Source organism: Antechinus flavipes, chromosome 2 (assembly GCF_016432865.1).
Source record: "Antechinus flavipes isolate AdamAnt ecotype Samford, QLD, Australia chromosome 2, AdamAnt_v2, whole genome shotgun sequence".
Taxonomy (NCBI): Eukaryota; Metazoa; Chordata; class Mammalia; order Dasyuromorphia; family Dasyuridae; genus Antechinus; species Antechinus flavipes.
The window spans coordinates 506,317,005-506,461,183 of NC_067399.1; the positions used below are offsets into that span (position 1 = coordinate 506,317,005).

At 37.0% G+C, this 144,179-nt stretch overlaps 2 protein-coding genes, 1 long non-coding RNA gene and 1 other non-coding gene across 5 annotated transcripts; 2 read left to right on the plus strand and 2 right to left on the minus strand.

Moving 5' to 3' along the window:
• Window positions 1-587: 587 nt before the first annotated feature.
• On the minus strand, window positions 588-55,243 carry BRD3 (bromodomain containing 3). Of its 2 annotated transcripts, XM_051980292.1 has the most exons (13): window positions 55,161-55,243; window positions 50,422-50,544; window positions 34,200-34,514; window positions 32,894-33,031; window positions 32,175-32,322; window positions 30,409-30,623; window positions 25,880-26,251; window positions 19,510-19,638; window positions 16,720-16,911; window positions 12,424-12,665; window positions 6,982-7,274; window positions 5,285-5,413; window positions 588-4,213 (listed from the first exon to the last, which is right to left on the minus strand). In XM_051980292.1, the coding sequence occupies exons 3-13, from the start codon at window positions 34,398-34,400 to the stop codon at window positions 4,098-4,100; spliced, it is 2,175 nt and encodes a 724-aa protein (XP_051836252.1). In that variant the 5' UTR covers window positions 34,401-34,514; window positions 50,422-50,544; window positions 55,161-55,243; the 3' UTR covers window positions 588-4,097. The 2 variants fall into 2 exon arrangements, with proteins under 2 accessions (XP_051836252.1, XP_051836253.1); XM_051980293.1 differs by lacking the exon at window positions 50,422-50,544 and having other exon boundaries at window positions 55,161-55,178.
• Window positions 55,244-55,333: 90 nt separating this feature from the next.
• LOC127550963 (uncharacterized) lies at window positions 55,334-80,594 on the plus strand. The gene is made up of 3 exons (XR_007950980.1): window positions 55,334-55,530; window positions 56,160-56,371; window positions 77,919-80,594. It is a non-coding gene; the product is annotated as an uncharacterized LOC127550963 (long non-coding RNA).
• Window positions 80,595-96,569: 15,975 nt separating this feature from the next.
• WDR5 (WD repeat domain 5) lies at window positions 96,570-124,190 on the plus strand. The gene is made up of 15 exons (XM_051980295.1): window positions 96,570-96,623; window positions 100,348-100,577; window positions 103,794-103,980; window positions 104,458-104,566; window positions 106,385-106,458; window positions 106,937-107,026; window positions 107,892-107,981; window positions 108,196-108,279; window positions 111,893-111,948; window positions 113,859-113,905; window positions 118,647-118,722; window positions 119,727-119,760; window positions 121,180-121,254; window positions 121,772-121,859; window positions 123,252-124,190. Exons 3-15 carry the CDS (start codon window positions 103,900-103,902, stop codon window positions 123,350-123,352), a joined length of 1,005 nt encoding a protein of 334 aa, XP_051836255.1. The 5' UTR covers window positions 96,570-96,623; window positions 100,348-100,577; window positions 103,794-103,899; the 3' UTR covers window positions 123,353-124,190.
• Window positions 124,191-136,360: 12,170 nt separating this feature from the next.
• LOC127552689 (U6atac minor spliceosomal RNA) lies at window positions 136,361-136,488 on the minus strand. The gene has a single exon (XR_007951544.1). It is a non-coding gene; the product is annotated as a U6atac minor spliceosomal RNA (small nuclear RNA).
• Between the last annotated feature and the right edge of the window lie 7,691 nt (window positions 136,489-144,179).

The following is a 144,179-nucleotide window of genomic DNA, read 5'->3' on the forward strand; positions in this document are numbered from 1 at the left end:
ATTTTTTTAAAGTTGAGAAAAAAAACCTTCCATTAATTCTACATGGAATAGTAGAATTTAGCTTTAAGTGATAATATAAAGGATACATTAATGAAGTATCCACTGTATGCTTTCTTAATCACCTCAACCATGTTTTTTTAGCATTGAGTGAAATGTTAAAATGTGCTGCTAAATAAATGTCCATTTTCTTTTGATATCTCATTTTGGTAGGGAAATGACTTGGATGCTCAGAATTTATACTGTCAGAACACTAACTCTGACAGGGATAGATAAAAGTTTAAAAAAACAAAACAAAAACCTTAGGGACCTGGCAAACAGACTGTCTCTTATCCAAGGATCATCCTATTGAAGTTCAAAGAGGCTAAAGTTCATGTTGACCACATGTAAATTTCTCAACTACAGCAATTCACTATGACAGAGAATACAGAGTAGTGGTGACCTGCATTAATGAATGGAATATCCACACTTAATAGTGTTACAGATCCTGGAAGTACTGAAATCAAAAGATGTGGAACTGAAGAAGAGAGATGATATATGAAGAAGCATACGTACGAGAACACTTTTTTTGTTGCTGTTTATTATGAAAACAAAACAAATGCCCCAGGAGAAGGGTCCATGATTACCAGTAACATCAAAGAGTACTTGCTACCTTTTTTTTTTTTTATTCAGTTGTGTTGAGGCCAGCATTGCAATAAACAAGCTAAAACTACTTTACATTGACTCATTTTCAGTAACTGACAATTTACAGGAATATACTAGAAACGGCACTAAAAAGTTTTAAGAAAAGAGTTACGGTAAACTTGCATGCACATCATACAGAAAAGTAACATTTTAAATATAAAAAAGAAAAACTTTCTGGAAGTGTTATGCCAGTATCACGGAATAGCGCTAAAACTGTGTCAAATCCTACATTATTGGTTTTGTGTCTTTTATCTCCAAACAATTGTAAAAGATGTAAATGCTGTAAAAATGTATCTTTACATTTTAAAAGCAAGATAATGCTGCCCAGTGTGAGAAATTTTTTTTCTAAGTAAATTATGAATTCTATATAAGGCCTGCCCCACAGCCTCAATGGTTTTATTTATTTTTTAGAATAGTTTATATCCTTTTTTGACCCCTTATTAAAAAGCTTTTTTGTAGTGCCTCCCTGACCCCATCCTGCTTTTAAAAATAGTCTTTCCCCAAAAGTGAAAATTTAATATTGGTCTACAATTTTCAGTACTAGAATGATTCTAATTAGATAACTACAGTCTTCCTTACCACAGAGGAAATGGTAAATAACCCACAACCTGATACTGGGTATATTGGGAGGTTCTCTCCTCTTCTCCTCATCAAGGGGAAAAAAATAAGTTTTGCAGTTTCAAACAGCGAAAACATAGTTTTAAAACTATAGCACCATGAAATTACAGTTCTTTTTGTTGGCTTTGCCATCAAATACAAAGTCTATTCTTTCTGGATAAAGGAGTAAATTTCATTAGCTTAGGAGATATATCCCTGCCCTCTTAAAGTAAACTGATAATGAAATGCTTTGAAATTTCTCACCTGTACAAATATTTAGAATTATGTAGATTTTCCCCCTTTCATTTTTTTCCACACAAGTGAAACTTTTTTTTTTCTGTTCTCTGGCCAAAAAAGGAGGGCTCTTAAGAAGCCACTACTCTCAGCATCTCTTGGTATTTTTATGGTATATATTTCACACTAGAATGTGTGATTTGTTCTGTATTTAATAGCTGTTACAAATCATACCACGTGAGACTTAATTTGTCTATTCATTCCCTCAAAATAAGAGTTTAAATATATATTTAAATTTTTTTATAAAATGTCTTTGAAAATCAGGGCAAAATTATAAAATGGTAAACAAAAAATTATCTCTAATAGAACAAAGGTGAATAAAAGTTTTAGTAAACTGGCTCAGTACTCCCCCTTTTGCATGTTAATTAAAAAAAAAAAGTCAAAACAAACCAAAAACCCAGTAGTTAGCAATTGATATTCCTTCATCCATTTCCTCATCACAGTATGACAAAACTTAAGGATAGGTGGTGGAGTCAGAAGAGATTTTTAAAAAATTTTTCCCTATTAAATTATCATATCATATGAAGATTCCACTGAAATGCTGGTGGATATCACTTAGAGATCCATGAAAAAAATAGTCCAACTACTGAATGAGATATATCAGTTCCCATCTAGTACTCAATTCATTGATTTTATTACATGAAAATAAGTGAAAATTAGGCTTTGATACATAACTTTTGCGCTAAAGCATAAACACTGGAGCAGGAAGCCAAAGTGGGGCCAAAAAGGCATGTGAAGAGGCCCATAACCTCCTCCAAATACAGGAGAAGCACTTGAATAGGCCTAGGTCTCCAGAGGGCAGAATTTTCCTGCCTCCACTGCTAGAAGCCTGAGCCTCATAGCCTCTGGGGGCCACACCATCATGCCAAAGGCCAGGATAGGGCAGGGCAAGGACTACAACTTTTATACAAGCTGGGCATAACCCTTTCATTCTTAGTCCACTGGCAACACCTGACCCTCATTCTGGGCAAATTGGGCATCCCTGTGCTAACAGCTGTGTGGCAGCCTGCTGGAAAGACAAAAACAAAACATAACCTTCTGTTAAACTCTGTATATTATTATTATTATTTTACAATAAAAAGTTAAAAATCAAGACTTCGATTTACTATACATTTTTTTCTCAGATTACAAAGTTTATATTATATAACTGGGGGTTCCCTAAATTGATTTATTTTAAAACTGCCCTAAAGAGACCTGTGGCAAATACCAAAAAAAAAAAGGAAAAAAAGGAAAAACAAAATAACCAAAAAAAATTTTTTTTAAATGTGCTGCAGCTGGAAGTTACCTATACCTGTAAGTCTCTAAACTCTGTACAAAAAGAACCCAACAAAAGAAGTTGTAGTAGTAGTAGGAAGAGGAGGAAAAGGAAGAACAAGAAGAAGATGAAGAATGAGAGTACATAAACATGATTGAGCACCAACACAGGCAACAGGAAACTGTAGCACCTGTAGGTTAAAAGTCCAACATATTTAAATAGGGTCTCAGAGTCTTATCTTTTGTTTAAATCATTTAAAAAGGTCTGCATTTCTGCTGTTATTTTTATGCAGTTTCTTTGTTGTTATTTTTTTCAAAAATGACCAATGATGTTAATAAATAAAGTATTTATATATACATGAAATCAGGGAGAATGGTTATGGAGTGCGCTGCAGCAGTGCAGGTTATGCATTAAGCTGGACTGTCATAGAAAATTGCTGAGCCTTACAAAAAAAAAAAAGTCTCTTTTTCTTTTTTTTTTTTTTTTCTGTGTTGAGGTAAAAGTTTCAGTGTTTGGAAACCTGCACTCTGCATAACACAGCAGTGGCGTTCCCTCCTAGGAGCTCCCATAGTCACAAGAATTGAAAAATTCAATATCCACACCCCTTTTCCCCCATCCTCCCACTCCCACATCCGCTCAATTCTCAGGTTAGGAGCTGTAGCTTCTCTTCCCTTTGCTTCAACCCAGCCCTGGTTCTCATAAAACAGGTACATTGTCATCATCCACCATATGAGCGTACTTATGGGGGGAAAAGATGATAGCATTGGATATTTTCATTACACTGTAGACTTGAGGTTAAGAATACTAGTGCTAATAACAAATACAACAACTATTTCCAAAGCTAACATCTTTTGGATACAGTACCGTTTTATAGAAATTTCCTTAAAAAGTCCTTCTAGGGCTGAAGACCAGGTTTGGATGTAAGAAAAGGGATTTTTGCAAGAACTTCTTTAGACCACATCTTAAAAGATTTTTCTATGGATATATATCATTAGTATTTGAAGTTCTTGCTATCTCCAAGCATTCAGCTTCAGACAAGATTAAAAAGACTTTATGCAAGAGTCAACTCCTTTTTTCATAAAGTCTAATACACACACACACAAAAAGATCTTTGACCTATTAAAGCAAAAATTGGAAGATATCATTTATAACACTGAATTAAAAAAGAAAACCTGCACACCATGGAACAAAAGTAGTATATTAACCATAGAAGGGAACACTGCAGAGTTATTATTGTGAGCGATGTCCATTTTTTTTTAAAGTCCAGAGTTTATTCTGAGTCACTGCTGTCAGAGCTGGATCCACTTGAACTGCTGCTTCCAGATTCTGAGGAGCTGCTGCTGCTAAGACGGGATGGACCTCCAGAAGGGGCAGAACCAGATTTTTCTGATGGGAATATATAGTGGGTTAGAATTCATTCATTTCATTCAGCCATTTATTCATTCAGTCATCCAAGTCATCCATTCATTTATTCAAGTGTCTTTTGAATTCAGAGCACCATTATTTTAAGTTAGGGTTCTCAAAGTTACTGATCTTATGATTAATATGAATAAGTTAAAAAAAAACCCAACTCCCCCCCCCCACACACACACACACAAAACTGGACACAGGATGCAAAATGGGAGAACTATTAGGACACAGTAGAAAACAAACCACATTCTGGCAAGAAGCATAGAACTTAAATTAAAAAAAAGACTGCACAAGAATAGAATTGGTTGGAATGGTTAACAGTTCTTGTCAGGCTCTTTCTAGGGCACTGTCCAAAGCTATTCTCCATAATCTGAAGAATATAAAAACCTGAATTGAGATAGGGTTTATTTCACGAGCCTAAATCAAATTTTTATTTAAAAAAAGGGACTAAGAAGTTGAAAAAAGAAAATAAGGAAAGGTTGAGGAGCTCATTTACTTACCTTGAAGATGAAAGTTAAGAAAGGTGTGGGGAAAACCATACCTTTCAGGAACTAAATAAAAAGAACCCACTCCCTGGCACTAACTGAGGAGTTATCCACAGGGAATTGGTGGAGTCTCCTCTGGGGATTTAAAAATAAAAGCATTTTTTATGTGTCTTTATGACAAAAAGTTTTATAGTCTCTTACAGATCCCATTATCTGACAAGCAGAAGCACCACAATGATTCTTAATCTATACTTTTCCAGTGGTACTATGACTTCCCACCAAATCATAAGCTGAATACAATTTAATTTTACTGGTAATCACAAATTGGTATCTAATATAAGCAAGCTTATAAGAAAAGTCCTTATCTCTTGATAATTCATCCCAAACCCCCTTTTCTGCTTTGCTTCATCACCAGTTTAAATTCTGAAAAGTAATAGAGAAAAGGTTTGAGCCATGAAAATTACCTATGGTCTAACAATCACTCCTTCCACCCTGCTGTTTCCCAGAAGAACCCTCTGAAGTAAAGACAAAATTCTTCACTGAATAAAAAATGCCAAAATACCTTTCTTAGCAGGTTTCTTGTTGTTATTTAGCTGCCCACTCACGTCCTGTAGTCTCTTTTCTAACTCTTTCTTCTTTTCCTGAGCTAACTCTTCTTTAGATTTTGCTGCTTGCTTTTTCCCCGTTGCAGCTGTGAAGGAATATATAATATCTGAGACTGTACATTGGAAGGAGTGGTACAGAAAAAGAGCCTGTCAAGGATAATATTCATTTTACAGGACCGAGAACTGTACAACTCCATTTTAGTTACTTGATCATTGTTGTGTTGTTGCATGGTCATTAGGGGGCTCTCTGGATGATTGAGTAACCAAAGAGTCCCTTAAAAATTGATTCCCAGGAATAGTTTGGGCTTTGGAATGAACTCACTTTCCTCTGTAGCTTTTATTCTAAAGTCAGGGTTCAGAGTCTTAAAAAATAAAAATATTCATGTAATAAACCACATAGTTTAAAGGTAACTTACCACACAATTAAATGGTCAATAGTTGTATTGTGGTTTCAGAAAGTGGATTCATCTTTTCTGCTCTGGTAAAAATAAGCTAACAAGTTCAGAAACTTCCATTTGTCCCCAAACTTTAAGTTGCTTCATATATTTTGTAAATCTGATTTGTGAAAACAAACAGCTATGCATACACACATGAGAGCAAACCTGCTGCTTTTTCTCCCCGCCTCTGAAATGAAACCATAACCCAGGATTCTCTATGAGTTCACCTTTGTCTTAGCAGACAGACATAGTATGGGTTGAATATGTACTCACACTCCCCAGGACCACTAAGGCTCCATCAGTCCTTGTGATCCAGACCGTTCATTCACTGATCATCAGCCAAGATCAAGAAGCAATGACTCCCATGAGAGGAAGGGGAAAAGGGAGCAGGGGAGAAGAACGACATGGAGCAGCATGGGGGACCTTCCTTTGAAACATCTGGTTGGGACCCCAGTCAAAAGCAGGATCTCGAACTAGACGGAAAACTGGTCTGGCCTCCACGAGGAAGTAGTTATGAAATATTCAATACAAGAAAAAGCCAAAACCCAGATTTTGTGCCACTGCTTCTGCAAGTCCAGCATGGTCAACAGTCATGGAGCTGGGAAGGGAGGTACAGTGTAAGGATTCTTCAAGGTGCCCAGATGTAGGCAGACAAACTTTAAGTCCTAAATGAGGGAAAAGGGAGGGAATCTTCACCTGCTAAGGTCATAGAGGAGCTACCCACCTAAATAGCAGCCCTGCTTCTTGACACATACCAAGAAAGGTCTGCGCTCTGGCACCCAGAAATATGGCTAAGTTCCTCATTTTTATTCAAAAGCATTGACTCATCAGCAGATAGTAGCTGAGTAGCCTGGTAGGGGCTGAAACTCCTCTCAGCTCCAATTAGCTAGACAGGTTTTCATGGGCAGTATGGAGATCACGGTGAATAAAAACCATTCAATAAGATTCCACATTAACCCTATGGCCAGCCAAGAATAGTTCTTGCCAGCACCCTGAGAAGGCATTAAGAAGGCAAAGAGAAGGAAAAAAAGTGAAAGAGATGGGATTTCTTGTGAGGGTTTGGGTATGTTGGGGAGGAATAGGGCACACAACCATTTGGTCATTTTCTCTTGAAACAAAGCAATGTTAAAGTTTGTCACCCCAGGGTCATGAGAGCTATCTGGGGAGATGGGTGAAAGAGTGAGAGAGGGAGAATTAGTAGGGAATCAATAACTTACAAAATGGTTTTCTTTGTTTTTTCTGTAAACATGACTTGACATATCTCTCCAGTTCTCGCAAAGTGGTGGGTTTCAGAGTTTCAAAATCAATTTCTATCTCATCAGGATTGGAGTCCCTGAGGGAAGGTTCCCGGGACTGAATGATATGGACCACCCGGCCCAGTTTCTCCCCGGGTAGCCGGTTGATGTCCAGGCTGAGCTGCCGCTTTTCATCATAGGTCATTGGCAAACCCTCTTCCTCCTCATCTGAGTCGTAAGAGGCAGATGTCTGTTTTCCACCTTTCTTAGGTTGCCTGGAAGTGGAAAAAACACAACACACATTCCACAGAATGACATGGCTAGACTCCAATGCTCCCAGAGTTCCTTGTTTTAATATTTTATCTTGAGGATGTACACAGTCCAATCAATAATCAGGGATCATCAGTCCTTATCTTAATGTGATTACTTCATAACACTTTTCAGTCAGATACAAAGCCCAGGTATTATTTCTTTCTTTTTTTTTTATAATAACTTTTTATTGACAGAATCCATGCCAGGGTAATTTTTTTTTACAACATTATCCCTTGCACTCGCTTCTGTTCCGCTTTTTCCCCTCCCTCCCTCCACCCCCTCCCCTAGATGGCAAGCAGTCCTATATATGTTAGATATGTTGCAGTATATCCTAGATATAATACATATTTGCAGAACCGAACAGTTCTTTTCTTGCACAGGGAGAATTGGATTTAGAAAGTAAAAATGACCCGGGAAGAAAAACAAAAATGCAAATAGTTCACATTCATTTCCCAGTGTTCTTTCTTTGGATGTAGCTGCTTCTGTCCATCATTTATCAATTGAAATTGAGTTAGGTCTCTTTGTCAAAGAAATCCACTTCTCAGAATACATCCTCATACAATATCGTTGTTGAAGTGTATAATGATCTCCTGGTTTGCTCATTTCACTTAGCACCAGGTATTATTTCTATCCTCACACAAAATATGTAAGAATACATAAACCTCTGGTTGGAACTAAGCCTTGTCAAGAGTATCAAGCTCACCTTCACAACATTCTGATTGTTGGTCTCTTTGAAAGACTTCTCTAGTCTTTCCATCTTTACTGTTTGTTAACTAGATGTGCCTTAATTTTTGCCATGTCTTTTTGATGCCTCATGATGCTTCTGGTGTAAAATATCTCTAACCTGTGTATACTCTTCTACTAATGGTTAACAGTGTGGTGCAATGGGACGCTTCCTTTACTTTCAAATTTCTCATCATGCTTGATAGGAAAATGAAAACTTCTCTTCCTTTACCCACATCCCCCCTCTTCTGGTTCCTTTTTTTAATTCACCTCATGGAAGTGAAGGATCTGCTTATGCTGAAATTATATGTCAGTGGATAGAAGGGAACATGCATGAGTGATCATAGGTCAAAGGATTTAAGCTGAAAGTATCTCTAGAAGATCCTCAATGCCAATCCCTTTATTTTAATGATGAGGCTCAAAGAGGAGAAAGAAGTAGTGAGAATCCAAGTTAGTAGCAATCCAGTGACTATGAAATCCAATTCTCTTTTTTTTAATTGAAGTTTTTTATTTTCAAAACATATATAAAGAATTTTTTCAACACTGACCCTTGAAAAACCTTGTGTTCCAATTTTCTCCACTTCCTCCTACTTCCCCCCAAAATAGATGGCATATAATCCAATATATGTTAAACATAGCAAAAATATGTTAAATCCAAAATAGACATACATATTTATATAATTATCTTACTGCACAAGAAAAATCAGATGAAAAAGTTAAAAAAAAAAGTGAAAAAGAAAATAAAATTCAAGCAAACCACAACAAAAAAGAGTGAGATGCTACATTCCACCCTCAGTTCCCACAATTCTTTCTTTGGGTGCAAATGGCTCTCATTATTACAAGATCATTGGAACAGGTCTGAATCATCTCATCCAATTCTCTTTCTGCTAAATTCCACTGACTATAAGCTCCTGTATCTGGGGGCAGAGTCCTCTGTATAGCTATAGGAAGATCCTGTATTGTAGGAAGCATGGAAACCAAGAAAACTAAAAGTTTGAGTTGGAAGAACAGCTGAGATCAGTAGGGTCATTACCTTCTGAGGTAAATAGGCTAGAAATAGAATAGGTTTCTCTACATGGGGATATACATATGATATATATCATATATGTAAGTACATACACATACATACTTCTTGTCTACAAATATGTATAAACATACACAAAAACCTGTCTATATAGGCATTTATAACTGTTTTCACAGGAAAAAGGACTATACTTGTGATTTCTCTAGGATATGAAAATTCCCAGGTGAGAAAACTCTTTCTGGTATCCCAGCTAGCACCCTCTCTGTGATTTATTGCTTTGAGAGCAGTTTGAGAATGCTAAGAAGTAACTCACCCAGAATACAGAGGTCTTGAAGCCAGGGCTTCCTAGCTTCAAGCACAGCCTTTTTTATCCATCACACATATCTTTTTCCTCTACAAAGGTATTTATATGACCTAGCCACTTAGATGAAAATGGACCATGATGTAATATTAATTGAATCAAAAGAAAAGGACTATTGCCCTTTCTTCTTTATTCTAATCCTTGATCTAAAAAGGGGCACCAAGACAACAAAACAAACAAAATCACATTCATCTATACATGAAACTTCTAAACTCTCTAGCTATCTATGAATTCCTATAGGTTGGCAGTTGCCATGATCAGAATTGTGTCAATAAACAGTTTACAAAGAAGCATCTGTTTTACAACGGGAAAAGCACTGAATTTGGAAATAACCAAGCTCCCATTTTCAATCCTGGCTCTGCCACTTATGTGATGTTGGGTAATTATTTTCTGTATCCTTCACTGCCAGTCCCTCAGGCCCTCTCTGTTCTTCTAGTCCATCATGTCTCATCTCTTTGTCCTCCCTTCACTGTCTTGGCCAGTTATCCAGTTCAACTGTGTACTTTCCTCCATACTTGAATGCTCTGACCCCTTTTATTACCAATATTCAAGCCCTATTAATTTTCAACCCTGAGTATCATCCACTACTCACCTTCTCTGCAACTACTCTTTGAGTTGCTGAATGTTGCTTGAGAAAGAAAGTATGCAACTGTGCTATATAGCTCCAATACAAATTCATGATATTTCTCTGGTCAAATTACTCTATTGTTCTCACTTCTACTCAGCTACCCATTCATTCTTTTCTAACTTATTTCTACAACATTCCCCAGAATGAATGTTTGAAAACTTCTACTCTTTATTCAAGTCCCTAAACTCCCTCACTGCCAGCTCTCTAATTAAGATGAACTTTATTTCCTATAAGGCCAGAATCATGAGTTCCCTTGCCTCATCTATTCTACATCTCAAAACCCAGCTTGATCAGCTCTTCTCTCCTCCTCTGCTTCAGTGTCAGAGGAGGAAGTAAGCTCTCTCTTTGCCAAGAGAGCTCCCTCCACTTGTGTCATTGAACTCATTCTTTCCTCCTATGCCTCCATATTTCAATCTCTCAGTCCTCTCTGCTATTTATAAATCTGTTCATTAGCTCCATAATTTAAAAAAACCCACCCTGTTATTCCCTCAACCTATCATTCTATATCTTTCAAATATGAAAATATTATATATATACATATATATTTTCATTATTAACTTCCTAGAAAATATCTACATTTGCTGCCTCTACTTTCTTACCACCCACTAATTTCTCTCCTCTTTGTAGTCTACCATTCAAATGAATCTATTGTGTCAAATATCTGATAGGTTTATTCATTTTCCTTTTCCTTCACTATTTTTCAGCTTCTAATATACTATAAACCACTAATCCCTCTCCTCCTGGACTTTCTCTCCTTCCTTGGCCTTCTTGACTGAGAGATCTCAGTTCATTTTCTTGCCCATTTCCCAGTTTTCTTGGATGGATCATCATTTTGTCATGCTCCGTAAGTAGCTTTTTCTCCCAAGCATCTATTCCAGGCTCACTTCTATTCTTTATATTCTCTTCTTTGGTAGCCTCATCTCTGCCCTTATGTTCATTTATCATTTCCATTTAGCTAACTTTCAAATCTTTTTATCCAGCTGTAACTTCACCTCTCAACTACAGGCCTGGTTCTCACTCCATTTCAGTTTAACCCAATGGTACTTCAAATTCAATTATGTCCAAAGAGGGAGCTCTCATCTTCCTCCCTAAATGTTCTTTTCTTCCAAACTTTCCCTCTATCTCTGTCAAGATCACATCTTCATTCTGATCATCTCGATTTGAAATAGTAGAGTTTTCTTTGACTCCTCTCTCTCTCACTCCCCATATCCAACTGGCTACTGAGTCCTACCAATTCTTCCTCCACAAACTCACATTCATTCACTTTTCTCCACACACGACAACTACTCTAGTTCAGAGCCTCAACTATACTTCTTAACTCTCTTTTCTTATTCTCTCCCTATGATTCTCCACTCTGCACAGAGCTTCCAAAATAATCCTCTGAAGGCACAGATCTAGAGCCTTGTCATATACCTGCTTAACAATACGATTGTCCTTCACACACACCATGTTAGACTTAAACTGGACTATGCTGGTCATTAAATTCAATCTGCAGCCTCCTCCCCTGAAACTAACTCTTGTCTCTAGAATGTACTACACCTCCTTTTCACCTCTACCTCTCAGAATCCTCTTGCCTCCTTCCAGGTTCAACTAAGGTGCCAACTTATATGAGAAGCCTTTCCTGACTCCCTATAGTTGTTGCTGTCCTCTCCATCCTCAAATTATCAAGTATTTACTTATCCGTTTAAAAATCAAATGCCAGAAGATAAGTTCCTTTTCAAAATTGCAGTGTTTCAAGGCAATTCCAATAGACTTGTGATGGAGAATGCTATCCACATACAGAGAAAGAATATAGAGATTGAATGTGGATTAAAGCAAACTATTTTCACCTTTTTTGTTGTTTGCTTATTTTCCCCCCTTTTCTCATCTTTTTTTCCTCTTTGACCTCATTTTTTTTGCACAGCATGATGAGTATGGAAATATTTTTTAGAAGAACTGCACATGTTTAAACTATAATTGTTTGCTATCTTGGTGGGGGGGTGAGGAGAGAGAAGGGGAGGTAGAAAAAATTGGAACACAAGATTTTGCAGGAGTGAATGTTGAAGACTATTTTTGCATGTATTTGAAAAAATAAAATATTAAATTAAAATTAAGGTGGGAAAAAATAAAGATAAGCTCAATATTTTGTCTTTCTACCCCCAGTTCTTCACATGATTTTTTGGTACACAACAGGCATTTAATAAGGCTTATTCAGCTGAACTTGAACTCCTAAAGAAAATTGTCTATGGATAAGCAATCATAAGGAAATTCACCAGCTTCTTCAAGCTCCAAAGAATGATGAGCACCTCAAGATTGCCTGGGCAAAGATAAATGCCACTGGTCTTGATGCCCAGACACCAGACTTATATTGGAGAACACAATTCTATTGGAACATACCTGCTTGCTGTTGTTGTACTGTTGGCCTTTTTAGCTGGTGCTTTCTTCTGCTGGGTTTGTTTGGTCGGCTGAGCCACCTTTGCTTTTTTTTCCTCCTCGGCCTTCACCTTGTGCTTCTCCTTCTCTTTCTCTTTCTCCTTGTCCTTCTTTTTCTTCTCTTTCTCTTTTTTCTCTTTTTTTTTCTTTGGTTTATTCACGGGCGCCTGTGACAGAGCAGCTAGCTGCTCATGCACTGCCTTCAGCTGAAAGACAACACCCAGGAGAAAATGAGAGCAGGGAACAAGAGAGCATTTATTCAGGAGAGATACTAGCAAAAGTCTATGGGGAAAAGTAAGTCAAATGGGAAATTGCATTGTAAATTTTGAGAATTCTCAGGCTAAATACCCCTTTCAAAAGCCCCCTATATCCAGAATGAGGTAGTGTAAAGGACTTAAGACTCAGGAGCCAGGAGATCTAAGTTTAAATACTGGCTCCCTGCTTGTTATTTGTGTCACCCACAGAATAACTAGTTGCCTTTTGGAATTTTCAGTTTCCTCATCTGTAAAAACAGGATAAAACAGTTCTAATTACCTAACAAAGAGTTATTCAGAGGAAAATGTTTTGTAAACCTTAAAATAATAAATAAGTTTCTTTTATTATTGAGGTTTCTCTGCCTTAGGCAGAAATGCATCAAACCTATCCTAAATAGATAAGACTCTCTGAGCCGTACACATCTGCAGGTAAAGCAGGTTCAATCACTGGTTTTAGGACTGAAGCAATCTAATACTCTCCTCATCAAGAAGGTCTGCCTGAGGCATGACCTATATTCCCCCCCTCTTCAGGTCATAACTGAAAGCAATGATCTCTCTCTACAACTTGCTTTGAAAGTATATGTGTTGAAAGAGTGTTCCAAATCACTATTGATCAGAGAAATGCAAATTAAGACAACTCCGAGATATCACTACACACCTGTCAGATTGGCTAAGATGACAGGAAAAAATAATGATGAATGTTGGAGGGGATGTGGGAAAACGGGGACACTGATGCATTGTTGGTGGAGTTGTGAACGAATCCAGCCATTCTGGAGAGCAATCTGGAATTATGCCCAAAAAGTTATCAAACTGTGCATACCCTTTGATCCAGCAGTGTTTCTATTGGGCTTATACCCCAAAGAAATACTAAAGAAGGGAAAGGGACCTGTATGTGCCAAAATGTTTGTAGCAGCCCTGTTTGTAGTGGCTAGAAGCTGGAAAATGAATGGATGCCCATCAATTGGAGAATGGCTGGGTAAATTGTGGTATATGAATGTTATGGAATATTATTGCTCTGTAAGGAATGACCAGCAGGATGAATACAGAGAGGCTTGGAGAGACCTACATGGACTGATGCTAAGTGAGATGAGCAGAACCAGGAGATCATTATACACTTTGACAACGATATTGTATGAGGATGTATTCTGATGGAAGTGGATTTCTATGACAAAGAGACTTAACTGAGTTTCAATGGATAAATGATGGACAGAAACAGCTACACCCAAAGAAGGAATACTGGGAAATGAATGTGAACTATTTGCATTTTTGATTTTCTTCCCGAGTTATTTTTACCTTCTGAATCCAATTCTCCCTGTGCAGCGGGAGAACTGTTCGGTTCTGCAAATATGTATTGTATCTAGGATATACTGCAACATATTTAACATATATAGGACTGCTTGCCATCTTGGGGGAGGGGGGAGGGTGGATGGAGGGAGGGGAAAAAACGAAACATAAGCGATTGCAAGGGATAATGTTGTATAAAAATTATCCTGGCATGGATTCTGTCAATACAAAGTTATTATTAAATAAAATAAAATTAAAAAAAAAAAAGAAAGTATATGTGTTCAGTCATTTTCTTCAGTTATATCTGACTGTTCCCCATTTAAGGTTTTCTTGGCAAAGATAGTGGAGTAGCTTGCCAATGTTTTTCTCCAGGTCACTTTACAAATGAAAAAACTAAGGCAATAAGGTGACTTGCCCAGCATCACACAGCTAGTAAATGTCTGAGGCCAGATTTGAACTCAGAAAAATAAGTGTTTCTGCCTTCAGGACTGGCACCCTATCCTCGGAATCACCTAAGCTGTTCTTTGCTTTAAAAAAAAAAAAATCTTTATGATAGGAGACAACGTGGCCAATAACTGCTCAGGGTAATTGGTCTAAGAACTCACGTTAACGTAGCACTGAATGATTTACAAATACAAAGCAGGAAAAGCACAGTGAGGAAAGTTATCCTGCAAAGATCACCTTGCCAGGTTATAAGCAAAGAACTGTAAATCATGCATTATCGGTCAAAAATATAAATGAGTAAATATAACCAAGGGCTTGAGTCAGCTTCCCATGACCTTTCTGAATGTGGTTTGTAGAAGGCTGGGCAGGCATCCCTCTGTGGCCTGCAGATTAAGCACCCTTTAGGCCTATCCCCTATGGTAACCCATGTAATGACTGCTACTGATAACAATTACCAGGTTTTCTCCATCTCCCCAACATATTTCAAAGATGTAAGTTGTGGTTATTGATTCATACCCTGCCAATGGAGAAACCACATTGGGCTTATTAGCACAGCCTAAATAATAGTCCCTGATAAACAATGAGAGGCTTTTTAGGCTGTAATAATGGTGGAGAATATATTAGTTTCACTGATTCAATTGGGGAGGTGGGGGAGTAACACAAAGTGTCCTCCAAGCCCAGAATATTCCCTTCTTCACTTTCATCTATTGGAGTCTCTAAATTCCAGTTCCTCTACAAGGTCTTTTCTGATTCCTCCAAGTCTTTAGTACTGTCTCCCCTACCTTCCTCCACAACCATTTTCATTTATTTATCTCTGCATTATATTCCCTCCCTAAATTTTAAGTTCTATAAGAGTAGAGACTTTCATTTATGTCTTTGCAAATACAGGATCTAGAGACAATATCTTGCATATAGTTGGTGTTTACTAAATGATTATTTAATTAATCAAATTGGGAAATGGCTGAGGACCATTGGTAGAGCTGACTGTCAGGGAGTGGGTAATTAAGTCTTTTTTTTTTTCCTGAGGCAGTTGGAGTTAAGTGACATGCTAGGAAGTGTTAAATGTCTGAGGTCACAGTTGAACTTAGGTCCTCCTAACTTCAGGGCTGGTCCTCTAACTACTGCACCACCTAGCTGCCCTGGTAATTAAATCTTAATACTGTTAACTAGCAGAGGAAAAATTGCTGGCAGAAAACGAATGCCAGTATATTATTTACTACCTTAGTCACTTTTTTTGGTAAATTATTTTATAATAATAATTTTTAAAACCCGTAACAACAGATGTTGTTTAGTGATTTCATTTTTGTCCAGTTCTTTGTGATCTCCCATTAAGTGTTTTCTTAGCAAAGATACTAGAATGGTTTGCCATTTCCTTCTTCAGTTCATTTGACAGATGACAAAACAGGCAAACAGAGGGCTCACACAGTTAGGAAGTGTCTGAGGCCACATTTGAACTCAGGAAGATGAGTCTTCCCGACTCCACATCAGGCACTTGATCCACTGCGCCACTAGCACCCCAGAATTAACACTTAAGATTTGCAAAGCATTTTGCTACATTGTTTCATAAACATCACAACAATTCTGTGAAGTAGGTTACCATGACTATTATTATTCCCTTTTTACAGATGAAGAAAGTAATGCTCAGAGAGATTAAGTAATTTGTTGATAGTCATATAGCTAGTAAGTGTTGGAGGTGGAATTTGAATCCAGGTCTTCCTGATTCCAAGTCCATTCTATTTACTATACCATGCTTTCAACTAGGTAAAATATACAGAAAACATGTCTAAATAATCTCTGAAAATACTCCTCTCTGGATATTTCCTTGAGGAAGATAAAGAATGGGATCCAATGAATGGTAATCACATGGATTTCAAGATTTATACATTAGTATGTTCATTTAAGAGTGTAAATTATTCAATAAACTACTCTCTAATCAGATCATCTTAGTGTAATGCTGCTCTGTTTACCTAGATTTCATACCTAATAAGGAAGGGATTCAGATATTCCACAAGATATCAATGCACAAGTATTTATTAAGTCTGTGCCAGAAATGGTGCTAGTTACTAGGGACAAGAAGCCAAAAAATAAAAGCATCTTTTCTCTCAAAGGACTCAAATTTTATCAAGTTTCCAAAATAAGCTTGGTTTAAGAAAAAATATAACTCATTTCCAATTGTACACTGAAAATCTATCTCTCTCTCGCACACACACACTCTTTCACACACCTCCTTTCACTATCTTTCTGGGAAGTTTCTAAGAAGCAATGACATGTGTCCCACCTGTTCCTGGAGTTCTGCCAGTCTGGTTGCTCGCTCTTCTTCCGAATCTGAACTATCCGAGTCAGAGGAACTCTCCTCACTGCTATGGCTGCTCTCCGTGCTTTTACTGACAACAGGTGCAGCTGGGGGTGCCGGAGGGGGGGCCTCCACAGGTTCATCAGGCATTTTTGCAAACCTCATCTCAAACACATCCTGCAGAATTATCAGCAAAAGGATTGTTTCAAAAGGTAGCAGAGGCCTACCATAACCCCACTTTGGAGTTGGAGTTCTTGTTACTCTGGTTCAGTTTTCTCTGAACCATCTCTCTAACACACTGAACAGCTCAACCTGATGGCCTCCTCTCTGTGCTTAGCTAAATAATTGATCTCTCTTTTTTTTTGGCTGAGGCAATTGGGGTTAAGTGACTTTCCCAGGGTCACACAGCTAGGACATATTAAGTGTCTGAGGCCAGATTTGAACTCAGGTCTTCCTGACTTTAGGGCTGGTGCTCTATCCACTGCGCCACCTAGCTGCGCCCCTAACTCACTCTTAAAATCAACAGGTGTCCTCTGTGTCAGAACCAAGGTCCCTCCAGCTTAAGATGATCCTGTCTCTGAGAGGGACACCCAAGGATGATTATAGGGAAGCTAAGAGTTGCCTTAAAAGATGTCAGTTTAAGGGGTAGGAGGTGCTAAAACCATTTATTCATGACTTAGGATCTAGTATGAGCAGGGCCCTGTGAAACTAGATATGCTGCCCAGCCTCAGTGAGCTTACCTTCCATCTGCTCTTAATAACCTGCTACAAAAACTGGTCACTCACAAAAGCAACTGAAGCCTTCTCAAACTAATTTACTTTTTTTTTTTTTTTTTGCTTGAACATTCTATCTGGGTAAAGAGTTATAGAGTTTCTCACCATCCTGATGTATCAGAGAAGACATACTTCTGCCTGTCCTACAGCTCTGTCCTTTTACTTTAAATGGATCCCATAATACAAGGCTTGGTGAACAAGTGTGTGTTCTTCCCCTCTCTATGTCCTTCATGGTTTCAGATATTTTAATCACATTCCAATTTCAGCTTTCCTCCTTCCAAGTGGAAGAAGTGTTTTTAGTCTATGCCATTGGGGCAGCACTGAGATCCCTTGGGGCTATTTGAGAAGAAAATGACGAAAGTTCAGTGAGAGAGTTATAGGATAAGAAAACCTATGCTTGCAATACAACCATCTATCACTATCAGCCCTCATTCCCTAACTTAGGTACTGACTTTGGGACTTCTGCAGAATCCAGTCATTTCTAAATTTAAAAATTGCTATTTCTCCTCCTTAAATCAAACTGAAAACATTTCCTTTGCAAAAGCATTGGAATCTGATTTCTACCATTCAGTTTTTATAACTAGCCATTGTAACAACTAATTATGTTCATTAGTAATTACAATTAATTTGCTTCTTTGGACCTACTACTAATGAGCACTTTCCACAGAATTAAAAACCTCCCCTGATTATTTCAACTACCTTTTCAACTCTTCAAAATGTCATTTGGTCTATATTAGTCACACAACCAAGTTAGTGTCTCTCTTCCCTTAGGATCAATCAACTACAATTATTGGCTGAAAATCTTGCATGCACTCAGCACATCAGTCCCCTTCCTGCCCCTACCTAGTATATAATGACAAATTACCAAAATTGTGTTTTCTTTCCTTAAAGCCAAACATTATTGCATTAACAAAGTGCTTAGGAGAGAAAATCCACCAACAGTAGAATACAATTATGAAAAGAGGGTAGTTTGGGGTATGTTTTTCTGGGCAGAGCCAGGTTTTAAGTAATATTGTTATATGTGCTGTGCTGTCAATTTTTCCACCAAGTTCAAGAGATAAAAGGTTGTGTAATTTAATGTAAGAAAGCTATGGCCAAATTTGGGTAAAAAGTTGTTATCTAATATAAGGAAGCTATGGTTCAAATTTAGGGAAAACATGGAAAGTATTCCAGCCATCACACTATCCTAGCTTAACAATGTTTTTAATTTCCTCTGTCCATAAAGAGATGGAAACTGAAATATAAGGGCTTAGCAAAAGATCCTAAAGAGTGGATAGGCTAGTACTACAAAGACTATTTAATTTAAAGAGAGCAAGGAAGGACAACCTGAGAATATTTTCTCCGCTCTCACACCTCAAAATTCAAATTCCTTTAAAACTTAAGGTATTTTTAAATAAGGAGTTGCCCTTTTGGTTTTGGATGCCACTTCCTTGGCAATGATGAAATTTTCTATAAATCAAAGTGACAATACATTTAAATGGCTCTTTGAAGTTTACAAAGCAATTTCCCCACAACAACCTGATGAGATGGATAGGACCAAATACTATTAGTCTTTTATGGACAAGCAAAATGAAGCATCAGACAAGTTAAGAGGTATGTTATTTATCGCTATAGTGAGCAAAGGCTTTTCTCTTTTGCTTATATCATACATTGTACAGTGTCTTCTGATTCTTTACAACTAGACTGATAGCTTCCTGAGGCCAACAGTCCTATTTTAAATAGCAATTTGGTATCAACCTTTATACCAACTGATATATTTAACAACTTAAACTTTTGGCATTTTTCAGCCTTTCCTGAGCTTTATCAGCTCAGAAGCACCAGAGTTTTGCTTAGCTATTCAGTCTACAATCCAAGCATAGGCAGATTAAATGTCTCCCAAAGCTTAGATCTATGGATGCATAATACACATATTCTTCCTCAGCCTAGAGAGGTGAGAGGATGAGAAGAAGGCTGCTTTTGTTTGATTCTTCAGGGAAAGAGATACCTTTATAGATGGATTTACCTGAAGTTTCCTGGCCATGGCCACCACCTCATGGTCTGGAGGATTGTACTTGTAGCAATTGGAGAACATTAACCGTATATCAGCTGCAAAGCCTTGTGCATCCTGGTACTCACGGCTGTCCATTTTCTTCTGTAAACATACAATCAAAACAGGGTAAATGTGTGCAATTAATTGATTGTCTTGATTTTATAGTCTCTTTTCTGAGGTGCTCCAAGAGTGCAGTGTTTAGATGTATACATGTGTTTCTGTATTATTATAGCTACATATCTGTATTCACGTATAATGTATCCAAGTTAACAGAAATAAAATGGTTACTTATCAGTTCATATTTGTCACATTCTAGTAGCATAAGGAAAGACTAAATATTATCTTCAGTTTGCAATGGAGAAAGCAAGATTCAGAGATGTCAAAGATCTTGTTCTAAGCCAATCAAATAAAACAATTATTCAAGCATAGAATCAGGACTAGGACCCCATTTCTTCTGACTCTACCCAGGACAAAGATCAATCTATCAAGTGATTTCTCAAAATAAAAAAAAAAAAGAAAGATTTTATGTTAATCTGGCTCCCTGACAATTGTATTTCAGTATTTCAAAAGAAAGACTAGTAGACTATCCTTTCTGGTCTTTCACAAAATAAAAAAAAGGTTTAATTCTAAGTAAAATAGCAAGAAATTAATTCTTCCTAAGTTTTGTTAAGACTATAGATTTACAAATATAAAACATGACAACCCTGACAAAGTTTACTGTGATACTAAGAACTCATAAAATCATTTTTATACTTTTACGGTAAGATTTATCACAAGATATTTTTTTTTCAATTGACAGTGATAAATTTGTTTTAGCTTGAATTAGCTAATACATTAATATATCTTCTTTGAATCAACTAGTTTTGTAGAATTATATATAAACTTACAGAATTAATAAAGTCATACATAATTAATTTTACAGAATTGGAATCTTCAGACCCAGGAAAATTTCATTATATCATGTATTAGATGACAGCACCTATTTTCAAAGGAAAAGTGTTATATAGCCCAGCTCTATTAGATATTGTAAATATACTCCCCTAAACCTCCCCCAAAAGGGGGGAATAAATAAGAGTCTAAATCCTGGGAAATTAAGAGCAGGGCTGGGAATCTCAGGTTTAGAAAAAAATTCCTGAATCTGAAGGCGAGATGAAGGAAATGGTCAGGATCAAGTACTGCAGAGAACTATAGAAGCACTCCTAGCATGCCATTAGCATGGCCTTTATTGGATTCTCTTACCCAAGCATTTGTCTCTCTAAATTGTGATTTTGCCTGCAGAGCAAACCACCTCTGGTTGTTATAAAATTAACAGGCAAACAGTTTGTTTTTTTGGAAATCCATCTTACTGTCTACCTTTAAGGAGGCTGTAAGAGTCACTGAGGGATACCAATAGGAACAGATACCAAATCCAAATGACAGATTTCTATAATACTTTTAGAAAAACCAAACTTTCTGATTGGCTAAAAGATTTCAAAAACAATCTGTGAATTAAGAGTCATAAACTCTTGATTTGCTGTACTCTTAGAAGCATTAGAGACATGGTAGTTAGCATAGATTACTTCCTCCTTCCCTCCTCCCCAAAAGACTCATGCTTATTTTATTGGTATGATCAATCTTTAGCAAAAAATATCTTTACATTTAGCTTAAATGACCATTAAAGTGAGTCTGCACTGCGTACCTAATGATTGGTGGAGAGAGTAGTAGTACCAGGAATATAATAGTAAGGGGATAACCGGGCTTGGGATTAAAAATATGCAGACAGAATTAAAAAATTTATGAATAACAAAACTTGTAGAGTGCTAGATAAAGCTGTGTAGAACATGACAGCTATCTTTACATGACTAAATCAATGTCATGTGGAAAAGAGATAAGGTTTATTTTTGTGGTTTCTAAGGGCAGAACTAGAACCTGCCAGAAATTATAGGCAGGCATATCTTGGATCAATATAAGGGAGAACTTCCTGACAAGGAAAGAGCTATCCAACAATGAAACAGACTGCCTAGGGAGCCTTTGTGCTCGTAGTCACTAAAAGTATTTAAGAAAAGGCTATATAACCACTCATCACGGACACTAGAGTAGAGAATTTGCTAAATGTTCTCTAAGATCTTTTCCAAATCTAGGATTATATGATTTAAAAGGCAAATGAAGCAGATATAATTGAATTATGTATTGAGTTGAACATTTCCATATTGTTTTAATATAGGCAAAAATTCTGGACTTATGCCACAGTCTGGTTATGAAAATTGCACCTATGATTTCTGGTGCCATATGCATATAACCCCCCCCTTTTCCCCCCTCAGAGTTGATGCTTGCAAAAATCTCAGAATTTTACTACATAGCTTTCATGGATTTCACACACCAGACAAAAATTCCTTTAGAATTTAAACTCAAATCTAGACCATAACCACAGACTGAGTTTCCCCTCCTTAGATTATAAATTTATGTTTTGCCACTGAGATCTCAATTTTTTAAAAAAAATCGTCATATCACAAAGCAAAGATTAGATTTTCTCTTTGAGCTTTCTGGTTTTGAGACCATAATTAATAAATATGGCTTATGCATTGTTTTCATTTGGTTTCATTGGCTGGGGGGGGAGGGATAGCAAAGAATATGTGCCAGTCCATTTTCTTACATCATAACTAAAGATCTAAAGCTTTGTAAAACCAATTAGAATAGAAAAGTTTACTTTCCAAAATTTTCTTATCCTTGCTTCTAAGGCAAATCAAATCCCTAGAAAAAGTTATGGTAAAAGACATTTTATTTTGGTCTAAACTCAAAACCTACTCATTATCCCACTGATAATCAGTGCAATAACAAATGCCCAGAAAAATTCATACAGCAAAAAAGTATAAAGGAGGGATAGGGGGACTGGAGTGGGGAAGAGAAATCAATTATTGCCTTTTAAGTTGCCTTTGTCTGGAAAATGTTCTACTCCGTTTTTTTTTGGGTGTTCTCATGCTCTAAAATTTGTTCAGAATGATCACTTAAAGGAATTTGGAGCAGTTTGGGGGAGAGATTGGACAAGTTCCTGTCTTTACTCCATCATCAAAATTAATTACTTCCTAAAACTAATTTGGTGATGTTTCTAGTACCCAACTGTGATTGTCCAACTGTGATTGTCCACCTGGGCTTGTAAGGATGGTAATGACAAAGGTAACTCTGATCCTTCTAATAGCATTTGAAAACGTCCATGGCATCCTTGGAATTCATAGGTTCTTGTCATAACTTGACCATCCTCCACATTTTTGTGGCTTAGGAACAAACCCTTAAACATTAAATACATGTGTTGAGTGATGAAGAATTAGTAGGATTAGCTGACATGTCAATCTTTTTGGTCTAAATAATGGAAAATGGAATTGTAAAATTAAACTATCTCCACTACTCCAAAGCAGTACCACCTCAAAAGCCACAGAAACAAAAGAACTACATATATGCATACATGTCTAAAGGCAAAAGGGTTTCAAGGACAAAGCAGGAGAGATGCTAACTTATTTAGTAATATTGCTCTCTATCCCAGGCTTTAAAGTCAACAGAATTGGGACTGAGAGATTAGAGAATCATGGTTTTATAGCAAAAGTGACCTGAAAAGCCATCTAGTCTAACTTTTCTCATTTTGCAGAAAGTGACTTGCCTAATGTCATTTAATAGTTGGTAAATCTGGAATTCTAACCTAGGACCTCTGATTCCAAGTCCAGAGTTCTTTTCCCACCTCTACAATTGAATGCAAGCTAAGGGTTTTTAAGAGTAACCACCCTATGACAGAGTGGTTTGATTGTCACTGCTTTTAAAGGGCTCTAGTAACAAAGACAAGACTGCAAACAGTATGAGCTGCCTTTTGTAGCTACAAGAGCAGAAACCCCCAAGAACACTTGACTTTGGTGAGTTAGCATTGACTTCACAGGCATCATGCCTGCACTTGTTTTGGAAGAAACTTTTTCACCCATTTGATATCCAAATCCACATAAGCTGCACAGTGCCTGAAACATATGGTAAGTACTTTATAAATGCTGTTGACTGAGCCATTCCATTCTTCTAACAAATTCCAAATACCTGACTCTTCTTAAGGCTGACATACTTACATAGTAAGTCTTCTGATGGCATCAAAACTGTAGCATGAGCTGAAAATTGAGTGTGAGTTTTGATTTCTGATCCTCACTCTACCATTCACCAGCTATATGAATTAGGGCCAGTCATTTCTCAAATTTAGACCATAGTCTCACCATTTGTCAAGTAATGGAGTCAGCTATGAACTCTCTAAATCCCTCTGATTCAGTGATCATTTCATTCACCCTTTTCACATCTCTGATGTATGGAGAGAAGACAGAAAATGTCTTTATCTTACAGATACAAAAAAATCAGGGCCCAGATAATCAAACAGCTTACACAAAGTCAGTAGCAGAGTAGAGATTTGGGAATAAAATTTTAAAAAAGGCAATTTGGGAATGTTCAAATTCTAATATTAACCTATTTGTTAACTATCCTAAGTCACGAGGTAGGCGGAACCTAGGGCTTCATCTATGGAACAAAACAAGCTCTAAAGACAATGATTAAGTATCACACAATTGCAACATAATTTGGAACCAAGACCAACCTTATAAGAGAGCCTGAAAATGTTGACTCCATATATAGAAATTCAGTATAATATGGAATTTGATATGCCACAAGTGAACCTATTCCTCTATTACATTAAAACCCCACTCCAAAGCAACCTAGATAGTAATTGCATACTCCATGTCCACTCTCCCCCCCAAAGGCATAATAAGCCATTAGATATGGTCTGCCTCTATTTTGGAGAAGCCATAGTTAGAACTTACAGGAATTAAGATACGTGCTGAGGAACTGAGAAGCACCATCAGGAAGATAAAATACTGTTCAAGTTGCAGTTACTGTCAAATAAGTCTGACCTACAAAGGCCTAAAATTAAGATTTAGGCCTTATGGTCAGCAAGACAGACAATGACTCTCCCTCCGTAAAGAGCAGAGCTCAGGCAACCACACCAGAGCTGCTCACAAAAGGTCACATGAAATGGGCCACTGAGTACCCCAATTGCCAATGGCATTCTTCAGAATGTAAGCAACAAAAACAGAGTCGGATTTAGGCTGAAGCTTAGAAAGAGATCTGTTGGAATTGAAATGCTGCAGGGGACAAAAGTTCTCAATGAGAAACTCATGTGTTGTTCTAGCCAAAGCTCAGGAGGAAGGGGAGAAAAAAAATAAAGATTTATGTCAACGAGCAAGGTCACAGATGGCTCAAACTCTGTGAAGATCAACCAAGAATAAAGTAAGAAATTCAAAATCCAAGTTTGAGCCAAGAGGTCTTAACCTCTGTATTCATCCAGTTTTTTCTTTATTTTTACTTCCCTATTTCAAAAATACAGACTCATTCCTGTTCTCTGATTAGACAACTCTACTCAACCCTAAAAAATTTATAGCCCTTAATGTCATTTTCAGGGGGTAAAAAAAAAAGATTGAACAAAAAAGGACCCCCGTTTCACCAGGAAAAATGGAAGATAGACGCCACGAGGGGCCTGCGTGCACCTCCCTACCCTGTCTCCACATGACCACCACTGGTTTGTTCAGGACACCAATAGTGACCAGAAAGGCAGGTCTGGTGGATCTATAAGCAGAAGATCTGTGAGGTTAAGTACAGTGTACTAAGTAGGTGTACTTAGAACAAAGCAACTCTCGATTTCGGAACTCAACTTTCTGAACAAGGACCCCACCCAGAAGCCTGAAGACAGCTGACCCTTTGACAAGAAGAGGTAAGTCACTAAGTTAGGCAGAAGGTGGCAACTATATATGGTTAATATGTGTTAATAATAATTCACATTAACTTAGCACCTGTGGGCTCAGGAAGTCAAAGGGCTTTTTGTTCTCAATTATCCCAGTTACAAGGGGGGAGACTGAGACAGTGTTCTGTGTCACACAGCCAACCAGTGACACTAGCGCCCTGCATGCTTGAACCCTTGGTCTTGTATTGTAATTCTTAGGCCATATTCTTTCCTGCCGGCATGAAGTATAACAACAGCCGACGATCAGGGCAAGAAGCTGTCAAAGCAGCTTATTCAGCTGAGGTCTCAAGAAGGAAATAGGGTTCGACAGTTTCAAAGAATGGGGTTGTTGGGGAACAAGATTACCAACCAACCGCCCAGTATGGTTTGGGTACAAGGGAATGGACTGTCAGTGGTCCCTTCCAGCCCCAAGAGGCCTAAAGCAATCTTTTGTGCAGAGATCTTTGGGAGGTTTCAAGATCCCCTTGCCTAAAACTGACCCACCCCATGGAGCTGCCTAAAAGGTCAGAGAAAGCTCCAATGGGTTAGACACACGTTAGACGTGGCACATACTTTAACAGTACTGAGATCCATAGGGTGTTTGATAATATCGTGATAATCATGGAGTTCCAAAGCCTCTGCATCCACAGGCTTGTAAAACGGCCAGGCGTAGGCAGCATGTTTCTTAGAAAGCATCTCTTTGAGGATGCTGTCACAGTACTTGAGGTGCTCGGAGAGTTTGCCCTTCTTCCCCGCATGTTGGGGGACCTCCCCATCTTCCAGATCTTTCTTTGGTGGTTTAATGGGTCTGCCTCCACTCTCTCGTCGGGCAACCACCTTGGCCTGCTTAGGGTCTGACAGCGGGGTGGGCGACTCACTCCGGCTGGCGGTGATTGCTGAGGTTGTCGGCGTGGTCGTATCTGCTTTTCTCTTCACTCCCTTTTTCTGAAACAAAGAGGAGAAGGGAAGGATTTGTGAATAACAGTAACAACTATTACCTATATAACAATGGTCACAGGATCACAGACAGAAAGGATCTTCAAGATTATCTAAAATATATTGCTAATAACAATTCACATTAATTTAGAACCTATGGGCTCAGGATGTAAAAGGGCTTTTTGTTCTCCATTATCCCCATGTTATGAGGGGGGGAACAGTGTCCAGCATCAAGGTTCTTTGAAATGACCAGACCCCATTTCCTTCCTAGACCTCCACTGAATTAGATGCTTCAACAGCTGCTTGCCTTGATCATTAGTAGTTGTTAAACTTCATTCTAGCAGAAAAGAATCTGACCTAAGAATTCTAATACAAAACTGAGGGTTAAAGGAGGCAGGGCTCTAATGTCACTAGTTAGTTATCTAACTTAAACCCCTTATTTTGCAGATGTTAAAATGTAAGCATACTCTCCTCCCCCCAATGCTAGTGGACTAAGTCAGTGAGGCCCCTGGTCTACAGGGCAGATATGCTTACTTAAACCACTTGGATGAGTAGACAGTCACCTACCAACAGTGCTTCCTGTGAGATCTGCTCTCTCCATTGTGCTGTTAAGATTCTAAACAAGTCAACATGGTCACTTGAAGAGAGAGCAAGGCTGACCTATTCAGCCACCAGCATATGGACAAGGGCAAGCTTCTCAAATACTGTGAAAATCCTCAAAGAGATGCTTTCTAAGATGGCTTTTTCCATCTGTCTTAAATTTATACCTTCTCTCTCAATTACAATACGAACTCCTCAAAATCAGGGACTGTCCAGATTAGCAGGGCGATCAACACACATAAGTGTTTGATAAATGCTTTTTCATTAAGAGATTTATCTAAACATCCCATAGGTATTAAAGGCAAAGCTGAGACTGAAATGCAGTTCCCCAACTCCAAAGCCAGCACTCTTTCCACTACACCATTTTTTTTTTTTTTTATCAACTAATTCAGCAGAAACAAGAATGATCACTTGCTGGGTAAAAAGCAATGCAGGATGCAATGTCACAAAGAATACAAGAAAGCAGCTCACTTTGTAAAAGCGACATTGGAATACCTGGATCTCTCCTAGAAAACAGAGCCCATGATTGCACAGCTACTCGGGGCTCAAGAGTTCTCAGCTCCACTATGTACTCCATAAGGGCAGAGTCCACAATGATTGTGGACTCTCTCATGGATGTAAAGTATTATATAAAGCTTAATGCTGTATCTGACTCCGAGACCCCCTATGAAGTTTTCTTGGCAAAGATACTTTTTTGCCATTTCTTTGCCAGCTCATTTTAAAGATTAGGAACTAAGACAACCAGGATTTAGTGATTTGCCTAGGGACATACAAGTATCTGAGCTGCATTTTGAACTCAAAGATTCATCTTTCTGATTTTAAGTCGAGTGCACTATATACCTCATCACTTAGCAGTCATTACTATTTAGCCCAGGGTCCTGATGCATAAAGAAATGCTTATTGCATATTTATTGAATGAATAGTCACCTCTCATATACAGAATACTGTGTTATATGGATATCTCGAGGAACTTTCTGCCCTCAAGGAATTTTAGTTTAGTTTAAAAATTGAGACATCTATGTAAAATGAGAAGCTGTGTTTTGAGGAGGAGCCTGGGGTCTAATGTGCCTGACTGAAACTTATCTGTGATCTTGAATAAGTCATTTAACTTCTCTGGGCCTGTAACTCTAAATCTATAATAGTATGGGTACTGGACTTGGGGGCTAGAGAGAATCTCAATAAGTATATCTCTACACCATTTTAGGAAGCTCTCAAAAGCCAAAGATTTCTTTCTGCTTCTTCATAGCCCCCAACCCTTTGGCACCACGTCAGCACATTCATTTTGACCTGAACCTAAATATTTATTAAACTGTAAGCCAAGCACAACTAGGTGTTAGTAAATGAGTGTTGAATTGAGTTGCATTATTACTAGAAGCAATTGTTAACACTGATAATGAAGAGGAGGAGGATATTTGTTTACCCTTTTATAGTGCCTTACTGTAGTATCATGTCAAGGCAATGACACAAGGAAGGCAGTACATATGTTATTATTATTAACAAAATGATATAGGAGAAAAAGACTTGAATTTGGAGTTAGCAGTCATGGGGTTGGGTCCTGGAGCTCACACTTAAGTAACAGATAGCTTTTGGACAAGACATTTCATTTAAGATTGAGTCTTCTCATCTGTAAAAAGGGATATAATAATGCTTGCCGCTATGTAATATGATTGGAGACCCGAACAAGAAGTAAAAAAGACCTAGTTTCAGAGCCAACTCTAACCTATACTGGGGTTCTGTAACTCTGGAGAAAGCATTTAACCAGCCTCTCAGTACCTGGCCAGTTCTATAAGAATTCTATATGTTGCAAAGTTATCAATATACATCAGTGAAGGGAATTTCCTTACCAGGAGTTCCCTAGATAGATGAAATCACAGATCTAGTCCAAAATAATAATGAAAACAAATAATAATATTGTTTACAAGATTTTTATGGGGCAAGCATTCTAAAAGCATGTAAATTAATTATTATCCCTGTTTTATAGATGAGGAAAATGTGTTCAGGAAGATGAAGGAATGTGATGACCATGTTAGTACCCTGAATACCCTAGAATCAGCCAGAGTCAGGATAAGCAAAAGTCCTTGGTCTTTATTCTTGGTTTTTAGAGGTAGATGGACTTTAGAATTGGATGGACGCAGAATCTCCATGACCTTCTTCTTCCTTGTCTACTGTCAAAGTGACCCTGGCTAATCTTACTTCACCCTCCTAGTCCCTCTACAATTCTCTGTATACACCAATTATCGAGCCACCACAGGATAATGGGAAGGGCCATTTTCCAAATATACGCTTATAGAGTATTGTCAAATTGGTAATTAGCCTTAAGTGCTCAGTTGTCCGGACCTCAGTGCATAAACTCGAGAGTTTCAGCCCTCTAGCAAGGAACCTCCCCCCAAGATATCCCAAGGTGATAAGCAGCACAAACAGGACCTTCAGTTCAGGTTTTAGGTGTCCAAGTTCAGCACTCTTTTCATTATATCCCTTTCAGTACTCTTTTCACTGTATCCCTTTTTCCTCCCCACTACTCCCACCTCAAATAGTACCTTCTTCTCTGAACTCAATTTCCATCTCTGCTCAAATCCTGTATGGGACTATTTATTTACATGCTGTCTCCCCAAATTAGACAAAGTTTCTTGAGAGCAAGGGCTGTCTTTGCCTTCTTTTGTATCTCTTAGTATTTAATAAATACTTGTCAATTAATTGATACTGTTAAATTAAAAATGGTCCTTTTGTAATACAAGTGAAGATAGCACTGGATTGATCATCTTCCCTGCTCCCCTAAATGAATCCTCCCTTTTACAAAGGCTACATACTGCACGTGACAACCTGTTCATATCGCCATCTACTTTATTTTATTTTTTTTCGCCATCTACTTTACATAAGGTGGTATATAAAGCCTTCATTGGGTCAAATCAGCAATCCATGAAGTTGTTCATCACTCAATACAAATTTAAGACAACTGATGAGCCCAAATCAAAAAACAAAATTCTAGTTTTCATCCAAAGCACAACAAGTAGTTTTCCCATCAGGCAAATTAAGAGAGACTATGTGCTAGAATAGAATAGAATAAAATAAAATCAGACTAACCCTGAAAAACATCAGGCTGCAATAAAAAAAAAAAATTTAATTAAAATGAAACAAGTATTCAAAACTCAATGAGGCATTCTTCATGGTGCTACTCCTCATCCCCATTTATAAGACATACTATAACTCTGATTAAATATGGGAAGGGCTGGCAAACATGTCCGTGCCAGAAGAAATTTTAGTGAGTTGATTTTATCTGAGAGTCTGAAATAATCAATCCTCCTACTCTGGCAGATTCTAATATCAATGGCACATTTTTTTCTGGCAGAGAGAAAAAAAACCAAACCAGACAACATTGCCAATTCATGTGAGATTATCCAAGGCTTTCAAGTCTGAGCTAGAGATAGAGTTTGGTAATTCTTCCCTGCCAAGCCTGGCCACCTCTAAATGCCTATAGGGCACATAGGGTACTGCACCGTGGAATCTACTCAAAATCTCTTCACAACTTACAGCCTGGGGACTTGAGAAGGGAGACTTTTTTTGCTTACCTTTACTACGGGTGGTGTAGGTGGAACCACGGGCATGATGGGAGTGGCAGGAGGAGGTGGGGCCACAGTGGAAGGGACCGTGACAGATGGGACATTTGCAGTGATGGTTGGCACTGGAGTTGCTGCAATCACTGGCGTCTGGGAGACAGCAGGAGGTACATTCTGAAAGGGAGTCGGTGGGGAAACAGAGGACACGGCTGCCGCTTGCTGTGCTCCTTGAAAGTAAGATGAAGAAAGATAAATCCATCTGATATCTGCTCTCCTCCCACAACCAAATCAAATTAGGAGCCAAACTGACAACCTCCATAAAGCTTTGTGAATCACCCTAGTCAGAAGTGAACTGTCCCCTCCTCTGCATTTTTAAAAGTCTTGTCTGTACTACTCACATGGCCTTTATACACTGAGAATTGTGCATTTTTTTTTTGTAATTACTGTGCTCTTTTATTTCCTCAAAGTCTGTCAGCTCATAGAGAAAAGGAAAAAGTCATACTCCAAACAACACAGTGCTTTTCTTTGCATGCAGAAGGTGCTCAATAATGACGTGCCAAGCAAATGAATGAGCATGGTTATAAACTTCACAATAGATTAGAAGGAATGAATTATCTCTGCATCTTTTCAATGAAATCACTAGTTTATGCAAATCCTAAGCTGGTGAACCCTGCCATGACCTGGATGACAGCAGCACAGTCAAACTCTTACCAAGCAGGGATCTCTTCTCAGTGTCAATTCACTTGGTGTCTTAGTTCATAAATCACCCAGGACCACCAAGGCACAGATCACTGCCCAAGGCTCATCTATTAACAAAGCTTCTGTACTTCTTCCCTCCTCCCTTCAACACTGTTGGCCAATATAAGATGACTAAGAAGAGACAGTACCTTTCATTTCTAACACTTCTAACACCAAATTCAGGATATAGGTTTGGGGATTTTTTAAGTGCTTTACACAGTTAGCAAAACTATTTGCCTAAAATATAATCCTCTTATTATTATTCTTTTCAGATAAAGAAACTGAGGCTTAAGAGAATCTGACTGGTCCACAAGAGGATTCAGAACCAGGTCCTCCTAACTTCAGATACAGTATTCTTTCAACCACACCAGTGGTTCCTTCAAGCCTGATCTTGGAGCTCTTGGGATCTCTGAGACCCTTTCATAGGTTCTTTAAGCTCAAGACCATTTAATAGTAAGATACTATAATTTCTAGTACAATAAAATATTGATATAACCCATAAAAACAAAAATTCTTGCTATGGGAGCGGGGGGTGGGGGTGGTGTTCCTTAGTTTTAAAATGTAAAGGAGTTCCAACACTAAAAAGTTTTAGCACCCACTGCACTGTGCCATGCTACTGCTCACAATCCCTCTCTTCCTTCCCCAGGACCCTGGAGGATGGTGTATTCCATTCATCAAAATACCTGTATTAAAAAAAAAAATAAAGAACATATCCCTATATGAGAGGGAATCCAAATCACTAAGATATGTTAACTGAACAAACTGATTCATACATTCATTCCTTTTCATTCACTATTAGCCAAGTATGGACAGGGTACTGTGCTGATGGTATATATATAGGGTGTCTTGCTTGTTCTGTAGCAGCCATGATCTATTCCACAAATAGGCAGCATGAGGCCAAAGAGAACACATTTAAAAAAAGGATCACTGTCATTGTGAGACTACTTCAGGAACAGTAGGATATGTTCATTTCTTTGTCTCAACCTTAAAAAAAAAAAAAAGAAAAGCCAGGTGTTATCAACTCCACATCCCACAGTTACCTGCACTCTGTGCTCCCGCTGCTGGTTTTCGACCTTTGCCCTTAGGAGCTGGTGGTAATAATTCCACTTCCTCTTGGGGCATCTGGGCTACCTTCTGCAGAAAAATTTTCTCTAGGGCTTGGGCCATGAGGACTATATCATCTGTGGGCTGGAGAAACAGAACAAGGCCTGGTCATCAGTGACTGGAAGGAAGACCAGTGCTGAAACAACTATTGTTGAAAACTAAAATTTGATAGGTTCAGATGAGAGGAAAAATTGGATAATGGTGCTAGAGCTGCACTAGAAAAACAAAACAACAGTACCCCCAAGCAGTCTAAGGGAGAGCATGTTCTGCTTATAGCAAATAGAGCCAAGATACATTCAGGGCAACCCTGAGAGGTTGACTCTAAGGAAGTAATGACTCTGGATATTACCAAATCAAATCCTAAAGAGCTAGAATTAAAGGGGTTTTTCTCTGATCTGGGTTCTGATTCACTGTTAACACTGGGATGTATCTCTTTACCCAAATACTTGCTCTTTCAACACCAAAAAAGCTTCAGACCAAGAAATTGGAGCAGAATAAAGCAATGTGGTTACTCCTAAGTGGGTATTTCATGTCATTTCAAGAGGACACTTTGGAAGGGTAAATTATCCCTCATCAAAAGATAAAGCCAAAGGCTTGGTATTCCTCATACAGTGCTGCCACTTTAAAAAAAAAAAAAAAAAAGCCAGTCTTTTACCTTGTTATAAATATAACAATTTGTAAACATTGTGTTGAAATCCTGCATACATTCACTCGCACTCCAATAATAATTGTTTTCCAGTCTCTTCTTAATAGTCCCCATGTCCATTGGATTTTTAATTATTTTATGATAATCCTGTGGGAAAGATTTTAAATGTATAAGTCCTTCATAAGTCCTTTAAAACAAGCCCACTGTGCTCTCTTACCAGTTTTTTGGTCTTCCATACAAGCCAACATCCAAGAATTTTTGTAACTCTTATCACTAATTTAAAACAAGGCAGAGATTTTAAGTAAACTAAGGAAGATAGAAACATCTGTCCACTTCTATCTCTAGCTATTATGCTAACGAGGTCTAAAAACTCTTGATGTTAGGGGAAAAGTCCCATCCTCTTTTTAACCTTATAAAGAAAAAAAGATGCTTTCTCTGGTAACAGGTGATGGAAAGACAGAGAGCCTAATTTAAAAAAACAAACCAAGATCGGAGAGATGAACTGTGCCTTTTCATAAAAGAACCCTAATTTATATAAGTATCAGAAGGAGACAACTCTCATGGTACACAACAAGATCAGAAATAGTATGTAGATTTGCAAATGCCATGTACTGGGGATGCCCTTATCTAAGAGCTCAGCTTTTTATGGATGTTAAGAGTTAAAGGCTCAGGATGAATTTGTTCATTAAAATGAAATATCAAACAAAGCACCCTCTACAGGAAAATGAAGTCATATTACTTCAGTAGTTCTGTGAGTATTCCCTCCACTGATACAAACTGCAATCCCTCTAATAAACTTAGTACATAGTCTTAGAAGGTGTTTCTATGGCCCACAAAATTCTCCAGGACAGTTCTCAAGGTTACCGACAAACTCAAAACCAGGACTTTCCAACTGCTAGAATCCTTTTTAACTCTATAGCACCTTCCAGAGCCAAGAGGCCACAATCATGACCCTTGGAAACCCAAGGTTACCTCCAAACCATAGTGGGGCATCAGTAATGGAGGGGAGATATTAGCTGGCTTATAAATTCAGGGTTTTACATAATTTCCTTATCTCATCTGATCCTCACAATAACCCTATGAAACAGCTAAAGAAGGGATTATCATCATCCCCATTTTACAGGTGAGGAAACAGATAAATGAAATAACTTTCCTCTAGGATCACACAAAGCTGTAGAGCTGAACCTTGAAGCCACTCCTACTCATTCCAGGTCTGATGACCCCTAAATAGGCTGGCAACAGGAGTTTTCTGGAAGGATGTAGGTAGCTAGATATCTATTATCAAAGCTCAAAGCATAAAGAAGAGCATACTCACAGGTAAATTCAATTTAATTGCATCTACTGGTTGATAGAAGGGCCAAGCAAACTGATGCTTCCACAAAGTTTTCACCACAACATTCTGCATGTACTGCAGCTGATTGGTCTTCCTCCCAGGCTTGTTGGGATTGGTGACTTCTGGGGGGGGTGGATTCACAGGGCCCTGAGGAGCCGGAATCGCTGATGTTACTGTCGACATTTTCTGAAGTCTCGATCTCACTTACTGTCACAGCAGCAGCTAGGAGATTCTCTTTCTTTCTTTATGCTCCCCGAATAGGATTGACATCCCATTTCCAGGGCCCAACCATGCAACCTGTATCAATAGGAAGAATGACAAAGAAACAAACTGAAGACACCAAGTACTAACATCTCTAAAGACTTTGGGAGGCTCTGCCACTATTCTTCATGTGACCTGGGAGCAGACAGTAAGCATATCCATTCAAGGGCCTGACTGTCAATTCACCCATGTGACAGGCTAGAGCAAAAAAAAATAAAATAAAATAAACAAAAACAAAAAAAGAAAGAAAGAAAAAAAGCCCCCAGCCTCCTAGCAACTTTGTTACCTTAGAGCACATTCCAGTCACCATTTGTCTGTAAAGTTTGTTTTTTTCAACCCTCATCTGTCATGTGGCGACCTCTCTCAAAAGATGGCTTAAAAAGAAAATTAGGAGTGCAAAGAAATACAAGTGTTTATGAAAGATAAAATATTCCCAGGTCACATGTCTCACTGATATTGAGAGAGAGTGAAAATGCAACAGCATTAAGGTGATTAGGCAGCAGGTGGTACAGAAGCATTCTGGGAGATATTGTTACCTGGTGCATTCTAACTAATGCTCACTTAGACACCAAGTTAAAACTCCCCCTGCTACCTACTTGTTGGAAGATGATTGGTTTCCACTGATATCTAAACCTTTCTTGATTGTAGCAATTTAAAAAAATGTTTACAGGTAGAAAATTAAAAAATCGATCTACATAGTCAATGAAATACAGGCAGAGCTATAGTAGAAATATAGACATTCACAGTACTACACAGGCAACTGACTAACTGAGCTTCACCTCCCTTATATACTAGGATTCTAATGTAACCACGAGAACCAAGGAGAAGGGGTTTGTGATGGTTAAGAGATTGTGACATGAGTGATCACTCAGCCAATCAGATTTTAGGAAAGGAATCCACTCTGAGAGAGGCCCAGAGAAGGCAGATAGCCGTCTGATCCCCATTCATCCTGTCCATTTCAGTTCCACATCTTTTATGCAGATAATTATTCATTTCTTAAATGGAAATCTGAACATTAAGAAACTTAAGAGTCCAGTGACCTACAAAGCCCTTGAATGTCTATATTTCTGTGAACAATGCCATCATATCCTGAAAATGTAGGGGGCCTGATAAAGGCCAAGCTGCTCTTCCACAGGACAATACCAATTGACTAATTCAAGCAGAATCTAAGGGAAAAACAAAACTAGCTGACCAGTAACCCAATTGTTAGTTGGAGAGTTGGGAAACTGGCTCCCTGGAGGGCAAGGAATCTCAGACCTTGCTTCTGGCGGGGAGCCTGGAGCCATCTCTGTGGGGGGCTGGGAAAGAAATCAAGGCAGCTATTCCAAGGAGTCCCTCTGGACTGTCTTCACTCATCTGGCCAATGGATATGACTAAACTTAGATTTGTCTCTCCATTGGTCCCATGCAGATTTTACCTACCCCAAGTCTCAACTTGAACGTCTCTCATCTCTTTTTTGAATAAACAAACATTTTAAAAGGAACCATATGTCACTGCCCTATTTGCAGGTTTACTTTCTTCTATCTATATCATCCAAAGAACTTATGGGGAAAATACTCTATCAGACACATTTCTTCCATTTCCAGAAGATTCTATAAGGTTAAACCTGTTTCACCATCAACTTCCAAGCCAAGGGCAGATTCATTAGTAATCTGCTCTATTACATGGACAGTCACTAAACCTGGTTAAAATCTACACAAAACAACCTTTTTACCTCTTTTAGCTTTTTCAAAGGACGCTCAATTCTAATCACTCCAAGAAAGCTTAGTAGAATTAGAGTTAACATTTTCTCTAATGCACACTTCTCATTTCCCCAAAACTTGACTTCATTCAAATAAGTCATCCTCCTTCCTGCCTCCAAAAGCACACATATGGGAAAATTATACATATCTATGTAAATATGTTAAGATAAGCAAGGACTAAGTTTTGGTTTGCTATGTATGGAGTTTAGATAAATATTAAGCAATAGAAATGTTTTGTTGGTTCAACGTCCAGTGTGTCTGTGTTGGTTCCAGTAGTCATTAGACTGCTTTCATGACTGTCTGGACCCTTCATTTCAAATAAAAGACAGCTAAAAAGTTCTACCAGTTCCCAATTGAACTGAACCCAGTGAGGCTACCTGGTTCATTCACCCTCTACTGGATTCCTGTTTTTGGGTTGATGTGACTAACTGCCCTCTGCCTGTTTTACTTCTTTAAAATTAAGGAAATGTAAATCTTCATTCATCATTTTTATCATCTTCTGCATAGGCACTGACTTCACAAGCTTTGTATCTGGCTACAAATCTCTGACTGGAAGATGGACAGAAGGGAATTAAATTCTCTGCCAGGTTACAAAGTCATCAGTTGGAAGAAGAAAACCACTTGACTCCTCAAATTTTTAAACTCCAGGTTCTAGGTCCTGGGATCTAGAACCAAAAAGGTTTTTTAAAGGTCATCTAGTGGTAGCCTAACCCCCTCCCTCCCAATCTCACAAATGAGGAAACAGAACCAGAAAGATGTCCATTTTGTTGTCCAAAGTCACCCATGTAGCCGAGTAAAGACTGAAACGCTGACTACAAATCCAAGGCTCTTCATTATGCCACATTTACAAAGCGTTTCCTTCACAGCAAACATATTGGGGATAAGTATTCTTATCCCTGAATGAGAAAAGTGAGGCTCTGAGAGGTTTTTTGTTTGTTTGTTTTGTCTTGCTCTGTGTCACCCAATTTGTTAACAACAGCAGGGCTTGGATCCAAAAGCCAGATCTCCTGACTCCAAGACCAACATTTCTCCCCCCTCCATTTCCCCCATTCACACGACCCCTTCTTTGGCTCCATAAGCCATCTCCTTTCTCTCCTGCCAGTGTCTCCTACATTTAACAAAATAAAAAATAAAAAGGGTCAATGGCTACCAATGGCTAAGTATTTCTGCAGATGTTTGGGACAACAGTTGGCTGCTGAATCTCTTCCAGTGACCGTGGCTATTCCAGGGAATCAGTTTCCCTGGACTACTTGCTGGTCAAAGAACAGAAATGTGAATACTCATGGTCTCTTCCCTTGGCTTCAAGCTAGCTAAAAGGTTGGGGAAGTATAAACACCAGATAGATTGGATAAGTCAAGAGAAAAAGGAAAAGCATAGAGATCTGCAGTTTGACTAAATGTCAGCCAAGGGTAGGAGAAGAGATGGACTGTGTGAGATATCCAGGTGTAATCACCCTTAAGGAAAACAACCCACTTACTTTGGTGCCTGGAGGTTAAAACAAGAGTGTAAAGCTAAAAGAAGAAAGGAACTAAAGAGTAAAGAAGGGAAGAGAGAAAGTAAAAGTCTTCTGAGGCATACTTATCCAACAATAAGCAAGGGACATTTAAATAAGAACTGGGATCTTGTTATAAAAACCTATAGTCAGAAAGGCCAAAGGTCTTCCTCAAACAACAACTGCAGCTCTTCTCTTTCTTTCTCATTTCCTCCCCTTGCTCTAACTCTTTCCACCTCCCAAATTAACAATGCTGACTTAACTCATCAAAGTAAGATCAGACCTTCATTCTTCCTAGTCTACCAAGAGGCGTGCAGAGTGCATCCTAGAAAGAAAAGCCAGTTGACTGGAAGCAATATGTTTGGCTTCCTAGTCCTAACTCTCCTATTTACAATGCTGCCTTGGGTCTATCACTAAGTCTTTTTAACATCAACTTCTTCCCCACAATACCTCTCACCTTTTTAACAAACTGCAGAAGAGGAAAGCCTGGGATGTTTGGAACAACTTCAGGAAACAAGTTTCAAAGCACATCTGACTATGATTCCAAAGGGACGTGCTGGCTTTCGCAGGTTGCAGGCAAATCATAGAATTCTTGGGTTAAGACTGGATCTTAAGCCATTCAGCTCATCTCCCATTTTCTAGGGCAGTAGTTCTCAAATTTTTGTTCTCAGTATCACTTTATACAATTAAAAATTATTGGGGATCTGTCCAAAGAGTTCGTTATATGGGTTGTTTTGAGATATTTGCCATTATTAGAAATAAAAACTAATTTTAAGTTTGTAGACCCTCTGTAAGGAGTTCAGAGATCTCTAGGATTCTCTGGACCACATTGTGGGAAACAATGCTTTAGAGAGCCTTTCAACATATTTGTCATTTTGGGAAGGTGATGGGGGAGGGCAGGGGAGGGAGGCAACTATACAGTCTACAAGCAGTCTCAATTACTGAAAACTAGTATTCAGGGCTCACTGATGAGGGTTGAGGAGAAAACCTTGGCCCCTAAAATTAAGAGGCATCCTTGACTCCCACCAAAGAGTAGAAATTAAAGAGTAGCTGCTTCCCTTCATATGGGTTTGATTAAAAATATGTTGCAAATAGGACAAAGGGAAGAAAAAAAGCCCTCTTTGACCTTTGCCAAACACAAACAAACAAAAACTACAACATACTTTATATCAATGACACAAAAGAACAGATGTGTGCAAAGTAATTGAAGTCTGACTTCCTGTTAATCCAAGAAATTCAGGCCCCAGAGCAGAGCTGTGGGCTCAATGGGAGGCCCGAGGAGGGGGAAGGGCAGGAATGGAGTGCAAGTCTCCAAACACAGGAGGATTCAACGACAGACACACTCCATGCTGCTCTGCTGATTTTGCTGCTGTTGTTCAATCCGCCTTTGAAGCCTGGGAGATCAGTACTAGTGGAAGAAAAAGAATTGCCAAAGACAGACAGAATGCATTGAAGCATTTCAGTTTTGTGTTGCACATTTGCCAAAAATGGACGCAATGCTAGCTAATACAAGTTAGTGTGTGTTTCAAAAATAATGTTTATCATGGAATTAACCCAACATCAACTCCTCTGGGACTCTGTGAGGGTCTTATTACATGCTCAGGACGTGCTACGTTCAGGATGTGCGTGTGAGGAGAGAGTTGTAACAAAATCCACAAGTCTGACACAAAAGCTATCTTTGTCACTGGCACACACCTGCACTGCCAGGGACAGATGCCCAGGTGCCCAGATCCCCTAGCCACCGCCTCCCAGCCCCTCTCTGGTAAGACCTAATGGAAAAAGGCACCTCTTATAAGGATCCAAACACTCAATACCCAATTTTTAAAAATTCTTTTGGCTTCTCCCGTATTACTAAAATGACCAAAGGAAACACTCGACAGTCTCATCAAGCCAAGAGGAGGGAAATATCTTGGGGAAGGGAGGAAATGAAAGGAGGCTTTTGGGAGCAAGGGAAAAAATGCCTAGGAACAAGGAATAGTAGTTCTGAGTTGAAAGGAACCTTGAAAGGCATAGAACTTAAACTTAAAGGGACAATGACTTGCACAATCAAGTGACACAAATAGTTATGTAGCACACTTGGGATTCCAACCCAGGCCTTTTGACTCCAAATTCACTGTTTTTGCAACAAAGTCCAGAAGGTTTCCTAGGGCTTGTGAATCTTTTATATTTTCACAAGACTTCATATCAATGGGTCATAAAAGTATTAACATGGGGCATATCAGAAGAGATGGTTAAAAAAACACTAAGCCTCTCCAGAGAAGTAAAAATCAATTCCAATCCTTGCTAGTTGAGTAAAGGGTTATGATAAACATAATATAAATTGGAAAATAATTGGTTATCTGTGTGCATGCCTTAAACTCCCCCACTAGACTATAAGCCCTTCAAAGGCAGATCATTTATTTTAGCTGTGTTATCTCTTCTAGTCGCTAGAATAGTATATTGCCATATTGTAGACACATCACAAAAGTTAGCTGAAAAAAATGAATGAACAGCTAGCTGAATCTATGAACTCATATCCCCAATCTAATTCATTAGAGGGTTAATTATGGCAACAGTCTTGGTAACTGGACATTTCTATACTAGGCTGAGGAATGAAAGTGGGGTCAATTTAAAAGCCAGGAAGGCAAGGGCCATGGACAATGATGCTACCATTGTCTCAGTACACAACAGAACCAACTTTTCAAAAGATATCTATCCATCTAGGTTGAGAAGGTCTTGCAAATCAATGGGCAGACTCACTCTTTTCCCTTCCCTTAGTTTGATGCTGCCAAGCACTGACCCAGCAAATGGCATTACCAGATCAGGGACTAGCTATTTAAATATTAAAAAAAAAAAAATCTAAGTCCTACCCAATCTACATCAGAGGTTGATTACTTTGCTGATAATCCCTTTGAAATTGGAGTCTGAGAAAGTAAAATAGATAATAGATTTTGTGCATGTGTGTGTGTATATATACACACACACACATATATACACACACACATACACTGTGTGCAAGTACACTGTTGAGTTAAATTGACACAAGGGAAGTTATTGCCTCCAAATATAGTGACTGGGCAGGCCAGGAGAGAAAAACTGAATGAGTCACCCATTGTAGATTCCTGCAGCCTAACAAAAGCAATCTACCACAGAACAGAACCCCCAATTGGATAACACCAATCATTTGTCATCTGGGTCTTCCATTGGGTGGAGAGGGAGGGGAATGGATTCCTGAGGGGGCAGGAAAAGAGGCAAAGTGAAAGGAATCTGAAAACAATCCTACTGTTTCCAAACAAAATTGAGATCTTAGTGACTTCAAATCACTTCACATCTTTCTCTCTCAAAGACCATGGCACATTTAACAAGCACCTACTAGGTGACTGGTCATTTTTTTTTACATGCAGGGATGCTTTTTAGCAATACAAATTATAAGTTGGAAAAAAACCTTACTTAGATTTGATTTGCAACAAGACCACAAAGGCAATGAACACATATGAAATTCAAGTCGTGGCTATTTGTGGTCATTAAGATTATGCTGTGTTTTCTCATAAACTCAGTGCTATTTTGCCAGAATGCTACTCAGTCTTACTTTGCTTTCCATCTGTTTCTATGGGCTAGCCAAGCTGTGCTGGCTGCTATACTCCTTTCCAGAAGTAACTCTGATGAGCAACACAAAAGTTTCTCACCTATCTATGGAACAAAGCTGGTCAAAACCATCAATTATTAATATGGAATACCTCTTTCTATTATACTATAGATTTAGACTCTTGCAATGGCCTAATTGGTTTCTGTGTTCCCATTCTCTCCTCTCTCTATTCCCTACCTCAAACAGCTTCCAAAGTGATTTTGCTAAAGCACACGTCTGACCATGTCACTAGCCTACTCGATAAACTTCAGTGACTATAATATCTAGCATCAAGTAAAATATACTGTTTTGCATTTAAAGTCTTTCAGAACTTGGCCACTTTCTACCTTTCTAACCTTATACATTCCTTCCCTTCAAGCCCTCTAAACACACAAACTAGCCTACTGGCTGTTCTCTCTCTCTATATATATATGTATATATATACATATATATATATACATATATACATACATACATACACACACACACACACACACACACATATATATATAACACATTCTATTTTTCTGTCGCCATTCCTTTGTGCAAGCATTCCTCTTCACCTCCACCCTTTAAAATCCTTAGGTTCCTTCCAAGTACAGATCAGATACCACTTCCTATTTGAGGCCTTTTCTGACCTCCTCTTTTTCTCAGCTACCAGCTGTTGGTGACTTCCTACATCATCCATCCACCCAAAAATCTTGTGTATATTATTTTTATACTTCTATGTCTAGATGTTGTTCTCCCTGATAAGCTCTTTAAGGACTGTTTCTTTTTTCTCTTTCATCCCTGTATAATGCCTACATAATAGGTGCTTAATAAGTGCTTGATTGACTGGTTATACTATTGGCCAAATTCCCATCCTCCAATTATTTAGAAAGCTCACAGTGTAGATAGATGTGACTCCAACACTGACATGATGGCATCCTAATATGGAGGACAATTTCCTAAATCGCAAGGGGGTATAACAATAATCACCCACATTTCTGAAGTACTTCAAAGTTTATAGTGAGCTTTCCTCACAGGACCATAGATTGAGAGATGGAAAATTTTCTAGTTCAACTTATTTTATAGCTGAGGAAAACAAAGCCCAAAGAAATAGTTATTAATCCACAGTGACAGTATTAGTATAGTTCTATTTGAATTCACTGCTGTTAACATTCCTCTTATACCACTTTGCACTTTCCCTGGGGCAAGAATATAAAACAAGCACTATTTCCATTTTACAGATGAGGGAACTGAGGATCTAGGAAGTTATGTGACTTGCCCAGAGGCACAAGAATTGTACAGCTAAGTATCAGAGTTGGGATTTGAGACTAACTCTCCTGACTCCAAATTCAATACTTTTTTCAATGAATGGGTAAAGACTTTATGCAAGACTGTACATTCATCCTCAAGTAGAACTAAGAGTCAGAAACATAAATTTCAGAGATGTGGTATGCTTCCAAAATTCCTGGAGAACACTCGGAATAGTCTTCAGGGCCACTTGCTCAGTTGGCTTGATTTTTTGGGGAAAAAAAAGAACAAAAAAACACTCGATTTAAAGCCTGAACAACTGGGCTCTATTCCCAGCCATGAAGTAATCTACCTATATGATAATGGGCAAATTTCTAATTCTCAAGTATAAATGTCTGAAATGAGGGATTTGGACTAGATGACCTCTAAGGTCCTTCCAGCTTTAAATACTGGAATCTCTAGATCTTTTCCCAATGAAGGATCTTCTCTTTGCTTATCTTTCCAATAAGGAGGGAAAGGGGACTTCATAATAGCAAGATTCTCCTCCTTCCCTTTCGTTTCCCTAAGCTGGCTTAGTTCGGCGGCAGAAGGAGGCCTTCTCCTGTATCCAGTCATAGCTATAGGAAGCTCTGTCTCCTGGAGACGATTCCCATTAAGAGGCAGTGGGGGAGGGGAGAGGATGAGAGCCAGACTGAGAGTCAGTATCTAGAGAAATCTGGTGGGGTGGGGAACCAGCGCCTGTCCCTAGAGCTGCCAGGAAAAAATCCCCCACAGTACAACAACTAGGAAAAAAACAAAAAAACAAAAATGCAATCTCCCAAATCAAGAGCTTGTCCTCCAATTCACAAACATCCTTAAGTAGCCTTTCCCCTTTCCCCTCAAAGGAATGAGCCACATTTGGTACCCCTAATCTTCCTTTCAGGCTTCACTATTTAGAACAAGTCAAGGTATATAAAAAGAGGTTTTGAACTGGTTGCTCGGCATTTCCCATCCATTATAGTCAACACAACAGTTTTAAGCCCATCAGGACTGGAAACCATTTTCTATAATGGGAGCCTAAAGGTTTTTTTGATACATATAATGCAGCACCAATTAATTTTCCTACTTAAACCTCTCATAGTAAAGGAGCATTTAAAAATCTGTTCCCCAAGCTGTCAGCTGTATGGCATTCACCACACAACACACCCCAGCAACCACTTTATTCCAAAAGCTATTTATTGCAGACACAAAAATCTTATTGAAATAAAATAGGACAAGCCTCCCATTCACTCATGAGGCTTTGTGTTCTGAATGTTTGTACAACAGCAGAGTAGTCTTACTCAGCAGATACTGCACTTTCTAGTTCTGTTTGTAAAACTATTTAAATTAAGCCCAAAAGTACGTTTAAAGTATCTTCCTTTCAGAGTAATTCAGACATCACTGAAAATTTACCATGTCCCTTTAACATGGTATATTTTTAAATGTGTATATAAATTTAATTACCATTAACAAAAACAAATACACAAAATTAAGAATAGAAATAGAATCTTACAGAAAATCCATAGAATGTAACAAAGTAGAAGCAGACAAATTAATAAAAACAAACAACTGAGGAAGATGTTTACTCTGTGTCCCTTTCCAAATCTGTCTCAGGTTCCACTTCCTTAGGTTTTGCTTTCCCTGTTTTAAAGTACAGTAGTGGTCAACGAAACACCAAATATGAAGCTGAACAAAAGAGGTAATGTGAACAGGCAATGCATATCTGGGTCAAGACAATCTGAAGATTGCTGAGAAATGAAACACTGAAACAAATCACAAAGCACTACAGTATGAAGGAAAACTCAGAAAGTAGATGACTTGTAGCAAGACCTTGAAAACTGGCAAATTGTAAAGTTGAGTTCTAGGAACCAAATCATCCAAGACAAGCATACATTGAAATGCCAAAAAGTTCATTGGACTAAAAACTACATACAGAAGATGCATTTATGCCATAAATTGGAGCAGATTCTGACAACCTAAAATCATCTCCATGTTGTTGTAATAATCTTGATTTTATTAGTTTAAACTCTGGAGTTTGGAGATAGATTTTCTCAAACACAGGCAAGAAGTTCCTTTCCTTAGATGGAACCTCATCATAGTATCTATAAAACAGAACAGTGTGGAGTAATAGAAAGAGCACTGGGCTATCAGGATTCCCATGTTCCATTTCTGGCCCCAAATCTGTTTCCTCATCTGTCAAATGAGAGCTGACTGATACATGGTCCTTTTCAACTACATATTTTTTAATAAGTTCTACATTTTCTGACTTTCCTAGTTTAAGCTACATTCTATGCTATTATAACATATATTCTAAGGTCCCTTCTTGCTTTAACATTCTATGATTCAAAGAGCAATTTTTCTTGACCAATCAATAACTCTTTGGGAGCTGATAAGCACCCAGCACAAGGGACTGGGGGATGGAGGAAATGGATTTCATTAAAGTGTCTTTCAACCTGCAAACCTAGATATTTAACTATACGACACACTCAAACATCATAAATGAAGTATAACAACCAAAAAAAGCAGAAAAACAATTTCAAAATTAATGAACTTGGGGAAAATGAGAAATGGAAACTTTAGGACCTGTGCATTTTTACTAGCATTATTTACTAAATTAATTTAGCTAATTTACTAAAATGCATTTAAAGCATTTACTAGCATTACTAGCAAAAGCATATCCTCTGGCTCATTTGGTTGCATAGAATACACTAAAAATCAGTTTCATTTTTACAGAGAGAATCTGCCATTTGTAAAATTAGTACCATACCACATCTCTACAAGCCTTCATGTAATAAATTCTCTCTGGTATTAAAGAGCATCCTTTCTTGCTTACATTTTATGAGCAGTTTTTTACTACTAACTACCAGCATCAAGACCAAAGCCATGAGTAGTGCTTTATAGAGTTTATAAAAGCATTTTAAAATCTATTACTTCATTCATCTCTACCACTAACCACTCTGTGAAGGAAATGGAGCTGATATTATCATGCTCAGTTTTTCAGATAAGGACACTGAGGCTCAGAGAAGAGTGATTCATTGATTCAGAGTCAGCAAAGTTTGTAAATGGGGAGCCAGATTTTCTGACTCCAAAACTAGGGCTTTCCCCACTTTGATACCCTACTGCTGGACATTACCACCACTATCAAAAGTCTACAGAGCTTTTTGTACTGTTTCTAAGCTATTCTTAGGAATAAAGGTTATTTCCCATTTAAAAGGTGGGGAAAATTAGGAGCAAGCATTGAAATTATCTACAAGGGGGCAAATACTACTACAATCTCTAATCTTTATTGAAAGCTCATAGTGTGCTAGGTGCGACCCAGACCATACACCAAATACATAAGACTCCTAACTGCTAAGGAACTGCCATTCCAAGTCACATGAAACTGGATTTAAAGAAAGCAAATCCTTGCTCCTGAGAGTCTTGGTGCCTGGCCCCTGTGACGGACTGAGACAACTGTTTCCTGAATGAAATAAACCAGTGCATTCCGATGGAATGCAGGCAATCATCATGCAATGAGATGCATCTGGGAGTAAAAGCCACTAGCCCACGGCAGGCCCCAAGCACAAGCTCCCCCTCCCCCCCCAACGCACACCGATGTCTTCCCTTGGGGGACTTCTTACCAGAGTCCAGGCCTCCTAAAATCTTGACTCTTGCTTTGCAGTCCCCCTTCCTGCAGCTCCAGCATATACTCAGTTAGCTAAGCAGAGTAAAGAAACTAATTTACCACAACACAAGGAAGTCTTGGGGCATATAAAGTCTGAACAAAGGGAATTAGAAATACAGTTTAAAATTTTTTTTTCAAAGAAATCTCTTTTCTTTATTGCAACCTGGGGCAGTTTAACACATAAATTGAGTCCTTGTAGTAAATCTAGAGATTTCCAAATTCCCTTATCCTTTTTAAAGCCCAGTCTTAGCAAAGAACTCACAGCTCTTCAGTTCATGCAACAGGAACATCATCATGGCAGATAATTTCTGATGTGCGCACATCATTTCTTTTGATCCTTATAATAATCTTTTGCAATAAGCAGTACAGGTATTATTATCCTCATTTTACAAATGAGGAAAGTGAGGTTCGGAAAGAGCCTAAGTATCTTACTTGGCCCTGGTCATACAGCTGAAACAAGATTTGAACCCAAGTTTCTCAGTGAAAAAGCCAACCATCTTTGTACTACTTTGCACACTACCTCTCTAAGAACTGAGGTCTTTTTTTTTCCTTTTTCTTTGTTGAACCCGAAGTCCCAGGTTAAAATCATCCTCCTTGAAATTTCCTCATACCACACTATCTCACTATCTATCCCACCTTTTCCACCCCCATTCCGGAATTCCCTTCAGTTCTGAGTACAGAATTTCACCAAAGTATCTTGGGCACCCAGATCCTGAGATGATGCTGATTTTAGCCCTTAATTGCCAAATGTTAACACTTACTCATTGACTCTTGCTTTGAAGTCTTGCCATACTTTCTCAATCCATTTTTTTAAACTTCATATTTCTTCAGAAACCCTTCACCTTCTGTTCTTGTTTTGTTTTGTTTTTTTTCAAAACAGCATGATTACATGTCCAGATCTACTTACTGGTCACATTTCTGGCTTTTCTCTCTTCTTTTAGATAGATCCAGGATTTTATTTACTACCATTTTTATTTCTTCCCTTTGTAGGTGAGGAAAGGGGTGGGGGAATAGTCTATTCCAGAACAACAATCTACATAAAGATAAAACAGGTGAGAGGTATGCTAACCATAGGTGTTCCTCTTTAAGCATTTAACTTTTTTTTTTTTTTTTTTTTTTTTTTTTTTTTTTTTTTAGTTAAGCACTTCCATTTTTCCCCCCAAGTATTTATCAGGTCACAGGATAAAGAAATTTCATAACTGGAAAGGGTCTTTGAACATAGAATGATAGAACTAGGGGGATTTTAGAGGAAAAAAACATAAATTAAAACAATATTTGAGCTGGAAAGGCTTTAGAGATTATCAAAGTGATCATGTACACACACAAAAATTAATTGGCAAAGTTACCTGCATGTATGTAGCCTTTGCCATCTCCACCCACAATCATCCACCTTATACGAGGAAGAGACCAAACTATTTGGAGTTAGAGACTTTCACAGGGACAGCGAGTCTCTTCTGAACAATTACTTTGGTTAAGTTCAAATGCTTCTAAAACTGCCAAAGTCTACCATTCGCCAGGACAGTGGCAAAAATAACTGTCAGAGATCTAATTAATTTATTTAGGGGGCTGAGGATGAATTATAGGGTCAAAGAAGATAAAAATCATCTTGTTGGAATACCCAGGAGAGCTGCTGGAATACACAGGAGCCACCTGACAGTGGCTGCTGGAGATCCAACCCAGACCGGATCTCCTCTTATGAGAGGATGGTAAAAGGAGACTGAAAGGCAGTTGCTGTTCTCTGACCTCTCTCACTGAGAGGCCATTTCATTGTCTGACCTCTCTCCTCTTCCCTCTGCCTCCAATTTATCTCATTTCCAGTGCGAAACACCTATGTCAGCAAAGGCTGCCTTGCAACCCCTTCAGATGCTATGATCCACAGATGTGGCGGCTCTGGGAGAATTGACCTGACCCTTAACAACTGAAGATGTCCCTTCACTGACGAATGCAGTGATAATTTAGGAAAAAATTGTGGCTTTTTTACAAACAAAACCTCCCTATAACGTGATTGTCAAAAGTTCCTTGACAATTATTTAGTCTAACCCTTTCTTTGTATAGTCAGATAGTATATAGTAAGTATAGTAAGACTGGTAAGCATGGGGAGTATTTAATTTTTTGTCTTCTGTATCCCCAACACCTAGCATAGTACCTGGTACCTAGAAGGTGTTTAATAAATGCTTCATGAATATGTGAGCCAGATCAGGAAAATGATTTGCTTATATAAATTTCATCTGTTTTAGCTTTCATCAATGAAAGAATCTTAGCCTATAGCTCTCCCACTACTTGGATACCAAGGAAAGTATAACAAGAAGACTCCTGTGTAAGTATCTGACAGAGGCCACATGTCCTTGTGGGGCTATGCACATGCCAGGGGAGTGGATAAAGAGCCCTGATTTTGGAGTGAAAGGAAGGAAATTTGAATTCCTGTTCTGCTATTTACTACCTGTGTGACCCAGGCAAGTCACTTAAGTACTCTAGGTCTCAGTTTCCTCATCTGTGAAATGAGTCAGTTGGACCTCTAAGTTTCTTTCCAAACTTAGATCCTACAAAAATAGAGGTTATAATAAAATCCAACAATATAAGAAATAGAGAGAAAAGCAACTTACAAAGAGTAATAAAAATGATTTTCAAAGTGCTAACTAATCCAGCTCATTGAAGGGTTGGAAAATTAGTTCCAATCCCAGAAAAAAAAAGGAAAAATTTCCTAATAGAATTATAGAGACAACCCATTCTATTTTGAATGAAGTTGTCAACTCAAAAGTAACAGAGAGCTAGCATGAGCCACAAACATCTGCAACTGCTAATTGTGAAATGGGAACATCTCCATGTTTGGGACGGGGGTGAAGTGGCAAAGCATTTCCAATCTAGGGCTCTCCCAAAAGATTACCTACACTTGGATCTCTCCTCCAGAATATCACCCAGCTTTGTTTTATCTTATGGTTTCTCTGAAACACTCTCCCATCCCAAATGACAAGTTTTAATTCATGTCCTCCTCTGAGTCTGGTAACAACCAAAAAAGGATAAAGCAACAACACAATGCAACAGCAGAATATGTTGCATTTTAATCCAAGCCAGCCCCAGGAAATAGCCCCACACATTTCAGTCTGGAAAAACATATTTGCATTTTTTAAAAATGGCCATGGAAAGAGTCCAAATCCCAATAGAAACACACAGAATAGAAACATTTGTGTATGTCAAGTACAGCTGAAGACAACAGCTCCAGCAAATATTTCCCTAACTCCTAATGGGATGCCTGCATGAAATTTACATTAGAGCTGCTCTTTAAAGTAATAACTTGGGAGTGCTCATCGAATTGCAAAAAGTTTGGAAGTAGACAATTTGGATGGTTCAATTTCGCTCTCAATTGAAGCCTTTATTAAGTTCCACCATATTTCCCCCCCTAAACCACACACTCTTTCCATGGGGAGAATTAAATGTGTACACTTTCCATATAGTTATATGATTTTCTTTCCTTTTTTCTACCTGAAGAGCTTAGGTTTCTAGATAGAAACTGGATTTTGATGCAAAAATAATTCAGAATCATTAAATCTGAGGAGCAAACTGGTCATAGTGGACTAAAAGACAGCGTCTTGTGATTTCCAGGGGACAGTGTCTTTTGGAAGCTATGGAATACTGATGGTCCCCTGATTACACAAGATATTCACGGACCAGGCTAAATGTCTCACATAGTTATTTATATTTTGTATAATTTCAAAAATTATAATGCTTCCATTTCTATGACCATTTTGCCCCGGACAGTGGATTCCTAGAAGGAAGTATTTGTGTTTTGTACTTCGATGGCACTCCCACCATTCTGAGTCCAGAGCTGAACAGCCAATAGGAAGTCAAAATTTTTTTTTAAGTTTATTTTTTGTTAGTTTTCTTTAATTGCTGATGAATTACAAAATAGTAAAATTTTAAAGTATTTTTGTGCTTTCTTAAAAGAATTACAATTTGCATATAGTTGTGCCTCTAACATTATCAGATTACACTTTCTAAATATCCTATAAATGTTTCACCCCCGATTAGCATTTAAAAGACAACATCAAAACCCCAAATAAACTCTGCTATAAAAAAAAAAAAAACAAAAAAAAAAAAAAAAAAAAACAGTTTGTTTCCCCCACCCTCTACCATCCAATTTCATTCCAAGTTTTATATTTTACCCAGTACTCAGAGAATCTGCCACTTACTGGATCTCCAACACACTTCATCAACTTCTGTCCACCAATATTTTCAGTGGCCTTCAAGGAGGCAAAAGGCATTCTCTGAGGTGCACCTTTTTCCTGGGTCTGACCCCATGTTATAGTTGAGCACTAAAAACAAAGTAAAGCAGAAAACCAAATCTAGAGGGCTGGTTGCTAATAAAATAAAAATTGTTTTTTTTTTTTTTACAAAGATACAATAGACTAATATCACAAGTTGAAGCAAAAGATATGATTTCCACCCATTTACTCTATTCCCCATCAAAGATTTTCTTGCCTCTCTGGGTTATGACTCCAAGGGACTTGCAGAATTTTTAGAATACAAGATTTAAAAAGTTTATAGCATGTGAGGAAGGTTTCCCACCCTCCCCATCCCAGCCCATCCTTAATTCTTTCTGAAAGATGATTTTCAACTATCTGGTAGGAGACAACAGGAATATACATTCTGTAGAATGGTATACCAGTGTGTACTAGCACACGGGGATGGATTTTAAAAAATCAAATGGAAAGAGATGTTTAAGTTACTGTGTTTATTTTAGAGCAACTGTGGGTATGAAGGAGATATAAGATCACATTGCAGAATAGGGCATGATACCAAATCAATTCTTCTTAGTAAAAACTTGACCCAAATACGTGAGACACATGAATGTTGCTAGGACTCCTGTTTTATCTTTCTGTACCCAGCGCTGCCTTGGCTGTGGAGGGGAGGAGAGGCAGTCAAGAAACAATATAAGTGCTCTTTAGGCTGTCATATCAAGCCTCCCAAAGGAGCATGGGTAGAGAAAAGCATCCATGACCATAATTCACATGTTCCTAAAGCATTCATCCTCTTAAGGTCCAGGTAAAAAAAGTTTATCATTCATCCATCCCACTCATTTTTAATCAATCAACAAGTATTTATTAAACACCTACCAGACGATGTGTTAGATTCTGGGTGAGAATATAAATACAAAGACAGAAACCATTCCTACTCACAAGGAGTTCACAATCTAATTTGAGAGACAAACACATATATAAGTATACAACATAAAATATAAAGTGAACGCAAATAAATACAAGATATTTGAAGAGGGAGGTTATTACAGTAGTTTTAAATTAAATATTTTTTTAAAATAATAGTTTTTGAGAGAATAGTTTAAGGAACTTTTTGGTGATTCCTAAGTCACATATCCATATAGAACACATTCCTCATTCTTTTTCCTGCCCTCTCCTTTAAAAAAAAAAAAAAAAATCACCCAATGTACCAAGATTTTTCATGCTCTGGAATCTATATCAGGGTCACAAGAACTACAAAGCTTCTAATTTAATCATGACATATTCTTGAGAATGAATAAAATTGCAAGCTTATAAATAAAAGGGGCAGAAAGACTGGTGCCTACTAATTGATCAAATATTCAATCATTTCATATACTCTGAAAAACAGCAAATAGTAACTGTCATTTAGTTCACTGATTATAGTAGCTACATCCGTGAGGTTAGAGTTTATATTCATATATATGTACACCTACATATATACACATGCACACATATATGTATGTATGTTACATATAGTTAGTTATACAGATTTCTCTATACACATTTTACACATATTTAAATACACATAAATCTAGCTAGGAATGGATCTTAGAGGTAGCACAAATCTTTCCAACATGAACCTTCGAATACAAATGATCTGACAAAAAGCCAAATGTTTTCATTAGAATTAATTACATCATTAAGTTATCTTAATTTTAAGAGATGCACTTAATCAATAATTATACTTTTATACAGTCTTAGCTTAGCTTCTATAAACAAAGTAAATGAAATGTCCAAGTTCACAAACTGAAAATGTTACGCGTTTCATTACAGGTTATTTATTTTCACTGGACGTCTCAACTAACTGGCATTTTAAGTAGGCACCCAGTGTCTTAGAGTTGCTGCAGAATGTTCCTCGCTACTGAAAACTGGACCTATTTACTGAAAAGTTAGAGGGCATCCTAAGAGTCTAGGATGGTCAGTTTCACTTTTTTCTTTTCCTCTGGGAGTTTCACTTTCTGTTTTGGGGGCTTTAGTGGGTTTCAGAAAAAGAAAAGAATGTTTACTAATACTGAAACTTATTTACAAGTTTGTTTCTGAAACATGTGCAAGCTGATTTCAAAGGAACAATATAGTAGTATTCACATTTCAAAGGTTACTTTTTAATACTTGAAAACCTTGAAATCTATACTCCATCTAAAATTGAGTCTGTCAATTTCAGCAACACTTATTTTTAAAGTTATTTAGAATCTAGAAAGAATTTTTTAAAAAAACCTATGCAAATGAAATTTGGTTTCAGCATTACCAATAAGGTCAGAAAATGATCCCAATGTCCTGATGACACTATGTACCCTATTATTTCACCATCTGGAATCACTGGGCCACTTCAGATTCTGAAGGCAGCCCTACTAATCAGTCACTTTATTTGCAAATATGATGCTTCACTGCTTCAGTATCAACCAGGGCCAACAGGCCATACTTCTGAGCTCAAGATGTAATGTTGTTAAGAACTAGGTAGATATTGAATAAATAATTGTTGATTGATAGCTTGGTACCTCCATTATAAGGAAAAATGAAGGGAGTGGGGGAGTATTCAAAGAGAACAGAACCAGACAGGTATTTTTAAGAGGATAGGAGAGATTGCTCAAAGGTTTTTTTTAATCTTTGTTTAAACTTACCCCATTGAAATCTCACTTGTTTTGGATACCTCAGCTTAATCACAGAAGAGTCACTCCCCACCTCTCCCTCTTTCTCTTTCTCTCTCTCTTTCACACACACACACACACACACACACACACACACACACACATACACACACCCTTCTAACTTCACCAGCATGCTAGGGGGACTTGCATTTAAAATGCAAGCAGTGGTGATGACAGGTTAGGGCACTGAAACAGAAGGCTGTTAGCCAAAAATTTAGTGTCCCATTGAAATGATAAACTGCAACAGAAGCCTTTGTGACCCATTATTTAAAGGTCCCTAAAAGTGTGAGTTAACAAGATGGACTATTATAGATGCTCTAAAGTAGCTATGGCCCATCAAATCAATGATCCACAGATTATGAGCATCCCATTCACTTTCAATGCCTTCATCTTTCCAAATCAATGGCATCTAGGAGAAAGGGGCAAATCCCAGGTGGGAGTTACCATCATCCCTTCTCCTTGAAAACTTTGCAAAAAAAAAAAAGAAAGAAAGAAAGAAACCTTGCCTTCTGCTGGAGTTTCATTTCAGTTCCTCATGAACACAAATGAGGGGGAAAGAACAGTCTCCTTCGCCAAGTGGGAGCAAGAAGGGATTTTGAAATGATATTCATTCCCATGTGAGTTGGGAGAGTCACTTTGGCCCAATCCTGGAAGATGCATCGTAAGCCAAATTGGGGTGGGAAAGAAAAGAAAAATCCATAATATATCCCACAAGACCCGAATGGCCTCGACAAATTTGCCCAAATACACTATTTGCTCTGGGTTCGAATTTTTAACTCCAGCGCTTTTGTGGGGCCAAATTCTCCTCCCCGTGTCTCTTCTACCGCCGCCCCCGACCACGAAACTTTGGGCAAAAAGGCCAAAGAAACCGATCGGAAGGAAGCCCACCTGGAGCCCGCCTCGGGAGCCCCTCGAAGAGCGGGTAACCTAGGCCAGGACGAGCCACCCAACGCCCGCCTTGCTTGCCCCCGCCCCGAGGCCCCCTCTCCGGGCCTTCGTTCCCGGGCGCTCACCACACTTCCCCAGGGCCCCGGTTCCAGCTCCCCTCTTTCCTCCCTTCCCCTCCCCTCCCCCGCCCTTACCCCAGCCACAACTCAAACTGGACGGAGCCAGGAGGGACGACCGAGGAGAGAAGGAGGGAGGGAAGGAGGGAGGAAGGAGGCGAAGGAGGGAAAGGCGGAGGGTGGGGGCGGCTTTCTCCAACCGGGAAACTCGCCGCGGATCGAAACTGAACAAGAGCCATTTGCTCACAGGAGCCTCGGGAGAGCCGCCAAGGCCGTGTCCGGCTGGGGCGACCTCGCCTCTGGGGCAGCTGGGGAAGGAGCCTTGGCTCACCTTTCCCTTCTCCCCCTTATTTTCCCCCTTCAAAAGATGGCGGGCACAGGGAGGGAAAAAAAATTCCCTTCCGTGAGCGAGAGATGGACGAGGCTGGCTCTGTGCGACCGGCCGGAGCTCCCCTCGCTCCAGTCCCGCCAGCTCCCAGATCGGGAGCGGGGGGTGCCCAGGTTGCAAGGAGGGTGGCTGAGGAGTCGAGGGGAGGGTCACACCGAGAATGGGGCAAGAAGGCGCCCCGGGAGGCGACGGAGAAAGGGGAGGGGGCGACTAAGGAGGTGAGCGATCGCAATGCAACCGTCCGCCGGGGCTCCTCCTAGGGCGCCCCGATCCGGAGCAGAGGAGAGAAGGAGAGGTGGAAAACACACACACACACACACAACACATACAAAGACACGCACGCACACACACACACACACAACATCCCAGCCAGCTACAGTGTCTCGGTTCCCCAAGCTGGCTTTGTTACATTGTTGCAATGCACAAAGGCTGCAGAACCCAGGGAGCGTTTTACTCTTTCCACCAGGCACTGGCCTTTCTGAACAGGCTTCTCCTTCGCCCCCACCTCGCCCCCGCCAAACCCTCCAACACACACCCCCGCTAGAAAAGACGGATCGGAGATAGCAATGCAACCGCAGCACCAAACGAATATAAGGGTAAGATTAAATAGATTACTTTGCCCCGGCAGCTTCAGCAACGTTTGCCTTATAGTCCCTCCGGTTGCTCTTCTTTTTATCCTCGGCAAGGCAGCATAATAGATGCGCTAGAGCTATGTAGAGCTCATGCGCTACGGCGCATGGCCTGGCGGGAGTCGTAGTTTGGAGTCAGAACCCACACCCGGGCAGCCAAAGGGAGGCCGAGACCCGTCAGACTACATGTCCCAGCCGAGCCGGCGCCGCCTTTTTCTCTCCCCCGCCCTCCCCTCCTTTCCCCCACCCCGCCCCCCCTCCAGTCTAGGGGGGGAAATAGGGGAACGGTAGGGGGGTTACCCCCAGGTCAGCGCGCGAATCGGGCATTTAAGCTGGCATCTGCTCCCCGGTCTTTGGTTAGTGTGATACGGATGGGGGGGGGGGGGGATGCTGGACGCAGCGGCGTAGGTGGGCCCCAGGGAAACCCACTAAAGGATAGGATCGCGCTTAGAGAAAATCCCGGCTTCCCCTTGGTGTTCTCCCTTCCCTCATTCTCCCAAGGTAAAACGAGTCTGGGACCCTTTCAAAGTGTTAGATGAAATCTCGAGCTGAAGAATTACCCCCATCCAGCCCCTACCCCCAGTCCCCAACGCTGAGCTCCATTCTGGTTCCCAGACTTTGCTGGAAAGGGCAAGGGTGAAAGAGAGGCGCCCAGCGGCCCTTTTTTGTTGAGAGTGAGAGAGAAAGGGAGAAAGACACACACAGAGGCAAAACGGGGGGAAGGGGGGGAGGGAGATAAAGGGAGAGAAGGAAGAGAGAGAGAGAGAGAGAGAGAGAGAGAGAGAAAGAGAGAGAGAGAGAGAGAGAGAGAGAGAGTGAGTGAGAGTGTGTGTGTGTGTGTGTGTGTGTGTGTGTGTGTGTGTTGGACAAGGCGCTTCCATTCTTACACCCCACCCCCACCCCCCAGACCCTCTCTTTTGGATTCGGAGTCGAATCTACAAACTGAAAACCACATAACCAGAGACTCACATTTTTTTTCCCTAAGTCGCCGAGACAACACGCCCCCTGAGCTGTGGGCAGCTGCGGTGAGCTGGCTGGGAAAGTTGGCGTTGTTTATGAATTTCCTGCCACCACTGTGAAGACTGAGAGGAAGCGCGGGAGGAGAAAAGAGAGAACAGGTCGACTGGGGAAGCTAGAGTAAACTCCAGAAAACATGCGGATCCCCCAGGAAAGGAGCCAGCAACAATTGCCCTGCAGGTGAAGCCGAAATAACCCTTGAACTTCAGCATAAAACAGCTGGGTGAATCATTTGGGGATGCACATACCTGTAGAGGCCGCCAGTGTTTATAAACAAACATGTGTTAATTAACATATTAATTTAGTAGCCACGTAAGAGAGTAGAGGCTTTCCATACCAAAGAATCTACCACTCACTTTCGGATAAACTGAAATGTATCCGGTTCCATCTTCCATCCTTGGCAGTGGGGGATGGGGAGTTTACATTAGATAATGTTTAACTAAAGATGCACTTTATCTGTCTAATGAGGAGTTTGGACTGGATGGTCTCTTAACATCCCTTCCAGCTCTGACAGTGTATATTCTAACATTCCATATTCCAGATCTGATATTCTGTGTTCTAACTTTCCATATTCTAAAGTCCTTTTCAGTTCTACTAGTCTAGAATGCTACATTATCTCTAATTTTTAAGAGGTAGCTTTAACTAAAATGAATCTTTTCATATAAACTTCTATCAGTTAAAATTCAGTGTCCTAGATGTACACTGTTTTGACTAAGGAGGTTTGCCCACCTTTCTAGGAATAGGGAAATTACATTCTGGAAAGACAATTGGGAATCAAATATCTCTGCTCAGCCACAAAGTAGCAGTATCATCGGCAAACATCCTTGGACCTCAGTTTCTTCTTTTAGAGAATGAGCGGGTTGGATTAGAAAGTCTCTAAGGTACTTTCCAGTTATAATATTCTGTATTCTTTTTGACCATTTTTAACCATCTTATCAGTGACCCTGGTCTTCAAAAGTTCCTTCAAAATGAAAATTCTCTCATGTGATTAATCCATAAAGGTCTTTCTGCACATATGTATAAAGTTGTATTTTAGAACCATAGAATTTATATGGGATGTTAAGAATTCCTTCTCATCCCAACATCTTGATTTTATGGATAGGGAAACTTGAGTTTCAATGAAATGAAATAATGCATATTGTTAAGGGGGGAAGATGACCTTAGAGCTAGGATTTAAACCCAAGTGTCCACTAAATTACATATCCAACACTCTGTCCACCTCCTGATTTCTTTCCTAACTACTATTGTCTAGCTTGTCTGCAGCAAAATAATTTGGAGCCAATCAGTTACTAGAAGTATAGCTGGTTTACACTGCTGACAAGTCATTTGCCATTGTAAAACTCATTCTTTACTTGAAATCTGAGTGGTGCTACAAAGTCAGTAGATCCCAAACTCAAGCAGTATTTCCCACAGATGTTCCTGCCATTTAATATATACAAAACAAAGCACTTTAATAAATTATCTGAGGATGACTGTGGCTTCCAGAGCCAAAATCTGTAACAGGCAAAGTAGGCACCTAATAAGAATACAGTGTACAAAGAAGCAAAATGAATGATAGTCTTAAATTTGGTTTCTAATGCACATTAAAAAAAAAAATCTTGCTCTCCCTAATATATAGGCATTTGAGAAAAGTCATTTTGTGTGAAACAGTGAAAATGAAATCCTCCCACAGAGAGATGAAGCTCTCAAATCTAGCATATACAAGTACCTTGTCTCAGCTCTGGTGACCTCTCTCCTATACAGGAACTAAACCAACACACAGTAAGAGGGAGTTTTGAACTAAAGAATATGAATCTTCTCTTGCAATTATCCTGTCCTTTTCACAACAAAAGTTCCCAATGACCATCATTCTTAGATATAAACCTCAGGTCTAATCTTTTCACTTCATGCCCAGAGGAATCTCTGGGGAATCATACCTATATACTTAATTCAATGGACCTTTTTTTTTTTTTTTTTTTTTTTTTAAGGTAAATTTCTTGATTTTTTCATTGAAAAGTCCCAGAAGATAAAAAAGAAAGCGGTCCTAAAGTTGCCCAAATCATTATCCACAAAGGTCATTTAGGATGCACTGGGAAAGTGGAAAGAACCTAGAAGTTGGAGTTATATCTAGGTTCAGATGCCAGGTGTAGTCACTTATTCTCTCATTGAACTTGAGAAGGTGATGTGGTAACTGTAAATAGAAGTGATTTTGGAGTAAGAGTCCCTGAGTTCACCACAGATTATTAACCTTTACAGGCCTCAGTTTCTTCATTTGCAAAATATAGGTATCAGATTAGAAGGTCTTTAAGGTCCCTTTCATTTGTGACTTCACTTTTCTGAATTTTTTCTCAAATAAATGGAGGGAATTGGGTTGGATGATCTTTCAGATTTCTTCCAGTTCACATAGGCAACATTCTATCATTTATGTGATTTGCCATTGCTTCTCAGCAGCTTAAATCATAAGATACTTGAAGGGTCTATGTTCCTTTGTTTTCTTCATATCCTCAAATACAGTGCTCTACACATAGCAACCACTCTGTATGTGCTTATTAAGTCAACCTAATATATCTCCAACCAATATATCTCTGAATTCAAGCTGGTAATCATGGCCATCTCAACTTTCTGCCCTTAATTGATTGCCTTCTTTTGTCTTTTCCAATCTTACTATGCATATTCTGCTCCTATCAAGAAAATCTACTTACCATCACATTCATAACTACTGCTATAATCCATACTTCCATGCTTCATCTAGACTCTAGACAGTCCTCCCATTTCTCTATGATATTGTGTTCAATCTCTATCTTGAAAATTCAATTTAAGACTCACCTCCATGAAACTTTCCTTGATTAAGTGCACCTGGCTCTAATCATCCCTTAGTCATTACTGTGTATTTCCCTGTATATTGGCTAACCTGCAAAGGCTTGGGAGATAAAGATCTGGCCAAGTAAATTCAGAGAGGAGGGAAGAATGGAAGGAAAGAAGGTAAGCAACTGTGAGATAAAATACTTGTCTTATTTTAATAATTTTTCCACTGCCTAATACTCTTTACTCAAATTACAAGTGGCCTGTGGCACTTTTGGAGCTTAGATAGTTTTAAAAGATAAAGCTATCAGATCTTTCTTTCCCATGCCTTTTAATTTTTCTATTTTATCTTCTTAAACTATATAGCCTCTATCTTCCTTTTATCCCCTCTGTTTCCCAAAGAAACACCAAAAATTAGGTGCTGGAGAATCTTAACAAGTTCCTCCTTATTCTGAATCACAAAAAAAAAAGAGGGAAAAAACCTAAAACCCCAATTTTGGACGTACACAGCTGTCCAGCTCCCTCCTAAACAATTGGCTTCTTCCACTCTTTTACCCACAAGCCTGGACTTCCTGAAAGTGATCAACTCCATAAAGCAGAGGGCAGCTTTATTCCACTTTAGCAGGAAGTCACTTCTAAAAAGCGAAAGTATGAAGTAATCTGTGTGTGAAGGGGACTTGGATTTTTATAAAGGTATTTTCTGTTCAATAATTATTCAGTAGAAGCAGTATTTTTTAATTTGTTGTTCCAATTTGGGCTAGGGATGACATTTGCCTATCAAAAAAAAAAAAAAAAAAAGGCCCTCCTAGCTAATTAATAATAATAATAAAGTGCTAGGGAACATATCTGAACTATTTAAGTGATTATATTGTTGAAATCCTTTTAGGTGGAAGAATATACAATCTAACTCGTGTTAGATATTGTAACATATATTATATCTGCGTAATATACTTAATGGAAATAACTAAGGAAAATGACCTGGGGGGAGAGGGGTTAACAAACAGTCTTCTGGGGAAATGTATGCCACTCCCTTCCTAGCAGGAGTGTAAGGAGCACCAGGGGGAATGAATTACTGGAGCCCATATCCTTCAGTGTCATGGAAGAAAAGTCACACTGGAGAAGAGAGAAAAACTCCCAAAGAAAATGGATATGTCATTTTGTTAAGTAATAAAAAAGACCCAACATGTGATCATAGAGGCACTCAAGCTAAGACTGGATGGCCATTTGTGAGGAATATTATAGTGGTCTTTCTTTTTCAAATTGGATGGGAGTAGATGGCCCCTGAAGTCCTTTCTGACTCAGAAATTCTAGAATTTTGTGTCATTCCCCCAAGAGGAATGCAGAAAGAGTTCTTTAAGACAGGTATAGCACCTCATCAAATTGGTAAAGCTGACAAAAAAGAATAATGAAAAATGTTGGAAGCACTGCAGGAAAACAGGCACATTAATGCATTATTGGTAGAGGTATGAATTAGTTCAGCCATTGTGAAAACTTGGAACTATAGCCAAAAAATTAATAAACTGTGTATACCCTTTTATGTATCAATAGAACTATTAGACCTGTACCCCAAAGAGACCAAAGAAAGAGGAAAAAGATTTATTTGCACAGAAATATTTAGAACTCTTTGTATTTGGAGACAAAGAATTGGAAATTAGAAGAATGCCTATCAGTTGAGAAATGGCTTATCAAATTATGGCATATGAATCCTAGTGGAATAAAATACCATTATGCTATAATAAATGATGAAAAGTGCAGTTTCAGAGAAACCTGAGATGACATATAAAAGGAATGTAGAATTAGGAAAGAAATCTACTTAAGAACAACATTATTAAAACAAATAATTTTTAAAGACTTAAGAACTCTGATCAGTATAATTAAATAACCATCACTCCAAGATGAAGCATACTACTCAATTACTAACAGAAATGTCAGGTGATGGATTCAAGATGCTAAATGAAACATTCATTTTAGACATAGCTGATATGAGAATTTGTTTTGCTTAACTATGCATTTATGTTTCAATGATTTTTTTCTTTTTCTTTTTTCATTGTGGGGAGAAGGTAGGAGAGAGAGAAAAATGTTAATTTTAAATTTTTAAAATTTAAATTAAATTTTTAAAAATAAAATACCACTCATATTCTCTGTGATATTTTCTATGAGATCAGAGAATCTGTTGAGATAGATACCTAGAGGACACTGAGAAACCAGTGTCATTTGAGCTGCCACTGAGGACAATATAAGAGGTCGATAGGAAATGTCAGTAGAAACTGGCACAAAAAATTTACTATATGAGGTATTGTAATTGGCCCTGAAGAAAAATACTATCCTAAGCCCTTTTGAATGTTTGGAGGGGGGGGGAGGTGATAGAAATGAGTGTCTATAAATTATGTGTGCATTTTTTTCCCTTTCTTCTTTTGAGAAAGTGGAATCATCATGCTTCCAAATGGGAAACTAATGGTAGTCTCCTCAGTTGTCCAATGGAAAGATTTCTCTAGGTGGAAGCTGTAGTAAATGAAATAGGAAATTTCTCCTCCACTCCCCAACATAATTTAGATTGTTCTTGCTATAGATGGCCCTTATGCAAAGAAGCAATAACTGTTGTAATAATTACAAATCATCTTTGTGTACTAGAAGGTCCATTAAGATGCTTATTAAATGAAACTTTGACTTCAGACCTACTTAAAATCATAATTTGTTGTAATTAGAAAGAATCTTAGTGATCATTTAGAGATAATCAACTCTCATTTACACCTGAGGAAAATGAATCCCATACTGGTAGTTTGACTTGCCTAAGAACACACAATGAGTAGCAAATATGAAAAAATTCCTAATAATTCCAGTTGTCCCAAACTGGAATAGCCTGGATTAATTGGCAATGAATTCTCCATCCTTAACTGTCTGTGCAAAAGTTAGGTGATCATTTGTTATGGATGTCCTATCCAGTGATAGATAGGCTTAGATGAACCCTTAAATTCGCTCAGATGAACCCTGTGGGCCTTCATAATGCTGAGATTTTCTGATTCTGTGTCAATTGATATAGATAACTCGAGTAAGGTCAAAGAATGTATGCAGTTAGAACCAAATGGAATTAATCTTGAAAGTGATAAAATGATTTTTTAAATTCTTTAAGTCATTTGCTATACATTTAAACTCTACTTTGTTCACATATGTTAAGGTTTGATTATAGTACCAAAAGGAATATTTCTTAAATAGTAGTCAAGCAATATTTAGAATTTCATTTGAAGAAGCCATTTTTATAATGTAACCATACAAATAAGTATTTATCAAGTGACTGGCCAATTGACTGAATGAGATTCAGTCATTGGAGGTTCTTGCAGAACAATAATTTTTGTCATTTTACAGATGGAAAGTGTGATAAACTTATGGACCAAAGATAAATGAATTCACTGAGAATAAGCAAGGATTCAAGGGAAAATCAGAAACTTTATGAGCAAAACTACAAAACACTTTCCACACAAATTAAGTCTGATCTAACCAACTGGAAAAATATTAAATGCTCTTGGATTGGGCGAGCAAATATAATAAAAATGACAATACTACCTAAACTAATCTATTTATTTTGCGCTATACCAATCAGACTCTCAAAAAACTATTTTGATGACCTAGAAAAAATAACAAAGTTCATATGGAAAAACAAAAGGTTCAGAATTTCAAGGGAATTAATGAAAAAAAAAATCAAATGAAGGTGGCCTACTTGTACCAGATCTAAAATTATATTATAAAGCAGCGGTTACTAAAACCATCTGGTATTGGCTAAGAAATAGACTAGTTGATCAATGGAATAGGTTAGGTTCAAAGGACAAAACAGCCAATAATTTTAATAATCTAGTGTTTGACAAACCCAAAGACCCCAGTTTTGGGGATAAGAACGCATTATTGGACAGAAATTGCTGAGAAAATTGGAAATTAGTATGGCAGAAACTAGGTATTGACCCACACAAACACCGTACATCAAGATAAGGTCAAAATGGCTTCATGACTTAAAGAATGAGATTATAAATAAATTGGAAGAGCATAGGATAGTTTACCTTTCAGACCTGTGGAAGAGGAAGGAATTTATGACCAAAGAAGGACTAGAGATCACTATTGACCACAAAATAGAAAATTTTGATTATATCAAATTGAAAAGTTTTCGTACAAACAAAACTAATGCAGACAAGATTAGAAGGGAAACAATAAACTGGGAAAACATTTTTAAATTTCAAAGGTTCTGATAAAGGCCTCATTTCCAAAATATATAGAGAATTGACTCTAATTTATAAGAAATCAAGCCATTCTCCAATTGATAAATGGTCAAAGGATATGAACAGATAATTCTCAGACGAAGAAATTAAAACTATTTATAGCCATGTGAAAATATGCTCCAAATCATTATTAATCAGAGAAATGCAAATTAAGACAACTCTGAGATACCACTACACACCTGTCAGATTGGCTAGAATGACAGGGAAAGATAATGCGGAATGTTGGAGGGGATGTGGGAAAGCAGGGACACTGATACATTGTTGGTGGAATTGTGAACACATCCAGCCATTCTGGAGAGCAATTTGGAACTATGCTCAAAAAGTTATCAAACTGTGCATACCCTTTGATCCAGCAGTGTCTCTACTGGGCTTATACCCCAAAGAGATCATAAAGAAGGGAAAGGGACCTGTATGTGCCAAAATGTTTGTGGCAGCCCTGTTTGTAGTGGCTAGAAGCTAGAAAATGAAAGGATCCCCATCAATTGGAGAATGGCTGGGTAAATTGTGGTATATGAAGTTATGGAATATTAGTGTTCTGTAAGAAATGACCAGCAGGATGAATACAGAGAGGACTGGCGAGACTTACATGAACTGATGCTAAGTGAAATGAGCAGACCCAGGACATCATTATATGCCTCAACAACAATACTGTATGAGGATGTATTCTGATGGAAGTGGATCTCTTCGACAAAGAAATCTAACTCAGTTTCAATTGATCAAGGATGGACAGAAGCAGCTACACTTAAAGAAAGGACACTGGGAAATGAATATAAACTGCTTGCATTTTTGTTTTTCTTCCCGGGTTATTTATACTTTCTGAATCCAATTCTCCCTGTGCAATAAGAGAACTGTTGGGTTCTGCACACATATATTGTATCTAGGATATACTGTAACCTATTTAACATGTATAGGACTGCTTGCCATTTGGGGGAGGGGAAAAATCGGAACAGAAGAGAGTGTAAGGGATAATGTTATAAAAAATTACCCTGGCATGGGTTCTGTCAATAAAAAGTTATTTTTTAAAAATAAAATAAAAATAAAAAAAAGAAAATAGGCAAGGATTTTGGTAGTTCCAATACTAACCCTTAGCTTCAACTATTATACTTAATTTCATGGAATAATAAGAATTCTTTTATCTGCTACAAAAAGAGTTTATGATAGGGAGATATAGATGGTAGAAATACAAAGGACAAAACTGACAAGAATGAAGGGGGTTTGAGGAGCGTTCCGTAGTAGGAAGATGGGACTATTTCCCCCAAAGTCTTCTCTATGCCCCCACAGGAATTGGAGAAAAAGGAGATTCCTGGAAGATGGGCAACATGGCAATGAGTCTTCAGTAGGAGTGATTCCAGGGTCATGCCATTTGGCACAATTGAGAAGACAACCATGAGGCTCTTCAGATCACTATAAGGAGAAACTATTCCAATCTCTAAGCAGGAAACACCTTCCACAGATGTCTGAACTCTGAGGAAAAGCCTATTTTACTTACTGCTATATGGGGAGTCACGGCTCAATGAACCAAAACTTAAACGAGGAATGTGTATATGTATATAAAATTTGTTTAAGTATAAAAAGGCTAAATCCATTGCAATGAATTTTTCATGACTCCCCTGAATCTCTACCTTTAAATGAACTCATATGGGGATACATTGAGCATCCTTACACATCCATGCTGTTTTCTATAATGTGGCAAACACGGTCTAACTGAAGAGCAATGAATCCAATGTCAGAAAATTTGGCTCTGAATTCTGGCCTTCTCAAATCCTAGCTATTTGAGTTTGGTAAGTCACCTTCTCAGGCTTTTAATGGGTAAAAATAAGGGAGTAGGAGTGTGCAATTTAGATTCCCTGAGGTCCATTCCATCTCTGAGATTCTATAATTCCAAGATATTTTTTCAAGTTCTTTGGTTAAATTAGAATTTTGCTACATTGATTATCATTTGAAATAAGGGAATCATTGGGTTGAACGCGAAAATTCTCTATTCTACAATGATTTTCTTTTTAATGGAATTTGACTTGGAATTAAAAGTGTGTGGGCATATTGGGTATAGTAGCAAGCAGAATGCTCCTTTTCCTAATTGGCATAATGAGAAGGAATCAATGCAAATGAGTTTTTGCAAATCAAATCACATTTTAAATGCCCTAAGGGAGCTCAAAGAGGAAAGGAAATCTGTGATGAATCTTTTGTAATGAGAATAGCTGTGTGATCTTAGGGAAGTCACTCAACTTTTCTGTGCTTAAAATTCTTCATCTACAAAATGAGGGATGTGATAGATGATTTCTGAGGTTTGTTCTAGCTCTAACATTTATACATTCTATTACTAATCACCCTGTGAGATGTCTCTGTATTTCCCATTTTTCTGCATCCTATGATTATATGAGAGGCAGCGTGGTAGAGCAGAGCCCGCAAACTGGGCCCATTTCTGACATACTGACTATGTGACTCTGGGCAAGTCACCTCTCAGTGCTCTTAAAAACTCTCCAAAACTACTTAAATTGCACACAAGGTGCTGACCTATGTTGGTAGGGAAAATTTTCTCATCTGAAAGTTCTCTATATCAATGAAATTATAGATCTAGTATTTATCCTTATAAATTATACACAGATACACACATGTATACACACTTGTGGGTAGAGCTATATTTATCTTTCTTGTCTCTTTTAAATCTTTCCTTCTCAATGGCTCCAAGAGCATTGTGGTTTTCAGAATATATTATAATTAACCTATAGGATTCATTACCTTCTAATTCTGTAAAGTTTTTGGAAAGGAACTTCTTGATGAAAAGTTTATATATATTGCTGAAACTTTATTCCATATTAAGCTCTAGTCTGAATAACTAAAGGCACAAAGACAATGACATGTAAGTAAGTACTAGGGCCACAGTTATAATATTTGCCCACTGCCTCCATTTTCTGCCCTCAAGAATATTTCGTGTATTATAGGGGGCTTGCTAGCTGTTTATTTTCTAGTTAAGAAAGTAGGAGGGGCATTTTCCTGAAAATTATTACATAGGACTTCAGAATTTTTACTCTCACTGTACTACAGCTCTCTGTAATTTTGATTAGAAAAAAAGATAATTCTCCATGTTGCCTTAAATCATTATAAAGTGCTGGTATATCAGTTGACTAAAGGGGAAAAAAAGTGAGAATAGATCATCTTACAAATGCACAATGAACACTTGGCTGTAAGTTTGGTCTTTATATGTCTCTTATTTTCCTTCTATATTTTTATTCCTCAGGTTTGAGTGTATGTGTCTACCCATATATAAATTATATATGTGTGTATATATGTAGCACATTTGCTACATATATACATATATTGTTTACTTTTTACATGCATGTTCATTCCAGAGAGCCTAATTTATGACAATATGCCATTTCTAGAATGGAAAAAATCAGGGGAGTGATTAATTGTAGAATTGTTTATTTTAGATCTATTCAGTACCTTAGAAATCTTGTATTATCTCCCTTTTGATGCAGGAATACTTATCTCCCTGACAGGTAGCAATCCAACCATTGCTGGGATATTTCTGGTGAGTGATAGGAGAATAATCCTGAAGCAGCTTATTTCATTGTCCAACAGCTCTGTTAGGAATTTTCTCATGTTAAGCTCGAATGTGCTTCTCTGAAAATTCCACCCCACTAGTCCTTGTGATGCCCTCTTGCTCAACAAAAATCTATCCCTTCTTCCTAAGGAACTTTTGATGTTCCAACCAAATGAGATTCTTTGCTTTTACCTGAATATCTTACATCTTTTCCTTTTCCCTACCTTGTCTAGAGTAGGAATAGCCTTCCCTTACATTTCTGAATGATGCTATCCTTCCCATTCTTCAAAGCCCAGTTCCAATACCACTTTTTTTTAAATGAAATCTTTCCTGAAAATTTCTACTTCCCACTCATCATGTTTTCATTTCCCCCTTCTCTAAACTGTCATAGGATTTTGTGTGTCTCTAATGACCTCATTTTTTTTCTATCTTATTTATCTGTACCCGTCCCCTTTCTTCCCTATTAAACTGTAAGTTCTTTGAGGGCAGGGACCACTTTTTATTTATCTTTGAACCTACCACAGTACATTATATACATTTAATTGCAGACATTACAGATTTATCCAATTAACAAATTCTCTACATGACAATAGTCATTTTGTGTTCCCTTCTTTTCTTTCTCCCTCCCCCAAAGCTCCTTTTTTCCAGATGAAATATCCTCAGTTGTTGCTTTAGCCATTCCAAATAGAATACCTTTCTCTCTTCTTAGGTGTCTTAGTTTATCCCTTGCTGAGTTTACATTGCTGATTTTAAATTGGGAGTAATAATCTCCTAATATAATTTCCCTATTAAGCCTTTCTGGATCCTTTCTTCCTCCATGTCTCCAAAATTTGAAGGAGTAATTTCAGCGGCAGCTCCCTCAGTGGCATCCACCTCAGCAGCATCCACTAGAGACATAAAATTATTTCCTCTTTTGGTATTTTTTCATGATGCCTGGGTAGATGTAAGATACTCAGAGATCTTTAAGTGACAGAAAGCATCTAGATTATAAGTCTTTATTTTTTCTACTCTTGTACTGTATAGAGTCAGAAAGAGGACCTGATGATCTTATAATCATAGGTGTAGGTCCAGGAAGGATCTGAGGCCATTAGTTTTACCCTCTTCATTTCAAGATGAAAACATTGAAGGTCCAGGAGCTTTGATAACCTGCCCAAGACCTCACAGGTAATAGGTGTCAGACTCGGGATTTGAACCCAGATTCTCTAAGCTCAGAGCCATTATACTCAGAACCACACTGCCTCCTCTTAACTAAAAACAGGACGTTTATTATGCTTATGTTTATTATTACCCTAGTAAGCAGATCTCAATTGTTGTCATGAGTGAACCCATCCCTATAAGAATCTTTAAGAACACTTGGGATAAATGGAGTTTCAGAAACCATGGAAAGCTAGAAGTATGAGGGGATGTGTAGTTGAAGATTGAGGGAAGTAGGCCAGAAAGTAGATTCGAGTGAAATTGATTAGGAATTTGAAATATTCTCAAGAGAGTCTCAGCATCCTTTCCTGCTATGGTTAAGAAGACTAAGGAGTATTTATGACAAAAGAAGAGGGAGTGTTTTTTGCCAAGTATAGAAACTATGCCAAAAGTATAAGTTCAGAGTTTCAAATCAAATGTGAGCCTTTTGGCATTTTTGACATTCCTTATGCCAAAGAAATGAAATTTCTCATTTCCAATGGGGAAAAAAGTGATGGGATGCTAGATTCATCAAATACCAGGCATGGATTTGATCATTTTCACATTGTGTGAAACTTTGGTAGGGATAGGAACAGGGGGCAGAAAGAAAAATAGAAATGGTTAAATGTGTTGTTTTTTTTAAACCTAATGAGCCTTACACTTGATTTCAAAATGTGATTCACAAGTAAAAGATAGGGTAGGCATGGTTATATAATAGTTTGAGGATTTCTGTGGGTTTCAGGTTTAATAATGAATTAATAATGTGATATGGAAAGTATAAAAAGACCCACTCTACTGGGGTCTTGGCTACATTAATAGAGGCCCGGCTTCCAGAAATAAAAGGGAACAAGGTCTACCCTGCTCAGACCACATCCAGAATAGCAGGTTCACTTTTGAGTGCCACATTTTAATAAGGATGTTGAAAAGTAAGAGATTTCTGGAAAAACCCAATCAAGATGGTGAAAAGCCTCAAGTTTTTGCATATGAAGATCAGGTGGAAGAATTACAAATGTTTAGCCTGGAGAAGAGAAAACTAAGAGGAACATGATGATTACCTTCCAAAATATGCGAAGGGCTGTTTTGTAGAAGAAAAAATAATTTGTTTTGCTTGGTTCCAAAGGACAAACCTTGCAACACTGCATGGACATTGCAAAGAGGCAAGCTGAGGTGAAATCAAGAGCTCTAAAAGTGAAAAGGACTACTCTTGAAATGAGGTGTATTCCCCCACATGGGAAGACTAGGATTTTTTTTAAAGTGTCAGTTGGATTGAAATTCTGAGAAAGATATTTAAAAGTGCCACATTAGGTAAGAACAACTTGGTTCACTTGATTTCTTTTAAAAAGATGCATTTGTTACATCCTAGTCACTTCAACATATACATACCCTGCTTCCCCATATAGCTAAAAAGATAGTGAAACAAAACCAGCTGCTAAAATGAACACATCTGACAATATATGTGATGCTCTGTTTTGATAATGTATTCTCCTAACTTCTCCAAAGAAAAAGTAAAGGTGCCTTTTTTCATCTCTAGAGGATTTTTTTGATTCTGCTTACTTTAATGCACCAATTTATACATATTTTCCCTTATTTTTCTGAATTCCCCAAATTGATCATTTTCTACAGGACAATTTATTATTCAGTCATTTCAGTCATGTCTGACTCTTTGTACTTGATTCTTTCCTTCACCAGCTCATTTTATAGATGAGGAAACCGAGGCAAACAAGGTTGAATGAGTGACTTGCTAGGTCACACAGCTAATAAGTGCCTGAGGCTGGATTTAAACCCAGGTTTTCCTGACTTTAAGCCTAGCATTCTGCCTACTACTCACCTTGTTGTCCCTTTCATGTATAGTCATTTACCACAATATGTTCAACAGTTCCCCAATTGATGGGCCTTCCCTTGTTTGTAGCCTATCAGGTCCCTCTCTCACTTTGGGTCATGGAATAAACCAAAACTACCATCTATATCCTGAGAAAGTATCTTGGCAGCAAGATCACAGCTAATGAATGAATAATTCCATTCATTATATACAGCAATAGGTCTGCTTTCCTAAACATTAAACAAAACTGTTAGTCTTAAAATGTGCAGAAATCCCAATCAAGCAGATTCTGTGAATTCTAAAATAAAGGAGACTCAGGTCTTAGCATATGCTAGGGAAAAAGGACATATGCCAAGGACCTTTGGCCAAGGATTCTGAACCATATGTGGAAGAAATAGGCTCAACAACTGGCTAGAAGCCACTCAGTATAACTAGACTTCCAAGTGGAACACGTCAAAAACCTACAGCAGGAACTTAGATCATACAACCACATGGAAATGAGAGGGAGCCTTAAAGTAAAAGCATTATTGAATTTTATAGTTTTAAAGAGCCTCAAATATAAATAACAAGTCACATGACTAGGTGGTGCAATGGACAGAGTGCTGGATTTAGAATCTGGAAGACCTAATGTTCTAATCCTGCATTGGGACACTTATTAGCTGTGTGACCCTAAGCAAATCATTTCATGTTCTCAGCTTTAATTTTCTCATCTGTCAAAGAAGGATGATAAGAGCATCAACTTCCTGAAGATCATATGAGATAGCATATGCAAACTACTTTTTGAACCTCAAAGCACTGATTAAATGCTAGCTCACATTCCAGAGCATTTTAGTATCTCCCAAGTACCTTCCTCACAACAAACCTATGAGGTTGTGGTCCAGGCAGCTAAGTAACACAGTGGTTAGAGAACTAGGTTTGGAGTGAGGAAGACCTGAATTCAAGTCGAGCCTGCGACACTTACTAGTGTGCCTACTGGGCTGTTTGCCTCAATTTCTTCAACTGAAAAGGGAGGATAATAGTAATACCTATTTCCCAAGATTGTGGTGAAAATCAAATGAGATAAGATTTCTAAGATGATTAGTATAATACCTAGCATCTAGTAGGCATTTATAAATATTTCTTTCCCTTTCTACTTGTAGTAAGTCTTTCAGGATTATTTGTCAAGTTCATTGGGAGCCACTGAATTTCAAAAAAAATGTTTTTATGAAAATCAGATGAAATACTATTTGTAAAGTGCTTAGCACAGTGCTTGGCACATAATAGGTGCTATATAAATGGCAGTGATGATGATGATGGCGGTGGCAATGGGCAGGAGTTATTATCCCCAATTTACTGTGGAAACTGAGTCTCAGAGAGGTTAAAGGGATTTCCTATGATCCCATGGTTAATGAGTGCAGCTATGAACTCAGGTCTCCCTTAACCCCATGTTCTAATTTCTTTCCATAATACCATCATTGTTCTCCAAACAGAATGGGACTACAGATCATCATCCAGTTTAATAGACATGAAGAAAGTGGAAGGATAAGGACTTTTTCATGTTATCCAACCAGTTAGTACAGGGCCCATCCTAGGGATCCCCTTTCCCCCATCCAGTAACCTTGAAAATTCACTTGCAAAGGTGAATTCTCCTCATTTAACACTATTCCAAACAAAGGAAAAGACAGGCTTTGAGGCAATTGGTATCAAATTGCATCTTCTGAAGCAAAATAAAGAATACTTGGTTGCTCAGAAGTGGAGGGTCAAAGCATAAGTATGTTTTGGTTTGTTTTTAGCAATCTCTGGTTTTGAGGCCAAAAATAAGGATATGCCATTTTTCATAAATCATTTGATCAATCAGCCACCCTCCGAGACCTTTAGTGATGGTGCCAGGTCTAAAAGCCATTTGACAAGGTCCCAAATGCTCTGACTATGTCCTTCATTATTCAGCAGGCTGTGCTTTAAAGGCCTAATTTTTTCCAGGAGACTTAAAGCCTAAGTTTATCTAAGAAGAAATTCCAGTATCAATTCCCTTCATGACTGATGAATCTGCCTTATTCTCCAGAGAAGGAATAACATAAATAGGTATTCCCAGAATAAGAGGTAAGAGATAATAAGTAAAAAGAGGTAAGAACATGACCTTTCAGTGTAATTGAAAATCTCATGTGCTCTTTACTCAAATGTTCTAGTATCCCTTTATTCTCCCTGTTAAATTTCACATTATGCCCATTTTTCTTGTATCCAAAAAATTCCTTTTAACCAGGTACCCAGTTATCCAAATGATATTTTATTAATTTGACATAAGCAATTATCATAACAGCCTCATATAGGAGACAGAGGTTTCCTCCAGGTCAGTATTACTTGGCTCCTCATCCCACTTCTAACCCATACTGGCTCTTTGACCTTAGATAATAAGTCATGTAGCCTTGCAATGTTCTTCCTTATGTCAGTGAAAATGAAAGTCTAATCAAAAACATTTTTTTAAAAAATAAACAAACCATTAATAGTACATTCATCACATATTTGCTGTCTGACTCTCTATTCAGTTTAGGAAGCTAAGTAGCGCAGTGAATAGATCCCTCTGCCTGGAATCAGGAAGACCTGAATTCAAATCCTGTCTCAGACATTTACTAGTTGTATGACCCTAGAGAGTAATTCATTTCACCGCTATTGGCCTCAGTTTCTTCTATTGTAAAGTTGGGATAATAAGAGCACCTACCTTCTGAGTTTGCTGTGAAATATTTGTAAAATGATTAGTAGTACAAATTCTGGCCTATAGCAAGCACTTAATAAATCAATGCTTCTTCCCTTTCTTACCATTCTTTTCCTTTCTTTTCCTTTTTCTTCTTGCCTGCAGTTGACCCTCCTGGATTATTTGTGGAAGTGAATTGGAAGCCATTGAATTCAGAAGACTGTTACTCAATTCTATACCTCTGTGGGATTGCCATCCTAGAAAATATTTAGGAGTAGCTAAAGGAAAGTGGGAGGAAGACAGGTCATTATGGATTCTCCTACTGCAGACAAATTTGTATATCTCAGATTTATTTCATGACCTGAGAAGATCTGATTAACCATGGATGGGGGATGGGGTGGACCAGACTCTTAATACTGAGATGCAATTATGTTGTTTTTTGCCTATATTTTTGAACTGCATTCTTGTTTCTAAATGCCAAGGGTAATGAATAAGTACTCACCTTTATAGAGTGCCTTTGGTGGTCCTTTAACTCCTTTCTTCACAACTCTTGTGAGGTCAGTAATCCAAGTATTGTTATTGTTTTTGTTATTTCCATTTTACGGAGAATAAGTGACTTCTCCATAGTTACATAGTTAGAGGATCTCCTGGCTCCATCTCCAGCTCTCTGTGCACCATAACATGCTGCCTTTTTATTTAAATGTATGCATCTATAATTATGAATTCTTCTCCCTCTTTTTCACTTCTATATTCAATCTACTGCCAAGTCCTGTCAATTTTACCTTCAAAACATTTTGTGTTTATGTTATCTTCTCTTCTTTTGACACTCCCTCTACTGGTATAAGCCCTTTCCACCACATGTCTTTACTATTGCCATAGAATGTTTTTTGATTTCCCTTTTTACATCTCTTCTTCTCCTATTTTCCACTAAGTTATCAAAAAAAATCTTCCTAAAACATGTATCTGATCATGTCACTCCACCTTATTCAATAAGCTTTAGTGGCTCCCTATTTGATCCCAGTAGCTCAAATACAAAATTCTCTGGCATTCAAAGCTCTTTGCAAGCTGGCCCCCTCCTATTTCCAGTGACTCTAGCCTCCAGGCTTTTCCTGGAAGAAGCCGCTCTATCTCAAAACTATAAATATTTTTACTACACTGACCCTCATACCTAAAACATTTTCCCTCACCATGCTGGATCCTCTGGCTTCTTTCTATAAGAAATCCTTCCTGATTCCCCCTTAAACTAGTGTCTTCCTACTGTTGATTTCAAATTTATCCTATGTGTCTATTTTGTAAATAATAGTGACAGACCTGTTATGCTAAGGATCTTGAGAGCAAAAACTACTTTTAAAAAAATAGTATTTTATTTTTTCTAATTATGTACAGAGATAAATTTTTAACATTCTTTTGAAAATTTTGAGTTCCAATTTTTTCCCTCCTTCTGTCACTTCCCCACTGTCTAAGAGAGTGAGCAATTTGATATAAGTTATATATATATATATATACTACAATATAAAACACATTTCCATTTTAGTCATGTGAAAGAAGAAACAGACAAAAAGAAAAAAAACACGAAAAAAATAAAGTGAAAATAGTTTGCTTCAATCAGCATTCAAACTCCATCAGTTCTTTCTCTGGATGTGAATAGCATCATGATCTTTAGAATTGTCTGGTATTGCTAAGAATAAGTTATTCTTAGTTGATTGTGGTACAATGTTTTCCTGATTCTTATTTTATTTTTCATCAGTTCATGTAAGTCTTTTCAAGTTTTTCTGAAATCTGCCTACTCAATCATTCCATTACATTCATATACCACAACTTGTTCAACTATTTCTCAATTGATGAACATCCCTTCAATTTCCAGTTTTTGCCTCTACAAATATTTTTAGTACAAGTAGACATTTTTTATTTTCCTTTTTATCTCTTTGGGATACAGACCTAATAATGTTATTCTAACAAAGAGTATGTACAGTTTTAGCATAGTTCCAAATTGTTCTCCAAAATAATTGAATCAATTTACAATTCCAGCAATGCATGAGTATCCCAATTTTCCATATCCCCTAACAATTTTGTCATTTTCCTTTTCTGTCATATCAGACAGCTTGATAGGTATCAGGTAGTACCTCAAAATTGTTTTCATTAGTATTTTTTCAGTCAATAGGTTGATTGAGCCTTTTTTCATATAATTATAGATAGCTTAGATTTTTTTTCATCTGAAAACTACCAGCTCATATCCTTTGACCTTTTATCAATTGAGGACTTATATTCTCATAAATGTGACTCAGTTATCTATATGTTTTAGAAATGATGCTTTCATCAGAAACATTTACTGTAAAAATTGTTTCCTAGCTTCCTTCCTTCTAATCTTGTTTGCATTGGTTTTGTGTAAAAACTTTTAATTTTATGTAATCAAAATTATCCACTTTACATTTTGTAATGCTTTCTGTCTCTTGTTTGGTCATAAATGAATATGTGAAAAATATTTTATATTTGTGTTCATATAATTCCTGGGTTTGTCTTGGCAGGTAGATGTCCAAGTATTTTATATTGTCTATAGCTAATTTAAGTGGGATTTTTCTTTCTCTTGCTGCTGGGATTGTTGGTTATATATAGAAATGCTGATAATTTATGTGCATTTATTTAATATCTTACAATTTTACTAAAGTTGTTAATTATTTCCACTAACTTTCTTAGTTGGCTGTCGAGGATTCTCTAAGCATACCATTATTATCATCTGCTAAGAGTGATAGTTTTATTTCTTTATTGCTTATTCTAACTCCTTCAATTTCCTTTACTTCTTTTATCCCTATAGCCAACATTTCTAGTACAATATTGAATAATTTTGTAATGGGCATCCTTGCTTCATCCTTGATCTTATTGGGAAGACTTCTAGCTTATACCCATAACAGAAAATGCTTACTGATAGATGCTATTTATCATTATAAGGAAAACTCCATGTATTTCTTTGCTCTCTAGTGTTGAATTTTTTTTTGTCCTTTTTTTTTGGGGGGGGGAGAGAGGCAGAGTTGAGGTTAGATTATCTGCCCAGGGTCACACAGCTAGCATTAAGTGTCTCAAACCAGATTCTATCCATTGTGCCATCTAACTGCCCCAAAATATCATCCAGACTATGAATTGTGATTGGCCAGTTTTTTTTTTTTTCTCTTCTTTTTTTGGTGAAGCAGTTGGGACTTGATCACACAGCTAGTTAAGTGTCTGAGACCAAATTTGAACTCAGGTTCTCCTGCCTTCAGGGCCAATACTCTATCCACTGCACCATTTCTAGTGTTTTTTAGTAGGAATAGGTGCTGTTATTTTGTCAAGGGTCTTTTCTGCATCTATTGATTTATCATTGATATGGTCAGTCATGCTGATAGTTTTCCTAATACTGAACAAACCTGAACAGGGATTGTCTTTTGCCTTTTTTTGTATTCTCAGAGCTGAGCACAGTGCCTAAAACAAAGAAGGCACTTAATAAATGCTTACAGACTGACTGACTCTGGTCCTAGTTCCATCGAACCCAATTCAACTCAATAAACGTTTATTAATAGCTTACTGTGTACAAGTAGAGTGTTAACTTTGTAATCACAAAATCAAGGTTCAGATCATACCTCTGCCAATATTAATTTGTGACCTTGGGCAATCATTTCACTTGTCTTCCCTTCAGTTTATATGTAAGATGAGGAAATTGAATTAGATAACCGTTAAAGTATATTTTTAGCTCTAAATCTCTACTATGCCAGACAGAATAACTCCAAAGCCACTGATCCTCACAAATTTCAAAATCTAGTAGAAGTTAGAAATTGTAATACAAGTTAGAAAAAAGAGCCAAGATCAGAGAATCATGAGAGGATTAAGGCAGTGCGATTCCCTCTAGCTGGGAGAGACAGTAAGTCCTTATTGAGAAGGTGGGCCCTGAATGAAGAGAAAGATATCAAGAGGCAGTGATTATGGAGGCAGTCTTTTCTGGGCAGACTGGAAAAATGAATTTTAATTATGACAATCCATCATAGCTTTAACCTCTTTTCAGTAGCCATACTATGTTTGCATAAGCCTAAATCCATGAGGCTGCTCTGAAGGTTCTATTGTTGTACAGTTACTGCAGGTATAACTGCAGTTATACACAGACTTGTAGCTGTTCTCCAGCTACTTAAACAAGCATTTCATAATTGGCATGTAGTTTGCCTAGGGAAATCCTGTCCTTTACAAGGCATGAAATATTAAATCCTTTGTAATCACAAAGAAAAGATACCTTCATCCCCAGACCTAGGTGTGTACTTCCCAACCATGTTCTTCTTTATCGTTATTTAACATCTCCAGGAGAGTGAGAGGAAAAGAAAATCCACTGGTATTTTATTTATTGATGTTGGGAAAACTCAGACTGGAAAAGTTACATCTAATAGTTAAGGATTCTGAGTGAATCTGAATTTTGACATGCAGTCTAATGCTTTTTCATCTGATTGTGCTATTGCAGTGTGCGTAGGATTGTACAGCAGGCTTGAAGTCACAGGATCCTAGAGCTGGAAGAATCTAGTGAAATGACTTGTTGGAAGTCATATGATAATAAGTGGCTGAGCTGAATTTTGAACTCAGATCCCTATGATTCCAAATCTGTAATCCTTTCCACTATACCATGCTTTTGCTGCTTCCCATTTCCTAATAACTAAACCCTGTCCAGAATCTATTCCAAAGGACCCTGGCTCTCTCTGCCACTTTGGATTTGAAAAAAATCAAATGCAAGGTTCATCAGTATAGGGAACTCTGTAACTCACTGTCAGTATAGATCACTACCATCTCTGTAGGTCTTAGGAGGTTACTGGGGATACTAAGAGGTTAGATAACTTGCCTAAGATCACATAGGCAGGATGTGTGAAAGGTGAGATTTAACCCAGGTCTTCCTCAGAGACCAGCTTTCTACTGATGCTCTTGTTACTCACACATAGTGGATAATCAGGTCAGATCCATGCCCAGAGATGAACTTATTTCCTACTTCAAGTCTTTCCCTACTCCATTCCTCATATCTGGGGACATGTGCTTAATACAAAAAAGATTCTGGGATGATGCAGCAAGAGCAATCTTTTGGTCCCCAAGATAACAGCAGGGGGAAGTTAATGGGTACCAAAGAAAATTGGCACAATCACCTGAAAAAGCAGTCTACTTGATAGAGCTTAAAAGGATGGATTTCACCTTCTGGTATTCTTTTTCTATTGTTTTTCTGTGTGTGACAACTTTGCAAAGGTTCTCTTTTGAACTTCTCATAGGAAGGAAAAAGATCTCTTCCTCTAGCAGCTATGGCAACTTCTTAAACATGGCAGCAGGCACATATACTACTACTTGAGCATTGTCCTTGGCCTTGGACCTCTGACTACCTCTCCTCCTTTAAGTTTCTTTCTCTAAACATAGGTGATCCTGAGATAGTTGTTTTCAGTCTTGACAGCAACCTAGTTTTTTTTTTTTTTTTTTTTTTTTTTTTTCAGGAACTTGTGAGCTCCCGAGTTCTTCAGGCAGAGTTGATTGACAGTAGCAAGATTTTCTCCATCTCAGAGAAGGTGACCAATGACAGGAAATGAAGCTAAGCTTAGCAGAAGACATAGACCCTGAAGGTATTATTCAAATAGTGAAGAGTTGAGGTTAAGGAAAAATGGGTGTTCATGAGTCTCATAAAATGTTTCATTCCAGAAAAAGATAATGACAAATGTTGGAAGGGATGTGGGAAAACTGGGACACTAATACAATGTTGGTAGAACTGTAAATAGATACAACCATTCTGGAGAGCAATTTGGAACTATGCTCAAAAAGTTGTTATACTGTCTATACCCTTTGACCCAGTAGTGTTTCTACTGGGCTTATATCCCAAAGAGATCTTAAAGGAGAGAAAGGAACCCACATGTACAAAAATGTTTGTGGCAGCCCTGTTTGTAGTGGCTAGAAACTGGAAAATGAATGGATGTCCATCAATTGGAGAATGGTTGAGTAAATTGTGGTATATGAATGTTATGGAATATTATTGTTCTGTAAGAAATAATCAACAGGATGATTTCAGAAAGGCCTGGAGAGGCTTACATGAACTGATGCTGAGTGAAATGAGCAGAACCAGGAGATCATTATACACTTCAACAATACTATATGAGGATCAATTCTAATGGATGTGACTCTCTTCAACAATGAGATGATTCAAATCAATTCCAATTGTTCAGTGATGAAGAGAGCCATCTACACCCCGAGAGGACTGTGGGAACTAAGTGTGAGCCAAAACATAGCATCTTTACTTTTTCTGTTGATGTTTCCTTGCATTTTGTTTTCTTTCTCAGGTGGTTTTTTTTCCTTTCTTTAACCAATTTTTCTTGGGCAGCAAGATAACTGTATGTATATATAGATATTGGCTTAAACACTTATTTGAACATATTTAACATATATTAGCCTACCTGCCATCTAGGGGAGAGGGTGGAGGGAAGGAAGGAAAAATTTGGAACAGAAAGTTTTGCAAGGGTCATGCTGAAAAATTACCCATGCATATTTTTATAAATAAAAAGCTTTAATAAAATAAAATTTTTCATGCTTTAATATTTTAAGTATTGACCTTCTAAGAGAATATAATAAGAATTATGGGTTAGTATTTCCTGTTTTGAGTAGTTTTCAATAGATACTTATCAGCTATTCTATACTTGATTAGCATTGTATTTCGCCACATTTTCCTTCTTTGAAAGATTCCAGAATTGAGCCAAACCTACTAATTAAGTGGTTCCCCCCCAAAAAATAAAATCACATAATGCTCCCTCCCCCTCAAAAAAAAAGTTTATATCATGATCCCATTCAATGAAAATTTTGTTTCTAGAAAATGGAATAGCCTAATATTCTAAAACACAATTGACCATGCTTTCCAATTCCCAACTGGGGAACCATATCCTTTTATTTTTTGGCTGGTCCCTTTTTCCTTCCTGTTAGCAAGAGCTTAAGCTGGCAACTAAGGACTCCCTTAATATCTGGGATCATATTTTTTCCTGTTTATACAAAGCTCATGTGTAAGTTCACAGTGTTATTATATATTATTACAAAGTATAAAAACCTTTAGTACTATTGCACCATGACTTAGGACAAAAAATATATATTCATTTGCCCTGAAATATGTCATATGGGCAATTCTATACAACTGTAAATCTGAGTTCACACAATTCTGTAAGCTTGGGACCTAGATGGGCCTGAAGGCAGGTGATAAGACCCTCTGCCATTCTGCTACCCATCAGCAGGCTAAACCTGCCAAGACCGATGCTTCCCCTGTGGCATGGCAGATCCTATTACCTGCAGCTGTGAGGGCAAGTCTGTGCTTCATTATATCAGTAAGAGGAAAGACAACTCATGTAGAAAAGAAAATTAGAATGACTAATGTGTAAAATAGTTAGCAGGAAGTAAGGAGTGATTGGGAATAGACAAGGTCCAGGAGGGCTCTGGGATGATGTTTTCCAGGATAAGAATGTTTGTAAAGGCTCCAAGCCAGTCTCCAGATGCAGTCTTTTGTGTGTGCTAATATTTGTCAATACTTGCATAGCCTTTGTTCTGACACCAGGTTCTTGCCAGTTGCTGGTTCTGCAGATGGAAAAGGGAAATCAAAAGTCCACCAAGGGACCAGCGATGCTAAGCTATCCACAGACTTCAGTCAAAGAAAATAAATCTACACTCAGGCTCACATAATTGTTACATTCTGCAGGTAATTTCTGTGATGTGTTCTATTTATTACCCATGAGTTTCTGTTTTCAATGTTTTATTTTATTTCCAAAAAGGAAATAAAGAGAAAAAAGAGTAAAGCAAAGCAAAGGGGAGCAGACAAATATTCACAACCAACAGAGATTTTTCAATTCATCGTGGTAATTTGAAATAATAAACTTATTAAATATATCAGGAAAAAACAGCAACAAATAAAGGTAGAAAAGATACCCTGTACTTCTTGCACAATTCCCACACAGTATCCAGAGGCCTTCTAAGGCAACAAGCATATTCTTTTGACATTCTTGTCTATTGTGATTGTATTTATTGCTTATTGTCTTCCTTATACAATTAAAATTTTATTCCAATATCCAATAATTTCCATGGTAGGAAACTATGAATGTAAGTGACAAGCACATTGAAAGAAAATTTAAACATATTGCATGTCATTTACTTTTTTAAAAGAGGTGTGTGTGAGAGAAAGACAGAGACAGAGACATAGAGACAGAGAGAGAACTGGTCTAGAGAAAGGAATTAAATCTTTTTCAAATCATTCCAGTAACTGACAAATACTGGCATCAGGCCCATTTTTGAAAGCCTGATTTTAGTTGCTGCTGTTACCTGTTAATTAAAGGCTTTCCCCTTCCCTGAAATCTCATATTCCCACTGGTGCTATGGTAACACTGACACCAGAACCCTAAGATCAATAGAAAAATCAGTGTCTGAGATCATAAATATATTATGGTCAGAATCAACTGACATTCTTTGCATCATGCACTAAGTGTATTACAGGGGAATAACCCTACCCAGTCCTTCACAATCCCCTCCATGATATGTTTGAGGAAGGGACATTTTCATTTTCCATCACTGGTTTCTCTACAATGTATGCCTTGCTATATATGGATCCCTTTTCTTATGTCTGCATGAACCTTTCAATGTTTGAGTGGTAGAAAATGGTCAGCATATTTGCTTTGCATTTCTGAATAGAGTATTTTGAAGATTAGCTTTTGTTAACATTTGTTACTCCCTTTCATAAGCAATAAGCTACTACCGCATAACCAGAAGTCTTACAATGGTGTTTTTTTCTCATTTCAATTTTGTCCTTTCAGAGTTTGACATGTCACAAAGCAGACAGCTGTGGAATGAGCCTACTGTAATCCTTTAGATTTTAGAAAACCTTTTCTACCTCTATTTCATTTGGTTCTCAGACCATGAGGAGGATGGAAGAGACACAAAATACACACTTCATGGAAAAGATGAAATGAGGCAAATAAGAAGGGACCTAGGTGTTTCTTAAGGAAAAAGAGAGGAAACACATTAGAGCTAGCCATGAAACTCTCCCTGGACTTTTTGCCTTTGTACTAGAAGTCCGAAAGTAAAATCCATAAGAATGAACTTTTTTCTTTTAAATCTTATGGTTCTTGTACAGGAAACATTCAGTGATTTGTGGGGGCCCAGGTCTAGTCAGTTTTTCTTTTATGTTTGAGAAAACATTGTCCTCTTCAGCTCATCCTCAATCAAGAGCAGGGAGAACCACCAGAACGCATACCCCTGATGTTAAAATAGCAGGCCCAACCCAAGTTTCTTTCTAATCCACTTCTCCCTATTCTGAATCTCTGGATGTTAGTCTATTGCAGAACCAGGTTGAGATTTTCTCCAGCTCATTGGGGCTGTTGATTTTTTGTGAGTACTTAAGAGTTTTGGCCAGTACTTATGATTTTTTATTTTTTTATTTTGCTAAAGATAGATAGTCTAACGCTAGTAAGTAACCAGAGTATGAGGCAGTGAACCAGTGTCTGAAAAATTATGTAAGTGGTTGGCAATGGAAGACAAAGATTTCAGAGATGTGTAAGGCCTTGGAGAACACCTGGGTCAAGTGCTTTATTTTATAGGTATGAAAACTGAGAGGCAATGAGGTGACTCAGTGGATAGAGTGCCAGGTATGGATTCAGGAAGACCTATCTTTGTCAGTTCAGATCCAGCCTCAGATATATGATGGCTGTATGACCCTGGGCAAGTCACGTAAGCCTATTTGCTTTAGTTTTCTCATCTATCAAACAGGCTGGAGAAGGAATTGGCAAACCACTCCAGTTTCTTTGTCAGGGAAAATTCAAATGGGATCACAAAGAACTGGACACCATTGAAAACGACTGAACAACAACAACAATAATGATGGAAACCAAGAAATTGACCTAAATAAGTTTACATGGCTAGTCTTGGTGACAGGGCTGAATCTAAAACTCAAGTATTCTGACTGCTATTCATTTCTCTCTTCACTACTTCACAGGCCAGGCTCATTTTCTAGATAAAACTGCTTGTTAGTAAATACCTATCTGTAATGTGTTTCATCAAATATAAGGAGATGTCACCTACTGCTTTGAACAGCCAAAGTCAAAAGAAACAGAGTTGGAAGGGTCCTTGGCAATCACCCAGTACAACAACCTCTTTGGATGAACAGTGCCCAGAGAGAGTAAACAAATTATCTTAGATCACAATGATAGTCAGTAACAAAACTAGGATGATAATTCATCCTAGTTCAAGACAGAAATTATTTTTGAGTCCCAAACAGAGACAGAGGAAGAAAGAAAGAACAACTCCAAAAAGGGTGATCTAGAGAGCAGCTGGGGATGGTAGATGGCAAGTGATCTGTTTGTATAGTATCTATCTATGCCTGAGACAATGCTTAAAGAATCAGATTGTTGTTGTTGTTTGGGTTGGCTTCCTCTATGCAAAGGAAATTTTTAATAAAATTATTGGTTCTCAGGAGATCATTATACATAGCAACAACAAGATTATACTATGATCAATTCTGATGAACTGGGCTCTCTTCAACAATGAGTTGATTCAAGCCAGTTCCAATTGTCCAATAATGAAGAGAGCCATCTATACCCAGAGAGAGAATTATGGAAACGGGAGTGTGGACCAAAACATAGCATTTTCACTCTTTCTTTTATTGTTTGCTTGCATTTTTGTTTTCCTTCTCAGTTGTTTTCTTTCTAGATCCAATTTTTCTTGTGCAGCAAGATAACTGTATAAATAGGTACACATATATTGGATTTAACATATTTAACATGTATTGGACTACCTAACATCTAAGAGAGGGGGTGGGGGGAAGGAGGGGAAAATTTGGAACAGAAGGTTTTGCAAGGGTCAATGTTGAAAAAATGAAAAAAACATGCATATGTTTTGTAAATAAAAAGGTATAATAATAAAAATAATCTGCCAAAAAAAAATTGGTTCTAGGAAGAATCTAAGAAGAGTAAAAAAAGCAGTGAAGTCACATATGTCTTGTCCACATTTTCTTCTCTCTATATTCTCCCTAGATAACTTCATCTGCTTCCATGATTTTAAGATTAAATATTTACCAAATTTATATACCAGATCCTAATCTCTCTCCTAAAATCAAGTTCTTCATTATAAGCTTGAATATTTTGTATACATTTCAAATTTAGTGAAATTCTTAAAAACGAAAATTATTTTCCTCACCTAAAACCATTTTCTCCTTCAAACTTCTCTGTTATACTGTCAACCAGGTACATAGCTTCATAATCTCAGAATCATCCTGACATCTTCCTTCTTTATAAACCTCCAGTTCACAAATCTTGCATCCTGGAACTTCATAACAATTCTAATATCCATCCCCTTCCCTTCTTTCACATTGCTTCTACCCAATTTCAGGTCCTTATTACTTCTAGTAAGGAAAACTCCTTATATTATATATTAGGATATTAGGATAGCCTCCTAATTGTTCTCTCTACTCCTACTCATCCAAATAAGCCAAAATAATCTTTCTATAAGCCACATGTCTAATTTTCTCACTTTTCTGTTCAAAAATTTAAATGGCTCCCTCTTGCTCAGGCAACTAGATGGTGGAGTTGGGCCTGGAGTTAGAAAGACCTGAGTTCAAATTTAACCTCAGATGCTAGCTATGTGACCCCAGGCAAGTCACATAACTTCTGTTTACCTCAGTTTCCTCAACTGTAAAATGAGCATAATAATAGCAACTATCTTATAAGATTATTGTGAGGATCAAATAAGATAATATTTTTAAAGTCCCTGGCATGTAGTAGGTACTATATAAACACTTATTCTCTCTTCCTTTCCTCTTCCCTTTTCCTGATTGAGTTCAGTGTCTATCTATTATAACATGGCATTTTTTCTCTTCTCATAAGCTTTATCTTTTTTCAAGGCACTCCCCTCAAAACCTTCTCTAATCCCCACAGCTATTAGGGTTCTCTCTGCCACTTCAAATTATCTTCTATTTAATTATCTGGAAAGATTAAGTTCCTTGAGGGCAGGAACTGATTTCTTTGCATTTCCAGCACACTTAGCACTTTGCTTTGTAGGTATTAGTCCTTTCCTAAAAGTTTGTTGAAGTTACTAATGAATTAGTCAATTAGCAATTCTATACTTGGTATTGTCCCAAGCATTTCTTTCCTTTTGACTTCACTTTGAGGAATATTGTGGAATCAGATGGCTTCTGAGGACTCTTCCACAGTGTTATTCATTGAAGTATTTATTATTTGACACTCAATCTAAACTACTAGCTCTATTCCTTTCTTTTATATGTAGGTCCTGAATCCTCTACCAGATTGTAAACTATCAGTCTATATGTTTTAACCATTCAATATGCATTTAATAAACACTATTTACAAGGCATTATTAGATTTTGGGAATACAAAGAATAGAGTAGCATGAAAGGAAAAGAAAGTTTGTACCATTTGTACCAATGGGTACAGGGGTGGGGATCTTAATTCAATATAATTTGAGGAGTGAGAGAGCAATCGCAAGGAAGTGGATCAGAAAGAGTTTCTCAAAGGACACTAAGGACTCTGAGGAAGGAATGCTTTTGATGTCTGGGGAAACACAAGAGAAGCAGAAGATGACATGACAGGTTCATGGGACCAGCAAGTGGATTAATTACTGGAATACAGTATGTATAAAGGATAAAAACATTTTAAAAAATCTGGAAAGGTAGCTAGAGTAAGACAGGAAAAAAGTGTTTTTTATTTCATTAAAAAAAACTTAGATTGGAATTTTTGGTTTTATATCATCTAAAATAATCACTTTTTCCTTCCCCTAACCCTGTTTCAGAGAGCTATCCTTATAATAAGGTGGGGAGAGGGGGAAAATACAGTAAAACTTGACAACTTATCAAAAAAGTTTGGTGTTAGATAAAATATTCTATCTTCAAAATCTCCTACTTTTGTAAGGATGAGAGCAATGGAGGAGATGTCTTCTTACATATTCTTTGGGTGAAATCTTAATTATAAATATCCTGAATTTACTTTTAATGTGGTGTTGTTGATCCTTCCATTCGTTCACTAAAATCATGTGTTTTCCTGGTTTTGTTTACTTCACTTTGCATCAGTTCATCCATGATTCTCTGTGTTCATTACTTCTTGTAGCATAGCTACATTTACATATCATAGTATGTTTAATCATTACCCAATTGATGGGTATCTATTTTGTTTCCAGTTACAGCTGAAAAATACCAGCACAAATATTTTACTATAGATGGAACCTTTCTTTTTTTTTGTCATTGATCTCCTTAGAATGAAATCTGTCAAAAGGTGTGGACATTTTAGTTACTTTGCATAATTCCAAATTCCTTTCCAAGAATGGTTGAACTAATCCATAGAACTACCAAGAATGCAATAGTTGTTCCTTTCTTGCAATAACCCTTCCAAAATTGGCTATTCTCATCTTTTGTCATCTTGGTCAATTTGCTGGGTGTAAGGTAAGTCAGTGTTTTGATTTTCAATTCTTTTATTATCTATAATTTAGAACACTTTCACATTTGGTTAATAGTTTGCAATTTGAAGGGTTTTTCTGAGCAACATTGTGGCACAGGGCAAGAACTAGGGTGAAGATCACATGAGTGGAGAAAATAAGACAGGTACAAGAAATGTGGAGATAGAACTGATGTATCTTAGCAACTAACTAGATATCAGGAGTGAAAGTGAAGAGATAAAAATTGTCAATCTAGGAAAATGGATAGGAAACTCAATAAAAACTGAGAATTTGGGGGAGTAGGTGGAGAAACAATTACTATTTACATTTAAATATCTTTCAATTTAATGAATATTTACTAAATATCTGGCAGATCTATGCCACAGCACTCATCTCACAGTATTGTTATGAAGATCAAATGAAATGATGTATATAAAGTGCTTTTCAAACCTCAACTATCCTATAAATGTCAATTATTATTATTGTTATTATGTATCAGGTCAATCAATCAATAAGCATTTATTAAATACATACTATATCCCAGGCTATGTAGCTACAAAGACAAAACTGGATCCTTGCCTTTACACTATGTAAATATATAAATGTATTCAAAATGTTTACAAGATAATATTTGAGGGAAGGGGACAGAAGAAACTTGCACCTGGGGGTTTTAGGAAAAGCCTCTTATAGAAGGCAGTGCTTAATTCAAGCTTTGAAAGAAACTAGGGATTCTTAAGAGGCACAGGAGAAAAGTGAATTCAGGAATGTGTGGAAGCCCAGAGATGAGACATGGAATGTTGTGTATGAAGAACAAAAACTAGGTCAGTTTGACAGGCCCATAGTTTTTGTAGGAGAGAGTAGTATATAATAAAACTGGAAAGGTAGGTTGGAGTCAGATTGTAAGGGACTTTAAATGGCAAACAGAGGAATTTAAATTTCATTCGACAGAAAATAGGAATTACTGGAGTTTACTGAGCATGAGTGAGGTAGCATGGTTAGATGTTTGGTTTAGGATAATAATGTTGGCAGCTGTATGGAAAATGACTGGAGAGAAGAAATTTGAAGTAGGGAAACCACTTAGGAGACTGTCACAGTAGTTCAAAACAAGGGTGATAATAGTCTGTATTTGTGGTAGAAGGATGAATAGGAAGAAGGGGATGGATACAAGAAGTATTGTGAAGGTAGAACTAACAAAAGTTGACAACAGATTAGCTATGTGTGGCAAATGGTAATGCAGAATGGAGATGACCTTGAGAAAGTAAACCTGGGGTGGCTAAAAGATAATACTTAATAGTATTAGGGAAGTTAGGAAGAAGAGTGGGTTTTGGGAAAATATGTTTGAAATGTCTTGGGAATGCGAAGTTTAAAATATTAAAAAGACAACATGATATGGGGCCAGAGTTCAGCTGAACTCTGAATACAGCTGAATATCTGAAAGTTATCTATGTAGAGATGATAATTGAACACATGGAAATTGAGGCAGTAACTGTGACAGTGTTTTTCTCCCAGACAGGTAAGAGTATCTAGGAGGTCAATATTTTATCTATTCTTCTAGCAACAAAATGCTTCTGAAAAACCAGAAAGAAGGAAAATTGAGAAAAGGCCATTTCAAAATTAAGACACTGATAACTTTGACGAGAGTAGTTTCAATTGAATTAATGGAGTAAGAAGCTACATTGCAAAGGGTTGAAAAAGTGAGAAGAAAGGAAATGAAAGAAATGAAAGTAGAGGGTTATTTTTTGTTGGGGGGGGGGATGGGGAATTTGATTGTGGAAGGGAAGAAAGATGGAAGAGATAGGAGGATATTCTTAGTGAAGTACTTTATCCCTCTTCAGGAGCTGTCTCCCCACCTCAGCATTCATAGCTTTGAAGGTTGGCTTCCTGTAAAGGTGATTACTTTTACAGATTCAAAATTATTCTATGGATCTTTAATCATAAAACTATGGTTCCCAAGCTCCCACCAGTAAGCTTATCTTTAGCAGTCAGTCAATAGATAAAATTAGCTCACAGAAAGGATGTTTACTAAGATGGTATAGTAAAAAGAATAGCTACAAAACATTTTCCTTCACCATTAAACCTGGAGTGCCTTGTCCCACAAATACATAAGTGTTCATGGCAGGATCATTCTTAATTATGTAATTATCTGCTTATGCACATAAAGTTAAGAATAAAATAATACAAAATTACATATGTAGGGAACACATGTGGCTAAAGGAACTCAAGCTTCTTCTCATGGTATCCTGATACTGCTATCCCTTAGGTATAGCTTCCTTTCTGTGTGGATCACTCATCTGGGTCCCCTGGGTCTACTATTTTCCACAGTTCAACTCTTGACTTCAAGTTTCCTGAATTCATCATTGACTCTCTTCTCTGCTACCAGAAGTCAGCTTCTTTGAAGGTGCTTCCAGTCTCCAATTCCCTGTGTCTGTCTCTCTGCGTACCCTTCTAGATTTGGTGGAGCTGCTGGATTTTGGTGTACTGGGCAAGAAACTCTTCTGTGAGATAGCAAGGCCAGTATGGGGAGAGGGGAAAGAAAATCCTGCCCTCTCCCTCTTTCTGGTAGAGACTCAGTGGTCATACTAGTCTACAAAAGTGCTCCCAGCTTCTGTTCTTTGACCAATATGAAGCATAGAAGACTTAGCATTTAAAAGCCAACTAAAGGTGTATCCAATTTTTATTCAGCAAATGGCCAAATGCTATTCCAATTTCATTAGGGTAATTTCTTCAAATTCTATAAAAAGTAATGTGTTATAAGCACATTTCCCACTGATTTTAAAAACAAATTAACACCTTATTAGCTCTGTTTTCTGCCCCTCACTTTCTGTGATGATAACAACTAGATTGGAAGAGAAAGGGAGAAAACCAAATTCTCCCTGCTATATAAGGATGGGGAACATCTTTGTATCCTGTAATATTTCAAACTCATTATATTTCTCCTCAAATCATCCCTTTTCCAAACTGCCCTTTTATTATCAAGACATCATTATCTTTACAATCAAGATACTGAAGTTTGTAAATTCAAGGTCATCTTCAACTCTGCACTCTGCTTGTTTATAGACAGTCAAAGAAAGGGGGAAAGAGAGAGAGAAAAAGAGAAAGAGAGAGGGGGGAAGGAAAAAACAGAATAAATATCTGTAAGGATAATCTGCTAAAGGAAATAGGAGGGAATAGGATCAAGAGTTACACATGGGAGCAGATAGGGGACACAGTGGATAGTACACTGGCCTCAAGTCAAGAGGACCTGAGTTCAGATATGACTTCAGATACTTGCTAGGTAGTTGTGTGACTCTGGGCAAATCACTTAACCCTGATTGCTAACACATCCACCCACCTAAGCCCTCCCCCTCAAAAAAAAGTTATACTTAGAAGAGTTGATTTTGGTAAAAAGAAATACCACTTCTTCATTAGAAACTAAAGACAGAAAGAATAGGAGCTGAGGTCAGAGTTTTGAAATGTTGAAGAAAAAAGGAGCATATTGTGAATAACCTTTATTTTTTTCAGTGAAGTACAAAACAATGTCCTCAACCAAGAGAGGGTAGATGGAAGGGATGATGTGGGAGGCCTGAAAAGAGAAGAGAAAGTTTGTAACATTTGCACTGGGGCGTTTGATTGAGAGAATGAATGAAAAAGGCATCTATTACATCTTACTGTGTTCTAGGACTGTGCTAAGCAATGAGATATAAATAAAAAGAGAGAATTTCTGCTCTCAAGAAGCATTCTAATAGGAAGAGATAACACATTTGGGAAATCCTGGATGGGACAAGGGTGAAGTCCAGGGTATAGTTAGAAGTCAGGTTGGAAGCACCAAGAGATAAGAGTAATAGCATTCTGTCAAATATCAAGACGACTTTGATAGAGAATCAGAGAAGTAAAATAATAGCTAAATGTGGTATCCCTAGTTGAAATTAAACATATAAATTTGTAGCAGACCCAGCCAGCCAACTTATATGACTTCTTACAATGCTATTTAGCAATTTATAAGTACAAGGAGAAAAGATATATACTGTTCAAGATAGACTATGAATGTAACTAAGAAATATAAATTGGGCTGCTAGGTGGCACAGTAGATAGTATGTTGGGCCTGAAATTAATCTTCTTCCTGAGTTCAAATCCAGTCTCAGACATGTAATAGTTGTGTGATCCTGAACAAGTCACTTAACCCTGTATGCCTTAGTTTCCTCATCTGACAAACTAGAGAAGGAGATGGCAAGCCATTATCCGTATCTTTGCCAAGAAAACCCTAAATAGGGTCACAAAGAGCCAGATTGTACTGAAAAACAAGTAAATGACAACAACAAAAAATATAAAGTCCTGTGAACTCTCTAAAGAGTAGGGAAATGTTTCTAATTGGAGGCATAGGAGTAAGATATGGGAAGACTCAATGTTTTACCTGTATTAATATGCCCAACATAGGGAGCAGTCACCTGTTCATAGTGATGGTAATAGTGATGTTATATTGCTTTCAAAATCATGATAAAACAGTTTTGAAGGCAGGACTACAGCACTTGGAATAGTGAATGAATAATATAAGACTATGAAGAATATGAATGTTAAATTGCCAATAAGAGAAATGATTATTAAATAACCAATTACTAAGAAGATCAAGAGGTTTTGTTCTCTTTCTAGATCCTCTTCTCTGCTAGGTTAAATCAGCATCTGCAAGGCAATGCTGATAATGAGATTGGATTAACTTTCTCCTCAATCTAGTTCAGACCCCTCTTTAACACTGAGCTCACCCCAATTGGAGAGCCCATTCTGTTCTATCTGGCTTGGGTAGAAGGGTAGATCCTTTGGCCTGATTGTCTGGGATTCGGAGTAATCTGATAGTAAAAGTGACATAATCAAAGTCATATGCACAAAACAAATGTGCATAGCCTTCATTTGAGCAGATTTACTTCATTATGATATTCATTCCTATTCATTGTTAAACCAATCAGAGTTGTTTGAGGCCTGTTGTGAATCCCCATTCTTTCAAGGGCATGTAAGCATCAAAAAGTCACCATGATCAGTCTTTTGAGAGTGCCACTGACCCCTTTTATTGATTATCTATTAGCAATAATTAATAAAATGATTAATTACCCAGAAACTATGTCTCTCAATTTTTTTTTTTTTTTTTTTTTACATCTTGTTTAATGTCATAAGGATTCAGAAAAAAAAATAAAGGAGGATTGGACTAACCAATGGAAGAGATGAGCCTTGAAGGATGAGTGGAGTTTAAATAGGTAGAAAGAAGAGGAAGGTATTTCAGGGAGGTATGATGACATGAAAAAAAGGCAGGAACTAGAAAAGAGAATAATTCTAGCTTGATTAGGACAAATGTTTGATGTTAAAATAAGAAGCTGAATACAAAGGGCTGAGTCAGGATTACTAAAAGAAAAAAAAAAAAAAAGAAAAAGAAAAGACATGACATTGACAAATCCAGGACCACTTGCATACTAGCCCATGTCATGGAAAAATCACTGGTACTACAGTTAAAGAATTCAAGTCTTGTCACTAATACTTAACATGTATGTGACTTTAGACAAGTGACTTATTGTCCCTGGGACTCAGTTTCTTTATCTGTAAAATGAAAGGACTCTACTAGGTAACCTCTAACATCTACCTCTAGAAAGTTCCTTCAATTAAAAAGAAGGGGAATGGTTTGTTTTTTTTTTTCTCCTGAAAAGATGCTCCTTTTGCAGCACTTTTATGTAGCATTGAAACTGCAAAATCTATTCAATATCTCCTTAGTTTTTTTTCAGGTCATCATTTGCCAGTCAGTCCTGATGATACCAAGATGATGTAACAGGAGTAAAGAGTTATTATGGATGTCAGAACTTTCTATTTTAAATGGAGATAAGAAGTTAGTCACCCCCAAAGGACTGAACTGCCATCTGCAGAACATATTGACAGTGCAAGAATCCAATTTATCACTAAGAGTGAATAAACATATCTGAGATTTTTGGCTCAGAAATTCTATCCAATGTTTGGCATTTCAAGCTGCAGCTTTCTTTGTTGCTAGTGGCTGTATTTCAGAAAATTATTTCTTGACCAACTACAGTACCTTATGAATTTTTAAGTAATCGTGCACTCACAGCACCACCTAGGAGTAAAACTGTAAAAATACAACAAGATTAGGAATTTAACTGACCCTCCATAAGAGCAAGACTTAGGGATCCATGGGGAAAAAACCGGAAGAAGGAAGACCAAAAAAAATGTTTTTCCATAAAGAGACCTTAGGGCAGAAGAGTTCAAACTATAGGAGACAGGAATAGTAAAGAAATGGATATCCGAGATGAAAAAAAAAATAGAAAGTAGGAACGAAGGGGATCAAAAAGAAAAGAAAAAAAAACATTTTAAGAAAAGAGATGTTATAAAGGGGAGTTAATGGAATTCAATTTGGCTTAAGTAATGTAGAAACCTGTGGTTTTAAGAGAAAAAAGCAGTAATCCAAGTACTAAAGAGTAGATACCCTATTCAGTGAGTGTCCACATATCGCAAGCATGCAATGACAGTGAGCTTACTATTACAATGATTTCAGCAGACGTTGCCCACTATGGGTCATTGCGGGTTAGGGGAAATCTGTTGTTTTGGCACAATCAGTGACTGGCTTTCGGGAAGGAAAACAGAGGAAGTATTGAAATGAAGGATAGGGTAGAAATCTTATCTGACAAGGGGCTAATTCCTGATTATAGAGGCTTGACACAAAAGCGGACTGACCTGGAACTCTGTGGGTCTCTGGTTGTCTTTAACAGCTATCGGAGAACCAATGCCCATGGAGTACAGATCCAATTCCCTAAACTGTGAGGAGAGAGCTGGGAGCAAATCCTCTGTCCCTGGGGCTACTTAAGCAGCCCTAGATACACAATCCTCCCTAACTGCCATTAGAATTTGCTATCCTCCAAAGCTCTGGTCCTAGCTGTTAAAGGGACAGTGCTCCTAGCAGGGTACCTTTGAGGTGACTGACCTACAGCCACCATTGGAATAAATGCTTGGTACTTCAAAGGAATAGCATGTGACTCCCTTCACCAATGTATATTGCAATCTTCTTCACAATGTACTAAAAGATCTTGAAGCAGGAATATTGTTATGCTGCAGCCAGATTGGTTATATAATTTAGATTTAGAAGTAGGAGGGTCCTCAGATTTCATCTAGTTCAACTCTCTAATTTAATTAGGAATTAATCCTAATTAGGAATTAGGATGAGGAAATGGAGGCATGGGTACTGCAGATTACTTTCCAATCAGAAAGGTAGTCGGGGATGGGATTTAATCTTCCATGTAACTAGAGATAGGGAGACTTTTACTTTGTCCTTGGCTGAGCCAGTCCTCAGAAAGCAAATCCAAACCATCTCTAACTTGGTTGGATCTACCAGAATTCCTGAGCTTTTGAGAACCCAGTATCAGATCTATGCATACTATGAAGGATCAGAGAAAAACTTTAATGAGGCAGCTAGATGGCTCAGTGGATAGAGTGCTGGGCCTAGAGTCAGGAAGACCTAGGTTCAATTCTGGCTTTCTATTATTTAGTAGCTATGTGATATTGGGCTAGTCACTTCATCGCTGCCTTTTTCCACTAGAGAAGGAAATGGCAGATATTCCAGGATCTGCCAAGAAAATGGGCAGAATGGTCCATAGGGTCACAAAAAATCAGACATGACTGAACAATAAATCATCACAATAATATGCTATCTAAACTATATTCTAGTACTTCCCCCCCTCCAATCTCCTCATCTCTAGCACCACCCCCCACAAAAGAATTCAAAGTCTTTAGTGAATTTGATATTTTACCTTTTGGTAGAATATTTACTTCCCAAGCACAATATATATGAACCAAAAAAAGGCTGAAGTGTTATGGAAGTATAAGGTATTATTGTTGTTTTTCAAGTCTACTTCTGTGAAACTGTTCTTGAGTAGTTCAGGCTACCCCATCTCTGAATTCATGTAACAATTTATAATTTGTAACACATGTCAGAAGAGACCATTTGACACAAAGAGTCATGGCATACTTGAAGAATCACTGCCTTTGCAGTTGCTGATCCTGCTTAGGTAGAAACAGGGATTAGCAGTATCTGACACTCCCTTGCCACATCTACCATTCCCCCTTAACAGATAATCACTTTTAAGGCTCAAAAGCAAGGAAAGAAACAAGCATTTATTAAACTCTTATACTGTGCTAAGCACTTTTATCTCATTTGATCCTCATAACAAGTCTGGAATTTATATGCTGTTATTATTATTATTAACTCTGTACTTTCATTATCCCTATTTTACAGTTGGGGAAATTGAGGAAGGCAACAGTTTGTTAAGTGACTTTCCAAGGTCACTAGCTAGTAAATATGTGAGGCTGCATTTAGGTTTTCCTGCCTCCAGTCCCAGCACTTTATCCATTACATTACTTAATTACAATACAGAAGATATTTTGTTTATAAATTATGGATGGTCCCTGAAAATAGATATTGAAATAGTTCTGACTTTTCCCTATAGTGAGAGGAAAGGTGCTTCCAGGATAGAATATTGTATATCCTGTGACAAGTGCTTACTATGACAGATATTTTTGTTTAGTAGTTTTTTCTTTGTCACATTTGATCAATTAACAAGCATTACCAAGCACTGACATATATTAGGCTCTGCTATGAGTTCTGGGGATCCTGTTCTCAAGGAACCTGCATGCTAACGAGAGAAGATAATGTTTACACATGCAGGCATATACAGAATATGTACAAAATAAATACAAGGTAGCTTTGGAGGGGGTGTACCGGCTACTGGAGGACCAGGAAAGGTCTCATAAAGAAAACAGCCCTGTTTTGAATCCTGAAGAAAGGTACAAGGCATCAGTAAGGGGGAAGGTCACTCCAGAGAGGGTGGGGGTAGGGATCACTATTTCAAAGGCTCAGGACAGAAGATGGAGAGTCATGTGTATGAAATAATCAAAAGGGAAGGGAGGGGGAGTGAAGCACTGTTTACATATATCTTGAGCTTCCTGACTCTCAAATCATATACACACATAAATGTGTGTGTGTATGTGTGTGTGTGTGTGTGTGTGCTTACCATGTGCAGGGTATTATGCTAAGTGTTAACAGGTAATACATCATTTGGTATTCACAAGCTATTATGATTCCTATTTTACAATTGAAGAAACTGAGACAGAGGGTTAAGTGATTTCCAGGATCACATTACTTGCTAGTGTCTGAGGTCACATTTGAAATTAGGTCTTTCTGGCTCCAAGTCCAGTGCTTTCTGAAAGCCACCAGCTGCCCAGTAGGCTAGCACAAAGTGGATTTTATCATGCAAGAAGAGGAAGGGGAGGTAGGTTCTGAAGCACCTTAAAAGTCAGAGAGTTTATATTTGTTCCTGAAGGTAAAAGGGGATCTAAAGACTAAGGGACTGTGGAAATAGGCCAGGTGAGAGGTGATGGGGGCTTAGCCTGGGCTTAAACTAAATGTAAATGTAGGGGAAAAGACATATGTGAGATATGTGTTGGAGACAGAATTGACAGAACATGGCAATTGATTGGGCATTTAAGGTGAGTGACAGTAAGGAGGGGGAAGACAGTAAGAGGGGGAAGATTGTGAATCTGGAAAACTTGAAGGTTAATGGTGTCCTTGAGAGTAATTGGAAAGTTTGGAAGAGGTCTGAGTTGGGGGGAGGGGAGAAAGATAATTTAATGAAATCTGCAAGCTGTCACAACCCATCCAATTCTGTGTATCCTGCACAACTCACTCTGCCCCACCCAAAATGAAAATGGGGAAGACATCCTCTTATTCACCAGTCACTGTCCCACTCATGAATCACTGCCCTGGTGAACAGAGCCTATTTTCTCAGGACAATTGCCAAAGATACTTGGTGTGATTTGGGAGGCAGGGGGTCAATACAATTGGGGGAAGGGCTAGAATTTTCCCACTGACATCTGCACAGTTTAAGATGTGGGTGGCTGGTAGAAATAAAGCTAAAATTGGCCTTGGGGGGTTAACACTCACCTCTAAGGGCTGTTTGGGAGCTCATGCAGGAGGGTAGTAAGGAAAAAGGTAAGCATGGTTGTGTTGGGGACAGTTCATGAAAGTGGGATGCAATCCATCTTCCCAACCATTTTTCAGTTTGGTTGATCATACCCAAAGATTGAATCCTGCTGCAGTCTGTAGCTGGACTCCCAGTGATGAATCATGCTGGATTTAACGAGCTTAGGCCTCAAAGAGGAGAAGCCATCTGTTGCCACTTAAGTATCTGATGCCTTTCTGGTTTGGTAAGATTCTCCACTGGCATAGCCCTTTACACCTCAGGGTCACCTTTGCCTATAATGAGACACCATAGGAGGCGAGAGGTAGAGTATCATCATTATCACCATCCTTTTCTAGCTTTTAAGGCAAGCTCTTTTGCCACTCACTGGTCCAACCCTAATTTTATTTATTTCAGGGCAAATACTCATATTCTTGAGATATCATGCATCCTGATATATAGTCAGAAAAAGTTTCAGATCTGAGTTCTAATTCTGGCTCTGTTGCTTACTGTGTGACTTTTAATTTCTTCATCAGTAAAATGAAGTTAATAATACTTGACTCCCAAGTCAGCTCAATTGATACCTAGTTGTTAGCTGCTTGAAGCCAAAGACTAATTTATCTTTCTTTGTATCTGCAGTGCTTTGCACAGCATACTAGGCATTTAGTGTTTATTGATTGATTGTTCTGCTCTTCTTTCTTTACAGAGAACACATTAAAGCCTTAACCTTTCCATAAATGGAACTGCTGGCCTGGAATCCCATTCTTCTGAATGGTGAGTATCTCACATGGAACACTATTTCTGGCCAGGCCAACCCCAGAAATGCTTTCACTTACATCAGGCCATCTTCTTACCACTTCTCTTGTGTCTGACAACTTACCTCTCAAATCTCTCCTCCCCTACTTCCCCTTAAAATCAATAGTGTAGTTGCTACTAGAAAGGTAGGTAAATCTACTTCACAATAGTTCCACTTCTCCAGAACTTTCCAGACTACCAAAATCCCTTCCTGGCCACCACTCCCTTTTATTTATTGTCTTCAATTAGAATGTAAATTCCTTGAGGACAGGAATTTGGGTTCTTAGTGTTTACCATAGCAAAGGGAAATAGTAAACATTTAGTAAATGGTTTTTAACTCTCTCTTGGTAATACTTGTAAAAGAACTGTAAGTTGTAAAAGAATGTGAAAGTATTTTGAAATGATGGAGCATTATTTAAATACAAGACTTAATATTAATAAGGTCTCCAGCTTGACTAATTTCAAATGCTTTGAAACTGAATGGGATTGTTCATGTTATATATTCTTATGCTGTTCTTACCTATCAAGATTGCACCGCATATCTCAACTACATAAGAAGGGCAGAGAAAAGTGTCATAAACTCTCCCCATATATTGTTTAAAAATAAATGTGGAGGGGTGAGGCTGTGTAACTAAGGGGAAATCCCAAAGGAGTCTAAAATTGCAAGTAATATACCCCAAGTTGGGAAAGGGTATTTCCCAACTAGGGATATGTTCCAACTAACTAGCCTAAGGATGTTGTGAGATGGTTATAATCTGTAGAAATTCTACAGAGGAAGTAAGAACTGGGAGGGACCTTGGATTTCATCTAGTCCAATCCTCTTGTTTTACAAATTAAATATATAAACTGGAGAATACATAGAAAAAGTATACTTGCTACAGATAATATGATAGTCAGAACCAAAATCCACAATTGTAGCTGTGTTTTTTCCACTGTACCAAACTGCAGGACTGCCCAGCATGGCATGCTCTCATCACAAAAGATGCTATACACTATGAGCAAAGCAGGATTGAATTAGCCCAAAAGAAACATAAGATGTGCAAAATTAGAGAAGCTACCCCAAATGTTCATAGGAACTATTTGTGTCTGACCTTTGGCAGAGCATTCTGAGATCATATTGGTCTGATCAACCACAGTCAGATACACTGTAACTGGACTCTAACATAGTGATGTCATTTTGGTCCTCTACAAGTCTAAAAGACAACCATCACCATTACTGCCTTCTATAATTTAGATTTCAAATAAATTCTGAGAAATGTTAAAGAATTCTCTCCTGATGCTGTGAACAGAAAAGAACCCTTAATTCTGTGGCCCCTAAGTAAGATTCAGTATATCCAAAATAAAGCTTTCCCCCTGTACTTAAATCTTGCTCCTCCAAATTTCCTTCTTCAGAGGGTTCCACTATTCTCCTGGTCACCCAGATTTGTAATCTGAAGTAATAACTGACTCTTCTTTTTCTTTACCTCCTAATCCCTTAATATTCAACCAATTCCTAAGATGTGTAGATTCCATATCCATTAACATCTCTCATATGCATCCTGTTTAATTTGGCAACCTCACCTTAATTCAAGCCTTTTGATTGCAATATTATAATAGTTTCCTAATTGACCACACACTGAAGATTATCCAGTTTCTTCAATGCAGTCTGGTACAGTAGAAAAAATGTTGGCTTTGGAGTCAACCATATATTAACTGGTTCCATTTTAGTCAAATCATTTCACTTCTCTGGGCCTCAGTTGCCTTATTTGAAAAATTAACAAGTAAAATTAGGTAATTTCTGAGGTTCCTTCTAGCTATAAATGTATGTTACTTCTCTAATCTATTCTCCACATACTTACCAATCTAATCTTGTTAGGGCACAGGTGTGACCATGTCATTTCTCCACTCCAAAATTTTCAATTGTCCCTAGGATAAGATTTGAACTGGCATTCGATGATATGCATCCTGTTTAATTTGGCAACCTCACCTTAATTCAAGCCTTTTGATTGCAATATTATAATAGTTTCCTAATTGACCACACACTGAAGATTATCCAGTTTCTTCAATGCAGTCTGGTACAGTAGAAAAAATGTTGGCTTTGGAGTCAACCATATATTAACTGGTTCCATTTTAGTCAAATCATTTCACTTCTCTGGCCTCAGTTGCCTTATTTGAAAAATTAACAAGTAAAATTAGGTAATTTCTGAGGTTCCTTCTAGCTATAAATGTATGTTACTTCTCTAATCTATTCTCCACATACTTACCAATCTAATCTTGTTAGGGCACAGGTGTGACCATGTCATTTCTCCACTCCAAAATTTTCAATTGTCCCTAGGATAAGATTTGAACTGGCATTCGATGATATGCATCCTGTTTAATTTGGCAACCTCACCTTAATTCAAGCCTTTTGATTGCAATATTATAATAGTTTCCTAATTGACCACACACTGAAGATTATCCAGTTTCTTCAATGCAGTCTGGTACAGTAGAAAAAATGTTGGCTTTGGAGTCAACCATATATTAACTGGTTCCATTTTAGTCAAATCATTTCACTTCTCTGGGCCTCAGTTGCCTTATTTGAAAAATTAACAAGTAAAATTAGGTAATTTCTGAGGTTCCTTCTAGCTATAAATGTATGTTACTTCTCTAATCTATTCTCCACATACTTACCAATCTAATCTTGTTAGGGCACAGGTGTGACCATGTCATTTCTCCACTCCAAAATTTTCAATTGTCCCTAGGATAAGATTTGAACTGGCATTCGATGCCTTTTATAATCTGGTTCCTATTTATTTGTCCAATAAATAATTCCTAGCTTAATAAACCTTATTGTTCTAGTCAAACTACCTAATCTCTGAATTTGGCATTTTATTTCTGACCTCAGTATTTTCTGACAGACCAATTCCTCTCCTTTTTCTTCCAATAGCAGTAATAATGGTAGCTTTTAGTTATGTATGTACATATAATTCATTTTAAAGTTTTCCAAAGTAATTTTTCCACACCAGCCCTATAAAACAGTGAAGTATTATTTCTTAATTTTACAGATAAGGAAATTGAGGCACAGGAGTATGAAATGTCTTGCCCAGGGTCAAAATTGGGTTCTTAAATTATCACCTTATTCCCAGTGCAATATGAAGTTCACCCCTTCCTTTTTCTATTTCTCAGAATATATATACGCATATGTACTTCTGTACACAAACGTGTACACATATATGTTCCAATTTTTTCATTATTAAAATTTAAAACCATACTAGGATGTTCTATAAATACATATGATCATCACACACATAAGAAACATTTATTTATGTATTTAATGTATAGGAAATCAAAGACATGTGCATGTATGAAAAGTTATCGGAAATATGCATAGAAAATTAAATATGCAAGTGTATGTATAATTATCTTCCTAGATATACACATATGTATATATACAATTTCCTATGTCTATATATACACCTATGGGTGTGTTTAATGAGCATCCCCAAAGTCTTAGTTCCGTTTTAAGCTTTAAAAATGTAAAATTTGAGGGTCTTAATTAGGTGACATTTCTTTCCCATTACGCCCTTCAGACGCAGTGAAAGCACGCTAGGAAATCCTTTAAGGAGTTTGAGCTATCTGAGAAATTGGACCTCTGCGACTTTCCGTAGCCCATCTCGGAAACAGCCTGGTATTGTGTTCTTACCCTCTCTTCCTCCTTCTCCTCCTCCTCCTCTCTCTCCTCTAGTCCTTCGCTCCGCCCCTGCGCTCGCCCCCGCCCGGTCGCCACGCATGCGCCCGGGGAAGTCGCCTGTCCACATTACCCGCCTGGCGCCGGGAGGAGGAGCTTGTGCTGCCGCTGCCACCTCCACTTCGTCCCGGCGGGCGCTTGGTCGTAGGTCCTCGCCCGGGCCCAGCCGCGCTGCGCTCCTCATGAGCGGCGGCGGCTGATGAGGCTTCGCCCCGAGCGGAGGTGAGGTAAGCCCGCGGCGGCCGGCGGCCGGCGTCCGTCTGCGTGTCTGCTCCCGGCCTGGGCCTGGGCCTGTGAACCCAGGGGGACGGCCGCGCCCGGACCCCGGACCCCGGCCGCCTGCCAGATCGCAGGGAACGGGCCTGCGCCGCCAGGGCCGCCTGCTCGCCAGCCCGGGGTGCGGCCCTCAAAAGCTTCCCCTGCCGCCCCTTTTCCGCAGAGAATCTGGTTCCCCCCGGGTCCCTGTGTCCCCCACCCCCCACGTAGCCTGCAAGGGAGACAGGGAGTGGGGTGCAGCCCTTCCTGTAGGGCCCCCTCGCCCGGGTGCTCCCATGCTCCTCATTTCACCTCCTTCTTGGTCTCACCTTGATGGTCTCTTTCCTCCCATCCTTAATCCCTGAGTAAAGACTTCGTTTATTTCTCCTTCCTCCCCAGGAAGACAGGCCCCAATTTGTTCTTCCTTCACTCTCTCCCCCAATCCTCGATGTAATGTCTTGGCAAAAACTAAGGCGGTGCCCCCCATTTCTCTAGACTGCTCTGCCTAACCAAACCCCAAAGCTTCAGTTCCTTTTCCCTCTTCACCCCCTGCTCCTCCAGCACCCTTAGAAATAGCTGTCGGGGGAATGGGGAGGGTACTCCCTTCATCGTCTCCCTAGCTGCACTACCTGCCCTTAACTCAAACCTCTAGAATGGACTCAGAAAGCATCTTTGCCACCTCTATTTCCAGTTCAAAAGGGGACAGACCACTTAAACTTAATCATACAGTCCAAGCTATTCCCTGCTCCCAAAAAAATTCCACTTTGAAACATCTGGGTTTGGATTCAGAATGCTTCATTACACAGTTGAGTCCCCATTTTTATCTTTTCCTTTATTCCTTTTAGAGACACTTGGGCTTGGATTTAGAAGGAATGCACTAGATGTATTACCTTATTTTAGCTGTAGATGTAAACCCCAAGTGTTTTTCCCTTATTGCTTCTTATCCCAGAAGAAATATTAATCCTGAAACAACCAGATTGAAGACTAAGCGTGTAGCATTCATTCTTACTTCCTTCAATAACTGCCCTTTCAATTGTTCTTTTCCCCCTCCATTCCACTCAGTTACACAGACATTCTGGGCTTATTCTGTTTCCTCTTCTCTAAAAACACTCTAAACCAGTGGTCCTCAATGTATAGTCCAAAGAATTGCTGGGGTTTCTGAAACCCTTTCAGAGGGTCTACAAATCCAAAATTATTTTTTATTTCTAATACAGTAAATAGCTATAAATATAACCCATGTGAACAAAAACTCTTTGAACAGATCCTCGAGTTTTTTTTAATAACATGAAGATACTGAGAACAAAGGTTTGAGAACCACTGCTCTAAACCATTAGATGTGAATAGAGAGCAGGTTTCTCCTTTCTTTGATTATCCCTTCATGGTGTCTTCTTCCCGTCCCAATTCACTTCACCTGATTTCCTTACTCAAAAAATCCTTAATTTTGGATCAAACTGTTAATGGGCTTCTTCATCTTTGTAATTGCATGTTTTTCTTTTCTCCATCCAGTCACACTTTTCTCTCTTAGCCACAGCCTAGGAATGATCATTTCTCTCTCTAGGGGTGGGTTGGGAAGAGTGGGGCCCTTTCTATCTTTCATTGAGGGAGTTAAGTTTCTGGGCTTACCAGAGCCTTTTGCCTAAGATTTGCTCATGTATTTGAGGGCAGAGGTAGTCCTTTTTTCATATCTTCAGCCAGTAGCCCCTAAGTGTGTTCCTGGCCTGAGTTCATACTGGTATGCTCAAATATTGATATTTTTTGAAGTGGTTAGGCTAGCTATTAAATGTTTTTTTTTGCTCTTCATCTCCCTGATGTCATCCTTTCTTCCTTTTCTCTGGATCTCAGACAATTTAAACTTTGTCCTGACCACCAAGTCTCCTGAACCCTTCCATAGATATATTCGTGGTTAGGGTCACTGATTAAAATCTCTGGGTTTTGTATGGGAAGAAAAATAACTTAATTGTGGGCCTAATATTGTGTTTTTTGGACTTCCAGAAGACTTATAAAGTTAGGTGATTATGATGTAATTCCTCTCTCCCACTTCCACCCTTTTTTCAATGGTACTTTGGCCAATGTTAGTATTATTTTTAATGGCTTTTTCCCCTTTAGTGCAGCCAGAAGTTCTGGTAAGACATTTAAAATCAAGTTGGAATTTATTCTATCTAAATTAAATAGAGAAATTACAGTTTCTAATCTGGTGATGTTTAAGGTTTTCTAATGGAAAAATTCAAGGCTTTTAAAATAGATATTTACCTCTTCTCATTAACCTGGTATGTGCTTGATATGTAGCCAAGTATTGGAAGTTAGTGTTGAGGTACATCTGAGCTACTGATCCAATAAGCAGGTGAAATAATTACTTACAGTACAGATTTTCAATACTTCCCATTGTCAAGCTGAAATCTAATTGAGCTGCAGTAGAGATTTTTTTTTCCTCATCTGCAGTATGAGTCTTGATTGCAGAGTATCAGTGCAGCATTTTAAGCTTTGCTACAGAAGGCAAAGCAGTTGAAATTCCAACACAAAGCTGACTTTGGCTTGTGCTTTTCAGCTGTGTTTCCTGGTTGTCTCATAAGCCAATGAGCTCTGTTTGCTAGGGAAACATTCTAAAAAGCATCCTTATGCCTATAGTCTGGAAGCTGTAGCTGCAGATAACAACCATAAGGCTTTGATAGTACACTGGGCTTGTATTTTAGTGTATCTATTTAACTTTTTCATATAGTATGTGTCTTGGATTCGGGGTGACTTCTGAAACACTGGGATTTATTTTCTCTTGTCACTTAGTTTCCTATCTTATGAATTTAAAAACAAAGGGGGGGAACCCTTTAAAAATAATTTTTAAAGAAATAATTGGATTTCAGCTATTCCCAAGCAGCATTCTTAGACTTTTGAATAACAGTGAAAAATGCCTACATAATTTGGGATATTACCACATATGGAATACAAGGATAATTCAAGGATAACTTGACATGAATAATTTACTGAAAAGTAGGAACAGGAAATTTAAGATTACTATATGATTTCTCTAAATGAATTTATTTCAATTATAATTTTATCATTAACCCGACAAATTTTTGTATGATAGGGTTCTATATTATGGCTAAATATTTATTGACTTTTTCTAGATCTTGCTATTTTAAATAAAATTTTCTTTTAACAGCGGTTGTCCCTGCTTCTTCCTATTCCTTTTACAGGTTCAAATTATCAAACACAGATTTTCTTTTCACTATTGAAGCATTCTGGTTGATCATCCCTTCATCCCTAAGCAGTGCCTCAGTCTAACTTGATAGTTTCAGAACCATGGCAACAGAAGAAAAAAAACCAGAAGCAGAAGCCACAAAAACACAATCTACACCTTCCTCATCAACCAATCAGAGCAAGGTGTGTTTTTAATCGATCTTATATACTGTTAGGTGAGATTAAACATGTAAAGACTTAGTTTGAAGTAAGAGTAATCCAAAGGTGGGTATGTTAGCTAAACTCAATTGATTGCTAGATTTTCAGCGTATTTTTTACACTCAAAAATCTAGTTAGTCCTATAAATCAGGGCTTGCTTTATGGTTTTGTTGATTCTGTAGACAGTGATGAGAAAAAAGTTAATAAAAAAGATTAAACTTAAAAATATGTCATGTGTACATTTTTTTTTTCCTCTCAGAGAACAGGTTATTAAATAAACATTTACCAGCACACTGAGGTTGATCTTTTAGTCACTTAAAATATTGTAGAAAATTATTGGGGTTTTTTTTTTTTTTTACTTAAAATAAAATGCTGTTGATGATACTTTTGTACCCATTCTGACTTTATAAGGATCATGGTTGACCATAATCATTTTCTGATGTTTAATTTTGTTCTTTCTAGCCTGCACCTGTAAAGCCAAATTACGCATTAAAGTTCACACTAGCAGGACACACTAAAGCTGTATCTTCGGTAAAGTTTAGTCCAAATGGAGAATGGTTAGCAAGTTCTTGTAAGTATAGTCCCAGTATCTAATTTGGTTATTGAGAAAATTGAGGCTGGGGTTTCAGTCTTTGAGATACTGCTGATTTAGCAATTCTCATATTAAATTATGTTGTTCTTGTCAGATTGTTGACAATCTGAGCTGAAGAGACCTCAGGTTACTTTAGTCTATCTATATCTAAATAGGAACTCTGGGAGAATCCACTTTGTTCTGAGAAAACTCACTCCCCTTTTGGCTAACTCCAGTTGTTACATATAAAGTATAAATTGAGCTCTTATCTCCACTTCTGTCCTATGGAACCAATGAGAAGTTTAATTTCTATTTTATATGATAATCTTTAAACTACCTTAGCATGTTGTGTTTGGAGCTTTCCAGGGATCTTACAGACAATATAGTCCAAGCCCCTTATTTTACAGATGAGGAACCTTAGCTCCACAAGGGTAAGTGACTTGTTACAGGTTCATAGCTAATGGCATAATTATGCATCATTCCCCAAGACTTAAGTTGAACGTTTTTCATTGTGCCATTCCAACATTTCAGTTGCTCCAATGACATAAAATTAAGGTGCCTTTTAAAAAATGTGTCCAAATTTGGATAGAGAGCTTCAGATAGTCATGTTATGCTTTACTTTGGTTTTTTCCTTTGTTCTAATAGAAGCATAATGTCCAGGCTAAGATGACATTCTTCTGCTAAAGTTAGACCCAGGTAATGTTTCAGTGTATGGAGATGACTGGGTTCTTGAAAATCATTAGTAGAGCACTCACTGCAGCAGAACTGATCCAGTTAGTTGGGAAGACTTTAAATATAGATCTTAAGGCCCTATCTGAGAATCAATATAGCTTAAGTCAGAAGGCTGACTACCATTTAGACCATAGCAAATCATGAGTACCATCCACTAAGGCAAAGAATGATTTCTATTTGTATTGATTAGGATGCCCAGATCAATGAAATTTTTGAACCCCAAAGTAAGATGAAATTAATCTTTTTCAGCTGCTATATTATCCTGCCTCATGTAAATGAGTCTCCTAAAAACTCTGAGATCTTTTATGTTAACTATTGTATATCCATATTTTCATTCTTTACTTTGTAGTTGTATTTTTTTTTCACCCAAGTATACAACTAATTCCAAATAAACTTAACCTTAATAGATTTGGCTAATTGTTCTGCCTTTTTTGTATCCTGTGTCTTTGCCCTTGTCAGGCTTTTATCATCCTCGTTCATTGATGAAAATTGATTAAAATGTTGAACACTGCACTGGGGAATTCCATTTAGACATCTCCCTTCAGGTTACTTTAACTTAGAAGTAACATTCTTTCAAATCTAGTTAACGTGGATCCTGTTTTTAGAGTACCCCTAAAAAAATTAGTCATCACATTAGGTCTTAGTTATAGAAAACTGGAGACAGACATTTAAATCTTATTTGATTTATTTCATACTTGAGGTGTGAAATGAAGAATTACTGTTCATACCCAATCTGTAGTCTGAAAACTCTTAGGAACAGTTCTACCTCAAGAGGTATGTATTGTGTACTTACACTGAGAAATGTTACAGTTTTCCTTTTAATCTTGGTACTTCAGGTACAATTATAAAAAGTCTCCTCACTGTTTGCCATTAATCTAATTAATAAAGGGATAAATATAGTGACAAAGCAAATATTTTGCTGTAGTCAGAACACCTTTTATCCTACTTCAAGGTAGACTCTTCACCAGAAGCTGGAGGTAGGGAGATTACCTGACAAGGTAGCTCTTAGCATCAAGTGAAACCATATGAAAGCCAAAGTTATTATCCATCTCTAATAGACTAACAATAAATATTTTTGTCTTTTAGCTGCAGATAAGCTCATTAAAATTTGGGGAGCATATGATGGAAAATTTGAGAAAACAATATCTGGGCACAAACTGGTAGGCTTTTTTTTTTTTCCAAAAAAAAAAAAAATAGCTCTTTCGAATTTATAAAATATAAGTTGATGTATTATAGTAGAATTTGTAGTATAGTACAGTACTTGTAGCATAGTATAGTATAGTATAGTAGATTTGAGGAGATAAGAGCATTTTAAAGCTTAAAAGGGTGGTCTATTGGCTTCAGATTTAGGAGTGAACTAATTTAAAGCTTTGCTATATTTTTGTCTGTCATTTTTTGCAGCTGTTAGGCCATTTCATGAATATTTCACCAGTATTTTCTAACTTTCAACAAAGCAGCTAAATTTGGTGTCTTAGCATTACTTCATATCTCTAAGAATATAACACTTATGTATTAATACATTAGCTAATCCTTTTCTGGCAATTAAGTGACTAGTGATTATTTATGTATTTAAAATTGATATCTCTTGCCTTTCTTACTTGGACATTAATCTGCTTTTTCCTTTCCTTTTTTTTAAAGGGAATTTCGGATGTTGCCTGGTCATCAGATTCTAATCTTCTTGTGTCTGCTTCTGATGATAAAACTCTTAAGATATGGGATGTTAGTTCTGTAAGTAGTGAGTTAGATTCTACATAAACCCTTTCCCTTTCCCCTCAGGTATTATTGACTTTCTATAATTGACAGATGGACAAGAGATTTAATATTTATAAGCAGTATATTTTAGGGCAGCTCTCTTTCCCCTTTCTGGGTAAATAAAAAATGAAGTACTTCCTTTTTTTTTTTTTTTTTTTTTAATTGTAGTAAGTTTATTTTTAATACACATTGCTTTATGAATCATGTTGGTAGAGAAAAATCAGCAAAAGGGAAAAACTATGGGAGAGATTAAAAAAAACAAAACCAACAACCCAGAAAAGAGAAGTGAACATAGCATGTGTTGATTTACATTTGGTGTTGATTTACATTTAGATCTTTTTCTGGATACAGATAACATTTTCTGTCCAAAGTCTTTGGATCACTGAACTGCTGAGAAGAACCAAGTCTTTCATAATTGATCATCGCACATTCTTGCTGTTATTGTGTACAGTGCTTTCCTGGTTCTGCTTGTTTAGCTCAGCATCATTCATGTAAATCTTTCCAGGCCTTTTTATAATCAACTTGTTCATTTTTTATAGAATAATACTATTCCATTACTTTCATGTTCCACAGCTTGTTTAGCCATTCCCCAGTTGAGGCTCATCCAATCCTTTTCCAATTCTTTACTACCACAGAAAGAGCTGTTACAGATATAAAATGAAGCATACACAAAGGGACCTTGGGTCCACTGGCTCAGCTCTGTGATACAGCATCTGTAGGAATGAAGTATGAAGTTGAAAGAGATTCTAGATTCTAAGTTTAATTTGAATAAGGATTTTTTTTTTAGGTAAATGCTAATATTTTGGGAAAAAATAACTTGGATTAATGCTTTTATTTTTAGGGAAAGTGTCTAAAAACACTGAAGGGTCACAGTAATTATGTCTTTTGCTGCAACTTCAATCCCCAATCCAACCTCATCGTTTCAGGATCTGTAAGTTTTTAATTGTGGCATATAGATTGTATATGAACATGTACATATAGATGTATATGAACAGGCCGTTTTCTATCATAAAATTTAGTTTTTAATCATTTGGGGGAATAAAATGGGCATCATTATTGTCTTTTGCTGTCCAAAGCATAAAAGAGGTTGCCATTATTATAGAAATTTCTATCTTGACTGTTTAAAGTTTGCTTTTCTCCTTTAGTTTGATGAAAGCGTAAGGATATGGGATGTAAAAACAGGAAAGTGCCTCAAGACATTACCTGCTCATTCTGACCCTGTTTCAGCTGTAAGTCCTCTTATATACATTTCAACTTTCATTTATGACAGTACATCATGGCACAAAAGGCAGGAAGACCTGCATTCAAGTCTTATAAGCAATTCATATTGCCTATGTGACCCTAGACAGAATAATTTACCTACCACTCGATGTCCTAAAAACTTTCTTAAGACTACAAGTTGCTGGTTTTCATTGGCAAAAAGGAGTTTCTTCATTGAGAGTTCCCTATGTGAATGAAATTATAAGTTTGATTTTTAAAAATGAGAGAAAAATCCATAATTTATGGACTTAATAGTCAAGTCTTTTTTATTTACTTGAAGATAAAGCCAGAGTCAGCTAGATAATCCAGTGGATAGAGCACAAGATGATTCATTTTCATAATTTCAAATCTAGTCTCAGACACTTATCAACAGTGTGATCCTGGGCAAGTCACTTAATCCTGTTTGCCTCAATTTCCTCATCTGTAAAATGAGCTGGAGAGAAGAAATGGTAGATCACAGTAGTATATTTGACAACAAAACTCCAAATAGAGCCATAAAGAGCTGGATACAACTGAAAAATAGCTATACAACTACAACAACAATAAAACCCACGAAACTAAGAACTAAGCATTAAACCACATAATTAAAATTTATTTATATGAACATCGATCAATTTTTTTATGCCTTGACTTGCCCATCTATAAAATAGGAACAAGGGGAAACCCATTCATAGCATTTGGAGAAAGTGAAATAAGATAAAGGTAGGAAAGCATCTAGACTACAAGGTATTCTTAACCTTGCTTGTGTCACAGACCCTTTTGACATTCTGATAAGAAACCTACAGATCTATTTTTCAAAATTTCCTAAATATGTAAAGCAGATAGGATCACAAGGAAATTATTATGTTGTTATCAAAAATTTTTTTAAGAAAAATTCACAGATTAGATTAAAAACTTCTGCCCCTAAGTAATTAGTAAATTTTTAAAGTGCTTGACAAATAGGGTAGAGTGGATCATTAGCCAGTGTTGCTAGGGTGATGTGGAAAGGACTTCAGGGAACATGTAGAATTTCATCTAAGCTTGTAAATTTCATAGACATAATAGGAAAAGGACATGAGCAGAGCATGGTATTGGGAATAATGGCCACTTTGGGTGGGATGCATAGACCAACCAGAGGTTAAGTAACTTGCCCACACTCACATATCTACTAAAGAGTTTTAGCATTGCTCTTTGACCAAAGAGATATGTAATATTGATATCTTTTACATGAGACCTACTTATCTTTGACAGAGGACAAGGTTTTAATTTCCAAATTTCCAATTTTAATTTCCAAAGAGAAGTGGAGATAAATTTCAGTGCCTTAAATGGAGAGACTGAAGCTAAAATAAGCATTCTATTCATATTCCAAGTTGAGAGGGTAATTCAAACCCAATCAGGTGATTCTTTGGACATACTTATTCTAATGTAAATAGCACTCCCCTGGGAAAATATGGAATGGGAGGGTGATGTAATAGAGTTATTTGCATACATATCTGTCTTCCTTGGCAGATGATAAAAGTTAGGACTACCTTTAGATTTTCTCAATAAATATTTACTGAATCCTAGACTAAATTAGGTATGCCAATAAATGAATACCAATAAATTAGGTATACCAAATACATTTGTCTATGTGTACTATATTCCTGAAACATAATGGGCATACTATCTCTGAGGAAAGAACTTAAATTCTACTAGAAGTAGCATGTTTCTTTTCTTTTTCTTTTTTAAAAATTTTTTATTAAAGCTTTTTATTTACAAAGCATATGCATGAGTAATTTTTCCCACATTTTGTTTCAAATTTTCCCCTCCTTCCCTCCACCCCTTTCCCTAGATGGCAGGTAATCCAATACATGTTAAATATGTTAAAATACATGTTACACCCAATATATGTATACATATTTATATAGTTATCTTGTTGCGCAAGTAAAATCAGATCAAGAAGGCAGAAAAAGAAAAACTGAGAAAGAAAACAAAACGCAAGCAAATAACATAAGCAGCATATTTCAAAATAATAGAAAAATTTTAGGAGGACAAGAGTATTAATAACTAGAGTAACTAGGTGGTGCGGTGGATAGAGTACTGAGCATGAAGTCTTGAATTCAAGTCCAACCTTAGACATACTAGTTATGTGAGTATAGATAAGTCACTTAACCTGTGCTTGTCTCAGTTTCCTCAACCATGAAATGGGGTTTGTAAAAGCACCAACCTTCTAAGATTGTTAAGGATCAAATAAAATAAAATAATATTTCATATTTCAAGAGTGCTTAACTAGGATTTAGCACATGGGTACTACATAAAATGCTAGCAGCTGCTGCTTCTATTACTACCACTGCAATTATTATTAGGAAAGACTTCATGTAAGACATGGCACCTGAATTATATTTTGAAAGAATTTGTAGATTTTTCAACTTAAAGATGAGGAAGGAGTACATTTTCATGCATGGGGAACCTATTCATGCAAAGGCACAGAGAAGTGAGATGATGGCCTAAGTGGGAGTGAGAGTAATATGAAATAAGTTTTGAAAGGCAGCTGAAAGCTAAATTATAGAGAGCTTTAAAATACTAAGCTGAAGATTTTGTATTTTATTTTAGAGGAAATAGAGGGCCATTGGAGGCTTGGAATAAGGAAGATAGGGCCAGCTTTCTTATCAATATTAACTTGTGGCTTTTTGGAGGATAAATAAAGAGAATAGAAAGAGAAAAATGAATTAGGCTGTTAAGTTATTCAAGTGAGAAGTGATGCCATGAACTAGAGTAGAAGTTTTGAGTCCAGAAGAGGGGATGATGGATATAGCATTTAGAGTTAGGGTCAAAGGACTTGGCAATTGAATAAATAGAAGGATTGAGAAAGAGTAGAGACTTGAGGATGACCAAGGCTCTAAATCTTAGTAACTAGAAAGATGGCAATGTTAAGACAAAAAAGTAAGCTTGGAAGAAGTTGGATTTTGGGGGTGAATGGGTAGTGGGTTGGGGATGGGGCCATGATTTTGTCTCCTATGGGACTTCTAGATGAAAATGTGTTTAGGGAGTTGGTTGTGTGGTAGAATTCAGAAGATGAAAAGTAGATATATAAATGTGGGAATAATCTATCTAAAGGTGATAGTTGAGCTCATGGTAGGTGATAAGATTTAACAAGAGAGTGAAGGGAAAGAACCTTGTGGGATATCCTTAGAGGGCATGAAGAGAAGGATGATTTATTTGAGAAGACTGGAAAAGAACAGCTTAGAAGGAGAACCAAATATTGAGAGAGAAAAATGTTTTGAAAGCTCACAGAGGAAAAAGCATGTGAGAGAATCCAGGAGTGGTTGTTTGACAGCATATTATTCAACAGTGTCTGGAACTGTAGAAAAATTGGGAAGGTTGGGCAGTTAGTAATAGTTATTAGATTAAGCAATTCATGTAAGTTCATGGAGAATCATACAATAAACTAAGTCATAAATCTATTTTTAAAATTATTTACCTGAATTACAGCTCTAATGTCAATTTGTACAGCATCTGAGATATCTGAGAGTTAAAACTTTTAAGAGCTATTTTGTTATAAAACAGTCTATAAATGGATGGATTTAAAAAAAAGTGTTTGCTTTATCTCTTTTTCATTTTTAGGTTCATTTTAATCGTGATGGATCCTTGATAGTATCAAGTAGTTATGATGGTCTCTGGTAAGTATAAACTTTGTTTTAGCCTTTGCCTTAACACGATTTCTTTGCACATATCAGAGTGATAATTATAATGTCATTGAAAAACACAGGTCTGACAGAAGATAGCATGATTCAATAGAAAGAATATTGGATTTGGAATTATTGGATGTTGGTGTTTGAGTCTTGATCTCTGCTGCTACTACTTCTGTGACCCTGAGCTGGTTATTTACTTCCTTGATTCTCGACTTTCTCCTCTATAAGAGAAAAATTGCATTATACCTCTAAGGGCTCTTTAAAGTCTAAATCCATGATCTAAAATTGTAAGACTGATAAATGAGATTTAAAATATTCCCCCAGTAATCAATCATTAGAGGATAAAAGTATTTAAAAGTGAAAATGTAAGCTATTAACAAAAAAATTATTCAGATTCCTTAGTAAACAGTGAAAAGCAAATCAAGACAATTTTAAGATCTCCTAACATCTATTACAGTCACAAAAAATAACAAAAGTGAAATTCATTTTATGACAATAGGTGTTCTACATTAGTAGGGCTTTTGAATAATGCAAACATTAAATACAAATTACAATGAATATTCCAACATACTGTTGTCTAAGACTTCATCCTTAAACTCTTATAAATTAAGATTGGCAAAGACAATAAACAGAACAACAGTTAATGTGGAGTCACACTAATCATGGAGCTGTGAATTGGTCCAAACAGAAAAATAATCTGGAGTCATATGAGAAAGAGACTTAATGGGTCCTATCTTTTGTCCCAAGGACCTAGTATTGAGCAGGTACTCCATGAAGGCACATAATAGATCCTATTTTTAATAAAATATTCGTGGCATTCTCTTTGTTAGCAAGAAACTGGAAAGAAAATAAACTAGGGTTGGCTACACAAATTGTGATATGTGAAAATAATACCATAAACAATGAAAAGTGAGTTCAGGGAAACAAGAACACTCGTACAGTGTGATGCAGAATAAAGAAAAAAGAAACAAGAAAATATTTTATAAAATGGCTACAATACTGAAACAGTATTAAACAAGTCAAGCAGTGTTTATGAATAGGCTTGAAGAACATTCCTCCCAGGTGGTGGGCTATAGATGGTAATGCAGAATTCATTGCCAGACAGGATTTTGGCATTAATTAACTTGGACTTAAATGTTTTTTCTTTTGCTGGGGGCAATTAGGTTGGTGTATTGATTAGTGCTGGACTTGTAGTCAGATAAATCAGAGTTCAAATTCACCTTCAGACACAAGCAATGTGAATGTGATCTGGAGCAACTTAATGAAAGTTAGTTTCATTGTTAAATGGAAATAAATAATAATAAAAAGAATAAAATGGGGATAATAGCACTTACCACCAAAGTTGGTTGTGAGAATAAAATGAAATTTTTGTAAAGCTCTTTGAAAATCTTCAGTTGCTTTAAAAATGCTAGCTATTAATGTTTTAATAAGGTTCAGTTGCAGGAGGTGGAGAGTTAAGAGAAATTGACAAGTGTATAAAGAAAAGGCAACAAATTGAAAAGGAAAAAAAATTTTTTTGTAAAAATATTCACAGTTGCACTACGTATAAAGGCAGAAAAATAAAATCAGACTGTTCAGTCATCAAGAATGTCTTGACTATATTAGATTGTGTTATAAAAAAATTTAAGAGCAATTAAAAAAAATGAAGCATTTGAAGAACTAAGAAGGATTTTGGGGAGGAGGTCAGGACTATAGGTACATATACTTATTAAGTAATTGTCAAAGCCAAATATAGTATTTGATTACTTGTTTTTTAAAATAGTTATTTAATGCATCAAAAACTAAAATAATTTAGGGATGGATTTTTATTATTTTGGCTTATAATTTAATCCTTAAAATATAAAGACTTAATTTTTTTATATCATATTAACTTACTTTTTTTTCCCCCCCCTCAAAAGTCGAATCTGGGATACAGCATCAGGTCAATGTTTAAAAACACTTATTGGTAAGTAAACAGTTTACTTTTGTTTTGTTTGTCTGTAATGATTCATGATTCCTGATAAATTTTTTCTTGTTCTATTCTGCTTCTATTCCTTTATACTTCTCTTTTAAAGAATGAAGTTAGTTAAAAGAAATCTTATGATAATAACCATTCTTGACTTGGTGGCTTGAAATGCAAATAGAGAGCTTGGTTTTGACTTCTATTTTTCTTTTCTAACTTCTTTCATTGACATTTCTTGGGGCTGGTTTTGTTGTATCTCTTCTTTACATCAGATCAGATTTGAGATTGGTGTATTTTTAGTGTTTTCCCTTTATTTTTCCCATTCTTTTCCCCAGGAATTAGTTGGATCTTTAAGTTACACAAAAGAAAATTCATTTTTATTTCAAATTACCTCAGTTTCTTGTGTATCACCTGAGAAAATTCTCGTTAATTTCACCCTCCAACAGTCATCCTTCTGAACACTGTATCTTTAACGTAGCTTATAGTTGATCAAATGATATTGATGTGTTCGTGCTCTGCTAGACTCGGGGAATATAAAGGGGAAGAAGACTTGGTTCTAGCTTCTAGGACTTGACACGAGTATAGAATTTCTCCCTTAGAATTTTCCCCTTTCTCTGATCTTGAAGTGATATTTTAATAATTCTGTTTGTGAAAATGGCATCCCATTTCTCTTTTAAGAGGCAATTTTTATTCTTCACTTTTTTTTCCCTAATAGATGTTTTCTGAGATCACTAGCAATAATCTCCAGTCCAGACATAATGGTCTCTTCTCACATTTCTCCTCTGTTATTTCTTATTGCTGGTTACCCATCATTGTTGTCCTTGTTTTTGTCTTTTTCTCTTCCCATACCATTAATTTTTACTTGTTCCTGGGGTTATTGTAACATTGTTTATTTTCTGATAATCTATATAACTTTCTGTCTCAGGCCTGACTTCTCTTTCCCTTTCTTTATGAAAGACCTTTATATTTGTGTAAAAATTTCTTTTGAAAATTAGAAATACACATTTGAAATTGAGCAAAATATCCTTTTGAAGTCTCCTCTTCTTTCTCTTCCCAGTTAGCAAACCTTCTTTATTTTTTTCCATATTGGACTCTTTATTAAATATTTTAGTCTATTCTTGGCTGTATATCCACTCAGAGTGCTCTGTGTCACTCCCTTAATCTATATTTTCCATCTATATATTCTATATCTTCTTTGTCCCTATACATACATTAATGTTAATTAATACTTTCTTGTAGTTTCTGTATGAAGAAAAAAACATGCATTGCTGCACCATATTACCTACTGCATATCTACTGTGTCCAGGCTTTTGTAGCACTCATTCTGTATTTTTTTCCTCTCCCTATCCCAACTCTATTAAAGTCTTTTGTCAGCTAATATCTTTGATAGTTTGTTAAAAGTTGGGACAAGGGAGATCCAAAAGAAACTGCCTACTATATAATTTTGCGTAGACTTGGCTTCAGGGGATTACTGAAATAAAAGGATTCTGAAAAGCCCTTCTGAACTAGGGTTCAGAGGTCTGGAATGTAGTCTTTCTGTGAATAAACTTGATGATAGAATAAATATAGTCATTCTGAGCCCTATTTCTCTTACCTAGGTAGAAAACAGGAGTGAAGTTCTACCTAACTTTGCTCCAGCTGCAATTCTAAATTCTAGTCTTTATTCTTTTAATAAATTAATTCATCTTTCTTTATGTTAATTTTTAACTGATAACTTTTAGAAAGTTAATTAACCTGCCTTGAAAATTCAAGTGCTGTGCTTTTTGGAAACCTAATGCATCTTGATTTTGAGGATATGGACCAGGGTGTGATGTGGGGAAGTAGAGAAGTTTGTATTCTTGTTTTGTAAACCATTGTTATCATGCAAATACATCTCCAGAGATGTTTTGGAACATATTTTCTTACGTGGATCCCAGATAATATTGACATATACGTAAAATGCTTCTTAACATCTTAGACTCTCTTGCTTAGGTTTTAGCAAAGGTCTGTTTTAATATTTTTATAGTCAAAATTTTGTCTGTCAAAGATTTGCTTTAAATTAAATCTCACTTCTCAAAAACCATTTATTTATTTATTTGCTGTGGCTTGCCCAAGGTCACAGCTAGGAAGTGTTAAGTGTCTGAGGCCAGATTTGAACTCAGGTCCTTCTGACTTCAGGGCTGGTGCTCTATCCACTGTGCTGCTTAGCTGCTCCTTAAATTTCATTAAAAAAAATTATCAAGTGCTTTTTTTCCTTTTTATCTTTTCCCCTTTCCTTGAAAAAACAAAATCTTGGAATAAATAATTCTATTTAAGCAAACAAATCCCCATGCCGATCATATCTCAGGAAAAAGATACCTTTTTCTACATATTAGACTATCAGTTCTTTATCAGGAGGTAGATAGCATTTCTCATCATTCTTCTGAAATTATAATTTATCGTGTTGGTGGTTTGTAAGTTTTTTTAAATTGTTTTTACAGTGTTGATGTTACATCTCATTTTATTCTGCATCAGTTCATATAAGTCTTAAGTTTCTCTGAAACCTTCTCTTTCATTTCTTACAGCACAATAATATTTCACTATACTGACCTACTATATTATGTTTAGCCATTCATTTTTTGATGAGTATTCCCTTAATTTCTATTTCTTTGCCATTACAAAAAGAATTGTTATAATTTTTTTATATATATAAGACCTTCCCCCCTTCTTTGGTTTCTTTGAGGTATAAGCCTTGTAGAAATATTGCTGGATTATTTAGTAACTTTTGGGGCTTAGATCCACATTGCTTTCTATGATGGCTATGCTCATTTGCCCTCTACCAATGTGCTGGTTTTGCTACAGTCCCTCCAATATTTATCATTTTAGGCAGTAAGCCACTTACTTGTGAATAGAATGTTGACTTGGTGTCAGGAAGATTTGAGTTTAGATTCATCCAGCCTTTACTTAAATAGCTATATGATTTTGAGCAATTCACTTAACTTTTTTCTTCCATCTATAAAAATGAGAATGACATCACCTCCCTCATAGGATTGTTATGAGGTTCAAATTAGTCACCTTAAAATAAAATGCTTTGTAAACCATTGGGTATAAGTATTAACTCCTATTATGTTTTTGGTTTTTTATTAACTTTGTAAATCTGGGTGTGAGATAGAACCTTAGAGTTGCTTTAATTTGCGTTTCTCTAATTTTTTGTGATTTGGAACATTTTTTCACATGGCTAAAGATAGCTTGGCTTTCTTCACTTGAGAACATATTTTTATTATATTGTTTTTATAGAACTATCTCTTATAGGTGAAATGGGCCCTCTTGACAATTGAATATGGGTTTTAATATCATTAAAACCAACACTAGCTTTTAATCTAAGCTATTTTGTTGTTAAATTTGAAAGCTTCTTAAGAATTAGATGTTTTAGTTGTAGAAGTTTTACTATAATTGGTATTCGTGCTAAGCAGTGTGGGGTGTCTGCCAAAGAAATGCTTGTGTTCTTTCGTTTTAAGTAGAATGATATAGAATAGATTAAATGAACATTTAACATAGGGCATTATATTTGAATTCTTTACACCTTTTACAATTTATCCCTCATTTTTGAAGATTGATTGGTAATTTTAACCTACTGGAAAATGAGTTTCAGTATTACTTGAGGCTGAGTATGTATGGTACACAAATACTCTGGGTATACTTTTTCACTTTTAAAATAGATTGTAAGTAAAAGGGTAAAATTAGTCTTAGGAATCCAGTTTTTGTGAGAAAAAAAACTTAAATGTTTCTGTCCACAGAATTAAAGAATTAATGATATTATGACATTTGGATCATACAGGAAATCAGGATAGCAAAAAGGTCAGCCTTGAAGTCAGAAACATTTTTCAAATCTTTTTAAACTGGCACTGTTTTTCAAGTAGTTTGAGTCTATAAGTCAGTGCTTGTATTCTTTTCTCAGGATCATTCCTAATATCCTAGAGTTAGAGGTGGACCTAAAAGAATATTGAGTTTAATAATCCCTATTCCAATTTTATAGTTTTGGAAACTGGGGCTAAAGATTTAAGTGACTTGCTAGGGTCACATAATAAGGGTCAGAGATAGAATTTGTATTGAGGTCTTCCTTCCTTATCTGTCCATTATCCCCATACTGCTTCAGTCGTTCAGTGGTAAAGTGTTAAGTAGACCCAGAATAGTTGAGACAAAGATGGAGTAATTCATATGTAATGCCCAATAGGAAAATGATCCACAGAACTTGAGTGAAAAATCATTGACTGTTTCTCCCCAAGCATCAGTTCTTTCCTACCAAGATATAAAAGAGCTTGTTGATCTCTAATCATAGAGATTAGGACAGAGCAGAATGCAGGGAGGAGGAAATGAATGTTTGAGATAAGCTTTCTTATTGGCATTTTAAGCTATGGACACTTGAAGTTAAAAATATTTCTTTAAAAAAAAATCTATAAATAGTAATTTGCTCCAAATTTTCAAAAGAATATATAAATAGAAAACTTAAAGACTATTTTTTTTTTCTGAACAGAAAAAAAGAGTAAGTGGCTTATCTCAGGATTGAAGAAATAACAATTAAATCTAATTTTTTCCCGTTTAAAAAAATTTTTTTTCAGCAAAGTAAGTTCAAATTCTCTTTTTAAAAGAGAGCCACAAAGCCATTGTGTTCAATACTGGTAATGGTGTCTTATACAGAATTTCTTCTTGTAATTAGTGGCATAATTTAATAGAAATTGACTTAAAACATTTGAAATGTATCTTAAGATTTTAATTTTTAATACAGATGATGATAATCCTCCTGTGTCTTTTGTGAAATTCTCTCCAAATGGTAAATACATTCTTGCTGCAACTTTGGACAAGTAAGTATTTTATATATTTTTTTCAATTGTAAGAAAATAAATTTACAAAAAGAACTTTATACTGATATTTAGATTTTTACAGGAGTTCTAGTAATCAAACATATAAAGGAAAATAAATTATTGTAAAATTGATTATAAGTACTTAAAATCTAGGGTATCAGAGTTAGGACAAACTGTAATTCTAGTATACCTCATTCATTTTACATATTGGAAAGCCTAATTGGAATAAGGTTTAGTAGACACTACTTCATTCTTTTTTTTTTTTTCCTGAGGCAATTGGGATTAAGTGACTTGTCTGGGATCATACAACCAGGAAAGTGTTACGTGTCTGAGACCAGATTTGAACTTGGGTTGTCCTGACTTCAGGGCTGGTGCTCTGGCTATTGTACCATCTAGCTGCCCCACTACTTTAATCTTTGAAATAGCTTTTAATATTTGTAATTTCTTGATTATATTTGATTCGGTAGGATAAGGTAGATATATAGCAAAATCACATGGATTAGGAGTTAAAAGGTAGCCTACCTCTAAGGTAGGAATTTCATCTTGTCCTGCTGCAGGATAGACTTGATTAGGACCTGTGATGTTTGCTATGAAATGTATTCTGGCAACTGGAATTTTTGTCTTCACATTTCTGGAATGATTGATGTTGTGTACTGAATGGTAATCAATAATTGTGGGAAGTTAGGAGGCTCCTCAGTGCTGAGATTTTTATAAATGTTAAAAGCTAACTAGCTGTGTAAGTGCCCCATAAGCTCAAATATTTTTAATTTGGGGAGCAGGTTTGGAGTACACATTTTGACAGAATGAGTTGCATGATCAAAATAGGTTTATAATCTTGATTTATAATCCTAGATTTCTGTTTATAAAGCAAAATATAAAACTCAAATGTAAGTACTTATTTTAGTAGAAAGTCTGCTTTTGAATATTCCAGCACAAGAAGCAAATTAAATTGGACACACTGCCCTGAAATCAAAACTGATTCATTACTTTCTCTTAATCTCTAGCACTCTTAAGCTATGGGACTACAGCAAAGGGAAGGTAAGCATTTGTTTAAATTAGATGAATCATAGAGGCATAATAAAAGTTTCGTTCCATCAGATTTCCTACTTTGGGTATTATGTGATAGTACTACCACAAGTTTAAAAGGAGAAATCTTAGTGAGAGCTAGGTACTTCATAGAGTTGTCCACATCATCTAAAAATTTAATTTCACAGATTGAGACTTAACTATAAAAGTTGTGAGATATAACTTTTGTTATATGTGAGATATAATAAACATCTACATAATAAAATATTTCAAGGATTTGTAGTTTCATTTATGTGAGTACCCTTCATCATTGTACATTGGAACCATTCTGATTTAGATGGTCTTTGATGGTCTGGCTAAGAAATTTGACATCTTATGGCTAATTAGGTAATGAGCTTTTCCAATTTTAGAATAGCCAGTCCGATCCCTAGGTCAGATTATCTATCATCATTCCAATAACCAAAGCCTTGTTAACTCAGTCTTGCATAATTTTTGAGAACTAAAGGTCCTTTTTTATTTCTGAGAATTTTAGTGAATGATACATCTATTGGTAGTTAAATATATAGTCTCAGGTTTAGGAGTAAATAATAAAAAAGTAGATGCATATCTGTATGCTTGAAAAAGGCTTAGATGTTGAAATATTAGTAGGACTAAGTTACTTGAGTAGCCAATTTGAGCAGGATAAAAGTATGCATGAAAAATGCTTTAGAAAATGCAGAATGATTTGAATCTGTTCCAGTCACATCAACATGATGCTGACCAAAGTTTAAATTCTCACAAAGGTAAAGGATTATCCAACTTTGATTTTTCTGCCTATAGTTTCTCTGTATCTCTCTTTGTCTCTGTTTTTCTCTGTTTCTGTCCCCCTCTCCCTCTTTCTCTCACACACGTGCAAAACCCCCTATGGTCCCTAATAATGAATTCCTTCAGTGGAATACTGTGCAGAAATATAATGGCATATTTAGAGGGCTTTGTGAAACTTAAAGCATTCTTTAAATTCCTGCTGCTCTTATTTTTAAAAAGCCCTTTTGAAGGTGAGGGGTAGGAGATTTATTGGCATCTCTTTGTTGTATGAGGAGAGATCAGGTGTTTGTATCTCCAGCATTTAGCACAATACCTGCCATGTAGTAGATAAGTGTTCATTGACTTTACTAGGTAGTTAAGATAGGAAAGAAAAAGAGTCCATTAACATGGATAAGACTGGCTGGCTTGGAAGGTCAAAGAATCATTAGAGTAAATCAAATGGCCGGAATCTTTTAAACAGATGGAACTACATTGATGATAGTGATCATTTGCCTTTGTGTTCTGTGTTCAGGATTGACTGATTGAAATGAAATTGAGAATAAAATGGTTTTATGGAGATTCTGGTATAAATTCCTATTTTTCCCTTAAGTCTAAGATAAACCTGAAAATAACTTTCTTTTCTTTCAGTGCCTGAAGACATACACTGGTCACAAGAATGAGAAATACTGCATTTTTGCTAATTTTTCAGTCACTGGTGGAAAGGTATGTTTCATGTGTCTATTTTTATAATGTTGGATATTTGAAGGGTGGTTGAGAGATTAAAAACAAGTGATGATTGTGTAAATGACAATTGATACCTTCCTTTCTAAGACATATAACACACTTTATGTAAAATACCCATTCTACAATAAAGTTACTCATCAAGGGACTGCTGTGTATTTGGTCCCAGGAGACAAAAAGAAATTCAAAAAAATCCGTGCTTTCAAGATGCTTGCTTTTTAGTGGAGATATGTACACAAATAAGTATATAAAAATGAAAGGAGAACTATTTTCTTCTATGTAAGAACTGAATAATCCAAAAAAAAAAAAAAAAAACCAAATGTATCTAAAGTCTGCCTTGATTATACTCCATAAGCCTGCCAGAAGATTGGTATTTTCAGACTTGATACACTGCAAAATATATAAATGACTCTTCAACAATGGGCATAATAGGCAACTTAAATTTGGAGAAACATATAACTTCTCTCTTTAATGTTTCTAACCCTACCTCTTATCCCAGTGGATTGTGTCTGGATCAGAAGATAACCTGGTTTACATTTGGAACCTTCAGACAAAAGAGATCGTACAGAAATTACAAGGCCATACAGGTGAGATGAAGGTTTTCTAAACTATCAAATCTGTATTTTGTTTTGAACTATGTGACATCTGTGCACCCACCTTGTAAACACAGTGCTGGTGCTTCTTGTCCATGGCTTGTTTCCCTTTTGATCTTTTTGCATCATTGAAGACATAAAACAAGCAATGTTTTCTCTCTGGCTTTGATCAGGCCGTGTGCAGTGTTCTCTCTCTCTCTCTCTCTCTCTCTCTGTGTGTGTGTGTGTGTGTGTGTGTGTGTATAAACTCTTAATGAAAATTCTCTTCATCTCTTGAGTCTCTTAACATATTACTCCCTTCACATACAGGTCTAGTTGTTAGATGTCATGCTTAATTCCTGAACAAGTTTTGTTTACTCTGATTTATCTGAGTACAACACTTCCTTCTCCATCAAATGCTTTTCTCTGTCATCTTTCTATAAAGTCTGCTTCCACAAATAACATTTTCTGACCACTGTAGTCCATGCCAATTTCTTCTTTTAATTCCTATATACTTTGTTATTATCTCACAGTTGTGTACCCAGTTCTTCTTTTCAGTATATTTTTATCCCTATTAAAACTGTTTGCTCTATGACTTAACATGTCTTCTTTGTATTTTACTGCTCATAGTACAATATTGGCCATAAAAGTACCTACCTGCTTACTCAGTTAATTGACAGGCAAGTCCACAAAACAAGTTAGGATTCAGGTTCAGGACTTGGAAAGCTTGCAACTTTTATCTTTGATATTCTCTTAGTCCTTAGTCATCTGACTGTTGTATTTAAGTTTTTGATACTTTGTTCCTTTAGGCCATCATACTTCATGCTCTTTATATGCAGAAGCCTTGTAGCTGATTGCTTTTCTCATGTCTCGAGGACTCACTCACATGATTTGTTCATTTCTTATATTTATGGAGAGACTGGAACAAAAGGGTTTACATTACTTGAAATAGATCTTGACTTATTTTAAGCATAGAAAAGTAAAAGCTAAACTCCTAAAAATTTTTGTTTTTAAGTTCTTTGATTTGGCTGAAAAAATTGCTAATTTCTAACATCAAAATTAATATATGTCATTTTGTCTACTTTTAGTTCTACTTAAAACATAAGGCTAGGATAGTATTAGGTTCAACTGACTGCTTATGTCTTTTCCTTTCTCTTCTCCTCTCTCCTCCCCCTCCAGTCTTCTTTCAAAAATCAGTTAATTTCATTAGAGCCAAAAGTACCAGAAATGTGAGCATCAACTTTTAAAGTGTATCCCTTGGTTATAAGGGAGAATGGAACAAGAGTGTAGACCAAAGAATGCAGGATCCACTTCAATCGCTAGGAGACAACTTAAGAGTCAAGTCTGTTGATTGAGGACCATACATGAATAGCTTGCACACAATGGAGTTGTCTTTTTTTTTTCCAGATGTTGTGATTTCAACAGCTTGTCACCCTACAGAAAACATCATTGCATCAGCTGCATTAGAAAATGACAAAACAATTAAACTCTGGAAGAGTGACTGTTAAGCCCTTTCAATATCATGTTAGAGACTGTATCAAGAAGAAGTAGATTCTATGAGGCAAGAAACTAAGATATTTGAGAATGGTTTCTTGGCCTAAAGGGAAATCCCTCTTTTTCTTCCCTGGAATGGGTAGCCTGGTGAGAAGAGGCAGCATCTGCCTTATTTGACATATGGATCCTTTTCTTATTTTTTTGTTTTAAGGGGAAAAAATTTGCTTGTATTACTAGAAGGTCCCCAAAGACTTTGGTGATGCTTCTTGCCAACTCTCCTGATGCTGTCAAAGGAGGAGTTTCAATCTATATTGTGTATAAATCGAGTCAGCAAAAACCTGAATTTTTAATTTTTTATTACAGAAGGATAAATTTCATTTCATCATGAATTTTTCCTCAACTAAATGTTCTGTAATTTTTTAAAAGATATCACCCACTTCTAACTCTGTGACCAAATACAACCATGTAAGTTTTGGCTTTCTGTCCCCCAGTTTCACTGACCTTGTAGTGAAATATCTTTTAATCTGTATAGTTTTACCTCTTGCTATGTATGTTTAATAGATGCTATTATATCACAAGTTGTCTACTTTCCCCCCCAAAAAACCCATTAATTCATGCTTGTAGAAGTTCGCAGCACATTTTGAAGTCTTTCTGGGGAAAAACAAAACAACACTCAAAACATTGTAAAGTTTTTCAATGTAAAGACGATTTTGTATCTTTAAAGTTCATAGTATGGAACTGTTAATGGCATGACTGTATACTTCAGCCTCAATATTTTCCCGTTTGTCACACTCTTGTTTACACATCTGACAGTACCATGTGCTGTAATAAAAAGGTGGGATTTTGTGTACACGTGTGGCAGCTGTGTTCTAATATGCAGTGTTTGTGTCTGTTTAGTTTCTTACATTCACAAATGTCAAAAAAAATTTTTTTGACAAGAGATAATTGCCCTGGAGGTTTATTCAGTCTTCATTATCACCCTACATTTAAGTGACACGTAGCCATAAACTTGTCTTTTAAGGGTATGTTTCAAGCTATATTTTGTACTTGTGAAATAATAAACAGGATATTACATCTCATTGGGATAGGAAAAGAAGCCACACCTCCCATGTGAAAAGCAGTAGTATGTTATTGTTGAAATGGCTCCCACTGAAGACTAAATTAGTGGTCATATGGAATAGAACACGACAGGCACAGCTACAATTAAATGCATGGTCTGTCCTGTCTTACTCAACCTGTCAGTGTTGACACCTTTCCTAAAACAGAAGTCTATTTAGATCTGTTTGTTTTTCCCAATTAAAAAATAAAGTTTAAAATAAGCTCCATTAAATATATCTTGAAGAGAAAATACTTCTATAAGAAAAATATTATCACATTCTTAAAGATATTGATACTAGAGAAGTGCCCAAACAAGGAAACCTAGGTACTTCATGTATTGATAAGAAGTACCTAGGTTTCCTTGTTTGGGCACTTCTCTAGTATCAATACCTTGAAGAGTGTGATAATTTTCAGGAAGGCACAAAATAAGTCTAGACCTCTTATTTCTATGATAGAAACCTATTTGGTACTGAATAATATGGCTTATTTCATAAATTTTTGTAGCCCAAGTTGGATTTTAACTTTCTTTACCTTTGTGAGACTGGAAATCTTAGTCATTCATATTAGAATGTCTGTATTAGAACTGGTTAATGATTTCCCTTAGGAAGAGAATCTGAATTGGATGCTTACTTGAGTTTTAAAACTAAAGTAGAGAGAACAAGTTTTAAGAATTCGATTTTGTAGTGCTTATAGCAAACCATGACAATCTCTTGGTGGTCACTGAAATCTCTTTTGAATCCTAAGAGGGGGTGAGTGGGAAAGGCAGATAGTGAGAGCCTTTTAAAACTAGATGAGTAGTTCAGGTTTTTGTTATTCAGTGTCCTGCTTTCCACCTTATTTGAAACCTGAATGAGATGTATTATTCCATGGAATGCCACAAGCCATTTTATTGATATGCACCTCTATAGACAGTGTTAGTGTGATTGCATGCTGCTGAAGACTGGTCTACATTTCCTATAGGAAAAGTCAATGTTCTGTTTCTGTTAAAACTGCCAGAATGAAGCTATGAGCTCATTTGGAATTGGTGCTAAGACTACAAACTGTGACTTGATTGGATGAAATAGTTGTAGCCTCTCCTGTGGACTAGGCTTTCTGAATGTAGTGCTTGCTAATAACTGGGCGATGGAATTTACTGTAAAATACAACATTTTTCTAAAATATCTTCCAATAGTTGGCTGCAATTATTGAGTAGAACAATCATGAAAGGCACTTGGAAAAAGCTTCTGACAGTTTTCTTTTCATTTTTGACTTGTATGTCTACATTCTACACATACTGATATCAACACACTTGTATTGGGTTGATTTATTCATTCACAAAGACTTTTCCAGCCTAAGGGTTGGGGAAAAAATTGTATGTAAGCCTAATACAAATGATTGAAATGCAAAAAAGAAAAAAAGTCTCAATTGTTTGTTAGTCAACTTTAACTCGAACCAAAACATGTCAGTTTTGGTTCTCTTAGGTTTTATCTGAATTTTTTTCCCCAAGTTTGCTCTCCTGCCATAAGTCACTCCTTGCAGGAATGAGGTGAGCTGTATGAATAGCTCTTATCATTGCATATAGTTTATTTTTTCTACATTTGACTTGTAGATTTATGTAAAAGCACATGCTTTTTTTTTTTTAAATAAAGATTTCCATGTCTACAATGTGTCATAAATTGATCAGTTTCTTAACATACTTGAAACTCCCAATTGTATTTGGTCTGTTTCCATATTTGTAACAATGTGATTCTTCTATTTTTTATTTGTGTCCTGGTTGAAATCTGCAATTCAAAATTTACAGGAGGTAATAGGAACTTTTGAGTAGGATTAAATGGAAGTCAAGTCAGTAACCATTTAAGTGTCTACTATGTATCAGGCACTGTGCTAAATAGTGGGAATACCAAAAAGAGTAAGCAATAATACCGGTTTTTAAGGAACACTTAGCACCCTCAGGACAACTTGGCTTTATAGCTTGTTGGAGGTAGGAATTAAGTCAGGCCTGAGTTTGATTCCTGGTGCTGCTATTAGTCAGGACTTATGAACTTCTGTTTCCCTCTCCACTATGAAAAGACTAATACTGCCCATTTCACAAATCCCTGGGTTCAAGATGGGCGATAAATTATTCTACCTAGTTTATTTTATCTAGTTTTCAACTAGAATATGAACTTTTTAAAAAGTCAAAATTACTGTTTTTATAGTTTTTACTCTTGAGAAAAAGAGTAGGAGGGAAATCTATCATTTTTTTTTTTTTTTTGCAGGGGACAATCAAATAGCATATCTTAGAACTACTTCAATAGGAAAATCCATTTGGGTTTAGAAAAATTTGGTTTCATAGAATGTCTCTTCAAATTGAAGTGCATTTACAAGTAATATTTGTAATTTTTTCTTAGATTACCTTTCTTATGTCCTAACCCCAGCTTAAAGCCAGGTTAAATGCCATGTCCAAGAACCATTTCCTTATTTTCTTCTACTCTATTCTCACCTCCCCCAGTTGAAAGTAATAATTTCTTCCTCTGAATTGATCTCATATTTCATTTTGCATTAACTTGTGTCTGTGGCTCAGTTGCCTTCTTAGATTGAGCTTTTTGCATTGTGCCCAATACATAGGCAATTGAATTTGAATTTAACAAAGATTGTCAGGAAGTTCTTCCAGAGTTCAAATCCGACTTCAAACACTATATGACTCAGGGCAAGTTACTTAACTCTGGCAGTTCCTCTTCTGTAAAATGAGTTGGAGAAGGAAATGGCAAACCATCTTTGTGAAGAAAACCCCAAAAGGGATCACACACAAGTGAAATGACAGAACAACAGGCTCTGCTTACCTTTTGGTAGGCTGTGGAGAAATTACAAAGCTAGAAAATGATAATGCTTATTCTTAAGGAACTGTCAATACTTGGGGAATGTGAACATTCAAACACTGGCTTTAAATTTCATCAGGTGGTGATAATTTCTATTTTGGGAGAATTGAGAAAAACCTCAGAAGATGTTTAATTTTATTGAGTGTTAGGCTTTGGAGCAGCCTGGATGTTTATTTAGGTGAAAGATTCAGAGATTTCTGTGCAGAAACTGGCACAGGGGTCAAGAAATAAATAGTTCAGTTTGACTAGAACTTAGTGTCTTCAAAGGCAGTGGCTTAGTAGAGTAACAACTAGCCAAGGAGCCTAATGTAACTTTTTAGTCATTGGGGAAGTGAGTATCAAAAGAAAGCAGAATATAGAGTTTGGTGTAGAAGTATGTTTAATTCATCAAGAAAACAGATAGGAACAGAAACAGGAGAAAAGGGAATATAAAAGAGACTGCAGTCATAAGCAATACAGTATCTAAACTTGGAAAGGACATAGTGAAGAAAAAGGATAGTAATAACTTGAAGTAAAGAGAGTATAGAGATAGAATGGGAAGCAATAGTTAATTGCCCTAACTAAATTGGGATTGATTTACTCATAAAAGGGAAAGAAGATACTAGTAGAATTTATTAAAAAGCAAATTGCACAATATGTTGTTTACAACAAACACTTCAAACATAAAGACCAGAGTTCAGCTGAGTAGGAGCAAACTATATTGTGCCTCAGTTGAATGTTGAAAAAAGGGGGAGAGGTAGCCATTATGATTTCAGGTAAGGGGACTGCAAAAATTGACATAGTTATAAGGCAGAAATTACATTTTTGCTGAGAGGTAACAATTTATTAAAATATTTAACTCATTAACTCAGTGACAATTTTCACATGTTAAAAGAAAAATTAGTTATGAGGTTGAATAAACTATTGGGGAGACACCTCAATTTATCCCTGTCAACTATAAATAAGGAAGTTAAGGAGCTGAAGAGACATTTAGAAAAATTAGATATGATAAACTTCTAGCAATTACTGAATGGAAATAGAAAAAAGTTTATGTATTTGAAAACATCTTACTAAAACTGTGTCTTTGAACACAAAATCTTCATAAATCCAGAAAAGCTGAAGTAGCATACAAATCTTTTATTAATCACATATGATAGAAATTAAATTAATGCTTACTGAAAAAAGAACTAAAAATCAAATGGAGACTAAGTCCCAAAGAAATCGTGGGTTAAAGAGCACTTAATAGAAATGATAAATGATTTCATTAAAGAGATTGACTTTTAAAAAATAGCTAAAGCAGTTCTTAGAAGAAGTTTTGTTGATAGGAAAATGTATTAAGTGCTTATTAATAATTTTTTTAAAATCCAGCAAATTGGGAATGTAACTAAAAATACCAGAAAACAAATATAATTTCTAAACCCTAATTAAGCACCAAAATAGAAATTCTGAAAATTAAAGAAATTAACAAAATTGAAAACAGAAAAACTTCATTGAATTAATAAAATTAGAATTCTTCAATGGGAACAATAAAATTTATAAACCATTAGTTAATTTGATTAAAAAGCAGAAAGAAAAAAATCAAGTTACCAGTTTCAAAAAAGAATTCATAATGAAAAAATAAAGTGTGTTGTTAGAATCTAATTTGCCCAATTACATACCAATGAAACCAACAGATTAAATGTTTACAAAAATATAAAATACTCTAATAAGAAAAAGAAAGTTTATGCAATTTAATCTTCAGAGGAAGAAACTTAAAAAGAAAAAGACAGCAGAAAAAACTAAATACAATATCCACCTCTGTTTTTAATTAGGAAATAGGAATAAATATATCTTTCCCTTAAAATGATAGACTTTATTTAAAATCAAGAACTATCAGTTTATATAATGGAGATGAAATAGAATTTTTTCCAATAAATTCAGAGGAAAAACAAAGGTATTTCTTGTTAGTACATCTACTTGGAAGTACTTAGAATACAGAGAAAAGAAAAAAATTTAGAGAGAAATTGTAGGTAAACAAGAAACTTTTTTTTTTTTTCAGATATGGTGCACTTAGCCCTAAAGAGTCAATTAAAAAATTAATTGAAACAGTAACATCAGTAAACATGTGATACGTGAAATAAATCCACATGACATTATTAGCATGTCTTTATGTTAAAAAATTAGAGAATTTGATCAGTGGAACAGATTAGTTATACAATTTATGGAAGGCAATGTATTTAGTATCCTAGTAGTTGATGAACAAAACTGTCCAACTACTGGAATAAAATCAGTTGACCAAATTTGAAAAAAGTTGCTGGGAATATTGGATAGTAGTATAGAAGAAATTGAATTTGGAACAATACTTTACACTTTATATACCATGATAAATTCCAACTGGGTACATGCTCTAGGTATAATATGTCACATCATAAATAAATTAAGAAATGTCTGAGAGGAGATGGATGGGCAGGGAAACCTATAGATAAGGGAAAAATTCATGACCAAATAATGAGATAACATAAGAAAAATGGATAATTTCAATTACATAAAATTCAGAAGTTTTTGCATAAACAATTCAATAATGCCAAGAGTAAAATAGAAACAATCAGTGGGAAAATCTTTGCCACAAATTTTCTGTTGAAAGTTTCATTTCTAAGATAGATAAAGGACTGATTGAAAAGTTTGAGGGAGGTGGCAAGCAATTTTCCAACTGATGAATGGTCTATGGAGTTCTCAAGGGAAGAAATCCAGGTTATCTAAAGCTTTGAGGAAAAAAAAAATACTTCAAATCACTACTGGTTAATAGGTGCGAGGTGGTGCAATAGATAGAATACTGGGCCTGGTATCATAAATTCTTCCATGAAGTTATAACTTCAGATCCAGCCTTGGACATTGACTCTATACAAACTCATTTGACCTCTTTGCCTTTTCTGTCAGATTACAACAATAATAACACCTCCTTCCAAGGGCTGTTGTGAGTGTCAAATGAAATATTTAGAACTTTGCAAACCTTAAAGCATTATATAAAGCTGGCTATGATTATTATTAGAGTAATGCAAATTAAGCTAATTCTGAAATTCTAGCTCATGCCCATCAGAGTGGTAAAGGTGACAAAAAAGAAAAATAATAAATATTAGAGGGGTTGTGAAAAAACAGGCACATTGATGTACTGTTGATGAATTTTTAAATGGGTTACAACCATTCTGGAAAGCAATTTGGAATGATACACAAAAATTTAATAAAAAACTTGTGTTCTTTTCTCAGCTATACTATTGCTAGGCTTGTACACAAAAGAGAAAAAATGGGAAAAGGTCCTACATGCACAAAAATATTTATAAGCACCTTTTTGTGGGAGCAAAAACTGTAAATTAAGGGGATGGCTTTGTATTTGAGGACTACCTGAATAAACTGGAATATGTGAATGTGATAGATACTATTGTGCTATAAGAAATAAAACAGATGATTTCAAAAAGACATGGAAAGAATTATATAAACTGATTTGACAAAAAATAAGCAGATCCAGAAGAACAATTTAATAAAACATCATAAAAGCATAAAATTTTGAAGACTTATAAGATGAAGAATGAAATGAGCAGAACTTGGAGAGCTATGTATCCAATGACAACACTGTAAATCAAACAGCTTTGAAAGTTGTAAGAACTGTGGTCAATAGAATGATCATTTATGATTCCAGAAGATTGATGATGAAACATACTGTCCATGACAGGTGATTGATAGAGGGTATACAATGAAGCATTTGTATTTTTTTGCATGTGACCATTGATGGAATTTGTTTTGCTTTACCACGCATAAGGAATTTGTTTTTTTTTTTTTCCCCTTAAACCCCACTTTGGGATGGGCAGTGGGATAGGAGAGAGAGTAAATAGATTCCTCTTAATTTTGTTTTTGTTGCTTAATGGGGCAGGAGGTGAGTAAATGTTACAGATATGGAATGTTTTATGTACTTTCAGATGAAGTCTCTATCATTAGCCTTATTTAATGGTTTTAATTTGTTATAAGAGATCTCCAGGAGTAGAGGTAATCTGTAAGTATTTGCTACATAAAATCAAGACTGTTCAATAATAATTAAGAAATAGGATCATGATGCCTAGGCTAAGATTAGTAATAAACAGTTTAATGCTTTGCTAGAATTAAAGTATAGCTGAAATATTAATTTCAGTTCAGAATATCATATTTTACAAGAACCTGAATCAATTTAGGTGTTTCTAGAAAAGGGTAGAGGCACTAAAGGTCAGTTCATTCGTTTGTTAAGTATTAAGTAGTAATCAATTCATAAGCATTTATTAAACATTGACCACATGCTAGGCCCCATGCTTGATGCTAGGAATACAAAGGCAAAAAAAAAAAATTGTTTCTTTTTTCAAGGAAATGATTATATATATATAATAATATTCAAACTAGTTAACAAATACTGGGAAATTTGGTGGAATCAGGCACAACCAATAAAGCAAGCAGATTTCATATAACAAGTAGTCTTTGAGTTAAACTTTAAAAGAACCTGTGAATTCCAAGAGGCAGAGATGAAGAGGGATTGCATTGTAGGCATGAAGGACAACTTGTGCAGAGCAGGGATGGAAGATGAAATATTGTATGGGAGTCACAGCAAAGCTAGTTTGACTGGACCCTAGAGTTTGTAAACAAACTTGGGCAAGAAGATTGGGATACACTTGTAAAAGTCTTTAAATGCCAAACAGAGGAACTTATATTTAATTCTAAAGATAATAGATGAGTGAAAAGTCTGAAAGCAGTTTCTGTGTAATTAATAATCAACTTATTAATAAGCTTAGTAAATAAGTTTATGGTCCTATGGTCTCTTAGTAATCAAAGACAAATCTTTGCGATCTTTGAATACTTAAGTTCCTTTGGAAAAGTGGGTGTTTCTGACTGGTGGAGATAATCTCTGATTGGTGAACAGTCTGGCTAAGAATGTGGCCAGCTTAGCTGCCTCTTGCTATCTGGACAAAAGATTCCATCTCTACCCAGACCACTTAAATTGAATTGTTGGGGGAAGGGAGAGAAGTCTTGGGTGTGAGTCTACTGCTTTTTATCTCTGTACACTTTAATCAGAAATGAACTCACCCATTTGGATGGGACCAGTGCAAGACTTAAGAGAATGTTCCAGGAGAGTTGGACCAATTTTATCTCTAGCTCTGTCCTTTAGAGACTGTCTGACCTTCAAGAACTGGTCCCTGTATAAGGAGATAAAAAGAGAAAAAGTTCTACTAATAACATCTTCTAATAATTGCTGATTAATAATAGAAAAAAAATCACTTCTCTCAATAGGGAGCTACTGGAGTTTATGGAGCAGGGATGTGATATAGGTAGATCTATGCTTTGGGAATAACCCTTTGGCTTTAAGAGTTTTGGCAAAGGAGTTATCTTTTATTTTAGGGACAAGGTCATGATGAGAATCTTGCTTGTGGTCTTTAAACAGATTGCAAAAGCAAAGAAATATAGAGAGGAGTATGAAGATGTCTTAGTGAAGCAATCAGGTTCTTCAGTATTTATGAAGACTGAAGTCCCTGTAATAAATGGAGTAATTGGAACTTGGTAGTAACAAGTAAGGGACAGCGGTGGTGAGAAAAGCATTTTACATTTGGCTTATCTCCCCCATGTCATGTTGGTCCATATGTACTCCAAGTCCACTATGAATAGTTTCAGTCATATAGAAAAACTCTTAAAAGTGTTTTTACCATAAAATAAAATTTTTAAAAAGTAAATACAAAGATAATTATACATAAGTAAACACAAAAACTATAAAAAATCCTTCCAGCGGGTATGGAGTGAGATGGGATGGATACTAACAACTGAAAGAAAGGGTGGCAGGATAGGATAGATTCCAAGAATGGCTAACCAAGTGAAGAAAAATTGGGAGGCTTATTCTAGCTGTCATCAAGTATTTTCAAAGGTTGTCATGTGAACAGAGGTGGATTGTTAGACACGGGTCTATTTGGTTCCAGAAAGTGTAATTAGGGAGCTACAGAAAGCTAGAATTTTGGCTGGCTGTAAGTAGAGTTGTCCCTAGAAGCGTGTTTTGCCTCAAAAAGTGACAGGTTCTCAGTTATTCAGGGTCTTCCTGTTTATCCTTTGTCCTCAAAGAAGACTATGACATCAGGGAAGGGATGCCATGACAGGCAGGTGAGTTGGATTGAAGTGAGGGAGGCTAGGCAAGGGCACCTGCCTTATTTCCCCCCCAGAGCCCAATAGGTCCAGGGGCCAGATAAAGATCAGGAGGACTGGAGGTGATCCTGGATGAAGGGGGAGACCTTGGCCTTTTTAAGCTAAGGTCTTTAACAGGCTGTTTGAGGCAGTGCCCAGTCAGGACCTTTCAGTTTTCCAAGAAAGCCTGATGACTGCTTGTCAAGCAGGCTATAGGATAAGCTCTGAGGTCCTTTGGACTCCTGAGATTCTGTGCTTCTCTCTGTGTATAAAGTAGTTAGAGATAAAACTAACTAGAGTTAAAGCCAGGTTGTGGAGAGATATGGTTGCCAAGGTAAAGAATTTGCCAAACCACTACCCTATTGTTGGAGCTAAAAAATGATGCCGCTATCTTGAAAAGAAATTTAGAATCATGTCCAAAAAGTTCCTTGATTGCATTTGGACTCAGATATGCCACTAATTAGTCCTACACCTCAAAGAAATTAAAGAAAAAGAAAAGGGATCTGGAGGACCAAGCATTGTAACAGCTTTTTGTGGTGGTCCAAAATTGGGAAATGAAGTATCTTCCTAAGGAGAGATAACTAAACAAATTGTGGCATACAAATGCAGTAACATATATATTTTTTTTGGGGGGGGAGGGGGAGCAAGACAATAAGGGTTAAATAGGTTGCTCAGGAGCCCCAGGGTTACACAGCCAGTAAGTATCAAGTGTCTGAGGCCCTTATGACTCCAGGCCAGTGTTCTGTCTACTGGGCCACCTAGCTACCCCAACTGACATTAAAAAAACAATGAAATGAACAGTTTCAGAGGATACTGAGAAGACTGCTGTGAATTAATACAGAGTAAAGTGAGCAAAACTAGGAGAACCATTTATAGAATGATCATGCGATAGAAAAACAAACAATTTTGAAAGACTTTTGAACTCTGGTCAACATGAGTTTTTAAAAAATGAAACTAAAACTCTCTACTCACCTCCTATCATGAAAAAAAAGTGATGAATTTTAATGTATTTCTTTTTGTTTGTATTTTTATTCTCATTGCTTCATACAATGCCTGACACGCACTAAGTACTTAATACATTCTACCTCTTTATCTATCTATGTAAAGTGCTCTAAGAAGAATATGGCCAATGTGTGGTTTTGGATATGACCAATGTGTGAATTTGGTTTTCTAGAATAACTATTGAAGATTTTATTTTCTGTGTCTTTATGTGTATATGTGCATGCACATTCATGTATATATGTTTTATTTGTTCTATGGGAAGAGAAGTTGTAGGAAGTAGGAGGGGGAACAAAGTAATAAAAGAAAAAAATAATAATTATAGCAAAAAAAAGAAAATAAAATTGAAACATATTTAAAAAATAAAACAAATGTAGACTTGGGAAAATACACTATTTGTTAAAAATCTACTTGATATCATTGTGATATTTTGATGTTAAGTTCAGAATAAAAATATTTAAAATAAAAAAAAAAGAATTTGCCAAATGTTCAATTAATATTTAGCAGATGCTTTGCCTCAGGTTACTCAGGGGGGTTGGGGAAAATGCCAGAAGTAAAATCCATGACATCAGACTACTGATACAGATTTCACTGTCCCACTGTCCTTTCTGCTTCTGTTGTGTGAGTACTTGAAAGGTCAAATTGTCTTGAGCTGGCAATCTGAGTAAAAAAGCCCCTGGAATCTGGATCCCAACATAAAAATATGCTAATATTTATATAACACTTTAATATTTGTAAAGAGCTTTCTTTTTTCCTAATAAATTTATTTTTAATATTACTTTATGAATCTTGCTGGGAGAGAAAAATTGGAGCAAAAGGAAAAAACCATGGGAGAAATAAAAAACCAAAAAAGAAGTGAACATAGCATGTGTTGATTTGCATTTAGTCTCCTTAGTTCTTTTTCTGGACGCAGATGGCATTTTCTGTCCAAAGTCTATTGGGATTGTTTTGGATCGCTGAACCACTGAGAAGAACCAAGTCTTTCATAGTTGATCATCACACTATCTTGCTGTCATTGTGGACAATATATTCCTGCTTCTCTTGTTTCAGTTCATGTAAATCATGTTCAGCATCAGTTCATGTAAATCTTTCCAGGCCTTTCTAAAATCAGCCTGTTCATCATTTTTTGTAGAACAATAACATTCCATCATCTTCATATATCAATCACAACTTATTCAACCATTCCCCAACTGATGGGCATCTACTCATTTTCCAATTCTTTGCCACCACAAAAAGACCTGCTGCACACATTTTTGCACATGTGGACTTTAAGATTTCCTTTGTATATAGACCAATGGCACTGTTGGGTCAAAGGGTATGCACAGTTTGATAGCCCTTGGGGATAGTTCCAGATTGCTCTCCAGAATGGTTGGATCATTTCACAACTCCTTCAACAAAGCATCCCCTCCAATACTTGTCATTATCTTTTCCTGTCATTTTAGCCAATCTGAAAGGTGTGAGGTGGTACCTCAGAATTGTTTTAATTTGTATTTCTCTAAGCATTTTTTCATAAAGCCATAGATGACTTGAATTTCTTCATCTGAAAATAGTTCATGTCCACAAAGAGCTTTCTTTATCTCTGCTTTCTCATTTGTTCCGCACAACAATTCTTTAAACTAGGTCCTGTCTCCATTTCACAGATGAAAAAACTGAGGGTAGGTGTCTAAGGTAGTATTTGAACTCTCTCCTTGACACCAGCTGTAGCACTCTGCACAGCATCATTTAGCTACACGAGCAAATTGAAGGGAGAATTTTTTGGTTTTTGCTTAACAACCGAAAAAATGTCCTAACAATTAGAATTACTCCTGAAAAGGAAATTGGAGTGCCTTGGGCACTACATTCCTCATCATTTACAGGCAGAGGATATTGAATAGGAGACTTCCGTTCACATGCAAATTTAATTTATACAAATTGAAATCCACAAAACATCCAAGTGCAGGAAAAAAAAAGGAAAAAACATGGTTAGATGCCACAGAGTAGGTGGCAATGCCTTAACCGTATATGTGTTGTAAAGGCCGCTAGGACCTCTTCCATCCTTATCAAGGGGAGTGCTAACCTTCTCTCCTTTCATACAACACGATTACGGGCCCACGCACTGTGCTATATAAAGTCCAAAAAGGGAGGTAACTTTTAGTTTATGGTGAATAAATTTTTTCCATTTTAAAAATGTTCTCATGGAAAATTTTAAATATATTATCCGTATCATTCCATAAATAAAATTAAAACTGGTTTATTTGAACGGTCGTATAGGAAAACAAAACTTTTAATTTTAGTCTATAATTTATGCAAATAACTGTCCAATCACAGGGAAGTTTAAAAAAACTGAGTCAACGAAAATGCTGAAACTACAACAAGAATCACAATGAATAGAAATATATATTTTTAATGCTTAAAAACAAGAATGGCTTTAAAAAGGACCTATGTTATGAATATATTGTATAAATTGTTAAAATGTTTGTTAGATTTATACTGAAATGGAAAATGAATTGCGACGAATCTGCGAATACGAATTAGGAAGTTAACTTCCTCTGATACGCGTTCTGTGCTTACTGCCGGTTACCAGCACAGAATAAATGCCTGTGTTCCCGAGAGTGAGACGCCCGGGGGCGCTCGAGGTCACTAGTTCGAGTCCCGTTTAGTAGGAGGAAAGCACTGAACATTATCTTCTCAAAAGAATAAATATCACCGACACTTACATAGTACTTCAAGGCTCGCCAAAAGCTTTTGCATATATTATCTCTTTTGAGCAACCGCACTGTGTGATAGATAGTAAAAACATTATCCCATTTTACAGACGAGGAAACTGAGGCTCAGAGATGTTCCGTTAGCCACCCAGGAGGTAAAGATCAGAAGTGCTGTTTAAACTCGTGCTATTCTAAAAGTATTTCTGCATTTTATTGATGCTTATTTTTTTTAAATAAATAACGGAAAAAGGCCCTTTTGATTTAGTTGGTAGACATTTAATTTTCATAGACATTTGAAAGCATTGGAACATTTTTCCCACATTGAGGGTTGGAACTTAAAGATTGACCACTTAATTAATATTAATATTTTTACTGCTATTGTTATTTTCAATTTTATCCTTTTCTTTGGCAAAGTCTCTCTGGCTTCTTAGAAAACTGGGATTGGAAAATGACCCCCAAAAGTACAGCTTTCTGTTCCTGTGCAGCAAATGTTGAATTTACAGCTGGAAGGACTCTAGAGATCGCAAAATCATTTCACAGATGTAGAAACTGAGACACAGAGAAGTTAAATTACTCGTCCACAGCCAATAAGCATTTGAGGCAGAGTGCTGAATGGTCCTCTTCTTGAGTCTAGATCCAAAACCTTATTATCTAATCCCCTTGTCCACTCACCACCTGACCTAGTCACTTTCCAGGGGCTGCAACAATTCCAAAAGTTAACAGATCCTAAAATGAAAATTGTAACTGTCAGTTAAATCCAATGATTTCATTTGAGATGAGCATGAGAAGGCTGCTCAAGTGCCATGTGTTCTGGGCAAGACTTGGAAGCAAGTTAGATCCCCTTTATAATTAATTGTATGTTATTATTCTCTGGGGGCTTTGATCCTTCTTATAATATACTCTACTTGTGTTAATTTATTATTAAAGAAATATTTCCATGGTCTCTAGAGAAGAATTTTCTGGCTTTATGTGTTTATAAAAAGTCAGAGTAACATAAGAAAACATATTAACTGATGAGGACTTAATTAACAATTAACAATTAATCCAGTAATATGATGGAAAGAACCATGCGCATCTAGAGAGAAAATTATGAATTGTGGATCAAAGCATAATGTTTTTACCTTTTGTTGTTGTTTGTTTTCTTTCTTGTATTTTACTTTCCCCTTTTGATCTGATTTTTCTTGCACAGCAAGACGAATATGGAAATATGTTTAGAAGAACTGCATACATTTAACCAATATTGAATTGCTTACTGTCTTGGAGAGGGATTTGGGAGGGAAAGAGAAAATTTTGGAGCACAAGGTTTTGCAGAGGTGAATGATAAAAACTACCTTTGCATTTATTCGGAAAAAATAGACTATTATTTAAAAAAAGATATCCCCCCAATCCCAAGAGACAGGAAAGCAATATACATAATACCACAACAATTTAAATGGAAAGTATCCCAACAAAACAAGTTGCTAAATTACAATGACCAAGCTTAGCCCCAAAGAAGAGGTATAAGAAGGTATTTCCCTTCTTTCTTTACAGAGGCGGAGGACTATGGATGTGGAAAACTCATAAAATGTGGGACTTATATAGTGTGTTGATTAATTTTACTGATTTTTTTTCCTTCTTTTAAAATTTTTTTGTTATAAGGATAATTGGTGGGGAGAGGAGAGAAGGAATATGTACAAACAAATTTATTTTTGTTCAATAATTTTCAGCTCTTTGTGATTCCATTTGAAATTTTCTTAGCACAGATACTAGAATGATTTGCCATTTCCTTGTCCAGCTCATTTTACAGATAAGGAAACTGAGGCAAATAGGATTAAGTGATTTGCCCAGGGTCATATAATTTGTCAGTGTTTGAAGCTGATTTTGAACTCAGATTTTTTCAATTCAAACCCAGTACTCTATCCACTATGCTACGTTGCTGTCATGATGTAAAAATAAAAGATATCAACCAATTTTCAAGTTTAAAACTCAGATTGAAAATATGCAACTTTTATTTCAATGGATTGATCCCTTAAATATGGATGTCCTCAGAGATTCAGTCTCAGGCCCTATAGCTTTTTCTCCCTTTTCTCTCTTCTTTGGTCATTTCATCATCTTCCATGGGTTCAATTGTTTCTATGAGAATGACCCACAAATCTATCTAGTCTTAAATCTCTCCAATACTGTGTCTCTAGCTCTCTTTGAATTATCTCCATCTGGATTTCTTATTGTCATCCCAAACTCAGCATGCTTCAAATGGAACAAACTCATCATATTCCTCTTAAAGATGTCCTCTGTATTTCCCTATTTCTATCAAGGGTGCCTTCATCCTTTCAGCCCATGCCCTCAGTCCCATTTTTTATTTTTCTTTCCCTTATCTCCCATGTATAATTGGTTTTAAAAATTGTCAATTCTATTCCCAGAGTGCCTTGTATTTATTTGTTTTCATGCTTCCATCCACTTCTGTGATTATTTTGGTACTTCAGGCTCTCTTCACCTGCTACACCACTGGGATAGCTTAATTGGTTTCTCTGCATCTGGCGTCTCTCTTCTACAATCTATGCTCCACATTGCTGCATGATATCCCTCAAACATAGGTCAGACCGTGTTATTGTCTTCCTCTTTCCAAAATGTAAACTCCTCAGCTTCAACCTAGTTGAAGACCTTTAACCTACAAATAAGGAAACTAAGAGTCAGAAAGATTAACTGTTTGTCCGTGGTCACACAGGTGACAAAGCCAGGGAATCTAGGCTCTGGATTCTTCTGAGTTCTAGAGAATCCAGGATCCAAACTCAGATCCTATGTCCTCAAGTATAGCATTTACTCATTGTCCCATGTAACTTTCATTGTAGCTACATAGAATTTGCTGTTTGTGCTCTACTGGCACATACTTTGAGAGCTCAGCAGTGAAAGGGATGAGATAGAGGGACAATAGTTTGAATTAATGATATAATCAAGTGAAAGGTATGTGTTTTTAGAATGGAAGAGCTCTGGGAAGCCTGTAGATAAAGAATTATAATCAAGATGAGAAAAGGTGAATGATTAATGGGGCAAGATGGCCTAAGTGTACAAGTAGAGAGCAAGGAAAAGAGCCATCTCTTGACTGGAGGGAAGGAAAAGAGAATGGAAAATTATTTAGAGAGATTTTGAGGAATTTTAAGGGAGAAAAGGAAAATTCACCATATATGGCCTCATTTTTTTTTTTTTAGTAAAACAGGAGTCAAGTATGCTCCATCCATGTCTTTCTGTACACACTGTCTATCCCACCAGTTCTCTCTTCTATTCCTTTAAGTTCTCTAACCATAATTCAATAAATACTGCCATTGCTATTAGAAAAGGTATGTCAATTTCCACCCCCCTCTAATTTCATGCACCAATCCTGTAACATTATAAATCACGATAACTTTCCTTGGTTATCATTCCCCTTTATGTATTACCTTGTTCTCTTAGAGCTTCTTGGATGAAGGAGGACTATCTTCACTTTTATATGTATATATTTAGTGTTTAGCATAGTGCCTGCCACACAGTAATTATTTAATAAATACATTTTTAAAAGTACATTTTGTGAAGAGGTGAGAGTTTTATGTATGTATGTATGTAGTAGGGGTATTGGGAATTGAGAAGATAAGAGCTATTTTACAATAGTTATTTTAGGGAGTGTGATTTTAAAAAAAAAATCAGTCAAGGAAAAATAATAAAAGGATGTTGAACTTCCAGACTAGATTGGTAATCATAAGTAAGCAAATTGTTTAACTTTCTCCAGCAGCCTACTTTTTGTTTGTCTTTACTTTTATTGGGTTGCCATTATTTTAATTGTTTATATTTCAATGACATACTAAGAATCTGTTATGTGCAATTCCATTTTGTTAAAAGTGTGTGATAAATTAAACATAGTACTTTCAAACTGGTCTTGCTTGTCTGTGTTTTCTCTTGTTCTCTTCTGGGGATTTAAAAAAATATTCCAATGGCCTTTCTCTTTCTTCTTGGGAACACTATTTCCAACTTCATTCCCTTCTTTGAAGTCCTTGACGTCTTTATTAAAAAAAGAAAAAAGAATCCTTGAAATAAATAGGCATAGTAAAGCAAAATAAGCCCACAATTTGCCCTAAAATGTAATTATCACTTGCATCTCTACTTTTGGAGGTAAGCAGTCTAGAGTTGTGACCAGTCATTGCTCTGATCAGAATTTTCTTTTCTAGGAGTATTTTAGTAGAAAAAGTAGACTATAGGCAGGGGTGGGAAGAAGTTGGGTAGTTTATTGTTGGGATGGAAGATAACATGAAGGTTATGAATCTGACTAAATGGGAAGATGATGGTACTTTAAAAATATCAAGAAAGAAGAAGAGAAGATCTGGGACTAAAGATAATGAATTCTATTTTAGATATGTTGAATTAGGGATATCCATAGGACAGTTGGTGATGCAGAATTGTAGTTCAGGAAAGAGACTGATGTTGGATATTTACATCTGCATGCACCCATAGGAACTAATGAGATCACCAACAGAAAAAATATAGAGGGAGAAGAGAATTGGGCCCATGGCAGAGCCTTGGTGGATAGCTACAATGAGTAAATATGAATTGGTTGAAGAACCAGCAAAGAAGACTAAGAAGAATTACCTGACAATAAGGAAGAAAGCCAAAAGACTGCCAAGTCACAAACTTCTAGAAAGGAGAGAGTATTTATGAGGAGCTATTGATCAGTGTGGAATCAGAAAGACTCATTCCTGAGTTCAAATCCAGCCTGACACTTATTAGCTGTGTGACTCTGGGCATGTTACTTAATTCTTTCTGCTTCAACTTCCTCTTCTGAAAAATGAACTAGGAAAGGAAATAGCAAACGAGTCCAATAGCTTTGCTAAGAAAACTCCAAATGGGGTCACAAAGAATTGGACACGATTGAAACAATTCAACAAATTGATTAGCAGTGTCAAAGTCTGTAGAGAAGTCAAAAGAATGAAGATTGAGAAAGGGCCATAAAGATTGAGAGAAGGCTAGTGTTCAATTGAACTTATCATCCTCAGGTTCAAGACAATAAAGGGGAAAAAGTGAGGGAAGAGTCAAGGTCACAGATTGTCTGGGAAGGGATATATTCAAGAAGTGGTCAAAATTCTTTGCAGAGGTGAAGAGTAGATTTAGGGAAATGAAGCAAAAGGAAGATTAGGAATTTTGGCATTCTGTTGTTAGGACCTTTCAAGCTCTGATTTTAGGTGATTTTATGAGTGGAGATGAGCTCAAAAAGAGATTTAGCTTCAAGCCTGTTCTAATCTGAGATCCTCTCTGACCCTGGATATCTGAATGGTTTAAGGGAGAGGCTGAGTATTTAATAGTGGAATGAATTGTTAATTATCCAGAAATCAATTCGCCAGCAGCATCCCAGCCTTTTTGCTTTAGGGACGTTACTTAGAGGGGCATGGTAAATTCAATTTTGCAGCTGACTTAAAAAAAATTCTCTTGGGCTTGGTGTTTCTAATTATACACACTGCTCATGTATCCTTGCCACATTTTGTGTGAACGGCTGTTGGCCAAATATGCAGCAGTCAGCCTCCTTTCTGGTCCAAAACAGACCCATTAAGTTAAGGAGAGGAAACCTTTCATCTCTTAATAATCACATTCTATGTAGGAATTCATTTGATCTAATTTCCTGCCTTTCCTCCTCCAACTTGTGGCTTGCTAGTTTGGCGGCTAGTTGTGCAGTTAGATGATTATTTTAAAAGCCGGTTGTGACATTGTATATCCCTGCGGGTGGCTCAATGATTTAAAGAAATTGTTTATACTATTAGGCACTTATTTTTCAGCTCTGAATTGAATGCAGACAATGATCAATTAGAAGGAACACTAGACTGGGCATGGGGAGGACTAAGCTTTTCTTTTGACTGGTGTTGACTCATGGTGTGACCTGACGCAAATCCCTTTATGTGGCTTTACAATTAAAGGACTCGGCCTGGATACTGGCTCTGCCACTGAGCTCTTGAGTGCCAAGGATTCTGGGCAAATCGTTAAGTTCTTTGGGCCTCAGTTGTTCATCTGTAAGGGGGGGGGCAGGGAACACTTGCCACTAATCTGATGTCAATTTTACCTCTCTATTAGCTTCAGTATCAAATATAACATCCTTCATCTGACTTTAAAAGTTCTTTACAACCTGACTGCCTTTTATCTTTCTTGTCTTCTAACACATTTCTTACTCCCACAAAGTGTGCAATGATTGACCTCCTGGCTATTCTTCTCACCAGACCCTCCATCTACTGACTTAAAACTCTGAAGAAGCAGAGATAGAGACAGAGACACAGAGAGAGACAGAGACACAGAGAGAAACAGAGACAGAGAGAAGGGAAGAGAGCGAGAGGGGGGTTGAGGAGAGAGAGAGAGAGAGAGAGAGAGAGAGAGAGAGGAGAGAGAGAGAGAGACAGAGAGACAGACAGAGAGAGACAGAGTGACAGAGACAGAGAGAAGGGAAGAGAGCGAGAGGAGGGTTGAGGGGAGAGAGAGAGAGAAAGAGAGAGACAGAGAGAAGGGGGGGGTTGGGGAGAGAGAGAGAGAGACAGAGACAGAGAGACAGAGACAGAGAGAGACAGAGTGACAGAGACAGAGAGAAGGAAAAGAGAGAAAGGGAGGATTGGGGGAGAGAAACAGAGAGAGAGAGAGACAGAGAGAGAGAGACAGAGAGAGAGACAGAGAGAGACAGAGACACAGAGACACACAGAGAGACAGAGGGACAGAAACAGAGAGAAGGGAAGGGGGGGTGGGGTTGGGGAGAGAGACAGAGACAGAGACAGAGAGAGATAGAGAGACAGAGACACACAGAGAGACAGAGACACATAGAGAGACAGAGACACACAGAGAGATAGAGACAGACAGAGAGACAGAGAGAAGGGAAGGAGGTGTTGGGGAGAGAGAGAGAGACAGAGAGACAGAGACAGACAGAGAGACAGAGAGAAGGGAAGGGGGTGTTGGGGAGAGAGAGAGAGAGACAGAGAGACAGAGACAGAGAGAAGGGAAAAGAGAGAAAGGGAGGATTGGGGGAGAAAAACAGAGAGAGAGAGACAGAGAGACAGAGACAGAAGGGAAGAGAGAGAGACAAAGAGACAGAGACAGAGAGACAGAGAGAAGGG

What these genes read in the sequence shown, in the direction of transcription:
- BRD3 (XM_051980292.1), bottom strand. Translation starts at nt 34,400, where the DNA reads ATGTCGACAGTAACATCAGCGATTCCGGCTCCTCAGGGCCCTGTGAAT. An exon ending in CAATTAAATTGAATTTACCT is followed by an intron (nt 33,032 to 34,199) that starts GTGAGTATGCTC and finishes TCTTTCCCACAG; the next exon opens with GATTATCATAAAATAATTAA. An exon ending in AGCGGGAGCACAGAGTGCAG is followed by an intron (nt 30,624 to 32,174) that starts GTAACTGTGGGA and finishes CTTACTTTCAAG; the next exon opens with GAGCACAGCAAGCGGCAGCC.
- WDR5 (XM_051980295.1), top strand. Translation starts at nt 103,900, where the DNA reads ATGGCAACAGAAGAAAAAAAACCAGAAGCAGAAGCCACAAAAACACAA. An exon ending in GGGACTACAGCAAAGGGAAG is followed by an intron (nt 119,761 to 121,179) that starts GTAAGCATTTGT and finishes CTTTTCTTTCAG; the next exon opens with TGCCTGAAGACATACACTGG. An exon ending in GAAATTACAAGGCCATACAG is followed by an intron (nt 121,860 to 123,251) that starts GTGAGATGAAGG and finishes TTTTTTTTCCAG; the next exon opens with ATGTTGTGATTTCAACAGCT.